This window comes from Oncorhynchus mykiss, chromosome 1 (genome assembly GCF_057628025.1).
Source record: "Oncorhynchus mykiss isolate SJ-2025 chromosome 1, ASM5762802v1, whole genome shotgun sequence".
In the NCBI taxonomy this organism is placed as follows: Eukaryota; Metazoa; Chordata; class Actinopteri; order Salmoniformes; family Salmonidae; genus Oncorhynchus; species Oncorhynchus mykiss.
The window spans coordinates 38,819,022-38,963,200 of record NC_143022.1 but is presented as its reverse complement, the minus strand read 5'-3'; the positions used below and the strand labels follow the sequence as shown (position 1 = coordinate 38,963,200).

The window sequence follows — 144,179 nt, the reverse complement described above, 5'->3', positions numbered from 1 at the left end:
CGGAGCGATTTGTCCTAAACAAATAATCTTTCAGGAAAAACTGAACATTTGCTATCTGAGAGTCTCCTCATTGAAAACATCTGAAGTTCTTCAAAGGTAAATGATTTTATTTGAATGCTTTTCTGTTTTTTTGTGTAAATGTTGCCAGCTGAATGCTAATGCTAAATGCTACGTTAGCCATCAATACTGTTACACAAATGCTTGTTTTGCAATGGTTGAGAAGCATATTTTGAAAATCTGAGATGACAGTGTTGTTAACAAAAGGCTAAGCTTGAGAGCTAGCATATTTATTTCATTTCATTTGCGATTTTCATGAATAGTTAACGTTGCGTTATGGTAATGAGCTTGAGTCTGTATTCACGATCCCGGATCCGGGATGGGGAGATCAGAAAGGTTAATGTATGTTTTAATTTAACTTTTTCCAGGTGGCTCGGGCTGGCTGAAATTTGATGTAGAGGATGTCATAATAAAGACAATCAAAAGTTAAAACCTGTTAAGGATATGGCAGACATACGCCCCCTTTGGAGAGATTGGGTACCCCTAGTAAACTGGAAAAAAAATCTGTCAAAAATTGCTAATATATGCAAACAAAAATTATTATTGGATAGAAAACACTCTAAAGATTCTAAAACCGTTGGAATTATGTCTGTAAGTATAGCAGAACTCACAGGGCAGGCATTCTTCCAAACTAGTTTTTGTGGCCATGAAAGTTGGAGCAACTTTGACGTCATGGCCCCCACCCTTCCCAACCAGATATGATTCTGGGGACACTTTCTATCTCTTCCGCTAGATGTCCTCTTTCAGTAGAGCTTTGAATCGTTCAAATCCCGCGAGAATTGACCCTATGGGAGTGAAATTAGTGCGTGCCACGAGAGAATAGGCTGTGCGTATGGGCGCGAATTGGTCCCAGCCATTCCTTTGTTCCAGCACTCAAGAGAAGGGCAGACGATGGCCGATTGAATTGAAGTTTGTTTTGCGTGTCTAAAACATCATAAAGCGAAGACCATCGAAGGTATGGGAATATTTATGCTTAAATCTGTGTTTCTGTTGACTCCAACATTACGTAGAAATGTAGCTTGGAACTGAGCGCTGTCTCAGCATATGGAATAGTGTGCGATTTCTGTAACGTTAAAAATAAATATAACACAGCGGTTGCATAAAGAAGCAGTGTATCTTTCTAACTATATGTAGAACATGTATATTTAGTCAAAGTTTATGATGTCTATTTACGTTATCTTGCCGCGCTACATAGATTTCCTGCGGGCATTTTTGAGTCATTTCTGAACGTGAACTCACTGTAAATGGACATTTATGGATATAAATGGCATATTATTGAAAAAAAAAAATATGTACTGTGTAACATGTCATATTACTGTCATCTGATGAAGATTTTCAAAAGGTTAGTGAGCGATTTATTTTTTAATCCTGCGTTTGTTGATTGCATGTTTTGGCTATTCAAATGAGCTGTGTCTGGTGGTGGTTTTACATATATATGTGCTATGTTTTCGCCGTAAAACATTTTAGAAATCTGACTTGCTGGCTAGATGAACAAGGTGTTTATCTTTCATTTGAGCTATTGGACTTGTTAATGTGTGGAGGTTAAATATTTTTAAGAATATTTTTGCGTTCCATGCGCCACCGTTTCAGCTGAACGTGGGAGGGTTGATTCCCAATTGGGAACCAGTATCGTAGACAGGTTAAGTCATTTTGTACTATATTTGAAAGAGTTATTAATTTGTTAGGCTATTGGTTAAAGTTGCAAAACTATATTGATTATTTAATTATCATTGATCTAGTTCAGTATTATCAATCACTTAAACATATTTAAAAATTATCGCTTTTTGTTGTTCTAAGTAGAGACTGTTAGAAGGGCCATGGGTCATTAGATTGCGAAGAAATGCAGGAAATTAGCATTAGATACACCAAAAAATTTGAGGATCCCAGACCCCCCGCCAACTTATGTCCCCCCCACTTCTTAAACTAAACTTACGCCACTGCTTCTCATTACTGCAATGCACCTGCAACAAAGTAAGCAGTACAAGGCCATTGTTCTCTCTCGTTTTCTGGGAGGGAGAACACGTAAAATTACAATTTAGCCAGATAAATCGTCATTTATAGCTCTAATTGACGCTAATAAAATGATTTGTCTTGTTACCCCGTGGATCATATGCTAATCAAAATGTGAAATATTACAGATGACACCAACAGGGGTGATAAGCAGCAAATGAACAGGGTAGGGCAGAGGAGGAGAGGAGGATGGGGGGATTTGACGACTGTAATAGGCGTACGCCATTTAATGTGTTCTGTGCTCATTAGAGCATTGCAGAGCGGCGGCAGCTCCTGTACCTACTCCTGCACTCCTGTCTCGCCTAGCCAGAATGACAGCTATCTTGTCCCCTGTCAAAGTGATGGCCATAACTGCTGACTGGAATGAGTTATTAGGGGCTTCAGAGAGGGCCCTTAGAGTGAATTATTGTCCCCTTAGGCCTGATATATATGATTCAATACTGTAGAAATGTAGCACTCTAAACTTTCATTTGGATTTTTTGTATCTATTTAAAAATCTGAAAGAATTAAGTGAAAGAAGTATAATGTACAGTAGAATGTACAGTGAAAAAAGTAGAATGTACTCCACTGTTCACTGCTTTTGTAGGCCAACTCACACAGCCAGCATAGAGTTGATATAAAATAGTTTGATCTCACCTTCTCTGTCTCTCGTCTCTCTCCCTTTCCCCCCAATGGACCTCTGTATCATCCACAGTCACCCATCCACCTGGAAAAGGCAGAACAAAGATGCATGAAATGAGTTGCCAAATACTCGACTCTCCTAACGACTTGGCAAAAAATGGTGACAGCGACATGAGAGCAAGGGGAAAAAAGGGAAAAGTTGAGTGTGAGAGAGGGGAAAGCAGGCCAAGCCATCGGCTGTAATGAATTGCATGCGACTCCAGTTCCCCACTGATGTGCGTATTAATCTGGTCAGGCATATACAGTGGGACGTCACCAAGTGCGATTTAGGTCCCAAATTACACCCTGGAGGGACTTTACCCTTTACAAGGAGTATGAAAAACTGCTCCAAAACAGCAGGCAAATAGCAACTGTCTTACAAATAGGCAGCAGAGGGGATGTGGGAGAGGCTGGGGGCTAGTCGGGGAGTCATGCAGGTATTAGGAAGATAGGGATTTGGGCTAGGGATCAGGAGTGGTGGGTTTTACGAAGCAGGCTGAGTAGCTTGGGGAGACAGGGACGGGGATGGGGACAGGAACAGGTGGTTCTCAGAGACCATTATGGTAATGCTGGGTTTCCTCATTCATTACCTCTGAGGCAGCAGTGCCGTGGGAACTGGTCCCAGTCAAATGTAGTAGGCAACTGCAAAGAGTTACTAGGCCAGCAGAGAGCAGCAATCCACTCAGCACCACCCAGGACTAAGGACTCATGTTCAGCCGGTAGGGATCACAGGTAGTCTGTCCACGTGGGCAATACAGAAAACATACAGTTCTGCCCCTTCCTTACCATAAGGAAATAGTTGTGTTGGAGAATGATAGCTATGTTTAGGTAAACATGTGAATCATGCATGACTTGGATAGACTTTGTTGGAATATACTTGACGTATACTTGCCTCTCTGACTTCTCTTTGCTTGAGCCCATTAGACAGTTCCAACATTTCTCATTCTTCAATCAACATCATGAAGCTGTTAGTGCTCCAATCTGTGCTCTGCTGAATGCCAGAGAGAGTTCTGTGTTTGTGTTATGGGCTATACTTAGAACTTAGATCAGTGGCAACGTTACATTTGTCAAAACCCTAATTGGCGGCAAGCAGAAATAGACTATTTGTACTTCTTCTGATCATTGTCAAAAGATGACTACTAAAAGTAAAAAGGTTGACACGCTTAAAGGTCTGCATGTGACATATCCAATTCTCTTTACACACTTTTCTGATTGTATTTACTGCTGGTTCTTCAAACTATGTTTGCAGAGATCAAAGTAAAATATGTAAAATATTAATTGAATGTTCTGTTGGATCATTAGGTTGCCAATAGAGTTTGGTGGATTTGAATAGAGGATGACAGTATCTCTGAATAACACAGTAATACAGACTATCCATTCCATCAGCTACTGATGTTTCCATGGATAAGACAAAGAGAAACAAACGGTAGGAGCAGCAGTAGAAGCTCTCCACATGCCACACATCAGCTCTAACAAAGGCAACCAGCCAGCATCAGATGATATTGAACTCTCATCTCACTATGCTCATGTGTCACTCAGCTGGTGTCTGTGTGTCAGACAGAAGAGGCAACTATGTTGAAGTGTAAACAAATAGGCAGAGGCTCTGAGCACAGCAATGCGTCACCTTCAAGGGGCTGGTTCTGGCAGGATAACAGAGTATCCACAACACTGAACAGCACATACCTTGACTGGTCAACGCATCTTCCATACCTCTCCATCCAGAGTGCTCTCCCGCTAAGATGAGACATGGTTAGCATCCTAAACACACAGATGGGTGTTTGCCCTTTTTGCTTTCTTCATCAGAGGGAACATTACTGTAACAAAGGCTATGCTTACACTGATTCAGTGCCATCATGTTGAAGTATTCATATGGAAACACGATTCTCTAGATGACAATTAGTAGAATGAAAGAGTTATGGGTAAGGACAATAAAAAAAACATCTATAATACAAAAGGAACATGTTGGCCATTGTTCTTGCAGTTAGCTTCGAAAGGTTACAGTTAGATATATTTTGCCAAAGGTTCTGACAGTAGAAAAATCATCAGCGTTGAGTCATTGTGAACTTCATACCACCTGGAGACATTCTGGGGCCATACTTGCACCCATATACCTTATACAGGTTCTCATGCAATCGTATGCATATCAGTCAATGAAAATAGTTGATTTACTTGCATTTGACCAAACAATAAATTGTCGCTGATCCCATCAGATAACATAGAACAAGTTAGCCCTATGCTAAATTGAATTTTTTAATCTACATACTCAAGGTTTACTTGTTCAGTTGGTCTGTAACACAATGTTGTTTTACAATATTGCATTGATGCATCCTTGACTAGGCTACAACCTATTAACGTTAGACAACATATTCAAGTTTTTGCATATGGCAAAATCTTTTTATTTTAGTTTTTTAATCTGTTTCAAACACATCAATGAGTTTCTATGGGAAAAAAGATAAATGAGGTCCTTACAAGAACGTTTATCACACATTGTAAAAAAAAAACGTAGACAATTATGGATTTGTCAAATAGCAGTCATGTAGGCTCTAACAATCCTCATCCCCTCTGGGTGCCACACACTGTTAAAGCGGTTGCATTGTAATTGATACTGCTTTTTAACCATGGATACGAGCCCATCAAGCTTTTTTGTTGAGGAAAAAACTGTTGAAAAAATTGATTCTCGATTCAAAACGCATGTGACAAAGTGGTTTATTATAATATTGCATAAACTATAAAACATTGTAAGTGTAACCTACATAAGAATATATTAATGACAGCCAAGTGTCTTCCAAAATTGACTGTCGATTCAAGCTGCAATACTGCCATCTGTAGGATGATAACGAGAGTGCAGACAATTTCTTCTGCACACCTCCAGTGAAATAACACATTTGAGACAAAGCAGATGATTGTAAAAATGCATATAAAATATTTTGTTGGACATGTCCATGTAACATAGCCTATGCAATATCATTATTAGGCAATAGCAGTGTGTTTGTGTGCAAGGCTGAAATGTAAGTCCATTTTCATTGTTAAGTTGTTGGCTGTAGGCTACATCCCTATTCAACACACTAACCTAATAGGATACATGTAAATTTAAATGTCAATAGGGGGGGGGGGGGGGGACTCATGTGAGATTCGAACCCTTGCCATAATCTGTGACAATTACATGAACTAGGCACTTTACACAGAGAGCAATTTGACCAGTGTTGGAACATGTCCAACTACATCTACGATTTTAACTGGCTGCAGAAGTTGTGCCAGGATGTAATCACTGCCACCTGGTGAGGTTAGAAAAGGGCTAACGTGTGCCATGTTATCTGACAGGACCAGCTACAATTTAGCTTTCTGTAACATGCAAGTAAATCGACAACTTTAATTGACTGTTTAACTCTAAATGTTTAACTTTAAATGCTTGGAAGTGTGTGTGTGTGTGTGTGTGTGTGTGTGTGTGTGTGTGTGTGTGTGTGTGTGTGTGTGTGTGTGTGTGTGTGTGTGTGTGCGTGTGTGCGCGCGTGTGTGTGTGTGTGTGTGTGTGTGAACCACACTTTGACCAACTGGGGACATTTTGTTAGTCCCCATTGTTAAGATCATGTTTTCAATATCCCTATATTTCTGTTATTACAGTGCTATCACTCTGTTATTAGTACGCCTGCGTGGTAATTTCACTGTTGATGGACCTGACCTGAGTGCAATGGCAACCATGAACTGTGGAAATACGGTCTAGTAAATGTTGACTGACCTAGTTGTTGTGTAATTTTAAGTGAGCACCCACAAGGTCAAATGTTATTTCTAGGGGGTCTAGGGTTAAGGCTAGAATTAGTGTTATGGTTAGAATTAGGTTTCAGAGCTAGGGTTAGGTTTAGGGTTAGGTTTTGGGGTTTAGGTTATGGTTATATTTTTTTTATTTTGAATGGAACTGAATTGTGTGTCCCCACAAGGTTAGTTTTACAAGTGTGTGTGTGTGTGTGTGTGTGTGTGTGTGTGTGTGTGTGTGTGTGTGTGTGTGTGTGTGTGTGTGTGTGTGTGTGTGTGTGTGTGTGTGTGTGTGAGTGAGTGAGTGAGTGAGTGAGTGAGTGAGTGAGTGAGTGAGTGAGTGAGTGAGTGAGTGAGTGAGTGAGTGAGTGAGTGAGTGAGTGAGTGAGTGTGTGTGTGTGTGTGTGTGTGTGTGAGTGAGTGAACAGAGTGAAAGTAAAAGCTATGACAGGTATGTGCTGTTATTCACTCCGTCACCCAAATCCAAATTACTAACTTGCATGAACTTACCCTCGTAGCCAATTGGAGAGAGATAAGGATAGGACAAGGAAGCTGACAGCATAAAATACCCACTGCTGGAGCGGCACCTTGGTGTGTGTGGGCAAGCACTTTTTTTTGTTTGTTTTTGGAGTTGGAAAGGCACAACTGCTAGCACTGACAACAACACTTCACCCACCTGTGTACAGAAGCACAGCTACTGTAGCTACCCACCTAAAGTCATCTGAGAGAAGAACGAGCGAGAGAGAGAGACAACACACCCATTGAACACAGGCCTGGTCGGACTCCATTCCACAGCTCTGGTAGGAAAACATGCTAAGCATTTTTAGGCAACCAGATTTGCTCCTGTTGTTAGTTGCTGTTATAATGACTGAATGGAGTGAAATCAATCTAATGTCAAATGGCTGGGCATAGGAATGAATGGGTGTTTTCATTAATCAGACAGTAGGTATTTTAACTGTAACAAAGCAATGTAGGCATTACTTTAATTGTCTTTTCAAACTAGATTGTGCTTGTTTGGATTCATGTGTCTAACTGTGTCAAGCTTTGATTGCCAGCAATGCTTCTTCAACTTTTTCAAGCATGACATAAAACTTTTAAAGAGCTGTTCATACGGTGTTAAAGAAGATGGCTGATTTGAAATAATTGTGCGGCTTGCTTTTGAATTCCTGAAGAGAAAGGCATATGCGTTGGTTTACAAGGTAAACGTGGTCATGGGCAAATCAACAGTGCCAGTCAAAAGTTTGGACAGACCTACTCATTTACTTCATTTGGACTATTTTCTACATTGCAGATTAATAGTAAATAACACACATGGGATCATGTAGTAACCAAAAATCAAATAAAAATATATTTTATATTGAAGATTCTTCAATTCATCTCAAATTTGGACTCATCAGACCAAAGGACAGATTTCTACCTGACTAATGACCATTGCTTGAGTTTCTTGGCTCAAGCAAGTCTCTTCTTACTTTTGGTGTAGTAGTGTTTTTTTTGCAGCAATTTGACCTTGAAGAAACTTTCAAAGTTCTTGAAATTTTCAGAATTGACTGACGTTCATGTCTTAAAATTAAAAGAGTTATGATGGACTGTCCTTTCTCTTTGCTTTTTTGAGCTGTTCTTGCCACAACATGGACTTGGTCTTTTACCAGATAGGTCTATCTTCTGTATACCACCCCTACCTTGTCACAACACAACTGATGAGCTCAAATGCATTAAGAAGGAAAGAAATTCCACAAATTAAGTTAACAATGCCCATATGTTAATTGAAACGCATTCAAGATGACTACCTCATGAAGCTGGTTGAGAGAATAACAACAGCGTGCAAAGTTGTCATCAAGGCAAAGGGTGGGTACTTTGAAGACTCAAATTTAAAAAATATTTTGATTTGTTTTTTACCCTTTTTTGGTTGCTAATTTGATTCCAAATGTGTTATTTCATAGTTTTGATGTCTTCACTATTATTCTACAACGTAAGGGCTCTGTTTTGCTTTGAGAAACAAACTGCCCCTTTGAAAGAGACGTACAACAAAATGCTGGTCAGCTCTTTTTATACCACATAAATATGCAAAAACAACCTTCTAAAATGAGCAACATATATTATTAATGTTTTCAAATGATTATCCATAACGTTCTATTGGTTCTATTCCAGCATGCTCTTGGAAAATGTTATGAAGCAATACTGTTTGAATCTGTTTCAGCACTGTCTGTAGGTCTCAATGTCATGTTTGATATTGGCCGTTACTTATTCAGTGGGGAGAACAAGTATTTGATACATTGCCGATTTTGCAGGTTTTCCTACTTACAAAGCATGTAGAGGTCAGTAATTTTTATCATAGGTACACTTCAACTGTGAGAGACGGAATCTAAAACAAAATCCAGAAAATCACATTGTATGATTTTTAAGTAATTAATTTGCATTTTATTGCATGACATAAGTATTTGATACATCAGAAAAGCAGAACTTAATATTTGGTACAGAAACCTTTGTTTGCAATTACAGAGATCATACGTTTTCTATAGTTCTTGACCAGGTTTGCACACACTGCAGCAGGGATTTTGGCCCACTCCTCCATACAGACCTTCTCCAGATCCTTCAGGTTTCAGGGCTGTCGCTTGGCAATACGGACTTTCAGCTCCCTCCAAAGATGTTCTATTGGGTTCAGGTCTGGAGACTGGCTAGGCCACTCCAGGACCTTGAGATGCTTCTTACGGAGCCACTCCTTAGTTGCCCTGGCTGTGTGTTTTGGGTCTTTGTCATGCTGGAAGACCTAGCCACGACCCATCTTCAATGCTCTTACTGAGGGAAGGAGGTTGTTGGCCAAGATCTCGCGAAACATGGCCCCATCCATCCTCCCCTGAATATGGTGCAGTCGTCCTGTCCCCTTTGCAGAAAAGCATCCCCAAAGAATGAGGTTTCCACCTCCATGCTTCACGGTTGGGATGGTGTTCTTGGGGTTGTACTCATCCATCTTCTTCCTCCAAACACGGCGAGTGGAGTTTAGACCAAAAAGCTATATTTTTGTCTCATCAGACCACGACCTTCTCCCATTCCTCCTCTGGATCATCCAGATGGTCATTGGCAAACCTCAGACGGGCCTGGACATGCGCTCGCTTGAGAAGGGGGACCTTGTGTGCGCTGCAGGATTTTAATCCATGACGGCGTAGTGTGTTACTAATGGTTTTCTTTGAGACTGTGGTCCCAGCTCTCTTCAGGTCATTGACCAGGTCCTGCCGTGTAGTTCTGGGCTGATCCCTCACCTTCCTCGTGATCATTGATGCCCCATGGGGTGAGATCTTGCATGTAGCCCCAGACCAAGGGTGATTGACTGTCATCTTGAACTTCTTCCATTTTCTTATAATTGCGCCAAGAGTTGTTGCCTTCTCACCAAGCTGCTTGCCTATTGTCTTGTAGCCCATCCCAGCCTTGTGTAGGTCTACAATTTTAACCCCGACGTCCTTACACAGCTCACTGGTCTTGGCCATTGTGGAGAGGTTGGAGTCTGTTTGATTGAGAATATGGACAGGTGTCTTTTATACAGGTAACGAGTTGAGAACAGGAGGGCTTCTTAAAGAAAAACTAACAGGTCTGTGAGAGCTGGAATTCCTACTGGTTGGTAGGTGATCAAATACTTATGTCATGCAATAAAATGCAAATGAATTACTTAAAAATCATACAATGTGATTTTCTGGGTTTTTGTTTTAGATTTCGTCTCGCACAGTTGAAGTGTACCTATGATAAAAATTACAGACCTCTACATGCTTTGTAAGTAGGAACACCTGCAAAATCGGCAGTGTTTCAAATACTTGTTCTCCCCACTGTACATGAGCTCATAGGGATGCAAACCTCCTCTCCAGATGAGCACTGATCTGTGACTGATTACATGCATGAAAGTCAAACTACTGTTTTGCAGTGGTGTAAAGTACTTAAGTAGTACTTTAAAGTATTTTTAATTGAGTCGTTTTTTTGGGGTATCTGTACCCTACTATTTATATATTTTTTTCACAACATTTACTTCAATACATTCCTAAAGAAAATTATTTACTTTTTACTACGTACATTTTCCCTGTACACCAAAAGGTACTCATTCGATTTTGAAAGGTTGGCAGGACAGGAAAATGTTCCAAATCACAAACGTATCAAGAGAAGATCAATGGTCATCTCTACTGTCTCTGATCTTGTGGACTCACTAAAAACAAATGATACGTTTGTAAAATATGTCTGAGTGTTGGAGTGTGCCCCTGGCTATCCGTAAAAAAAGTATTTGAAAAACACATGCCGTCTGGTTTACTTAACATAAGGAATTATTTTTACTTTTACTTTTGATACTTAAGTATTTTTTGCAATTACTATGTACTTTAAAACTAAAGTATATTTAAAACAAAATAATTGTAGACTTTTAATCAAGTAGTTTTTAACTAGGTAACTTTCACTTTTACACTTTTACATTTTCTATTAAGGTATCTTTTCTTTCACTCAAGTGTGACAGTTGGGTACTTTCAATCACTGCTGTTTTGTTTTAGGTTGAATGACTGTACCTGATTATAACCTACTCTACAGTAATCACCTAGCATTGGTTGTAACTTGCATCAGTTGATATAAAACTCCACAGTGTATCTGTCCTCAGACACTTCAGAGCCAGGAAAGAGTGACCTGCCTGCACTTGCTTGTTGCTTACCTGAAGTGACATTGATCAGTGATCGTACTATTGTCTGTTCACTTCCTTCATCTTTAAGTCTTTCCTCATGGTTTTACATAATTATGTTATGAAACTTTGTTTATTTGGTGATATGCACAGTCAGTGAATATTGATCAGAGGTGAGTTTCCAAAGCGCTTTGTCTAGCTAACATGGAACTTTATGACTCATCCCTGAATAGTACACACCATGTATCGTTAACAAGTTAACCTTCAACCGTCCAGGAGACTATAGAAACTAGACCTGATGATAGCATGTCCCTAACTAAACATTCAGGAATACAATGCCAGCAGTCTACTCACATGTACAGTCTTTAGGCTGCTTAGACTAGACAGCAGGCAAACAGACAGTAGACTGCACTGATGGTAACCTAAAGCGTACATTTGGCAAGGCTTGGCAAGATGTCAATAGGATCTAGATCTGAACCCAACACTTGGCCTGAACTGTCAAAGGCCATATACCTCTAGTGAAAATCATACTCAGGGATCTTGACTCAAGTTCTTGGGAAACTGGTTTTGGATTGAGGAAGACAGTATAATTTATTATTAATACATGTTTTGCTTATTCTTTGGTTATTGTATGTTTTTTTCACTGTTCAAACTTTATGGTGGGTTGCGACTCAAAAGAAACCTCAATTGCTTGGTCACGAAACAGAAAAGTTTGGAAACACCTGGACTCAACAAACACTAAAATATGTGACAAAGTCATTGCAAGTACTGTGGTGCAGCCACTCCGCCTTCCTCTTATATACTCGTCACAGGCCTCAGTGCCGACCTCCAACTTTAATAATGTATACTGAACAAAACAATGAATGCAACATGCAACAATTTCAAAGATTTTATTGAGCTACAGTTCATATAAGGAAATAGATTCATTTGGCCCTAATCTATGGATTTCACATGACTGGACAGGTGCGCAATGGGGAGCCAGGCCCAGCCAATCAGAATGACTTTTTCCCCAAAAAAGGGCTTTATTACAGACATAAATACACCTCAGCACATAGTATATATTTACATATTGAATGCAAATATGGTTGTGGTGAACGGTTTTCTCAACAACAGTTCAATGAACGTAACCATGTTGTTGACCCACTATGGCCAACACTTCACAGGCAGTCAAGGGAGTGATATGGAGAAGAGTATACCATGGTTCACATACAGTACTGTAGCACTACTGTCTTTCTATAAATATTCACTGATGTTATTTGTGTTGCATTTACTTTTACAATGGAACTTCAATTCTTTGGACCTTCATTAACTTGTTTGTCAACTTTAAATGTGTCATTAAAGTCAAAATGGGGCCAACCAACTTGCTGGTGGAGAATGCAGTGATTAGTACTAAATTTGTCGCCCGTAATAAAGTGCAGTGCGTTATGATAAACTGCATCTAATGGCTTTAAAGAAGTGGCAGCTGTGTCCATATAGATGATGTCGCCATAGTGTAGGACTGATAGGAACATCGACTGAGTAATCTGCTTTATACTATTTAGCCAGAGGCAAGACCTATTTCTATAGAAGAAGCCCATTTTAATTCTCAACTTCTTAACTCATCAATATGCTTTTTAAAAGACAGCTTTTCATCAATCCAGATGCCCAGATATTTGTAAGCACGGACACGATCAATAGACACCATCCAAAGTGCATATGCATAAATCATCAGACTTAACTGTATGCGCTCTAGAGAACAAAATATATTTAGTTTGACCTTTAGTCAGTACTCATTTCTGGTCAATAAAGTTTTTGTATAATACAATGAAGGAAGACTGTAGTATAGATAGAGCCTTTTCAACCGTGGGGGCAATAGCATACACAACAGTATCATCGGCATACAAGTTTAGGTCACATTTTTTTAACGATGGTCGATAGTTAATGTTAACAGTAAAAAGCACAGGACCCAGAATCGACTGCTGCGGGACTCCTTCTGTAAGGGAACCTGATTTAACACCATCAGTAGATATACATCGAGTTCTATCTGTCAAGCAATTTTTAAGCCAATTGAGGAAAGCCTCTGAATTAGCAATGAGTGATCAACAGTTTCAAAAGCCTTTGACAGGTCAATGAAGAGGGCAGAATAATGTTATTTTATACCTAGGGATGAAGCAGAGATGGTGCTATGACCTGATCAAAAACCTGAATAATGAACACTATATTGTGTATAAAAAAAATTGTGGACACCCCTTCAAATTAGTGGATTGGACTATTTCAGACACACCGTTGCTGACAGGTGTATAAAAAAAGCCATGCAATCTCCATGCTCAAACATTTGCAGTAAAATTGCCTTTCTAAAGAGCAACACAGAATGGGATCACCGAGTGCTGAAGCACGTAGTGCTGTCCTCAGTTCCAACACTCACTAGTGAGTTCCAAACTGCCTCTGGAAACAACGTCAGCACAAGAACTGTTCATCGGGAGTTTCATGAAATGGGTTTTCAAGGGCGAGCAGCTGTACACAAGCCTACGATCACCATGCGCAATGCCAAGAGTTGGCTGAAGTTGTGTAAAGCTCGTCGCCATTGGAATCTGGAGCAGTGGAAACGTGTTCTCTGGAGTGATGAATCACGCTTCACCGTCTGGAAGTCCGAAGGATGAATCTGGGTTTGGCGGAAGCCAGGGGAACGTTACCTACCCCAACGCACAGTGCCAACTGTAAAGCTTGGTGGAGGACAAATAACGGTCTGGAGCTATTTTTCATGGTTTCAACTAGGCCCCTTAGTTCAAGTGATGGGAAATCTTAATGCTACATCATACAATGACATTCTACACAAATCTGTGCTTCCAACTTTGTGGCAACAGTTTAAGGAAGGCCCTTTCCTGTTTCAGCATGACAATGCCCCATGCACAAAGCGAGGTCCATACAGAAATGGTTTGTCGAGATCGGTGTGGAAGAACTTGATTGCCTACACAGAGCCCTGACCTCAACCTCATCGGACACCTTTGGGATGAATCAGAATGCTGACTGCTTGCCAAACCTAATCGCCCAACATCATTGCCAGACCTTGCTAATGCTCTTGTGTCTGAATGGAAGCAGGTCCTAGCAACAATGTTCCAAATTCTAGTGGAAAGCATTCCCAGAAGAGTGGAGTCTGTTATAGCAGTAAATTGAGCACCAACTCATAATTAATGCAAATGGTCTTGGAATGAGATGTTCGACGAGCAGGTGTCCACATACTTTTCGTCATGTAGTGTGCATTTAGAATACATTTCAAAGATAAGAAAGATCTTAGCTGAGAATGAATCAAGGATTCTAATATTTTAGCTTGGCAAGAAAGATTAGAAATAGGCCGCAACCTTTGTGAAGGGAAAGTACATGGGCCGCCTTCCAAACACCGGGAGTATCACATCATTGAATGCAACTAACCCCACTCATTCTACCATCAGAAAAACAAATAGGCATACAGTGCAATCAGAAAGTATTCAGACCCCTTGACTTTTCCCCATTTTGTCACGTTACACCCTTATTCTAAAATTGAATTTTTTTAAATCCCTCATTAATCTGCACACAATACCCATAATGATGAAGCAAAAAAAACGATTTTTTTTTACAAATGTATTCAAATAAATAAAAAACAAACACCTTAGTTACATAAGCATTCAGACCCTTTGAGACTCAAAATTAAGCTCAGGTTTGTCCTGTTTCAATTTATAATCTTTGAGATGTTTCTACAACTTGGAGTTAACTTGTGATAAATTCAATTAATTGGACATAATTTGGAAAGGCACATACCTGTCTATATAAGGTCCCACAGTTGACAGTGCATGTCAGAGCAAAAACCAAGCCATGAGGTTGAAGGAATTGTCCGTGGAGCTCAGAGACAGAATTTGGTCGAGGCACAGATCTGGGGAAGGGTACCAAACATTGTCTGTAGCATTGAAGGTCTCCAAGAACACAGTGGCCTATATTATTCTTAAATGGAAGAAGTTTGGAACCAACAAGAATCTTCCTAACTGAGCAATCAAGGGAGAAGTGCCTTCGTCAGGGAGGTGACCAAGAACCCAATGGTCATTCTGACAGAGCTTCAGAGTTCATCTGGAGAGATGGGAAACGTTCCAGAAGGACAACTATCACTGCAGCACTCCACCAATCAGGCCTTTATGGTAGAGTGGCCAGACGGAAGCCACTCCTCAATAAAAGGCACATGACAGCATGCTTAGAGTTTGCCAAAAGGCACCTAAAGACTATCAGACCATGAGAAACAAGATTCTCTGGTCTGATGAAACCAAGATTGAACTCTTTGGCCTGAATGCCAAGCATCATGTCTGGAGGAAACCTGGCACCATCCCTACGGTGAAGCGTGGTTGTAGTAGCAACATGCTGTGGGGATGTTTTTCAACAGCAGGGACTGGACTAGTCAAGATCGAGGGAAAGATGAACGGAGCAAAGTACAGAGAGATCCTTAAGTGGCCCAGCCAGAGCCCGGACTTGAATACGATTGAACATCTCTGGAGAGACCTGAAAATAGATGTGCTGCAACGCTCCCCATCCAACATGACAGAGCTTGAGAGGATCTGCAGAGAAGAATGGGAGAAACTCCCCAAATATCAAATCAAATCAAATGTATTTCTATAGCCCTTCGTACATCAGCTGATATCTCAAAGTGCTGTACAGAAACCCAGCCTAAAACCCCAAACAGCAAGCAATGCAGGTGTAGAAGCACGGTGGCTAGGAAAAACTCCCTAGAAAGGCCAAAACCTAGGAAGAAACCTAGAGAGGAACCAGGCTATGTGGGGTGGCCAGTCCTCTCCTGGATGTGCCGGGTGGAGATTATAACAGAACATGGCCAAGATGTTCAAATGTTCATGAGTGACCAGCATGGTCCAATAATAATAAGGCAGAACAGTTGAAACTGGAGCAGCAGCACGGCCAGGTGGACTGGGGACAGCAAGGAGTCATCATGTCAGGTAGTCCTGAGGCATGGTCCTAGAGCTCAGGTCCGAGAGAGAGAAAGAAAGAGAGAAAGAGAGAATTAGAGAGACCACACTTAAATTCACACAGGACACCGAATAGGACAGGAGAAGTACTCCAGATATAACAAACTGACTCTATACCCCCGAAACATAAACTACTGCAGCATAAATACTGGAGGCTGAGACAGGAGGGGTCAGGAGACACTGTGGCCCCATCCGGGGACACCCCCGGACAGGGCCAAACAGGAAGGATATAACTTTGTTATTATAGGGTATTGTGTGTAGATTGATGAGGGGAAAAAAACAATTTAATCAATTTTATAATAAGGCTGTAGCATAACAAATAGTTGAATTCAAGGGGTCTGAATACTTTCCGAATGCACTGTGTATGTATGCAAAACAGACACCCACACTCTCCCTATACTAACTCCTGCACTTTCACAACTGTCAATGTTGTAATTTAGAAATATCTCATTTGCAAACGTCTCAACTCACTATGGGGAATAACACTGTCTATGTGCACTGTGTGTGATTACATGGCAGCCTACCAATCGCCTTGTTTGGGGTTTTACTCCCTACTGACTGTACGTGTCTTTCTCCCCCAGCTCTGGACCATGGTCCGTCATACCACCTGTATCATGAGCATCCCTTCCACTGCCAGCATTGAGAGCCAGCTGCCCACAACATGGAGCTCCTACCCCTGCCCAGACAGTGAGGACTTGTTTGGTTACTCAATGGCTCTTTCAGTAAATTGCTCTGCTGGTTTAATTATTTACAAGTACCTGGGTTAGCCAGAGTTAATATTTTTTCACAAAACCCCCAGCACACTCGAAGATTAAATATTTGATATGCTACTCACAGCTATTACAAAACGCACCTAATCTCTATCTTCAACCCTATCCCCAGTTTCCACAGTGATGCCCGGTTACACCAGTCGACTGTGGTCCCAGGACTACAAGCCTCAGTATTGGTCAAAGTACCTGGTGTGGCAGTGGCTGCAGCAGATGGTGGACATGCACCAGATTGACGCTGCCAGCATCCACTTCCAGAACTTTGACGTGGACGGCCATCAACTGTGCAGCATGACCTACCAGGACTTCACACGGGCCGCGGGCACCGTGGGGCCTATCCTCTACCAAAGCCTCAACGAGCTCAAATGGAGGGGTAGGTTCACACATTGGACAAAGCTGTAACGTCCTCTGTTATTGTTAGTGTCTTATATTAATCAGAATGGAGGCCAGGTCTGGCCATGTATTGTAAAAACATACTGTTAGTGATACATTTGGTCTTCAGATTTTTGAATGTATTATTTATTTTCAACATTATTTGAATTGGTTAGAAAACCACAAACAAACAAGAACAGACAGTTGACCCAGTGTATGGTGGAAGGATCAAGGATTTAAGCATCAAGTTTGATTACATACAACACAAAATAAAGAAGGTTGTTGTTACTGTCAGTGAAATAACAATGACCTCTTGTTTCTCCCTGTCATCCCTACACAGGACAGTATCCTGGAATGGAGTTTAACCCACTGGACATTATCAAATCAGAGCCAGATGGTAAGAGCTGTCAAAAGCATACAAACCCAGAGAGGATGTAGTACATTGTTTTCACGTCCTTTATTCAAAATGCACTGTTGTATGCTTATAAAATTGTAATATATAAAGTTATAGAATGTATACAATGCTTCAGACCCTCTTAGAGAACGGGGAGTATATAGAGAATCTAGATCAGGGTTCCCAAACTGGCGGGCCTTGTGCTGGATTTGGCCTGGGGGTAGTTTTATTTGGCCCCAAGCAACAACAACAAAAAAATAATCATGTTTTGTTGAATTTACATTGTTGGAATTAAGACTAAAAACAACAAAAAAGCAGTTCCAAGTGATTTTAATTTGGAAATATTTTCCCAAGCATTCACACGCATAATAGAGAGACATATGTGATCGTATACAAATAATAATAATGAATACTGAGGTACTCAAAGCGCTTTGCATACAGTAGTAGGGGGAAACTCAACTCACCTCATCCTCCATCAATGTGTAGCACCCACTTCAGTTATGCACGGCGACCATTTTGTACTAGAACTCTCACCACACATCAGTTATCATGTGGAGAGGTGAGGAGTGATATATGCCAATTAAGAATGAGGAGGATGATTAGGTGGCCATGATGGAATGTGGCCAGGTTGGGAATTTAGCCATAACACCGGGGTGAACACCTCTACTTTTACAATAACCGCCATGGGAATTTAAATGACTACAGAGTGTCAGCACAAGCGTTTTAACATCCTGTCCAAAAGACAGCACCATAAGCAGGACAATATTCCCAAATGTAATCAAGGTTTGAAATTATGTCCGTACGGGAGTTGCAACGATGGGACAAGTCTAACTACCAACTGGTTATCATGACAATTGGGAATAAAGGGGTGTAAAAAGTTTTTTTTTAATGAAATCATTTGTTTGAAATCATTATGTTTTAGACAAATATATCTGTTTAGGCTTCTGCGATCAATTTGCTGTCTAAGAATATACAGTACTATTCAAAAGTTTGGACACACCTACTCATTCAAGGGTTTTTCTTTATATATTCTACATTTTAGTGAAGACATCAAAACTATGAAATAACACTTATGGAATCATATGGTAACTAAAAAGTATATAATATATTTTAGATTATTCAAGGTAGACATGATTTGCCTTGATAACAGCTTGCACAATCTTGGCATTCACTCAATCAGCTTCACCTGGAATGCTTTCCCAACCATCTTCAAGGAGTTCCCACATATGCTGAGCACTTGTTGGCTGCTCTTCCTTCACTCCTTCACTGCGGTCCAACTCATCCCAAGCAATTCATTTGGGTTGAGTCCGGGTTATTGTGGAAGCCAGGTCATCTGATGCAGCACTCTATTACTCTCCTTCTTGGTCAAATAGCCCTTACACAGCCTGGAGGTGTGTTTTAGGCCATTTTCCTGTTGAAAAACAAATGATAGTCCCACTAAGCGCGAATTAGATAAGATGGTGTATTGCTGCAGAATTCTGTGGTAGTCATGCTGGTTAAGTGTGCCTTGAATTGTAAATAAATCACTGACAGTGTCACCAGAAAAGCACCCCCACACTATCACATCTCCTCCTCATCCATGCATCATGGTGGGAACTACACACGCAGAGATCATCCGTTCACCTACTCTGTGTCTTCCAAAAATCTCAAATTTGGACTCATCAGACCTAAGGACAGATTTCCACCGGTTTAATGTCCATTGCTCATGTTTCTTGGCCCAAGCAAGTCTCTTATTACTGGTGTACTTTAGTAGTGATTTCTTTGCTTCTTCTGATTCACACAGTCGATGTTGAGATACGTCTGTTACTTGAACTCTGTGAAGCATTTATTTGGGATGCAATTTCTGAGGTTGGTAACTAACTTATCCTCTGCAACAGAGGTAACTCTGGGTCTTCCTTTCCTGTGGCGGTCCTCATGAGAGCCAGTTTCATCATAGCTCTCGATGGTTTTTGCAACAAACTTTCAAAGTTCTTGAAATTTTCCACATTGACTGACCTTCATGCCTTAAAGTACTAATGGACTGTCATTTTATTCTTATTTCAGCTGTTCTTGCCATAATATTTACTTGGTCTTTTACCAAATCTTCTGTATACCACCCCTACCTTGTCACAACACAACTGATTGGCTCAAACGCAGGAAAGAATTAAAGAAATTCCACAAAATAACTATTAACAAGGCACACCAGTTAACTAAAATGCATTCCAGGTGACTACCTCATGAAGCTGGTTAAATAATGCCAAGAGTATGCAAAGCTGTCAAAGCATAGCGTGGCTACTTTGAAGAATCTGAAATAGAAAATATATTTTGATTACTTTTTTGGTTACTACATGATTCCGTATGTGTTATTTCATAGTTCTGATGTCTTCACTACTATTCTACAATGTTGAAAATAGTAAAAAGAAAATAAAAAACGTGGAATCAGTAGGTGTCCACACTTTTGACTGGTACTGTAAATTTATAAAAAATCTAGTCTGTGATTTCAATAAACTCTTGAGATGTTACTTTATGCCTTTTTTTAAGTAAATGTAAGCTTTATGTGCTCTCCTCTCCTCATATTTCCCTTGTCCATTCCCAGAACCTAGCATATATCCTGCAGGTAGGTACCACATTGAAATGGATAGGAGAGACTTAAAAATGGAACATTTTAACTAACTTACGGACAGCATCATTTTTTATATGTTGACATGTCTTTACTTTTTAGACATTTTTGATCCCTCATGTCGATGTCTCGCACCTGTGGCATCACCCACTACCTCAAGTCCAGGTAAAGGATGAGGACTGAAAACCTATAAACATTATATAAACAAAGACATTGGAACAACACCCAAGCCTTAAGAAGACTTACATCTAGATCTCCAGTAGCCTAGTCCCCAAATAAATTATTGCTGCACCAATACGAATTTGAAACATAAGACATCATTGAGCAAAGTGGCAATTCAAGGCTATTGAAGTCCATGAACGTTCAGTAAGTGACAGTTTTGGGAATGGGCCAGCTGAGTTTACTCCTTCACTAAACAATGTGACTGAGCAAACAATGTATGACGATACAACTGAACAAACTCATCCTGTAAATGTTTCCCACACCCATGTAATTGTACAGTATTGGGTTCCATAGAATTCATATGGAATGCGTAAGACAGCGGTACAAGTGTTAAACACGTATGGGTTAAAGCTCTGTTTGATTAGTTGGTTGGACTACTATGATGCTAGACCCACTAGTGAGTTTGATTGTCACATGTACCAAATATATTGAATGTCTTCATTTTAACTTGCTGTGAGCATCTGCTTAATGACCATGTGTCTATTAATTTACTTTCAGACAGTCGCCCTCATCAGATCAAAAAACACAGTGAGTAGTATTTATCATCTTCAATACTATCGTTCATTATCTTTTAATGTAAATGCTCAATCAGATGATGGCTACATTCTGAATGTTTTGCCTATGCTATAACTGATATGCAGTAGATTGTTCTAATGCCACCACTCATGTGTTTCTCCTCAGACCCCCGGGGGACCCACCTGTGGGAGTTCATTAGGGACATTCTTCTGAACCCAGAGCGGAACTCAGGGCTGCTCAAGTGGGAGGACCGGACAGATGGCGTGTTCCGTTTCCTCAATTCAGAGGCTGTTGCTCAGCTGTGGGGCAAGAAGAAGAACAACAGCAGCATGACCTACGAGAAGCTCAGCCGAGCTATGAGGTAAAGACTGAAGGAATTTGGGTGTTGTGATGTACAGTGGGGCAAAAAAGTATTTAGTCAGCCACCAATTGTGCAAGTTCTCCCACTTAAAAAGATGAGAGAGGCCTGTAATTTTCATCATAGGTACACTTCAACTATGACAGACAAAATGAGAAAAAAATCCAGAAAATCACATTGTAGGATTTTTTATGAATTTATTTGCTAATTATGGTGGAAAATATGTATTTGGTCACCTAAAAACAAGCAAGATTTCTGGCTCTCACAGATCTGTAACTTCTTCTTTAAGAGGCTCCTCTGTCCTCCACTCGTTACCTGTATTGATGGCATCTGTTTGAACTTGTTATCAGTATAAAAGACACCTGTCCACAACCTTAAACAGTCACACTCCAAACTCCACTATGGCCAAGACCAAAGAGCTGTCAAAGGACACCAGAAACAACATTGTAGACCTGCACCAGGTTTGAAGAAATCAACTGTGGGAGCAATTATTAGGAAACGGAAGACATACAAGACCACTGATAATCTCCCTCGATCTGGGGCTCCACGCAAGATCTCACCCCGTGGGGTCAAAATGATCACAAGAACGGTGAGCAAAAATCCCAAAACCACACGGGGGGACCTAGTGACTGACCTGCAGAGAGCTGGGACCAAAGTAAAAAGCCTACCATCAGCAACACACTACGCCGCCAGGGACTCAAATCCTGCAGTGCCAGACGTGTCCCCCTGCTTAAGCCAGTACATGTCCAGGCCCGTCTGAAGTTTGCTAGAGAGCATTTGGATGATCCAGAAGAAGATTGGGAGAATGTCATATGGTCAGATGAAACCAAAATATAACTTTTTGGTAAAAACTCAACTCGTCGTGTTTGAAGGACAAAGAATGCTGAGTTGCATCCAAAGAACACCATACCTACTGTGAAGCATAGGGGTGGAAACATCATGCTTTGGGGCTGTTTTTCTGCAAAGGGACCAGGACGACTGATCCGTGTAAAGGAAAGAATGAATGGGGCCATGTATCGTGAGATTTTGAGTGAAAACCTGCTTCCATCAGCAAGGGCATTGAAGATGAAACGGGGCTGGATCTTTCAGCATGACAATGATCCCAAACACACCGCCCGGGCAACGAAGGAGTGGCTTCGTAAGAAGCATTTCAAGGTCCTGGAGTGGCCTAACCAGTCTCCAGATCTCAACCACATAGAAAATCTTTGGAGTGAGTTGAAGTCCGTGTTGCCCAGCAACAGCCCCAAAACATCACTGCTCTAGAGGAGATCTGCATGGAGGAATGGGCCAAAATACCAGAAACAGTGTGTGATAACCTTGTGAAGACTTACAGAAAACGTTTGACCTCTGTCATTGCCAACAAAGGGTATATAACAAAGTATTGAGATAAATTTTTATTATTGACCAAATACTTATTTTCCACCATAATTTGCAAATAAATTCATAAAAAATCCTACACAGTGATTCTCTGGATTTTTTTTCTCATTTTGTCTGTCATAGTTGAAGTGTACCTATGATGAAAATTACAGGCCTCTCTCACCTTTTTAAGTGGGAGAACTTGCACAATTGGTGGCTGACTAAAATACTTTTTTGCCCCATTGTATATTTCCTGGTTCGCATCTTAAGAAGGCAGTCATTTTGGCTGTTCCATTAACCTCCCTGTCCATACCTTTCCAGATATTACTACAAACGGGAAATCCTGGAACACGTGGATGGCCGAAGGCTGGTCTACAAGTTTGGGAAAAATGCAAAAGGATGGAGGGAGTCAGAAAAGTAAAAGAGTCTGGAGCACACCTCTCCACTATTTTGTGCCTTTTTTTTGCCTGTCTATTTATGTTTGTTTTTTATTTTAATGTGTCACTGTGATGTTTTACTATGTTGTTGTTTTACAAAGAGGAGCAGAATGCCTTGTTGCAACTCTTGACATTTGTGGGAGTTTTTGTATGATATGTTTACATTTGGTTAAGCAAGACTACATTTTACATTTAATTGCTTACCCAGCTAGCACATAAATGTTCTGAGAACCAAATGTTTCTTAGAGCTTGGTGACAGCGGGGTTGTCATATGGTTATTTTGTATACAACCTTCCTACAACTTTCTGGGAATGGTGCAGGATAGTTGCTTGACTGTGGAACATTCTCGGCACATTTAAGGAACTTGATTTTTTTTTTTATAATCTTGGTATTTCATTACTTTAACTGAATGTTTCCTAAAAGTTCAAACATGGTTGGATTTAATGTCAATTTTGGTAATGTTCTAGGAATGTTCTCCAACTACTTTGACATTGGGAATGTTCTCAAATAGTTCAGAGAATGTTAAGAAACAACAGTCTTCTGTGGGATTTTCAGTACTTCAGCATAATGTTTTCTGCAGGTTTCATCATGGTTATTTTTAAAGTCATGTTCTCAGAACGTTAAGAAAATGTTCCATAAAAACCACAAGAACATTAGTAACATTCAAATAACTTTCTAAGAATGTTATTTAAAAACATTTAATTCTTAGCATCAACAAAACTCTTTATCCTCAATCTTGTTAAGTGTGTTCAGGTGTGTTGGCCTCGCCCACTTTTTGGTCACACCTGATCTTTATTAATGCCTGTTTCCTTTCAAATGGGGTCTGTTTGAATGGACTAAAATGAACATAGCATGCTAGCTCCATTCTGGTTGCACAGTGGAGTAATTCCATGGATAGAGAACCGAAGACTATAGGTACTGAATTTCACTGACGTTGTGCCACAACAGAAAATACATGTGTTTGCAAATTAAGGGTATTGAGGGTATTGAGGGTATTTTACTGGAAACTTTCAATTATGTAATCTACCACAAGATAATGTATCTACTGGTCTTTTGGGGGTATTTCATAATATCACCGGTGTCTGTAATTCTCTCTGTCCTGTTTTCTGGCCTTTATCACATGGAAAATATATGAAATAATTAAATACAATTATTTAAAAATAAAATGAATGAGAAAGCTGTAAAATATCATCCTAAATATAAACCATCCAACTTAGTGAATACCATTGGTGCCTTTTTATTTATTTTACTACGTCAACATGTATTTTTTTGTGAATGTTTTTGCCTCAAACTGGTGAAAGTTGTGATTAAATGTTGATTAGATGCTTTTCTAGGCTATTTTGTCTTCACCCATATGGTCTATCTATTAGAAACGTATGGACAATATGGACACAGATATATAAATGAACACTATATATGAACATATCTTTTTTAAGATATTCAAGTATAAAATACCAAAGTTACAATAGATTGCAATAGATTTTCGGTTAATCACCAAAATTAATGAAGATTTCTGTAACTTTGGTACCGATAGGACTAGGTTTGCAAAGCATTCTGTGCTTGGAGTTCAAAACAGTTAACCCAAACTGTTATTAAAATTCTTATTGAGTGAACGTTTTAAGAAAGTAACCTTTACATTTTGTTCAAAACATTCAAAACATTAAGAGAATGTTCTCAGAACTTTATTTAATTACCTTCAAATAACCAACCATTTCCGTTCTCAGAACATAAAAACGTTATTTAAGTGTTAGCCATTGATGCCATTAATGCATTAATTTTGAAAGGCACATACCTGTCTATTGTATATAAGGTCCCACAGTTGACCGTGCTTGTCAGAGGAAAAACAGAGCCATGAGTTCAAAGGAATTGTCCGTAGCGCTCCGAGACAGGATTGTGTCGAGGCAAAGATCTATGGAAGAATACCAAAAGGTTTCTGCAGCATTGAAGGTCCCCAAGAGCACAGTGGCCTTCATTATTCATAAAGGAAGTTTGGCAGCAGCAATAATCTTCCTAACTGAGCAATCGGGGGCGAAGGGCCAATATCAGGGAGGTAATCAAGAACCCAATGGTCACTCTGACAGAGCTCCAGAGTTCCTCTGTGGAGACGGTAGAACCTTCCAGAAGGACAACCATCTCTGCAGCACTCCACCAATCAGGCCTTTATGGTAGATTGGCCAGGCGGAAGCCACTCCTCAGTAAAAGGCACATTACAGCCGCTTGGAGTTTGCCAAAAGGCCCCTAATGGACTCTCAGACCATGAGAAACAAGATTCTCTGGCCTGCTGAAACCATGATTGAACTCTTTGGCCTAAAAGCCAAGCGTCCCATCTGGAGGAAACCTGACACCATCCCTAAAGTGAAGCACGGTGGTGGCAGAATCATGCTATTGGTTTGTTTTTCAGTGGCAGGGACGGAGCAAAGTACAGAGAGATCCTTGATGAAAACCTGCTCCAGAGCGCTCAGGACCTCAGACTGGAACAACGGTTCACCTTTTAACAGGACAACAACCCTCTCTGAATGTCCTTGAGTGGCCCAGCCAGAGCCCGGACTTGAAGCCGATCAAGCATCTCTGGAGAGACCTGAAAATAGCTGTGTAGCAACAATCCACATCCAACCTGACAGCGCTTGAGAGGATATGCAGAGAAGAGTGAGAGAAACTCCCAAATACAGGTGTGCCAAGCTGTAGCGTCATACCCCAAAAGACTTGAGGCTGTAATTGCTGCCAAACGTGCTTCAACAAAGTACTGAGTAAAGGGACAGAATACGTAAATACATTTGTAAAATTTGTCAAAAAGTTTTTGCTCTTTTCATTATGGGGTATGGCGTGTAGATTGATGAGGGGGAAAAAACAATTTAATAAATAAAGGGGTGTGAATACTTTCCAAATGTGCTGTACAAGGCATATCCTTCAGTACTGTTAATATGAAACTATTATAGGTCTTGCTGTCTTCTTTGCATTCATCCTCATCAGATGTATTTTAGTTTTGTATAGGTAACCGATTGGGCAAGTGTAGTTGCTAAAACTAAAGTGTTAGTAAAGCAGCTAAAATCATGCAGTACGGTATACATCAAGCAGTTTATTAGTTACGCTGGCTGGCCCCGTGGCAATAAATAAATTAAACCAAAAGCTTACCTTGACTTGGAAGAGTTCCAGTGTTGGATAGCCATAGCCAGCTAGCATCCCTCTCTGCTTGAACCGGTTGTTTGAATAGGGTAAACTAGCTAGCTGCATTCGCTAACTAAGTAAGTGAAAGTAATATATATATATATATATATATATATATATATATATATATATAAATTCATACACTACAGTTCATAAGTTTGTGGTCACTTAGAAATATCCTTGTTATTGAAAGAAATGCACAAAAAAATTGTTCATTCAAATTACATAAAATTGATCAGAAATACAGTGTAGACATTGTTAATGTTGTAAATGACTATTGTAGCTGGAAACGGCAGATTTTTCATATAATATCTAAACACGCGTAGAAAGACCCATTATCAGCAAACATCACTCCTGTGTTCCAATGGCACATTGTGTTAGCTAATCCAAGATAATCATTTAAAAGGCTAATTGATCATTAGAAAACCCTTTTGCAATTATGTTAGCACAGCTGAAAACTGTGTCCTGATTAAAGAAGCAATAAAACTGTCCTTATCTAGACTAGTTGAGTATCTGGAGCATAAACATTTGTGGGTTCGATTACAGGCTCAAAATGGCCAGAAACAAAGACCTTTCTTCTGAAACTCGTCAGTTTTTACTTGTTCTGAGAGATGAAGGCTATTCAATGCGAGAAATTGTCAAGAAACTGAAGATCACGTACAACGCTGTATACTACTTCCTTCACAGAACAGCGAAAACCGGCTCTAACCAGAATTCAAAGAGGAGTGGGAGGCCCCAGTGCACACCTGAGCAAGAGGACAAGTACATTAGTGTCTAGTTTGAGACAGACAAGTCTTCAACTGGCAGCTTCATTAAATAGTACCCGCAAAACACCAGTCTCAAACTTCAACAGTGAAGAGGCGACTCTGGGATGCTGGCCTTCTAGGCAGAGTTCCTCTGTTCAGTGTGTGTTCATTTGCCCATCTTAATCTTTTCTTTTTATTGGCCAGTCTGAGATATGGCTTTTTCTTTGCAACTCTGCTTAGAAGGCCAGCATCCCGGAGTCTCTTCTTCACTGTTGACGGTGAGACTGGTGTTTTGAGGGTACTATTTAATGAAGCTGTCAGTTAAGGACTTGTGAGGCGTCTGTTTCTCAAAGAATTACAATAAAGGAGATCTGGGATTTCTTTATTTTAGACAGTGTCGATTCCACATAATGAAACACTGTATTAGGGCTCCTGAGTGGCTTAGCAGTCTGAAGCACTGCATCTCAGCACAGGAGGCATCACTGTAATCCCTGGTTCGAATCCAAGCTGTATCACGTCTGGCCATGATTGAGAGTCCCATGGGGTTGGCAGGTAGCCCACAGTGGTCTAGTAATGATACCAGGAAAATTTTACATGGTTATGGAAAATAGAGACCAGTCATATAATACGATATGTCAGTGAATTCTTTCTAAGGGTATGCTAAATTAAGCGCACATAAACGTTGGGGTAGATTAAAACAAACGATTAATGATTTGAGGGAGTACAATGGACTTATCAAGACTTATCAAGATCATGTTTTGTTTGTAGTTAAAACGTTTGGGTTGCTGATTATGATATTAGTATATTGAATGCTAAATAAATTGACATTTCTCTTCCAGGAGAATGGGGGTAGTAATTTTCTCTCTTTGGAATGTTTCCTCAGGCTATGGTCTTGGAAGAGGGGTTAGTGAAATTTGGCAGTTTTATAGGCATAAAGGTGTCCGGATTCAGTCGTTAAGAGGAGTTACCAGGTTACATAAGGCCTGGCTATTTTTGTTTGTGTTTGACCTATGGTTTAACACACACACACAACTTATTGGGTATGAATACGGGTTAATGCCTAGGTATCTTAAAGGGGCACACACACATATGGAATTTTCAAAAGTGTTTATTTTCTGAGTTTTAATTGAACACATTAATTATTTTGATTTAAAAAATGTACTGAAGAAACTTACTGTAAACCTAGGAGACAAAATGTATGACCTGTTTGACTGTTTTTTAGATAATTGGTCTGATAGAGAAAGTAACAGAGTTTGAATGACCTCTGACCTCTGTCCTGACTTTCTAGTGTGGTTTGATCGCCCTCACTGGAATGCCGAGAGACATTGGACGATGATTTAAAGGTCATATTTAATACTGATTTAAAAGTAATTTGTAATACTGATAATTACGGAGAAGTTTAATAACTAATAGGACCACAAGAAGGTTAGACCTGTCTCTAGTCTATTTTTACTATGAGGATATGGGTAAAAAAAAAATGTTGTTGGAGTTAGGGTAGTATTTGATTTGTAGCGTTGTTGTTTTTACACATTAGTCACTATGGTGAGTTATGCGTCAAGATGGGGGAATTACCTTCTTTTCTTTTTTTTGGGAGTTTGAAGTTCACACCTTGAGTGATATGTAGGGATGTATTGAGTGATGTATGAAGGATTGTATTGTTGCGGTGTACAGCATACAGTTGAAGTTATCAAATGTTTTTCACTCAGGAGTGCAACAGAAGTCCACGTGGAGTGAACATGGAGAGAGATCTGTTCCAAAACTTCTCATATTGCTGGTTGGCAAATGGACAAGACTTAATGAGTTGTGGTGGGGTTCAGGTAAGACGTTGAAATTGGGACATTATCATGGGCCATCCACCTTGAACTGTGAAGCAAGCTGAAGAAGAAAATTAAGAAAAATCCCAGAAGATTAAGTGCTGGAGAAGGGAGGGGGTTGGTCAACTTTACCCGTAATTATTTTAGACTTGGAGGTCTACACTGCTAAATGTATTGTGATTTAGGCTAAGATTGCATTGAGATACTGATCTGTAATTATAACCCTGATTAGGAACTTAATACTAGAATTATGAGATTAATATATTGTAGGGTAATATAAATGTACATTCTGCCAGTGTTAAATTGAGTGTTTTTGATTTTGAATGATACAACCAATGTGAATCACCGAGCAATGTCATTCTAAATTTGTTGGATAATTAATTGGGTTTTAATTAGGATTTGGAAACTGAATGATTTCCCTGACCTATTCCCTATTCCTGACTACATCTCTGATGAGGACCCCAATCCGGAGCATAAGGACCCAGATGTGGAGCCCACACTGAATGTACAAGGTGCCCAGAGAGTGGTGTCTGTCACGCTGACCCCTGTCTTTGTGCAAAGTGCCAGTGTGATGACTGTCCTATTTCCTGTAATGAATCATGTGTGATTACATTTTTTATGTTTCATTTTCTATTCCAGATTGACTGTGTTTAGTTAAGATATGTCTAAAACTCAGCAACCAAAAGAAAGGTTGTTTACTATGGATGAAATATCAGGCACTAGAAATATGTACTTTGTTTGTTTGAATTTACGTTTAACAATAATCATGTAATGCTTGTATACTTACATTTTTTGTGGAAGAAGCTTAGCTTTGAGAGGGGAATGTCAGGGAAAAATGACATACTTACTTGATTTGTTTGATATTAATAGTAATTTATATTTAACTAAGAGTGAGACTGGCCTGCTAATGCTGAGTTTTCATGGTGTCCACTCTAGCACCCTGTAGCTAGTCTGGGTGTCAGCTTGAAGCTGACGATTGATATCTCTGTGATAAAAAAAAACAGCCACATTCCAGTCTATCATTAGTGGTGTATGTGAGACATATGTCTCTGGTCTAACTGGGCCTGCATGCTATAGATGAGATTGAGGCTCTCTCTATGGTTCTTAGACATCCTGGCATCTGGGAGACAGCACCAGAGGCAGATGACCATAGGATGAACCCAAAGTGGCTTATCGTGTGCCCCAATCTATATGGGATGGGTGGAACCAAGCATTCTGGGTATAAGCTTTATGAACTGTGCATTGTCTGTATGATTCAGACTCTCAGCCCAACAGTCAGTCAAGACTGTTGGGTTGACGTCTCATTATTGCAATAATGAATAGATATTAAATAAAGATGATTGTTTGAAGAAATGACTAAGTCTCTCTCAGTACTGCATTTCCACAATGTGTGGTGCATATATTTAGTATAGTTTTATCTAAAAAAGATTTTAAAAAGTTGTTTCACTATTTCCATTTTTCTGAAATCCACCGAGGAGGATGATCCTTCCCTTCCTCCTCTGAGGAGCCTCCACTGACTGGCACTGTCACCATGTCTGGCATGCACAATGCATGCTAGTAAGTTGTACTGCAAGCAGTGACATTGTAGCAGTGGTGGAAAAAGTACTCTATTGTCAAAGATAGCTTTTAAGAAAATGACTTAATAAAAATATATTGGCACCCAGTAAAATACTACTTGAGGAAAAGCCTAAAAGTATCTTGGTTTTAAATGTACTTAAGTACAAGTCACATTGTATAATGATTGGAGACAGGCGCAGGAATACGTAATAGGGGGTTTTATTGTCTCCACCCAAAGAAAAGAGGGAGGTTTAAACCTCTAAATAATACATGGAACGAGACCTGTAAAACAAGTGCACAATAACACGTAGCATGGAAGCCGATACAATACCAGTGTCGTGACGTTGCTCATCGAATGATTAAAAGTTTCTAATTGCGTGATTAACTTAATCAAGCAATCATTAACTCATTAACCTGGGGCACCATGGGAAAATAAGTTTTTATTGAGTTTTATTTCCCGAATTAACTCAAAGAATATCAGAATATAGATTTTCCAACAGACACTAATTAACCAGTTACCTCCACAATCTTGTTCTGAATGTCGCATAATCCGGGAATTTGCACGGACCCGGGTCTCAGCAATGAGTTCGTACCACGCCAATCTTAGTTGGGTATTTATTTACTAGAAAGCTAAAATGATAAAATATACACATACACATTCTAGGCTATTGATTAGAACTTAGTATAACGGGCCAACACACTATGGTGCGTGTTACCCAAAATGGGGATTTAAAAAGGAGAAAAAGAGAAAGTACACGAGAGAAATGTTTATTTGGGTGAATTTGTCAGCTATGCTTATTCTAACCCTAGCCTTGCCCCAAACTGCCGCTCTTATGGGTCAGAATATAATGATGTAATTACGTGAGGAAGGTCTCTGTTGATTCTCCTCGTGTACCGTTCAGGCAGCTCAATCACGCACTTCTCCGGCGCACCTCTCTGGTCGTACTCACGATGTCCTTTTGGCTTAGGAGTCTGTTCCCTCGTCCTTGTTCTGGAAGGGCTCTTCTGAGGACAGACAGCTCTGTAGCTCAGAGCTCACAGCGTAGGAATGAAACAGTGTAGATACCACAATTCGATGGGAGGTGGAGGCTAGGTGGTTCGACTTGAATTCACCCGCTTAGACACAGCTACTCATCCGCAGCTTGGCTAGAAAAAGATTTCTTTGTCTTCAAACTTGTGTTGTGTTTTGGGTTTGTTGACTTTTTAGACCTCGGCTGCAGCTTGGGTCACTTAGTCTTATCTGTAAATTCTTTACTCACAGGTTTTATACCCTCGTGTCAGAAGTGGGCATAACCGCCTTTAGGGCAATTCCCTGGGTGAATCTAGTTAAGAGGCAAGGTCTAGATTTTACTCAAATTAAATTTTAGACAACTTTACATTTCATCTAACCAAAACATTCTCTTTGATTTGGACATTTTCCATACAACGTACAATGGATAAACATATACTAGGTAAACTGTTGACGTTACAATGTTTTTGTAATAACGTCATCTATTAACCTTTAATAACAAAACAAAAATGACATACATTTTCATATTCCATCTATCGTCATGACCACCATTATGGCTGATGGAAAACATTGTTCCAAAGTCCCTTTATTTCATGTTAATGTTCTGAGGCTGGTTCTCCATAGTAACAGGACAAAAGGAATGTGTCTGTGGCCTAAGATTTACCAGGGGAGTGAGGGGTCATAAAATCCCACATCTTCAGACCCCTAGATCTCTCCTCCTATGTTGGGGTTGAGAGATAATCTGTAGGGTTGTGGTCTCCTGTAACCTGACCTGATCAGGACAGTGATGACAACAGGTACTCACACGACCAACAGTCATGGTAACAATAACAGACAAGGGAGAACGGAGGGCACATACATACGCATACTAATCAGGGAGAATGGGAATCAGGTGTGCGTAATGAGACAAGACAGTCCAGGGTTGGTGGTAATGAATCCAGTTCAATGACACCTAAAAGGCCGGTGAAGTAGATCTCCGGAGCTGGTGAACAGAATGAGCAGCAGTACCGTCGGGATCTCCCCCCACCCGATGCGCTGAAGGTGGGATGACACCGGCCTTGGGGACGACTACAGGGATAAGGTGCGGGTCAGTCAGGGCATCGACAGTGATAATCCCTTTTCAGCGAAGCTTCCAGGTTCTCCACCGCAGGAACACAGCAACGCGGGCTCCTCAGTGTGCCGAAACCAATCATCCACACAGGGGCCTCAGTCTGGCTCAGATGCCAAGGTCAGCTGATATCCCAACACTCACTGGAAAGGAGTGAGGTTAGTGGAGGAGTGAATTCTGCGCGTACTCAGCCCAAGGTATAAAATCCACCCACTCCCTCAGCCAGTCCTGACAGTAACACCTCAGGAACCTGCCCACTTCCTGATGGACCCTCTCCACCTGCCTATTAGCTGGAGGGTGGTACTCCGGGGTCAAATCAAATCAAATTTATAAAGCCCTTCTTACAGGAACCAGGCTCCCATAGTGCCGTGATACCGTAGTGCCGGAAAACGTGTGTAAAAAGAGCCTCCGCGATTTGCATGGCCAATGGGAGCCCTGGCAGAGGAAGGAGGCGACAAGCTTTGAAAACCGGTCCACAACGACAAGAACAGTGGTGTTCCCATGGGGGGGGGGGGGGGGGCGGTCAGTGACAAAGTCCACCGAGAGGTTAGACCAGGGTTGTTGTAGAACCGGCAGGGGAAGGAGGTTTCCATAAGGGAGGTGTCTGGGTGTCTTAGACTGGACACAGATGGAGCAGGAAGAGACATAAACCCAGACGTCCTCGCCAAGGTGGGCCACCAGTACATCTCAGTCAGGCAGGCGATGGTACGGCCTATCCCAGGATGACCCAACACAGGTGCCGCCCAGGTAAGGAGGCAGTCCCACACACCTGTAGGCACGGTTCTCCGGGCAATGTGCAGGTGTGGGTTCCGTACGCAGGGCCTGCCGTATGTCGGTGTCCACTTCCCACACCACTGGTGCGATGATACGGGATGGAGAGAAGGGGGTCTCCTCTCCCTCCCTCTCCTCTGCGTCATAGAAGCGAGACAGGGTGTCTGGCTTCACATTCTTCGAGTCTGGCCTATAAGAAAGCGCGAATTGGATCCTGGAGAAGAATAGAGCCCACCTGGCCTGTCTCAGGTTAAGCCTCTTCACTGCCCTGATGTACTCCAGGAAAGGGTGTTTGGACCCCTCCAGCCAGTGCCTCCTTGCCTCCCTCTTGACCGCCAAGAGTTCCCGGTGCCCTACGTCGTAGTTCCTCTCAGCGGGGCTCAGCTGCTTGGCATAAAAGGCGCAGTGCCGCAGCTTTGGAGGGGTTCCGATGCGCTGGGACAGCACTGCACTGACTCCTTCAGAGGCATCCACTTCGACGTTGAAGGGAAATGAGGGGTCGGGATGTGCCAGCACAAGAGAAGTGGTGAAGCGTGCCTTAAGTGTCTCGAACGACGACCCCCCTCTCCACCTCCGCAGTCCAACGAAGTCGCTGGGGACCTCCTCTCAGCAGGGAGGTAAGAGGCGCGACCACCATGCTGAAGCCCTGGATTAACCGCCGGCAAAAATTGGCGAATCCCAGGAATCACTGGACTGCTTTCACGGAGTTGGGGATGGACCATGACCTGACTGCTCTGACGCGTTGCTCCTCCATCTCCGCTCCCTCCGAGGATATGAGGTAGCCCAAAAGGACACAGACTGCTAGAAAAACAAACACTTATCTTGTTTGACGTATAGATCACGCTCCAACAGTCTTCCCAGCACAGACCTGACTAACGAGACGTGCTAGGCGCGGTCAGCAGAATAGACCAAAATGTCATCTATATTAAACCACTACGCCCCATCCCAACATGTCCCGAAACACTTTGTTAATAAAAGCCTGGAAGACTGAAGGAGCATTAGATATACTCGTAATGGCCCGTGGTCGTGGAAAAGGCCATAATGAGCCCCACCCATCTCTTTTGATTTGAATTGATTTAAATCTGAATGTATTAACAACAGCAGTCAAGCACCCAAGCTAACTTGCTAGCTACTTCCAGACATCTAAGTGATAGATAGAGAACAGCTCACTGAACATTAGCAGAGCTGGCTAGGTTGTTACGTTATCCAGAGCATTGGTGACTGCAACTGTGCTGTCAGATTGTCAGTTTGTATATTCAGAGTGTTTGAGTTCTGTCACGACTCCGACCGAAGGTGGCTCCCCTTCCCGTTCGGGTGGCGCTCGGCGGTCGTCGTCGCCGGCCTACTAGCTGCCACTGATTATTTCCTCCCCCTCCTTATGTGTTCATTGAGTGCACCTGTTTTGAATTATGTATAATTAGTGAGGCTTTATTTAGTCAGCCGGCCCGCCTGGTTCCTTGTGCGGGATTAATTATTGTGACCTTCTGTGTTGTGTAAACTTGTGTGCACGTCTGTGAGTTACGTGCTTTCCCATTTCGTGGGTCTTTTCTGGACAGTTTAAGTCCCCCTGTTTGGGGCGTTTGTTTTGTATTACGCCCTGTGTTTTCGTGGGGTTGGCTTATGTTCGCCGTTGTGGTGCATTAAAATAGCACTCCCCTGAACTCTCTGCTTCCTGCGCCTGACTTCTCACCCACTACACTCAGAACGTTACAAGTTCAGAGCACACACCGGACGCTCTAGCCAATGAGTAGGGTTGATCTAAATGTTCTGACCTCACAGCGGCAGTCAAGCACCTAACCTAACTGGCTAACATTAGCTAGCTTGCTAGCTACTTCCAGACAAATAATGAGCAGAGCTGGTTAGGCTGTTTTCATGTAATCCATAGCGTTGGTGACTGCAACTGTGCTGCTAGTAGCAATTTAATTAAGCTTTTTTGCCGATGTTTACTGACACCGGCCATATTCAAAGGGTGTTGAGCGTTCGTAAATTCAGTTATTCTGCGCTCTCTGGCACACTTGGATGAGAGTGCTCTGAAATATGAATAGATGGCCAGACTGAATTTAGCAATGCACCCGAAATGGTTACTTATAGCGGAGTCTTTTGTTAAGACATGAAGCTAGCTAGTTATGTAAACAATGAACCATAATCCCAACTCATGACGTTACTATCATGCATGAATCTGCAGGTAGCTATCCAACCAGGTCAATGTTAGCTAGCTAACATTACGCTATAGCCAGCAAAGCAAATTGCTCTGAGATACGAATAATAAGTCATACACGTAATGTTAGCTAGTGAGCTAACGTTAGCTAGCTAGCTAGGTAAACAATGGATCATAATCACAAATCTTGACGTTACTACCCTGCATGCATCTGCAGGTACCTAACCAACCAGGTTCAATGTTAGCTAGCTAACATTAGCCTATAGCTAGCCAAGCAAATGGCTCTTTCTGTCAAAATGTGAGACGTGTAAAATCTGAAAATGTAGCTAACTAGACTATCTTACCCGTATGTATACATCATTCATGGTTAGACACATCTCCTGTCGGATGCCATGGTTGCCCTTAGTTTGAAGATGTAATCCAGAGACAGGCGTTTTCTCCATCTCCTTAGCTACCAGACTCGAATTCCAAACTCAGTCCTCCAGAAAGTGGAGAGCAACACAGTTTTAATACACAATACATAAAAAAAACTGCGTTCGACAGGATTACCTAGACATACTGACCAGCACAAATAAACAGAAGCATGCTTTGTGGCGGACCAATCCAAACTCATCTCTTGGCATGTCCAGTACACTAATTATCTCAGCCAATCGTGGTTGCTGTCTTTGGCTAAACTAAATTTTCTCTATTTCTGCTTTTTGTGACTCCTCTCTTTGGCTGGAAAAATGGCTGGGTTTTTCTGTGACTAGGTGCAGACCTAACATAATCGTTTGTTGTGCTTTCGTCGTAAAGCCTTTTTGAAATCGGACACAGTGGTGGGATTAACAACAAGTTTATCTTTAAAATGGTGGAAAATACTTGTATGTTTGAGTCACTTTAATTATGAGATTTGTTGTTTTGAATTTGGCGCCCTGCACTTTCACTGGATTTTGTCATATCGATCCTGTTAGCGCGATCTAAGCCATAAGAAGTTTAACAATTTTGTTTGTATTTACAGATTTTTACAAGTTATTCTTATTTCCGTATTTACAAGTTTGTTACTCACACTTACTTCCGGTATAGGTACCAACAACAGGAGACAGCCTACAGGGAGGTGAGGGCACTCGGAGTGGGGTGTCAAGAAAAAAAACTCACTCAACGTCAACAAAACTAGGAAGATGATCGTAGACTTCAGGAAACAGCAGAGAGAGCACCCTCTCATCCACATTGAAGGGACAGCAGTGGAGAAGGTGGAAAGTTTTAAATTCCTCGGCATAGACATCACAGACAAACTGAAATGGTCCACCCACACAGACAGTGTGGTGAAGAAGGCGCAACAGCGCAACGCATCACCGGGGGCAAACTACCTGCCCTCCACAACACCTACAGCACCCGATGTCACAGGAAGGCCAAAAAGATCATCAAGGACATCAACCACCCAAGCCATTGCCTATTCACACCGCTACCGTCCAGAAGGCGAGGTCAGTACAGGTGCATCAAAGCTGGAACCGAGAGACTATCTGAAGGCTTTCAGACTGCTAAACAGCAATCACTAACTCAGAGAGGCTGCTGCCTATATTGAGACACAATCACTGGCCACTTTAATAAATGGATCACTAGTCATTTAAACAATGCGTTAAATAATACCACTTTAATAATGTTTACATATCTTACATTACTCATGTCACATGTATATACTGTATTTTATATCATCTATTGCACCTTGCCTATGCCACTCGGCCATCACTCGTCCATATACTGTACTTACATGTACATATTCTCATTTACCCCTTTCGATGTGTATTAGGTAGTTGTTGGGGAATTGTTAGATATTACTGCACTGTCGGAACTAGAAGCACAAGCATTTCGCTACTCTCGCATTAACATCTGCTAATCATGTGTATGTGACAATTAACATTTGACTTGATTAGGAGTTTTTGGTTATATGGGCTGGGCGGCTGCTGCACCAGCATCCTCCTCCTGAATCCTCCTCACGATGGCTGCAGAGGCTGGGATCCTTGGGATATGTTGCCTCCTCTGTATTTGAGGTCTTACCAATGCCTTGCCCAGCTCCTCATGAAAGAGCCTTCTCCTCTGGAGCTTCCCTCTGTTCCCATCTGGGTTCAATACCATCCAGATGACAAAAGTGTTGTACGCCGAGATGTCCAAGATGTTGAAGAATATCACAAGTGGCCAGCGAAGGCTTCTTCTTTTGCAGCTGTAGCCAGTCACCAGTTTGTCTGAATTGTCCACCCCTCCCATTTTGTTTCATTGTAATTCATTATGATTTCTGTTTTTTGATGTTCCTGGCCACAGATTCTCCCATCCCTATGCAGTGTAGCATATTTTTGCCTTTCTATGGCATGTAGGACACTTGGGATGTGTCGGCCGTGAACACAAACTTAGAAATAATAGGCCTGTTCCATGTATTCAACAGCTGAGGTGGGATCTCTGGCTTGTTTTTCCATACTGTTCCTACCATCGTCAACTTCCTCTTTAAGGAGCTCCTGTTCCAGCTTGTGTGACGTAAAAAAGTAATTGCTTGTGATGCTGTGGTCACAGTCCCTGTGTCATGTCCAGGACAAATCACATCCCTTGATTCTTCTCAGGGGCTCCTCCATCTGGCTTCCCCTTATACACTTATACACAAACAGCATCACAGGCAGCCCAGATCTTGATTCAACTTTTTGCGGGTATAGACGGTACGAACTGTCTGAAGTGGCAGCGGCCACTAAATGGCATAAGCTGCTAATCAACAGAAATCTTGGGCCCAGGGTTAGAAAACAGGGGGACGTGGTCCACCCACTTGTCCCACACTGATCTGATTGCAGCCAACTTGTCTCTCTGCCACCGAGCTGGTCTGGTGTCACGGTTAATGAAGGGGATAATCCTGGAAATAATGTGACAGTTGTCCAGAGACATTGTTACACAGAAAAGTTCTGACAGTTTCTGCATCCCACAGGGATGGACTGGATTCCCCATTTGATCTGAAAACACCAGCAAGGACAAGAACCCCAAAGTATACATGTAAATGAGTTTGGTCCATCTCCTTCCATCTCTCTACAAAAACATGCCTTCCCTCCTAATTAGTGCAGTCCACAATTATTTTCTGGATGTTGTCTGGGATGAACAGTTCAAAATAATACTTTGTGTCCTGCTTATGAGTAACCGCAATCCGCGTCGGCCCTGGTTGCATCCTTATCACATTGGCCGCCATGCTGGGTGGCTCATTCCTTGGGCAAGAAGACCATTCAATTTCATTATTTTTTTTACATTTCTTCCTGCAGGCTGCTGATGAGCTGGTTGCTGACGGGCTGGTCCTGGGGCTGGCTGCTGACGGGCTAGTCCTGGGGCTGGCTGAGGGTCAATCTCATTCTCTTCTTCCAACTCACTGTCAGACTCGAAATTGACAGAGGCATGATCCTCATATACGGAAAATTCTTAATCTTCCAAAGTGGAAGACGCTCCTTCCACACAAGCTTCTCTCTCTGCAAATATGATTTGAGCAGAGATTATTTTTGCCATACTGATTGATTTTGGTAAGGAGCCCCACATACAAAGCTATTTATTTGTTTTTTTCCTCCTCCAATTTGCACCTGGCTGGGGTAGAGTTGGGGAAAATACTGAATTTTTAGCAACGCATCAAAATAATTTATCGAAATAATGTATTTAAATAACATTGTGCAGGTTCCCGCAAGGCATTGTGTAGTTTCACACACTACAAAGGGTAAAGAGAGTACGAGAAAACCAGGACACAGGCAGACAGGCAGGGAGATAGACAGGTTCTTGGTGCTATGTTGAAAGAGCAGACCCAGGGAGGAGGAAGACAGAGTGAAGGCATTCTGCATACCTTTGTTAAATCTTTACTTGTTTTCACTTACACACACACTCTTCCACACTTGTATTACCCTCGGGTCCAGTCAACCCGAACACCACATATTTAATACAAATTATGTGTAGGGGGGTGCATAGTGTGCACTCAATGAAAATGTGTTATTTTACATGTTCCTCACAGAAAATGAGCCAAGGCCAATGAGTCTCAGGTTGAAAAAATAATTTATTATATAATTTTTATTTTAATAAACATTGAAAATGATCTGAACACCACTCCACCATACCAAGGGTTAAACTGCCAGGCCACACTACCTGGAAGGTAGCCTAGTGGTTAGAGTGTTGGACTAGTAACTGAAATGTTGCAAGATTGAATCCCCAAGCTGACAAGGTCAAAAGCTGTTGTTCTGCACCTGAACAAGGCAGTTAGCCCAATGTTTATAGGCTGTCATTGAAAATAAAAATATGTTTAACTGACTTGCCTAGTTAGATAAATAAAGGTAAAAAATTCCCCCCTTAATTTATGTTGCTGTAGGCAATCTGCTGCCGCGTGCACGTGTAGAGCGCAAAGGAACAATGCTTATTTGTGGAAAATGTGATATTTTTAACTAAAGCTTAACTATTCAAAAATTAGATATTTGGCAAAGGTGGGTGTTTTGGAAACCTCACCTCTTTCTGATACAATATAGTAATGTTACGGTGTCAACACAGCTTGGGGTTCGAACCCAGGCTGTGTCACAACCGGCCATGACCGGGGGGCCCATAGGGCGGTGCACAGCCGGCCCAGCGTCGTCCGGGTTAGGGGAGGGTTAGGCAGGGGGGGCTTTACTTGGCTCGCTGTGATCCAGCAACTCCTTGTGCCGGGCTGGGTGCCTGAAGGCTGACATCAGTCGTCAGTTGAATTGTGTTTCCTCCGACACATTTGTGCGGCTAGCTTCCGGGTTAAGTGAGTGGGTGTTAAGAAGCGTAGCTTGACGGGTCATGTTTCGTTTGATGCATGACTTGACCTTCGCCTCTCCAGAGCCCGTTGGGGAGTTGCAGCGGTGAGCCAAGATCGTATTTGGATATCAAGAAAAAGTGGGTAAAATATATTTTTTTAATTCTAAATGTCTTACCTGCATGTGACTGTAGGAGTACTTGAAAAAGTCACTTTTTGGCACTCCAGGGATTTGGTCCTCTTAAAACGGCTTTTAACACAAATTCTGTTTGTGACAATGAAATTCTAACATCGTGCGTGTGTCAAACTGACTTCCTCTGCACTTCTACCGTTAAGTAGTAATTCAAACCATTTTTAGTAAGACCCTTGTGTTATTCAGAAAGTGTCTGGTTTCTGCTAGTTTGTGATAATTCATGAATGGTATATTGAAACACCTTCTCATGTGATGGTGTTCAGGATCTGGAATTCAAACAAACACATTTGTATTGATTAAACTGTTACAGGGATACTTTGTTTTATTTCAATGTTGAATAGCATATCTGGTTAGATTGACTAGATGGATACCCTATCCACGTTATTTCATTGGAGGCCAGGAATCTCTGACAAAAGGGTACAGTATGCATAACCCATGCAATCACTTATCTGGCTCCTCGTATCCTTTGTCACATTGGAAAGATTAGATCCCAATTTGAATGAGCCGTGCTGAATAATTTTTTTTCAAAGCGAATACATTTATGCAATCAGATAGACTGCGGAGGAAGAATAAGGAGGTGATGACAGAACCACAGGCATAAAGACAAACCAGCAATCAGCAAACAGACACTTTTGTATAGTATATCCTTAGTGGATATATCATACTATCCCAAAAACGCACTGATAATAAGTAGCCTATGACTCCATCTGGAAAGGAGCAATGTGTGTTTGGAAACACTGTCTCCTCTACCGGAAGATACACTTTAACTTTTTGTTACCACAGAAACAAGTGAGAGGTTCCTTTGGATAGCCAGAGTGATAGAATACATAAGCAACTTTTAACATGTCTGACTATCTTCCTAACACACCATCCAGAGCAAGCTTGACAACTTCAGCCAGTTAGCTTAGGTGTTTGACTGCCAGTGAGCGATTTGATTAATACCCCGGGCGAATCAGGTTAGCGTTGATTGCATTCATTTTGGAACCAGGCCGTCTCCCAGGTTTGGGCCAGGTGTCCTGTTTTGGCCGATGGAGAAGTCGGCTCAAAACAGAAGTGACGTAGGTTAAGCACGTGGCGTAATGAGTAGGATTCTTTCACATGCAAAAGTAATTGCTTTAAAAAGTATATCTATAAAAGGCTTTATATGCCTTAAAATATATTGAAAAGAGATGTGTGTTTCCAAACGATGCATCTTGCTAGCTTGTGGACAACATGATCGAGCGGCACAGATTACTGTTTGATTTGAGAAAGGCTTCATCCTCATCGCTTTTGCCCATTCATGTTTCCCTGTTCAGCCCAGTACACTTAATCAAACTTTCTTATTGTGAGATCAGATAAGTTAGCTGGACAGCTGGTGTCCGCTCAGAGTGGTTTGAGAGATACTTTATAAGCTAACACCCCGTGTTAGTGGGCATTACTTGAAATCAAACCCCACCCAATCAAACCCCACCCAGCTAACAACAAACATTCTCACAACTTTAGAGAATATTCACTTAAGAGTCTCATTTGGTAATTTCCTAACATTTTCTTAGGAATGTTCCAGTGACATGCCAGGTCTGTTTCCAAGATACCATTCCCTTAATGTCAAACGGAACATAGAAGATTATTCCATCAACTTCCCACCAAACTTACACAGAACATGGTTGCCATGTTCTCAGAATATAAGATATTAATGTTCTAGACATATTTCATGGGAATGTTGCAAGAACATTCCTGTGTCCAGTTTTCTGAAGGTTAGGAGAATATTCCAGCCCACTGATCCCACTTACACAGAGCTACCTTACACCTTGACCTCTTTCTCCCCTCTCTGTTCAGATGAAATCCTGCGACTAGTGATGTCCAGCCGCCCAACAACCTGCCCACTTGAACCCATCCCCTCCTCCCTTATCTAGACCATCTCTGGAGACCTTCTCCCATTCCTCATCAACTCATCCCTGACCACTGGCTGACTTCAAGAGAACCCAAGCCTTTACTCCTATGATGTCAACTACAGACCGGTATCCTTTCTTTCTTTTCTTTTCAAAACACTTGAGCAGCTGTCTAACCAACTCTCTCAAAATGATCTTCTTGACCCTAACCAGTCAAGATTCAAGGCGGCTCACTCAACTGACATTGCGCTCCTCTGTCACAGAGGCTCTCCGCTCTGCTAAAGCAGACTCTCTCTCTCTCTCTTCTGTCCTCATCCTACTAGGTCTATCCACTGCCTTTAACAATGTGAACCATCAGATCCTCCTCTCCAACCTTTCAGGGTTGGGCATCTCAGGCTAAGCACACGTCTTGATTGCATCGAACCTAGCAGGTCGCTCCTGAATTGACTAATTGTAAGTTGCTTTGGATAAGAGTGTTTGTTAAATGACCAACATGTAAAAATATATACAGTGCCTTGCGAAAGTAATCGGCCACCTTGAACTTTGCGACCTTTTGCCACATTTCAGGCTTCAAACATAAAGATATAAAACTGTATTTTTTTGTGAAGAATCAACAACAAGTGGGACACAATCATGAAGTGGAACGACATTTATTGGATATTTCAAACTTTTTTAACAAATCCAAAACTGAAAAATTGGGCGTGCAAAATGATTCAGCCCCCTTAAGTTATTACTTTGTAGCGCCACCTTTTGCTGCGATTACAGCTGTAAGTCGCTTGGGGTATGTCTCTATCAGTTTTGCACATCGAGAGACTGAATTTTTTTTCCCATTCCTCCTTGCAAAACAGCTCGAGCTCAGTGAGGTTGGATGGAGAGCATTTGTGAACAGCAGTTTTCAGTTCTTTCCACAGATTCTCGATTGGATTCAGGTCTGGACTTTGACTTGGCCATTCTAACACCTGGATATGTTTATTTTTGAACCATTCCATTGTAGATTTTGCTTTATGTTTTGGATCATTGTCTTGTTGGAAGACAAATCTCCGTCCCAGTCTCGGGTCTTTTGCAGACTCCATCAGGTTTTCTTCCAGAATGGTCCTGTATTTGGCTCCATCCATCTTCCCATCAATTTTAACCATCTTCCCTGTCCCTGCTGAAGAAAAGCAGGCCCAAACCATGATGCTGCCACCACCATGTTTGACAGTGGGGATGGTGTGTTCAGGGTGATGAGCTGTGTTGCTTTTACGCCAAACATAACGTTTTGCATTGTTGCCAAAAAGTTCAATTTTGGTTTCATCTGACCAGAGCACCTTCTTCCACATGTTTGGTGTGTCTCCCAGGTGGCTTGTGGCAAACTTTAAACAACACTTTTTATGGATATCTTTAAGAAATGGCTTTCTTCTTGCCACTCTTCCATAAAGGCCAGATTTGTGCAATATACGACTGATTGTTGTCCTATGGACAGAGTCTCCCACCTCAGCTGTAGATCTCTGCAGTTCATCCAGAGTGATTATGGGCCTCTTGGCTGCATCTCTGATCAGCCTTCTCCTTGTATGAGCTGAAAGTTTAGAGGGACGGCCAGGTCTTGGTAGATTTGCAGTGGTCTGATACTCCTTCCATTTCAATATTAATCGCTTGCACAGTGCTCCTTGGGATGTTTAAAGCTTGGGAAATCTTTTTGTATCCAAATCCGGCTTTAAACTTCTTCACAACAGTATCTCGGACCTGCCTGGTGTGTTCCTTGTTCTTCATGATGCTCTCTGCGCTTTTAACGGACCTCTGAGACTATCACAGTGCAGGTGCATTTATACGGAGACTTGATTACACACAGGTGGATTGTATTTATCATCATTAGTCATTTAGGTCAACATTGGATCATTCAGAGATCCTCACTGAACTTCTGGAGAGAGTTTGCTGCACTGAAAGTAAAGGGGCTGAATAATTTTGCACGCCCAATTTTTCAGTTTTTGATTTGTTAAAAAAGTTTGAAATATCCAATAAATGTCGTTCCACTTCATGATTGTGTCCCACTTGTTGTTGATTCTTCACAAAAAGTACAGTTTTATATCTATATGTTTGAAGCCTGAAATGTGGCAAAAGGTCGCAAAGTTCAAGGGGGCCGAATACTTTCGCAAGGAACTGTATAAATACATACAAGTACAAAGTATTCAGACCCATTGAATTGTCCACATTTTCCACATCAGAGTCCTTTAGGTGCCGGCTGTCATGTGCCTCTTAATAGCTTCTGTCTGGCCAGTCTACCATAAAGGACTGATTGGTGGAGTGCTGCAGAGATGGTTGTCCTACTGAAAGGTTCTCCCATCTCAAAAGAGGAATTCTGGAGCTCTGTCAGAGTGACCATCGGGTTCTTGGGAACATCCCTGACCTAGGCCCTTCTCCACTGATTGCTCAGTGTGGCAGGGCGGCTAGCTGTAGGAAGAGTCTTCGTGGTTCAAAACCTCTTACATTTAAGAAAGATGGAGGCCACTGTGTTCTTGGTGACCTTCAGTGTTGCAGACATTTTTTGGCACCCTTCCCCAGATCTGTGTCTCGATACAATCCTGTCTCAGATCTCTACGGACAATTCCTTCGAACTCATTGCTTGGTTTTTGCTCTGACATGCACTGTCAACTGAGGGACCTTAAATAGACAGGCATGTGCCTGTCCAATCAATTGACTTTACCACAATCAAGTTGTAGAAACATCTCAAGGACGATCAATGGAAACAGGATGCACCTGAGCTCAATTTCGAGTCTCATAGCAAAAGTTCTGAATACTTACGTAAAATCTGTTTTTGATTGTTAATAAATTTGCAACAATTTGTAAAATCCTGTAATTATGGGGTATTGAGGGTGGTTTCATGAGGAAAATGATTCATTTCATCTATTTTAAAATAAGACTGTAACACAACAAAATGTGGAAAAAGTCAAAAGGTTTGAATACTTTCCGAATGCACTTCAACTACAGTTGAAGTCGGAAGTTTACATACACTTAGCTTGGAGTCATTAAAACTCATTTTTAAACCACTCCACAAATGTCTTGTTAACAAACTATACTTTTGGCAAGTCGGTTAGGACATCTACTTCGAGCATGACACAAGTACTTCCTCAAACAAGTGTTTACAGACAGATTATTTCAATTATAATTCACTGTGTCACAATTCCAGTGGATCAGAAGTTTACATACACAAAGTTAACTGTGCCTTTAAAAAGATTGGAAAATTCCAGAAAATTATGTCATGGCTTTAGAAGCTTCTGATAGGCTAATTGACATCACTTGAGTCAATTGGAGGTGTACCCGTGGATGTATTTCAAGGCCTACCTTCAAACTCAGTGCTTCTTTGCTTGACATCATGGGAATATCAAAAGAAATCAGCAAAGACCTCAGAAAAAAATGGGAGACCTCCACAAGTCTGGTTCATCCTTGGGAGCAATTTCCAAACGCCTGAAGGTACCACGTTCGTCTGTACAAACAATAGCACACAAGTGTAAACACCATGGGACCACGTAGCCGTCATACCGCTCAGGAAGGAGACGCATTCTGTCTCCTAGAGATGAACGTACTTTGGTGCAAATCAATCCCAGAATAACAACCTTGTGAAGATGCTGGAGTAAACAGGTACAAAAGTATCTATATCGACAGTAAAACGAGTCCTATATCGACATAACCTGAAAGGCCGCTCAGCAAGGAAGAAGCTGACGCTCCAAAACCGCCATAAGAATACAGACTACGGTTTGAAACTGCAAACTGGGACAAAGATCGTACTTTTTGGAGAAAGGTCCTCTGGTCTGATGAAACAAAAATAGAACTGTTTGGCCATAATGACCATCGTTATGTTTGGAGGAAAAAGGGGAGGCTTGCAAGACAAAGAACACCATCCCAACCGTAAAGCATGTGGGCTCGGTGCTTTGCTGCAGGAGGGACTGGTGCACTTTACAAAATAGATGGCATCATGGTGAGAGGAAAATTATGTGGATATATTGAAGCAACATCTAGACGTCAGGAAGTTAGAGTTTGGTCACAAATGGGTCTTCAAGATGGACAATGACCCCAAGCATACTTCCAAAATTGTGGCAAATGGCTTATTAAGGACAACAAAGTCAAGGTATTGGAGTGGCCATCACAAAGGCCTTACCTCAATCCAATAGAAAATGTGTTGGAAAAAGATGAAAAAGCGTGTGCGAGCAAGGAGGCCTGCACCATCTCTGTCAGAGGAATGGGCCAAAATTCATCTAACTTACTTTGGGAAGCTTGTGGAAGGCTACCTGAAACATTTGACCTATGTTAAACAATTTAAAGGCAATGCTACCAAATTCTAATTGAGTTTATGTAAACTTCTGACCCATTGGGAATGTGATGAAAGAAAGAAAAGCTGAAATAAACACTTCTCTACTATTATTCTGACATTTCACATTCGTAAAATAAAGTGGTGATCCTAACTGACCAAAGACATGGAATTTTTACTCTGATTAAATGTCAGGAATTGTGAAAAACTGAGTTTAAATGTATTTGGCTAAGGTTTATGTAAACTTCCGACTTCAACTGTATATACAAATTATATGACAAATCAAAAACAGGTTTAGAAATTTTTTGCAAATGTATAAAAAAATAAAATATAAAATTTACATAAGTTGTGACCCTTTCCTCAGTAATTTGTTGAAGCTCCTTTGGCTGCGATTACAGCCTCGAGAATTCTTGGGTATGACACTACAAGCTTGGCACACCTGTATTTGGGGAGTTTCTCCCATTCTTCTCTGCAGATTCTTCTCTGCAGATCCTGTCAAGGTTAGATGGGGAGCGTTGCTGCACAGCTATTTTCAGGTCTCTCGAGAGATGTTCGTTCGATCGGGTTCAAGTCCGGGCTCTGGCTTGGCCACTCAAGAACATTTAGAGACTTGTCCCGAAGCCACCACTGTGTTGTCTTGGCTGTGTGCTTAGGGTTGTTGTACTGTTGGAAGGTGAACCTTAGCCCCAGTTTGAGGTCATGATCTCTCTGGAGCAGATTTTCATCAAGGATCCCCCTGTACTTTGCTGCATCTTTTCCTTGATCTTGACTTGTCTCACAGTCCCTGCCACTGAAAAACATCCCGACAGCATGATGCTGCCACCTCCATGCTTCACCGTAGGGATGGTGTGACGACCCTCCCACTCTGTCTGCCGTATTTTGTCTTTGTTCTTGTTTCCTTCCTTATTAGGATGCCGGTGGGCGGAGTTGAGAGGGTCGTCAGCTACATGGGAAACACCTGGGCCCAGGTGTTTCCCAGGATAAATACACCCCTTCCCCATTCATGGAGGAGACTCTCTCTCCATGCAGACATTTGTAGATTGTGTTGTGGTTCTTGTTGACTTTTTGTTTGTTTGCTTTGGCACCTTTCAACACCCTGCATTATCATATTCATGCATGCAAAACACTCACTTACGCTACTGATTACTGATTACACACATCATTGTATATTTTCCTTAGTTGCTTTAGTTAATAAATATATTTTGTTACTCCTTATCTCCACGTTGTCTCCCTTTGTTACGGGCTTTGAGCCGGTTCGTGACAAGTGGGGGCTCATCCGGGATATTTGAACTGTTGGTTTGGGAGACCGTGGAAGTACGTGTTTGTTTGTATATTGTGTTTGAGTTTAATAGGCCCAGTATTGGTTGCCTTTGGTTGGGTTGTGTGCTGCGTTGGAGAGAGTATAATGGTTAGTTTCCAGGCCCTGCCTAGCCTGGAAACGTTTGTTCTACTTTCTTTTGGGACATCAGCCTGAGGTGAGTAATCGGCTGTGTACCTCAGTGGGAGATTTGGGTAGGGTAGTGGAACTTGCTACCTGGAGCTATAGCTTTTTTCCCCTGATAGGCTTAGCGACATGTTTCATTTTTGGAATATGTTGGGCATGGTTAATGTTTGTTATTTTTGTGTGGTGTCTGTGGACTGAGCAGTTGTCTCGGGGGCACATCCGTGGCTTGGTGGAATTTACCAGCATGCTGGGGAGTTTTTCCTTGCCAGCGGGCTACAGTGCGTAAATTCCCACTGCAAATCTGCACGAAGACTAGGGTTGAGTTATTGTAGGTTTTGGGGAAGCTCCGTATCTCATCTCTCTTCTGTGGTGCTCAGGGTGATTGTCAATTATCGGGTTATGGTCTGGTGTGCTCAGCAGAGGGGAAGAGCGAGATTTTTTTTTTTTTTTTTGTGTTTTGTTGTTGTAACTATGGCATCTTATATAGATGAATTCATTCGCTTTCCATCGGAGAAATTGTTAGATTTAGGTACTAAAGAACAGCTGTTGAAGGTCGCTGAACACTACAACGTTGAGATTAGTGATAAACGTCTAAAGAATTCTATTAGGTTGATATTGAAGGCCAATCTGATGGAGAGTGGTATTCTTGAAGTTACCACTGAGCCAGCCTCTGCTGAGAGTTTGTCGTCTCCCCATAACGTTACAATGGCCATTCCATCGGTTAGTCCAAGTAGTCTTCTTTTTGAACAGCAGAAAGAACTGCTTTTGTTACAGCTAGAGCATGATCGGCAAAGTAATCGTGAGAAGCTAGAGCATGATCGTGAGAAGCTAGAGCATGATCGTGTAAAGTATGAAAAGGAATTGGCATTTAAACAAGATATGGAGCGTGCTAAAATCAAGTTGCAACAAGAACGTATAGAGTTGGTTAGGGAAGGAAAGATCTCAGGGGAGAGTTTGTTTTGGGAAGGTGATCCAGATTTACCTAGGGGTAGTTCCTCTTTTGGTCATGCCCCAGAGACATTTGATATTGTTGGGAACTTACGGTTATTGCCTCAGTTTAATGAAAGGGATCCCGAGACATTCTTTTCGTTGTTTGAGCGTGTTGCTGACGCTAGGAGTTGGCCTGATTCTGACCACACTTTAATGTTGCAGTGTGTGCTGACTGGTAAAGCGCAGGAAGCGTATTCAGCTCTTAGTGTACACGACAGTGCCAATTATGATAAAGTTAAAACAGCTGTGTTACAGATTTATGAATTGGTCCCTGAGGCTTACCGCCAACGATTTAGAACATTAAAAAGGGATGATAAGCAATCTCATGTTGAATTTGCGCGACAATTATCTTTACAGTTTAATCGCTGGTGTTCCGCCTCTGCAGTTGTGACTTTCCAAGGGCTGTGTGATCTGATTATGTTAGAACAATTTAAGGACACAATTCCTGATCGTATTGCCACGTATATTAACGAACAGAAAGTAAAGAATGTCGCTGAAGCTGCGGTTTTGGCGGACGAGTATGTGTTGACTCACAAAAGTGTCTTTGCAGAGCCTCGTATTCGGAAAGAGTGGGGGCGTTCGGATAGATTTGGGCTTCGCTCACCGAGATACTTTGGTTCACGGGCAGAGTTCTATTCAACTAAGGTTGAGCCTGACTCCCATGGTAAAGCTGACTTTGGGCAGGAGTGTCACTACTGTCAAGGTTCAGGTCATTGGAAAAACGAATGTCCACTTCTCAGGTCAAAGGGTGCTTACGCTAAATCCAAGCCTACCGCGTTAGCTGCACCTTTTCCACATCAGTTCACTCATGACTCATTTCCTCAGGCCCAGGAGAATGTGAAAGTCCATATTGATCCAGACTATTTACCTTTTATTACGGAAGGTTTTGTGTCTATGTTAGGAAGTAAAGACCTAGTGCCAGTGAAGATCCTGAGAGACACAGGTGCCTCTGAATCATTTGTGTTGGAATCTGTGTTACCCTTTTCTGCTAAGACTGATTCGGGGAATAGTGTTCTAATTAGGGGAATAGGTTTGAACACTCTGTCAGTTCCATTGCATAAACTGATGCTGGATTGTGGACTGGTGAAAGGTGAAGTTGTTGTGGGAGTGCGGCCTTCGTTGCCTATTGAGGGTATCGACGTTATCCTTGGGAATAACTTGGCTGGTGAGCGTGTATGGCCTGCCGTGTTTCCATCTCTAGTGGTTTCCACTAAGCCTTCATTTGTTGGGATTCCTGATGAGAGTGTACAGAGTTTCCCAGAGGTGTTCTCTGCGTGTGCAGTGACACGTTCTCTGAGCCGTGGCGAATTGGTCACTGCGCCGACTAATGATAATAATACAAAGAAGTATGCCACTGTTTTCCCTGTTATTCCGTTATCTGTAACCCGCTCAGATTTAATTAATGCGCAACGGGATGACCCCACGTTAGAAGAGTTGCGTGACCAAATTGTGCCTGTAGAACAGTTGGGAGATGTCGCCCATGGCTATTTTCTCCAAGAGGATGTCCTGATGAGAAAGTGGGTGTCTCATGATAGTTGTTTTCTGGGGGAGGCAATTAGTCAGGTTGTTGTACCAGTTAAGCTTCGTGACTTGGTGTTGGAAACTTCCCACAGCGACGTTGCTGGACATATGGGGGTGAGGAAAACCTACAATCGCATTTTAAGACATTTCTTTTGGCCTAGATTAAAGAGGGATGTTTCTGATTTTATAAAAACTTGTCACACCTGTCAATTAACTGGTAAGCCTAATCAAGCTATTAAACCGGTACCATTGTTTCCTATTCCTGTACTCAGCCAACCTTTTGAGTATCTGATTATTGACTGTGTGGGTCCCCTGCCTCGTTCTAAAAAGGGTAGCAGTTACCTGTTCACTGTGATGTGTCAGACCACTAGGTTTCCTGCTGCCTATCCTCTCCGATCTATCACAACTAAATCTGTGTTAAAAGCTTTGACTCAGTTTCTCTCATTGTTTGGAATCCCTAAGGTCATTCAGAGTGATCAAGGATCGAATTTCACCTCTAATCTGTTTAGTCAGGTTCTTCAACAGCTCCATATTAAACACAATTTGTCTAGCGCCTATCACGCGCAAAGTCAAGGAGCACTGGAACGTTTCCATCAAACTCTAAAGTCTTTATTGAGAGCTTATTGTACTGAGATGGATAAGGATTGGGAGGAGGGGTTGCCTTGGTTACTGTTAGCCGCTAGGGAGGTATCACAGGAGAGCACGGGTTTCAGTCCAAATTACCTTGTGTTTGGACATAGGGTGCGTGGACTTTTATCTGTTCTCCAGGATGACTGGAAGTCTCCCGAGCCTCCTCAGTCCCTGTTATCGTATGTGTGTGATTTCCGGAGACGGCTGTATGCCGCTGGTGAAATGGCTAAAGAGAAGTTATCATCTTCACAGGAGAGGATGAAGGGCATATTTGATCGCCGAGCTGAGCCTCGTCAATTTAGTCCGGGTGACCAGGTTCTTGCTCTGTTACCAATTGTTGGTTCTCCTTTTCAAGCAAAGTTTCAAGGTCCATATACAGTGTTGCGCCAGTACACTGAGCAAAATTATCTAGTGGCCACTCCAGAACGAAGGAAAGCACACCAGCTGTGCCATGTAAATCTGTTAAAACCCTATTATGCACGTTCCTCTGAGACTGAACAGTGGGATTCTGCAGAGGACGCTAAACCTGTTCTTTTGGCTGATACCGTTGTTTCCTTGGGTTCTTGTCGTGCTAGATCTGTGCATGAGGAGGAAGATGTTCCTGGTCCTGACGATTGTATATTGCAGGGTAGATTGAAAAATTCAGAAACACTGGATATCTTAGACAGTCTTCTCACTCACCTACCTGTTGATGGGCGGAAAGAGATGGTTGGTCTGATTCAGAGATTTCCAGGTTTGTTTTCTGATACACCTACACGTACAAACTTAATGGAACATGATATTGACATTGGAGATGCTGACCCCATTCGTCAGCGGTTCTATAGAGTTTCTTCAGAGAAACTACGTTGTCTGGATGCTGAGGTCAAGTACATGCTGGAGAGTAACATAGCAGAGCCTTCTTTCTCCAGTTGGGCTTCTCCCTGTATCTTGGTCAGTAAACCGGATGGAACAAACCGATTTTGTACGGACTACCGTAAGGTAAACAGTGTCACAAAGCCAGATTCATTTCCTCTTCCTAGGATGGAGGACTGTGTTGATCAAGTCGGTGCAGCTAAGTTTGTGAGCAAATTTGACCTGTTAAAAGGCTATTGGCAGGTGCCACTGACGACTAGGGCACGTGAAATCTCTGCCTTTATTACACCCTTTGGTCTGTACTCATATTCGGTTATGAGTTTCGGTCTGCGTAATGCACCTGCGACTTTTCAGCGACTTATGAACAGGGTTGTCGCCGGTCTGACCGGGTGCGCTGTTTATTTGGACGATGTAGTGATATATGCAGATACTTGGGAAGAACATCTGTCCCGTATTCAAGCCTTGTTCGAGCGTCTGGCTGCGGCTCGCCTCACAATCAATCTGGCTAAATGTGAGTTTGCTCAGGCAACCGTTACATACCTTGGAAAAGTGGTTGGGCAGGGTGAAGTGCGTCCTGTTCGGGCTAAGGTGGTAGCTATTGATGCTTTTCCATCACCAACTACTAAAAAGGAACTGATGCGTTTCTTGGGCATGATTGGTTATTACCGTAGTTTTTGTAGTAACTTCTCTACTGTGGTCGCTCCCTTGACCGATATGCTGAAAGCTAAGGCTGTTTACGTTTGGTCTACTCGTTGTCAACACGCTTTTGAAGATGCAAAGAGGTTGCTTACCTCAACTCCGGTGCTGGCTGCTCCTCGCATGGATTTGTCATTTACCTTGCAGGTGGATGCTAGTCATGTGGGGGCAGGTGCAGTTTTGCTGCAAGCAGATGTGTCTGGGGTTGAGAGGCCTGTTAGTTTCTTTTCCAAAAAGTTTAACGATTATCAGTTGAACTATTCGGTTATTGAAAAGGAAGCACTAGCACTCATTTGGGCGCTACAACACTTCGAAGTGTATGTCGGGTCGGGGGTAGTACCTATTGTGGTCTACACCGACCATAACCCCCTCACTTTTTTGAGGTCCATGATGTGTCCAAACCAGAGGATAATGCGATGGTGTTTATTTTTACAATCATTCCATCTCGATGTGCGGCACATCAGGGGATCTGAAAACGTGATTGCTGATGCGCTCTCTCGTGCACCCTGCTCCTAAATGTTTACGGGACTGACCATTGCTTCCTATTGTCATGTTCTCTCTGTCCTGTCTGCTCCCTCCTGGTCTTGTTTTCTTCGTTCCTCTTAAATGTTGCTTCCTGGGCGAAGGTTGCTGAGGTTTGGGGAGGCGATTGGCTGGGGCAAATTGTAAGTGTGAACACATAACCCCTCACCAATTTGGGACTGCAGGGGCTGGTATGTTGTTCCGGGGTCCTTGTTGGTCCCCGGTTTTATGGGGGGGAATGTGACGACCCTCCCACTCTGTCTGCCGTATTTTGTCTTTGTTCTTGTTTCCTTCCTTATTAGGATGCCGGTGGGCGGAGTTGAGAGGGTCGTCAGCTACATGGGAAACACCTGGGCCCAGGTGTTTCCCAGGATAAATACACCCCTTCCCCATTCATGGAGGAGACTCTCTCTCCATGCAGACATTTGTAGATTGTGTTGTGGTTCTTGTTGACTTTTTGTTTGTTTGCTTTGGCACCTTTCAACACCCTGCATTATCACATTCATGCATGCAAAACACTCACTTACGCTACTGATTACTGATTACACACATCATTGTATATTTTCCTTAGTTGCTTTAGTTAATAAATATATTTTGTTACTCCTTATCTCCACGTTGTCTCCCTTTGTTACGGGCTTTGAGCCGGTTCGTGACAATGGTGCCAGGTTTCCTCCAGACGTGACGCTTAGCATTCAGGCCAAAGACTTCAATCTTGATTTCATCAGACCAGAGAAACTTATTTATCATGGTCTGAGAGTCTTTAGGTGTAAAAGGCTGTCATGTGCCTTTTACTGAGGAGTGGCTTCCATCTGGCCACTCTACCACGAAGGCCTAATTGGTGGGGTGCTGCAGAGATGTTTGTATGTCTGGAAGGATCTGACATCTCCGCACAGGAACTCTAGAACTCTGTCAGAGTGACCATCAGGTTCCTTCTTGGTCTCCTCCCTGACCAAGGCCCTTCTCCCCCGATTGTTCAGTTTGTTTGACTAGCTGTAGGAAGAGTATTGGTGGTTCAAAACTTCTTACATTTAAGAATGATGGAGGCCATTGTGTTGCAAAAATCTTTTGCTACCCTTCCCCAGATCTGTGCCTCGACACAATCCTGTCTCGGAGCTCCACAGAAAATTCCTTCGAACTCATGTCTTGGTTTTTGCTCTGACATGCACTATCTACAATGGGCCTTTCCAAATCATGTCCAATCAATTTAATTTACCACATATGGCCTCCAATCAAGTTGTAAACATTTCTCAAGCATTATCAATGGAAACAAGATGCATCAGAGCTCAGATCTGTCTCATACCAATGAGTCTGAATACTTGATATTAAAACATATATTTATATATTTTTTGTTTTAAATACATTTGTTAATTTAAAAAAAACTGTTTTCACTTCGTTATTATGGGATATTGTGTAGATTGATGTTTGTATTTAATCAATTTTAGAATAATGCTGTAATGTAACAAAATGTAGAAAAAATTCAAGTGGTCTGAATACTTTCCAAAGGCACTGTGTGTATATATACAGTACCAGTCAAAGTTTGGACAACACCTACTCATTCAAGGGTTTTTCATATTTTTACAATTTTCTACATTGTAATATGATAGCGAAGTCATCAAAACTATGAAATAACACATAATGAAAGATTAGTGGAATCTCTGTGGGTAGCTGGACAGGTAGGATGACTGACAGTGAAGGTGAACAGGTGTCAGGTGACTGTGGAATGGATGAGACTGAGGCAGGAATTCCTTTAACCAAAAAGGTAGTCTGTGCTGCATCACAAAGGAAACAAATAACATGTATCCGATCAAATTCGTCATCCCAAAGATCATATCACAACAATCATTCATGATTAACATAATTAGGGAAGTCAACAATCCAGTTCATTAAGAAGTCAATAGTAATCATCCGTGAGTCATTTAGGCTCGTAACTATTTATCATAAATCATGAAAGAATACAAACAGTGAATGGTTATTCAATCTATAATCCCCATTAGTTTGGTATCAAAGTCGATCAGTTAGCAAACTATGACGTTTCTCATTTCACCCTTTCAATTGTCTTCATATAATTAATTTCATTACATATTAACCACATCGATTGCATAATTGGCCTATGAGGATCCGTAGGGCCATGATCATTGACAATTCACATTACACAATATGTTTGAAGCGTGCGCTCCACCAAGCTGCGCTCCACCAAGCTGCGCTCTGCGGTAATAACGATAAGCAATAAATGATGGCCCACTCCCCCGATCGCCACAGATCGTTCAGATGAAAGGTAACAGAGTCGGTGGACGTGGATTCATGGACGCACAGAAGAGAAAGCAGCGAGATCAGGCGTTGGCAATTTCCTTATTTTATGGAGTTGAGATCTGTCGAACATTTCCACCTGACCTAATTAAAGCGCCCCTGGCCCAGCTGAGTAAGTGGCAATTATTCCATCAACTCCATGGCCTTTTCTACACATATGGAATCATGTATCAACCAAAAAAGTGTTAAACAAATCTAAATATATTTTATATTTGAGATTCTTCAAAGTAGCTACCTTTTGCCTTGATGACAGCTTTGCACACTCTTGGCATTCCTTCAACTAGCTTCATGAGATAGTCACCTGGAATGCATTTCAATAACAGGTGTGCCTTGTTAAAAGTTAATTTGTGGAATTTCTTTCCTTCTGAATGCGTTAATGCTACAAGGTGTGTTATACCCTATTAGGAAAAAGACCAAGTCCATATAATGGCAAGAATAGTTCAAATAAGCAAAGAGAAACGACAGTCCGTCATTACTTTAAGACTTGAAGGTCAGTCAATTCAGAAATGGTCAAGAACTTTGAAAGTTTTTTCATGTGCAGTCGCAACAACCATCAAGAGCTATGAAACTGGCTCTCATGAGGACCGCCACAGGAAAGAAAGACCCAGAGTTACCTCTGCTTTAAAGGATAAGTTCATTGGAGTTACCAGCCTCAGAAATTGCAGCCCAAATAAATAATACACAGAGTTCAAGTAACAGACACATCTCAACATCAACTGTTCAGAGGAGACTGCGTGAATCAGGACTTCATGGTCCAACTGCTGCAAAGAAACAACTACTAAAGGACACAAAGAAGAGAAGAAGAGACTTGCTTGGGACAAGAAACACAAGCAATGGACATTAGACCGGTGGAAATCTGTCCTTTGGTCTAATGAGTCCAAATTTGAGATTTTTGGTTCCAACCGCTGTGTCGTTGAGATGCAGAGAAGGTGAATGGAGGGTCTCTGCATGTGTGGTTCCCACCATGAAGCATGGAGGAGGAGGAGGTGTGATGGTGCTTTGCTGGTGACACTGTCAGTGATTTATTTAGAATTCAAGGCACACTTAAACAACATGACTACCACAGCATCCTGCAGCGATATGCCATCCCATCTGGTTTGCATTTAGTGGGACTATCATTTGTTTTTCAACAGGACAATGACCCAACACACCTCCAGGTGGGTAAGGGCTATTTGACCAAGAAGGACAGATGACCTGGCCTCCACAATCACCCATCACTCAACCCAATTGAGGTTTGGGATGAGTTGGACCACAGAGTGAAGGAAAAGCAGTCAACAAGTGCTCAGAATTTGTGGGAACTCCTTCATGACAGTTGGAAAAGCATTCCAGGTGAAGCTGGTTGAGTGAATGCCAAGCGTGTGCAAAGCTGACATCAAGGCAAAGGGTGGCGACTTTGAAGAATCTCAAATATAAGATATATATCTTGATTTATTTGGTTACTACATGATTCCATATGTTATTTCATAGTCTGTACAATTATTCTACAATGTAGAAAATAGTAAAAAAAAAAATATGAAAAACCCTTGAATGAGTAGCTGTGTCAACTTTTGACTGGTACTGTGTGTATATATTTCCAAAATGTGTGTGTGTATATATATATATATATATATTTCAAAAATGTGTATATATATGGCGGATTGGAAATGATGCAAAGAATTACATTGCAATATATTTGCAAAATTAAAGCTGATCTTTTTCAATCGAAGATGTGTTTTGTGCTGCATGAGGCAAATGGTTGTCACACCCCTACATTTTCTAGTATCCTGACCACCATATATGTGACAAACAGATACATATCTGTATTCCCAGTCATGTGAAATATGTAGATTAGGGTCAAATTATATTATTTAAAATGACAGATTTTCTTATATAAACTGTAACTCAGAAAAATCTTTGAAATTGTTGCATGTTGCATTTATATTTTTGTTCGGTATATAATACATCGTTAAATATAAAACAAGTTTAAAGAAAGAATATATATATTTCAATTGTGCTGTGCTAGCCCTTTAACTGTGAAAAAAATACTTGAATTGACATGTTCATCAGGTTGCAGCTGAACTACAAGTTCATGACAGAGGAAGACTACAAAGAAGGACCTCAAAGATCCAAGAAGGACGTCTTTGGCATTTAGTTTTATAGGAGAGTTGCAGTCAAATAGTAATCTTGATGAATGTATATCTGTCTAGTCACATGGCTCATTTTACATCGTATATAAACTATTCCACGTAATGGCTTTGTGTTGTACCACTTTACGGTTTATTTTCTTTACTCTTATCACCTGTCAGGCATAAACTTGGGCAGCTCTTACCGACTGAGGACGAAAACATGGCGGCCTCCTTGCGTTTGGGTCGTCAAGGAATTCTATTTGGCCTGAGATTTGCAAAGCTTAAAAAAAAATCCTGGACTTCATATTCGTTTCAGGACAATGTCAGGCAGTTCTTTCAATCGCCATATTTCTTTGGTAAGCGTTGACACTTCATTTATTGTACTAACATTCGTTGCGGATGACGGCCGCTAGCAAACTTGCTAGCTAACCTCTTATTTATTTTTTACATCACCCACTTCTAAAAAAAAATACGTTTCAGCCGAATGTCACTGCATCTATGGGTTTTATTGAAGTAATATGGGTTTTAGGTTTTCTTGGCTTTGCTGAACATTATCAGACGCTCGCTATCCGTTAGCTCTTCTCGTAGATGTTACAGCCGAGCTGTCAAGGTTGCGCAGATTAGGTAGCTAGCCAGTTAGCTAACGCTAGTCATAACAAGTCTTGGTTTTTATTTTTCTAGCTAGCCAGTTGGGCCATTCCTACGATTTGCCATAGTTTTGGACCTCAAACATTTATAAATGTTTTTATTATATATTGTTTTGTATTTTATCAGAAAAGGACGTTTGACTTTCAGGAAAACATTTGTTAACCTCAAGCACTTTCATTTTTTTTCCTTCAACCTGTTAGTTGCAGGTTGGAAATGTGGAGCCTAAATTAGTCATAGCTCTGTGAGTGAGCAAAATTGTGCTAGCATAATGGTGAAGACTTGAACAGGATTAGATATTTTCTATTAAACATATTTGACATTTATAAATGTGCTTAATTTTCTCTAGAATTAACCTAATAGGGTGGACATTTATGGGTGGGACATAGACTAACAAGGTAAAATAGATTCAACTGAGTGTTTGTTTATTTATTTAGCTTTGTTTCTCACCGAAGACATTACACTTCCTGAATTAGTTATTTTCTGAAATTGATAATTACAACAAACTAACAGGGTGGGTGGAATGTGATTTAATAAAATAGTCATTAAAAATACATTATTGATGAGAGGTTTTAACTAGGACCTGATTTGACCAACCTGAAAATCGTGTTGGTTTTTCTGTATGCTGCTCAGTGTCTCTCTACATAGCTTACTCTGTCTTCCTGCTAAAGCTGACAAAACATAGTAGCTATGTTGTAACTAAGTCAGTGATACACTGATGTAAGGTTGATCACGGTTACTCTATTTTAACCAATTCACTCATTCTACCTGGACCTTGTGCTAGGTCAGTTGAGTCATGGACATGGGGCCAGCTTTTACAAATGTGGTGTAATTAGATTTAAAATAATTTGTGTTCAATTCTGCTCCCCACTTCAGATTGTGGCCCTCCTTGCTTTTTTTGTGAAACTTTTTTTTTAAACAAAATATCTAGGCCTATGATATTGATATCAAATTATATTCTGCATTTAAAACATGTTAATAAGATAACATGTTATTTGTCACATACACATGTTTAGTAGATGTTATTACGGCTGTAGCGAAATGATAGTACTGCACTGTTGGTGCTAGAAGCACAATCTAACAATTCACAACAATATACACATACCCTAAAAGTAAAAGAATGGAATTAACAAATATAAATATTAGGATGAGCAATGTCAGAGTGACACAGACTAAAAAACAGTAGAAAATAAAATATAGTAGAATTGAATACAGTATATACATATGAAATGAGTAAAGCAAAAATATGTAAACATTATTAGTGACTAGTGTTCCATTATTAAAATGGCCAGTGATTTCAAGTCTATGGGGCAGCAGGGTTACGTAACCAGTCTGATGGCCTTGAGATAAAATGTGTTTTTCAGTCTCTGTCCCATGACAATTGAGGGAAATAGGCATACTGCTTTTCAGTTTACTTAAAGTGCACAGAAAACATGATCTATTGGTGGGCAGTATTCTAAGATTACACTTAAGATTCAATTTCTGAAAACTGGCCCCTGGTGATGCTGTCTTTTGCTGGATCATTGCCATCGCTTCTCATAAAAATGCCCCCTGGCCCAACGATTTGGCAATTCACAAAGATTTCCAGCAGAGGGCAGCATTGTACCATTTGTGTGTGTGTGTGTGTGTGTACACACAGCCTCAGTGGCCTCCATCATTCTTAAATGTAAGAAGTTTGGAACCACCAAGATTCTTCCTAGATCTGGTCAAACTGCGCCATCGGGGGAGAAGGGCCTTGGTCAGGGATGGGACCAAGAACCCAATGAGCTCTGTAAGAGTGACCCAGAGTTCCTCTGTAGAGATTGGGTAACATTCCAGAAGGACAACCATCTCATAAAAGGCACATGACATTGCGCTTGGAGTTTGCATTAAAGGTACATAAAGGACTCTGACTGTGAGAGACAAGATTCTCTGGTCTGATGAAACCAAAATGGAGCTCTTTGGCTTGAATGCTAAGTGTCATGTCTGGAGGAAACCTGGCACCATCCCTATGGTGAAGCATGGTTGTGGCAGCATCATGCTGTGGGGATTTTTCAGCGGCAGGGGCTGGGAGACTAGTCAGGATCGAGGGGAAAAATGAACTGAGCAATTGTACAGAGATCCTTGATGAAAACCTGCTCCAGAGCTATCATGACCTCAGACTGTGGCAAAGGTTCACCTACCAACAGGACAATGACCCTAAGCACAGCCAAGACAATGCAGGTGTGGCTTCGGGACAAGTCTGAATGTCCGTGAGTGGCCCAGCCAAAGCCCTGGAGAGACCTGAAAATAGTTGTGCAGCGATACTCCCCATCCAACCTGACCGAGTTTGAGAGGATCTGCAGAGAAGAATGGGAGAAACTCCCAAAATAACAGGTTTGCCAAGCTTGAAGCATCATTCTCAAGAAGACTCGAGGCTGTAATCGCTGCCAAAGGTTCTTCAACAAAGTACTGAGTAAAGTGTCTGAATACTTATGTAAATGTAGTATTTCATTTTTTTTTATATACATTTGCTAAAATGTACAAATCTGTTTTTGCTTTGTCATTTTGTGGCATTGTGTATTGATTGAGGGGGAAAAACTATACATTTTAGAATAAGGCTGTAACTACAAAATGTAGAAAAATTCAAGTGGTCTGAATACTTTCTGAATGCACTTAGGTATGTATATACTGTATGAGGAAATCAAGTCACTGTCAAGTTTTTTTTCATTTACTCAATCTTATCTCTACCTCCTTTACAAAGCACATTGGATGAGAAGATCCATGTGATTCAATGCGTTTTGAGAAAGTGAGGAATAGAATGAAAAGAGCCATTGTTCCTGCCTTCCTGGGTGATTTGACCTGCTAAGATTGAATCAGTGTAGACCTATTTGCAGATCTTAATTGGAACTGCCTAATCAGCTGGTTTGTTTCCATGGTCAATTTGAAGTCACAGATACCATCATCTTTGCTCTCAGCTAATGAGTAGTTCAGTGATGTATTTCTATGTTGGGGCCTATTTCATCTGATTTTTTTTTATGAAAATGAGACTTACATAGCCTACACCTAGCCCACTGAATGGGAAACATGGAGGCCTACTGGCTGCTAGGCTCTGCATGCCTCAGTTTTCTCAATGAATTAAGAGCGCAGACTGTTAGCAGTCCTCAGGTCAGTGGTCAGTCAGATGCATGACCCAAAGCATTCTGTAATGGTGAGCATGATGGGGCCTTGGGCTTCAGTCGTGCATGCTGCCCTGAAAATGCTTGACGTAAGAAAGTATTGCATGTAGTTCATTACCTCTCCTCCTCAGGTCTTTGACAGTTTAAATCGGGGTCAGAATACAGAGAGGATGACCAAAAAGGGTCTCGAGAAAGATGCCCTGGAAATGAGGATGATGTGACCTGTGTGTCTTGATGGGCCCTTCTGGACATGCGTCCTCTGTCACCTCTGATCCAATACCCCCGCTAACATTACCCCGTCAAAGAAGAAAATCCCCCCCAAATAAGAAACAAACAGCCTATGCCAGGGGACTCCATCCCTGTTCTTTGAGTGCTTACCCTCCTGTAGGTTTTCGCTCCAACCCAAGTTGTTCTTCTATGATAAAATGGAGCTCTGCAAACAAATTAAAGGTGGATGCCGCCACCTACTGTGCTGGAGTCTGGTCAATCGCGGTTTACAACGTTAGCTCCACATTTCTAAATCCTCCTACCTAATTCAGTAATTCTGAGAAGAAAAATAACCCTTCTAACTTCTAATATACCCTCCCCATCCCTCAAGTTCCTTCCCAACCCCCGTCTAACCTCAACGACTCTACACTGCAATATTTCCCTCTCTTCAACATGCTTACAACAATATAACACATTCTCCACCAGTTCATCCACCATACCCTCCAGACACAAACAATTCACATGCTTACCAACCAGATGTAGTGACAAGTAGCGCAATTGAGCAAACACCACTCTTCCTTCCTAATCTGATCTTTGAATCTTGGTCCACTGACCTTTTCTTTGGAGGGCATATAAATGTAATCGCTGCCAAAGGGCTCAGTCCCATCTCCTCTGCCACACATCTATCAAAATGGCTCTTCTCTTACATTTGGCCCCACCTGTACCCAGTGCAACAATAATATTTAAGTATATCTGGTTTTAAAGCTCTTTTGGCTCTGGTCTACAATTTCATTCCCTTCCACACCTCAATAGGCTGGGGTTATCTCACTACTATTCAGTCTCTCAATTCTCCATAGGAACATTTATGCCACCCATAGTAGGTCACTCCCATTTAGATTTGCCAAATGGCAAACTATTCAATACAGACAGGGAATCTGAGTGTACTATAGTTCTGACAGGTTGAACAACCCCAGTTGTAATTTTTTTTATTTTATAAATTGAACCTTTATTTATCTAGGCAAGTCCGTTTTTAAGAACAAATTCTTATTTACAATAACGGCCAAACACGTATGACGCTTGGCCAATTGTGCGCTGCCCTATGGGACTCCCAATCAAGGCCGGATGTGATACAGCCTGGAACGAACATGGTTCAGCTTATCAACCAGCTAATTATTAGAGTCAGGTGTGCTAGATAAGTGTTGGAGTGAACCTACAGGACGGTACAGGAACAAGGTTGGAGAGCCCTGGCCTAAGCCTAGCCAAAATGAAAAAAGAAGCCAGACATATTGGCTTATAATTAAGGTTAATTTGAACTAGTGATCTTTCTGCTGTGGATCTGATTATGATAAGTTTTTTGTAAGGCTGGGATAAAAATCGAGCCTGTGATGAAAAATTATTTCAGGTGACGACGACAGGCGTGGCAGAGCAATGTTTTACAGACAGGAATTGGTCTGCAAGCTCTTGTCATGGCGGTCACGGCCCTTACATTCTCTATCTCTCTGCCTCTCTCTTTCTCTATCTGTGTGTCTCAACAAACGCACACACTCAATTACACATTGGCTTCCCCTGCCTGTTCGGATTAAGAGAGTGAGGGTTATGAATGGGAGGTTTCAGCGGGTGTGCTTTCAGGGCATTGTTGTGCAGATATGTGCTCATCCAGGCCTGAGTTCTTCACACATGACATGCAGAGCAGAAGGAGACCTTCGTACATGAACGGCAAAAACAACACATGAACAACAACACGAGCACCAGAACATGAGGTTCCCTCTGTTCACACACAGCCATGGCTCATCACCATGTATCATTCGGGCCTTGCAAGCCATTTTTAATCCGCTAGTTCTATCTAAAGGTCTGTATTCTAGCATTTGTCATTCTAAGGCAGCAAAACATTGTAATACTCAGTATTACAAGGAGGTGACTTAGTTGGGCATTAGCATGGCCAGCCCAATGCCTACATGACCCTGAGCCAGCTGAACTGTTGTCTTCTGAGTGGCTCTAGCTGCTGTGGATGGCTAGGTCCCAGGCTGTGGTGGCCCAGTGGGTGACAGGGCTACCAGCCCGAGGCAAGTATGTCAGCCGCCATCGCAGCCTACTGTTGATCTGCCTGCACTGCTCTCTCTTCTGTCGCCAGTGTGCTGTCCACTTCCTGTGGCCTGGTGGCTTTCATATCTCCCTGTCAGTGGATGAGTGCTGAGGCACGAGCCCCACAGCTCTCACCCCCTCTCCTATTGCCTCTTACTGTACCACTTCTTTCTTCTTCGTAAGCGCCTATGCATTTTTAGGCTCCTAACTTTCTGCTCCTCTTTCCATCTCAAAATACTGACAATATAGCCTAGCTTGCCTTTTTAATGGACTTATTTGATGTCACACAGACCCAATCAGAATAGGATATACACTACGTGACCAACAGTATGTGGACACCTGCTCTTAGAACACCCCACCCCCCCACCCTCCCTTTTGCTGTTACAACAGCCTCCACTCCTTTCCACTAGATGTTGGAACATTGCTGCAGGGACTTGCTTCCATTCAGCTACGAGCAATAGTGAGGTTGGGCACTGATGTTAGGCGAATAGGCCTGGCTCACAGTCAGCATTCCAATTAATCTCATGGGGTTGAGGTCAGGGCTCCATGCAGACCAGTCAAGTTCTTCCACTCCGATCTTGACAAACAATCTCCGCATGGACCTTGCTTTGTGCACAGGGTATTGTCATGCTGAAACTCATTGTATGCTGTAGCGTTAAAATTTCCGTTCACTGGAACTAAGGGCCCTAGCCCGAACCATGAAAAACAGCCCCAGACCATTATTCCTCCTCCACCAAACTTTACAGTTGACACTATGCATTGGGCCAGGTAGTGTTCTCCTGGCATCCGGCAAATCCAGATTTGTCTGTCGAACTGCCAGATCATGTAGCGTGATTCTTCACTCCAGAGAACGTGTTTCCAGTGCTCCAGAGTTCAATGGCGGCGAGCTTTACACCACTCCAACCGAGGCTTGGCATTGCGCATGGTGAGATTAGGCTTGTGTGTGGCTGCTCGGCCATGGAAACCCATTTCATGAAGCTCACGACGAACAGTTATTGTGCTGATGTTTCCAGAGGCAGTTTGGAACTCTGTATTGTGTGTGTTGCGACCGAGGACAGACGATTTTATTACTCGGGGGTCCCGTTCTGTGAGCTTGTGTGGCCCTGCCACTTCGCAGCTGAGCCGTTGTTGCTCCTAGACGTTTCCACTTCACAATAACAGCACTTACAGTTGACAGGGGAAGCTCTAGCAGGTCCGAAATTTGACGTACTGACTTGTTGGGAAGGTGGCATCCCATGACGGTGCCTCGTTGAAAGCCACTAAGCTCTTCAGTAAGGCCATTCTACTGCAAATGTTTGTCTTTGGAGATTGCATGGCTGTTTGCTTGATTTTTTTTTTTATATATCTGTCAGCAACGGGTTTGGCTGAAATAGCCAAATCCACTCATTTGAAAGGGTGTCCACGTACTTTTGTGTGTATATATGGTGTTGCATAGGCCTATTAATGCATTTATGTTCAATAGACTTCCAGTTATCTAGTCTAGGGTGAAAATGTCCCTCCTGTTTATAGATGAGCATGTATTGCTACTTGTGATCTGACTGGTGTTGATGTGTTCTCTCTTTCCTCTAGGTGCTGCACCAGTCAAAGTGGAGATGCCTGCTCTCTCTCCCACCATGGAGGAGGGAAACATTGTCAAATGGTTGAAGAAAGAAGGTAAGTGAGCCGTGCCTCCATTTGCCAATGTTCACAACATACTCAGCTTTTCTGTTGCATGCAGACTACAATGCTACATAATAATATAATATAATCTGTTGTGGAAATTTCCTCTATTTACCAAATCATGAAAGCAAACCACACACACGTCAGAGTTAGTTATCACAAAGTCAATTTTTAATTATATGAGCTCTATCACAACCCTGTGACTCTCAGATCAATTCAGTGTCTATCAATGAATTCTCTGAGAGCCCCTTACACATTGCAGCTGAGATCCTTTAATAGCAAAAAAACACAGTCATACAGCATAGACATAATAAATCGTTCAGCTTTGTCTCCTAAACTATGTTATTTTCTCAAACTCAGAACCATAAACCAATCCTCCATATCAACAGGCATATATCAAATCCATCCTATCTTTACAAGATCACAGAGACACACTGACTGGCACACAGACATTGTGGAGCCAAGAGATACACGCTTGACCTCTCTCCGGCCCAAGCAACTTAGTCTTGACATAGAACAGATACTGCAACCCCGCCACAGTATTATACAAAAATAACATTCTGATGAGAAGTAACTTACAAACATATGATGAATATAAAACATCTTACCTATGTTACCAACCAATTCTGATTATTCCCCAACAAATCGAGCCTACGAAACAAATCCAATATGGTTGATTTTAATTTTACATCTCCATCCATATACCTTCATAAAGACACACATCACCCTACACACATTCTACATTTTGAGATGTTAATAATGACTGGATATTCCATGGTGCAGTTTAGTGTTTGTCAGATTAGCCAGCTCTCCTAATTTATTAAGGAGGAGAAAAGCAGTGCCCTGTTTCTCCCTTTCTCCACCCCGGAGTGATAGGGGTCCATTGTTAATGTTTAACCATGTGACATCACATCCTTCTACACAGCAGTCAGAGCCCAGCCATGCTGAGAAAGTAAGGCACCTGAGGACTGCTGCCAGTTAATTGGCCCAGAGAAAGTTGGTGCTGTCTATGTCACCGGGTTGCAACGCTGTTCCCCCCCCGCCGCCATAGCCACATAGCCTTGGGTCTTTGGCCTGGTTTGCTATCTAACTTTCTGAGTGCAGTGTATAAAGCAACTGCCTGTCACCACAGGCCATTCCGATTAATCAGTCGACCTCTACCGTGAACCTTACATGGTACAGACAACATCTTGGTGTCATTATACTACATTATGTTCTAAAATATGGAGTACCTCTATATCGGTATCGGCGTTGAAAAATCATAATCGGTCGACCTCTAGTTCACGGATCAAAGGGTCTTACAGGAATAATGTCTAGGTCTAAAAAAGGGCGTAAAAGGGCCACTTTCCTCATGATTTTCCCAAACAAATGTGTCATACAAATGTAAAAAAGCATGTTAAACGTCCTTCCTCGCAATAAATTTGTGAGTTGCAGAACAATATGTGATACCAAAAGTTTTGGGAATCGCCCACTTGGCTTTGTCAATGGATATCCAGCTTTTCCTCTGACCCTATCCCATCCCATCCCCAGTGGTGTAGTGCTATATTTTTTTTAGTTGAGGGAGCACCATTTTTATTTTTTTTGTGACGTCATATATTCTTAAAGTTTGTACAGAGTACCGACAGATGTAGCCTATTGAATATCATTGTAGGATAGGTCTATGCAAAAACTACATCCTTCAATTGCCACATCTGCCTATGTCCACCCATATTGTTTTAAGGCATACCTAATTTCAAAATAGGCCATAATCGCTGTCAATCGTGAATGATCATTTTTTACATGTTACGGGTGAATGTCCAAACTGCATGCAAATCATTTTCACTTGCAAATCAGTTTCATGGGAATATGCATTAAGATCTTGAATTAGTGCTTTGTGAGTGAATTAAAGCAGATGGTGTTAACAAACTGGCCTTTCTTGTCGACCTATTTTGTTTTAATCAAAGCATACAGTGTGTTCCTTGATTTTTTTTTTCTCCACATTTTGTTACGTTACAGCTTTATTCTAAAATTGATTAAATAAATAAAAATCCTTACAATCTACATGCAATACCCCATAATGACAAAGCAGAACGTTAAAAAAAAATCTTTAGCAAATTTATACAAATAGTAAATTGAACTATTACATTTACATAAGTATTCAGACCCTTTACTCAGTACTTTGTTGAAGCACCTTTTGGCAATTACAGCCTCGTCGTCTTGGGTATGACGCTACAACCTTGGCACACCTGTATTTGGAGTTTCTAACATTTTTCTCTGCAGATCCTCAAGTGTCAAAGCCCCTCCTGCTTTGTCTTTTGCTGTGTGCTATGGTCGTTGTCTTGTTGAAAGGTGAACCTTTGCCCCAGTCTGAGGTCCTTAAGGATTGCTCTGTACATTGCGCCGTTCATCTTTCCCTCGATCCTGACTAGTCTCCCAGTCCCTGCTGCTGAAAAACATTCCCACAGCATGATGCTGCCACCATGGTTTACCTTCGGGATGGTGCCAGGTTTCCTCCAAACGTGATGCTTGCATTCAGGCCAAAGAGTTCAATCTTGGTTTCATCAGGCCAGAGAATATTTTTTCTCATGGTCTGAGTCCTTTAGGGGCCTTTTGGCAAACACCAAGCGGCTATAATGTGCCTTTTACAGAGGAGTGGCTTCCGCCTGGCCACTCTACCATAAAGGCCTGATTGGTGGAGTGCTGCAGAGATGGTTGTCCTTCTGTTAGGTTCTCCCGTCTCCACAGAGGAACTCTGGAGCTCTGACAGAGTGACCATCGGTTTCTTGGTCACCTACCTTACCATGGCCCTTCCCCGATTGCTCAGTTTGGCCAGCTCTTGGAAGAGTCTTGGTGGTTCCAAAATTCTTCCATTTGACAATGATTCTTCTTTTTTCGGCACCCTTCCCCAGATCTGTGCCTCAATGCAATCCTGTCTCTGAGCTCTACGGACAATTCCTTACACCTCATGGCTTGATTTTTGCTCTGACATGCACTGTCAACTGTGGGACCTTTTTATATAGACAGGTGTGTGCCTTTCCAAATCATGTCCAATCAATTTAATTTACCACAGGTGGACTCCAAGTTGTAGAAATATCTCAAGGATGACCAATGGAAGCAGGATGCATCTCAGCTCAATTTCAAGTCTCATAGCAAAAGGTCTGAATGCTTATGTAAATATAAGGTATTTGTTTTTTATTTGTAATAAATTAGCAAAAATAATAACCTGTTTTTTGCTTTCTCATTATGGGGTGTTGTGTGTAGATTTGAGGATTTTATTTTATCCATTGTGGAATAAGGCTGTAAAGTAACAAAATTTGGAAAATGTCATGGGGTCTGAATACTTTCCGAAGGCACTATTTTCCTATTCAGCTTCGAATATTAAATGACTAAGTTGTTTTTGTTGTGACATATTATAGGCCTACTATGCTATAGGATATGCTATTCAATTCCAATCAGTGTTTAAGTGATCTTGCGAGACATTGATTAAGCTTTGATCTAACTTCACTAAATGAGATCCATGGTGAGAAGTGATTATCTTCTATTTGTAATAAGTACTGATTAGGCAACAGATCTTGATGAGGGTTATTTTAAGCGATTTGAAGGCCCTTCGAATCGTTTTTCTGAAAGGACAGCACTATAAACGTAAGTGGCCACACATCGTTCTGTGTTCCACTGCGCAAGAGCGGGTCCAAGGCAGACGTGGTGAATTTGGATCCTAGATCTCATCGGTGTGATAAGGTTCGTGTGGTGGATCAGTTTGTCTGCATACGCAATCGAGGTAGTACGTTTCTGTAAGCTAAGCACTCGGACAGTAGGTCGAGTTCAGGTGCGTCGTACATGAGCCCTTAGTCCATAACAAACTGGAGGACAGCCGTTTTAGCAACCCCTGGTAAAGTTTTATGTCTGTTACTGTTCACGTCAGATTTGGCCCGCTCGAAGTGGTCAGGCCTCCGGCCGACGGGCCTCTGCACACACGCCAACAGTTACTAATTATTCGCACGACTGCCAGAAAGAGAGAAGACGGGGAAGAAACCATAATTTAACTTACCTACCTATAAGCTTTAGCCTACATATTTGTTTAGTTTTTCGTTCTAACGTTTTCATGGAATGTTAGTGGTCATTTAAATCAAATTTATTTAGAACAACTTTTCCAGAAATATTTTTGCCAGCTCTGTGTATTCTCAAATTGAAAAAAGTAAGGGAGCCTGCTCACCTGCGGAACAGCAGCACTACATCCCTGCCCATCCCCTTGTATTGTACGTTTGTGTCACCGTGTAGCTTAATCCTATTGCCATTCCAGTGGAGAAGAGTTGAAAGGGGCAGGTGGTTGACTGTTTTACTTTTAATATCGCTCATCACTGGCTAACCCCTTGGGTCATCTGGTGTTAAAACCACACACACACACATCCAATCTAGTCCTCCCTTCTCCCGGCTCTCTGGAGCTTCTGAGGTCAATACTCACTCCCACCCCTGCCCACTTCTTCCCTCACATCCTCTATGATCCTCCCACTACCTTCTCTCCCACAATTCTCCCTTTCGCTCATCCTAAAAGTTGAGGTGATCTTTTACTAGGCAGGATATTGGAGCTGAGGATGGTGTTTTCCTGTATGGATGTGTACCTTCTCTCTCCCTGTGTTATTGTGCTGACCTGAAGTGACCTTCCCGCCCTAGGATCACCTGTTGAAAATAAAGACTGACTCAATGTGACCCCTGCCCAATAGGCCCCAGCATCCATCTTCCTCTTCTGCCTTGTCTTCACTCAATTACAAATGGCCTCTTTTTAATAAAACATCTTGAATCACCCCTCCCCTCTCCTGTTTTAGACTTGCTTCCCTAGCCCCATAGGGAAATGTAGATGCATGAGAAATATTATGAAGAACATATAAATCCACCAGAACCCCTTCCTTTACACCCAGTACTGCTACTGTTTGAATTGAAGGGCAGTCCATAAGCGCAGATGAAGGATATCAAGGATATGGAAAGATTCTGTATGGAGGAATGATCTTCTCCAATCTCATAAAACATTTGAGAAAAAGCCTGTGTCGTTATCCTTGCAAGGGCAGGGTGCTGGAGAACTGAAAACGGGTGCCAATAATTTTGACCCATATCTTTTTGAGATTTTGTTTTTATTACTTTTTAAACTAAATATATTTTCTCTGAGCAATTGTATTACTATATACTGTATAATAATAATAAATTGTCCCACTTTTTTTCTCATACAGTATACAGTAGCTCAGTTGTATTATTGTACACTATTTTTTTGCTCATCTTTATCAAGGGTGACTTTATGTACCCCACTGTATAGCCTAATGATCAGAGTGTTACCACCATAGCAGTTCTATATCTATGGTTTCATCATCCCTTAGAAATGGACTTTCTACACTCTCGCCAATTTTTTTTCATGTAACTTTTTCCTTTTCCCAATTATTGGTCTTTGACATTCTAAGCGGTCTGACTGTTGCTGGTGTCCTGCAGGTGATGCGGTAGCGGCTGGCGATGCGCTCTGTGAGATCGAGACGGACAAGGCCGTGGTTACCCTGGAGTCCAGTGATGACGGCGTCCTGGCCAAGATACTGGTGAGTGAACTGTGTTGTGTGTGTCAGTTCTTAGGGCTTCCCTCTTCTCCTTAATTGGCGGAACATCAGTGATGAGGTGTGCTTCGTGACCTCTGTGTGTTGTGTGAATATTAATGACTCTGCCAAAGACAGACCGATCACTTGTCTTTCATCAACACTGCACCACATGTTTGTACCTCAGAACAGAGGGATGAAAGCAGTTTATCCTCCGCTGTCAGATCGATCTGGCAATGGGAGAAAGCCTCCAATTACGTCCTAACGAGAGAGAGTGAGAGGATATTGATGGAAACTCTGTGGTACAGCTTTGCCTGTAAACCATCCTTTCCTCCGTCCTCTTAATTATAAATGATCCAGCAGTCATAATGACATACTTTTGTGTATGTGGACACACCTTCAAATTAGTGGATTCGGCTATTTCAGCCACACCCGTTGCTGGCAGGTGTATAAAATTGAGCACAGAGCCATGCAATCTCCATAGGATAACATTGACAATAGAATGGCCTTACTGAAGAGCTCAGTGACTTTTAATGTGGCACTGTCATAGTCAGTTCATAAAGTTTTTGCCCTGCTAGAGCTTCCTCGGTCAACTGTAAGTGCTGTTTTTGTGAGGTGGAAACGTCTAGGAGCAACAACTGCTCAGCTGTGAGGTAGTAGCCTAGGCCACACAAGCTCACAGAACGGGACCACTGAAGCGCGTAGCGTGTAAAAATATTCTGTCCTCAGTTGCAATACTCACTACCGAGTTCAAAACTGCCTCTGGAAACAACGTCAGCACAATAACTGTTCGTTGGGAGCTTCATGAAATGTATTTCCATGGCCGAGCGGCCACACACAAGCCTAAGATCACCATGCGCATTGCCAACCGTCGGCTGGAGTGGTGTAAAGCTCGCCGCCATTGAACTCTGGAAACACGTTCTCTGGAGTGATGAATCACGCTTCACCATCTGGCAGTCTGACAGACGAATCTGGTTTTGGCGGATGCCAGGAGAACACTACCTGCCCGACTGCGTAGTGCCAACTGTGAATTTTGGTGGAGGAGGAATAATGGTCTGGGGCTGTTTTTTTTTCATGGTTCGGGCTTGGCCCCTTAGTTCCAGTGAAGGGAAATCTTAACGCTACAGCATACAATGACATTATAGACGATTCTGTGCTTCCAACTTTGTGGCAACAGTTTGGGGAAAACCCTTTTCCTGTTTCAGCATGACATGACAGCACAAAGTGAGGTCCATACAGAAATGGTTTGTCGAAATTGGTGTGGAAGAACTTAACTGGCCTGCTCCGAGCCCTGAGCTCAACCCCATTGAACATCTTTGGGATGAATTGAAAGTGCCCGACCTCGCTAATGTTCTTGTGGCTGAATGGAAGCAAGTCCCCGCAGCAATGGTACAACATCGAGTGAAAAGTCTTCCCAGAAGAGTAGAGGCTGTTATAGCAGCAAAGGTGGGACCAACTCTATATTAATGCCCATGATTCCGGATCCACATACTTTCGGTCATGAAATGTGTTTTTCGTATTTATTTTCAACCCAACATTCATTAACTAGCTAAGTGACACACACACACACACACACACACACACACACACAGACCCTTGCCTGTCCCACAGCTGATGCCATGGTTCCCTCCAGTCAGTCATCCGATCAGTGAGTGTCACATCGTTCAGAACAGTGTCCTAGTGGCAATTAGCCGTGTAAACCAGGCCACATAGCATAGTTCAGCGAAGCATACCCATGTTATTCTAGTGCTGTGGTTCAGGTGGTGTCTGAGTGTACCCTGAATAAAGAGCTGATATGGAGTAATTACTTAGACAGATAGCAACACGTGTGCATAAACAAGTGTTGTTCTGGAAATATAACATTTCTATGAGATCACTATCAGCAGGCGAAGTGTCTCTCTCATTGTTATGTGTTTTCAATTATTATAATTTCTCCCTTTTTTAGCCCTTGCTCTATTCTTTCTCTTCTTCATGTTTTCTTTCTCTTCCTCTTTCTCTTCCCTCTCCCTCCTTCCAATCCATGTCTTGGCTGCCATGGGGATAAGGTAGTTTCCATGGCAACGGCCCAGGAGTTGGAGGAAGGGGCTTAGGAAGGCTTGGAGCTGGCAGAAAGAGGGAGAGCGATAATCCCCCCAGGTTCAGCTAGCATCCAGACCAACACCCCCACCCCTGAATACCCCAGACCCAGTCTCTACTGGGGGTATTAGAGAGGAAGCGTGCCAGTCTCTGTGTGGATGTGTGTCTGCCTCCTGGTGTGTATTGTGTGTGGTGTTACTAGTATGAGCGACGTTTTTCCTGGCTGTGTGTGGAAGGGGCTTGATGGCCTCTGCTCTCTGTAGATCACAGCACAGATTAGCCCACAGTGGTGTAGTAGTGGTGCTGTCTAAGCATGTACCCACTAGGATTCTAGTTTAGCAGCCAGTGTTACATCCGTGAACACACAAAAGGCTGAAATGGCACATGTAGAGATCCCCCACACATTGATGGATCGGTGGTTGTGCAGGGATTTTCGAGATGGATTGATACGGTGGACAGAATGTATGTCAACATTTAACGGTCGAGATAACTAGTGGCAAGATGGATGGATGTTTAGATGGATGGAAGAAGGAAAGGCTAGATGAAGATGGTCTGACATGGTCCACAGTGCTAACCTGACAGCATTTATCATGTCATTTATCACTCTGCTTCCCTCCCTCCATTCCTACATACTTTCTCATCAGGATGCTGTCATTTTAGGATAGATTAATCTTCCAAGGGGGAGTTTGTTGGCTGTGTCTCTGCTCAACTGACATCTTCCCTGCACTACAACTAGCCAAACCATGACTGTAAAAATAATGGACAAAGCCATCCATCACGTGACCTCATTCATTTCTATGTGAAGCCTCAATAGATCATTGAAGTCAAATGAAGTGAGTTAAGATGGCGTCTCATGGAGGCATAACGTGTAGTTAGAGCTACTCGAGGAAGTGACGTTACAGGCTAGCTCGGTGCTGCCCCCTCAAATTCAGTAATGCTGCGTTTACCTGGTACGAGGTAGACGTCAATCCGGATGTCCGGAGCTCAACGGTAAATGCTGTTGTAGCTGGCAGTGAATGCCGTCAGCCACCATGGCAGATGGGACTTGCCGCCAGAGTTCAAATATTTCAACTTTTGCTGTCTGCCGTAGCATTGTTTTCTACCGGATGTTGATTTGCTCTGAAATCACCATAGCAACGCATCCCGTCATGCTGGCTTGCTTTTGCCATCAGTCTTTCTTGCTTTCTTTCCCGCAATGTCGACTGGTATGCCGGTTTTTGCATCCCTTGTCTAAACGCAGCATAACTCAAGTTGGTGGCCGGCCGGAATACTGCATGCTGCCATTAGCAACTCAATTAGCAACTCAACTTCTCTGTACGATTTTAAAATGATTGGTTCAAGGACATACATCTGGTGTATCAGAAGCAATTATTGGTACCATGATTGTCTTCGAAAGTGTTTATTTACATGAAGATTGCCCATGAAGATTGCCATTTCCCCATTCACTATAATGGAGGATCATGCTTTCTGCCAATTATACTTGCTGGAGCGGTGGGCCTTCTGTGGCATTAATGAGAAGGGCCAGTCGTTCTCCCCTGGGCCGAAAGTCTTATGAAGAGAAGAACAGAAAGGCCCGCATGTTGAATATGCTCCCAAATTACCACCTTTTATAGGCAACGTTTCAATCCAACACAGATCTTTGTCTGGTCTTTGAAATTATACAAAATGCATAGGATAACCTCATAAATGGTGTTTTGTTATATAATTTATGAACTAGTTGAAATATTCAGGATAGACCCCGTAGGAACACTATACTCACTGATCTCCCTCGTGTGCTTTAATTTATCAGATTGAGAATGCAGACGAATCAAAAGCCCTGGGAGAGAGAGGGCTGCTGGGGAAAAGCCCTCCTCTGGACTCTAATTAGACTAGTCTGCCCAGTAACAAGTTGCAGGATATAGGATTCAATCATATCGCCTCAAATCCCTCTTTCTGTCTCTCTCCTGGCAGATCAATACACTCACACGGAGGCACATACACACACACACACACACACACCAAATCAATACAGGATATTTTTATTCCAAGAGTCTCCAAATAAGCCACCCTCTTCCCCACCTCTTCCTTTCTCTTTGATCTGGAGGCGAGGGACTAATTGTGTACTGTTTACAAGTCACAGGTGTCAAGCCTATCCTTGTTGAGGGTGCAAGTCTGGGTGTGTGAGTCTTGAATTGTGTCAGAGATCACAAGAGTAAGAGTAATTTTCTGAAATCCATGCATAGCCTGCTAAAAATGGTGTCCTCCTCATCCACCTCTTGACTTATTGTTCTTTACTGAAACCAGCCAGGTCTTCTAATGTATGTCAGTCAGGTTGAACCTGTGCCATTTCAGGTATTTGGCTAAGTGCCTGTGTTTGCTATGATGTGGCGGAATGGTTCAGGACCGGCACTGTCCTTTTGCAACCAGATGGCAGTGTTGAGCCCCACACTAGCAGTGTGTTACACTCTTCTCCCTTTTCTCTCTCTGTGTGCCTATGTGCTCTTGCGTCTTTGATGGAGACATCCACATAAGACGGCACCCCATCTGTGAATAAGTGGAAAGAAAGGGACGATGATGATGTGTGCGTGTGTAAAGGCTGTGAATGACACAGCCCCCAGCTGCAGCTTCTTCGAGAGCTGTGTTAAACGTCTATAAATACCTGCTTGTCTAACTGGTGTTTATAGAGCCTAATGGTAGGGAAAGAGCATCGCTGGTCTCTCACTCACTCACTCACTCTCAAACACACCAGTTACATGCATTGTGTGGCACAGTATTGTGCAAGACTGTGGTTGTATGTTTTCTTGTTCATTGCTCAGTATGTGTTCTTGTATTTGCAGCCCCACAGTCACATTGGAATTTAATGATTTTGTTTTGTAGCACAATAGAGTTGTGTGCCTATTGGGATGGTGGTTGTCAGAGGCAGTTTGAAATACTGCAGTGTTGCACTGATCCAATCAAAGGAAGATATGTGGATTATGATGGGGATATACTAATCTGTCATGCCCTTCAGACAGCTGTATGACCCGGCTAGGGTCAGGGGTCACAGCCAGGGCTGAAGTTCAGTGTCATGTCACATCCAACTGTTCTGGTAATCCTGTCATTTCTCATTGTGGTGAATGTAACCAACATAGCCACATAGTCCTACTGTATGTGGAAATGGCATTTCTAAAGCTATGAGGCCCTGCCATTTATTGATCACCTCACACTGGGCCAGAGGTGCCATGGAGACGCACACACACACACACACACACACTACCTGTAGCACCTAGCATATGGACAGGAAGCCATATATATATATATATATATATATATATATATATATATATATATATATATACATACATACATACAGTGCCTTGCGAAAGTATTCGGCCCCCTTGAACTTTGCGAACTTTTGCCACATTTCAGGCTTCAAACATAAAGATATTAAACTGTATTTTTTTGTGAAGAATCAACAAGTGGGACACAATCATGAAGTGGAACGACATTTATTGGATATTTCAAACTTTTTTAACAAATCAAAAACTGAAAAATTGGGCGTGCAAAATGATTCAGCCCCCTTAAGTTAATACTTTGTAGCGCCACCTTTTGCTGCGATTACAGCTGTAAGTCGCTTGGGGTATGTCTCTATCAGTTTTGCACATCGAGAGACTGACATTTTTTCCCATTCCTCCTTGCAAAACAGCTCGAGCTCAGTGAGGTTGGATGGAGAGCATTTGTGAACAGCAGTTTTCAGTTCTTTCCACAGATTCTCGATTGGATTCAGGTCTGGACTTTGACTTGGCCATTCTAACACCTGGATATGTTTATTTTTGAACCATTCCATTGTAGATTTTGCTTTATGTTTTGGATCATTGTCTTGTTGGAAGACAAATCTCCGTCCCAGTCTCAGGTCTTTTGCAGACTCCATCAGGTTTTCTTCCAGAATGGTCCTGTATTTGGCTCCATCCATCTTCCCATCAATTTTAACCATCTTCCCTGTCCCTGCTGAAGAAAAGCAGGCCCAAAACATGATGCTGCCACCACCATGTTTGACAGTGGGGATGGTGTGTTCAGCTGTGTTGCTTTTACGCCAAACATAACGTTTTGCATTGTTGCCAAAAAGTTCAATTTTGGTTTCATCTGACCAGAGCACCTTCTTCCACATGTTTGGTGTGTCTCCCAGGTGGCTTGTGGCAAACTTTAAACAACACTTTTTATGGATATCTTTAAGAAATGGCTTTCTTCTTGCCACTCTTCCATAAAGGCCAGATTTGTGCAATATACGACTGATTGTTGTCCTATGGACAGAGTCTCCCACCTCAGCTGTAGATCTCTGCAGTTCATCCAGAGTGATCATGGGCCTCTTGGCTGCATCTCTGATCAGTCTTCTCCTTGTATGAGCTGAAAGTTTAGAGGGACGGCCAGGTCTTGGTAGATTTGCAGTGGTCTGATACTCCTGCCATTTCAATATTATCGCTTGCACAGTGCTCCTTGGGATGTTTAAAGCTTGGGAAATCTTTGTGTATCCAAATCCGGCTTTAAACTTCTTCACAACAGTATCTCGGACCTGCCTGGTGTGTTCCTTGTTCTTCATGATGCTCTCTGCGCTTTTAACGGACCTCTGAGACTATCACAGTGCAGGTGCATTTATACGGAGACTTGATTACACACAGGTGGATTGTATTTATCATCATTAGTCATTTAGGTCAACATTGGATCATTCAGAGATCCTCACTGAACTTCTGGAGAGAGTTTGCTGCACTGAAAGTAAAGGGGCTGAATAATTTTGCACGCCCAATTTTTCAGTTTTTGATTTGTTAAAAAAGTTTAAAATATCCAATAAATGTCGTTCCACTTCATGATTGTGTCCCACTTGTTGTTGATTCTTCACAAAAAAATACAGTTTTATATCTTTATGTTTGAAGCCTGAAATGTGGCAAAAGGTCGCAATGTTCAAGGGGGCCGAATACTTTCGCAAGGCACTGTATATATGTATGTATGTATGTCCCACAACAAACAGACCGGGTAGTCTTGGTAGTTTAATGCGTCAGGGATGTTGTGCAGCTATTTTGTAGTAAACAAAACCTTTTTTTTTCCTTCTTCTCACTGCCAAAGCAGTCTTCCCTAGCTACCTACTATCCAATGGACAATAGAAATTAGCCTACCTTTTTGCTTTTAGGAATCCCTTGCCTTTACTCAGTGAGACATGGTAGTAAAGTGTTTTTGACTGTTGTACTGAGGGGAATATCCTGGGTGAAACTGGAGGTGTGCCTGGCCTGCTTGCTGGCCTGGGAGCGCAGGTGGTCTTATCCTGCTGTTGTTTCTGGTTAGGTGGAGTCCGTGGTCTTATTGTTGCACATCTATTGTTTAGATGCCACTGGGGAGAAGGTGACTGGGTGAACTCCTTGATTCAAAGCTATCTGACATTCAGCCAGTTACAAGGGCTTGTGTTCTGATCTAATGCAGAAACCAATTGCCTGATCAATTTCATTGTCGCCATGATTGAATGGGACTGCTTTCCCTGTCGGCAACAGCGGTTGTTATTTGTGTTGTTTTTCTCTTCTTTCCTGCGAGCGGAGCTACGCCCTTTAGCAGGAATGACAGCTCCGTAAGTGGATACCATTTGGAAATAGATGGAGTGTTACAGCCCTGCCTCATCCATTGTGCCTGGCCTTTCATTTAGAACTAATCAATATTGACCGGGGAAAAACACCTTGCTGACTATGAGGGGGTGGAGACATCCACGCTGTGCCTTAATGACGCTGTTAGAGACCGAGATGAAGAGAAAGATGGATATTGAGAGCGAATCGATGTGCGACCGGGGGGGGGGGGGAGGGTGAAGGAACAGTAAGCATTCATTCCCGCCTCCATTAGAGTCCTTGGCCTTGTGTGTTTTGTCAGAACAGAGGTGAGGGGAAATGAAGTGAATTGAGTAGGCAGTGTGGACAGACACACAGTGGATGGAAAGGTCTGCCTATGGTCCCTCTGGTAGCAGTAACATATTATGTCAAGAGGTAATGATCTTTTGAACATCCTCCTCCTGGTGGTTCTTTCCATTCCTATCATTTGTTCTCTCCCTCTCTAGTTCCTCTCTTCTTCTCCCTTCCTTCTTCCCCCAAATGCTCTTTCTTTCTCGTTCTTATGTGCTTTCTTCCCCTCTCTATTTCTCCACCTCTCCTCAGTCTTCTTGCGCATTCTGAGTCAAATTCAAATGCAGCTTGATAGTGATTATTATTATAAAAGTGTCTCTGCGTGTCCTCAGATGGAGGAGGGCAGTCGTGCCGTGCGTCTGGGGACTCTCATTGCCCTCATGGTGGAGGAAGGGGAGGACTGGAAGACAGTGGAGATCCCGCCACCTGTGGCAGCCACCCAAGCAACTCCCGCTCCGGCAGCCCCCACTGCACCCCCACCACATCCCCCCAGAGCAGCCTCCACAGGACCGTGAGTCTCACCTCTCTCCTCTTCTTCCTCTCTCCCACTATTACATCACTCTACTGTCATGCTCTACTCTGCCATTCTAATCAACTAATCATTAAATTAATCAGTAAATCAATTGGTATTTGTGTAGTGCTTTTCACAAATACACAAACATTTGTCAAAAGTGCTTGATAACAACCTTGGCATGACCCTGTAAAGAGCAAATAGATGCTTCAGTGGTAAGAAAGAAACTCCCAAGGAAGGAAGAAACTAGACTACAGCTGAAGCCCATCCTCTTTTGCCTGGTCAGATAAACGTTCAGAGTACATACAACTCCTTTTCCCATTCTTAGGGTCTCCACCATCACACAACGTGCTAAGTAAGACAACTGTCCCTTTCCACACCCATGTTAAAACGCAAGAGATACTCTCCTGCCTTATTGACAAACATAGGACAGGAACTGGAACTAAACATCAAATCAGGGCCTATTCAGAAAAATGTGTTTCCACTGTCCACTTGTATTCCCATTTTCCCCCAAAGCTTGTTCAAATGAAGCAGGGTTAAAGGTTATTTGCATTTGGGAAAGAACAGGCGTCTTGTTTAATTGGTGTTAGTTCGGAATGAGACAGGACAAATGGACTAGAGGTCGACCGATTAATCGGAATTGCCGATTTAATTAGGGCCTATTTCAAGTTTTCACAACAATCGGAAATCGGTATTTATTTTTTTTTGTAATTTTTTAAAAAGCTTTATTTAACTTGGCAAGTCAGTTAAGAACACATTCTTATTTTCAATGACGGCCTAGGAATGGTGGGTTAACTTCCTCGTTCAGGGGCAGAACGACAGATTTTCACCTTGTCAGCTCGGGTTATTTTATCTTGCAACCTTACAGTTAACTAGTCCAACACAATAACGACCTGCCTCTCTCTCGTTGCACTCCACAAGGAGTCTGTTACGCGAATGCAGTAAGCCAAGGTAAGTTGCTAGCTAGCATTAAACTCATCTTATAAAAAACAATCAATCATAATCGCTAGTTAACTACACATGGTTGATGATATTACTAGATATTATCTAGCGTGTCCTGCGTTGCATATAATCTGCATACAAGTATCTAAGTATCTGACTGATCGGTGGTAGGCAGAAGCAGGCGCATAAACATTCATTCAAACAGCACTTTCGTGCATTTTGCCAGCAGCTCTTCGTTGTGCGTCAAGCATTGCACTGTTTATGACTTCAAGCCTATCAACTCCCGAGATGAGGCTGGTATAACCGAAGTGAAATGGCTAGCTAGTTAGCGCGCTAATAGCGTTTCAAACGTCACTCGCTCTGAGCCTTCTAGTAGTTGTTCCCCTTGCTCTGCATGGGTAACGCTACTTTGATGGTGGCTGTTGTCATTGTGTTGCTGGTTCGAGCCCAGGGAGGAGCGAGGAGAGGGACGGAAGCCTTACTGTTACACTGGCAATACTAAAGTGCCTATAAGAACATCCAATAATCAAAGGTTAATGAAAAACAAATGGTATAGAGGGAAATAATCCTATAATTCCCATAATAACTACAACCTAGAACTTCGTACCTGGGAATATTGAAGACTCATGTTAAAAGGAACCACCAGCTTTCATATGTTCTCATGTTCTGAGCAAGGAACTGAAACGTTAGCTTTCTGACATAGCACATATTGCACTTTTACTTTCTTCTCCAACACTTTGTTTTTGCATTATTTAAACCAAAATGAACATGTTTCATTATTTACTTGAGGCTAAATTGATTTTATTGATGTATTATATTAAGTTACAACAATACTGAATGAACACTTATTTTAATTGTCATTATTACAAATACATTTGTTTTTTTTAAATCAGCCGATTAATCGGTATCGGCTTTTTTGGTCCTCCAATAATCGGTATCGGCGTTGAAAAATCATAATCGGTCGACCTCTAAAATGGACTCTGAAAGTCACTTGACTTCAATAAGTGTTTGCTAATTTGAGCAGTACCACTGTCATTATCCTCTGTCTAAATTGAGAAAGCGTGAGAGCAGTGTCATGTCAATGTTTTTAGGATTGAAGTGGGTGTTAAGGCCCAACGGCAGAGACATTAAATCGGTCCTTTAGAACAGTTTAATTGCTCCTCTATTAAAATGTCACAGGGCGAAGCATTTACGCTCATAGCTGCTTTTTTGTTTGTCTTTTTAGGTGAAAGTGAATCTAATCAAATAAAATTGTATTTGTCACATACTTCGTAAAACAACTAGTGTAAACTAACAGTGAAATGCTTACTTACGGTAGTGAATGGTAATGCAGGTGCATGTTCTGAACTGTCTAGAATGTACACAAGCTGAGTGCATTGACAGCTTAATGGGCTGAAGCCTATATGGTCTACATAAGCTGAAAAATAACACATTCTGAAAAAATATTTGTTTACATTTAATGTTGAATATTCATGTTCTCTGACCAATCAGGACATGCTTATGGTCAGGTTAATTTTGTGTCTATGTGTCTCTCTGTCCCTATCTCTGTGTGTCTTGTCCTTTCCTCTCCCCCCAGGTTGCGGTTGAGCCCGGCAGCCAGACACATCCTGGACACACACGGTCTGGACCCCCAGCTGGCCACCCCCACCGGACACAGGGGCATCATCACCAAGGAGTGAGTTCACGTACGAGATGTGTTCAGCATGGTGAAGTGCAATGAATAGGGCGGACATGATTCCCCTCTTCTAATCTAGCTATAGACTGTCAAGTGTTTTGTGACTTTAGACTCAGAGTGTGGGTACTGGGTGGTTTATGTGTGTTATACACTACTGAGCAAGTTAAAATAGTGCAAATCTCTCTGAGGAAGAAATTACAATCTAACTGACAAAAACAAGTGCGAGAGATGTTGTGAATGAAAGGGGAGAGAGGAGAGTACGATGTAAAGTGACAACTTTTGCACTCAGTGAATTTCTATCAAGTTGCCAGGTGCTCTAACCCTGGTATGCGGGTGTGCTCACACCAGAGGAAGCTGTGAAACTGTGAGCGCAAACAACACACACACACACACAACTTTAATGGCCACCTGCTGTCACGCAGGGTTTGATGGAACGTTCTAGTTACCCAACTCGCACCCTGCTGGGGAATCTCATTAAGACACAGCTGTCTCCATGGCAACCCAGTCTCCAGGGCCGACTGGTGGCCATAGAAACACAGGCCGTATGTTTTAGGAGACGTATCTGTCTATGTTCCCGTGTGTCTCTTTGTTATTCACACAAGTTTGTGCACGTGTATGTCTGTTAAAGAGCGAGTGTAAGGGGACGTAAGGAACCACACTCGACACAGGAAGATCACCTAAAGGCCTTGGATTCAGTCTTTTGCGATTATTATATGTCACATTGTGTGATGTTACCAAATTAAAATCTTAATATCAACATGGCCAGATTGTATGATTTGCTTCAGTTCTGTCGTCACATTCTGCAATTGTCTTGTGAGGCTACGTCAGCCGATGTAAGGTATGTCAACGGCAGCGGTGTATTTGGTCTGTGCATGTTCCAGCAGCGCAAGCCTTCCTCTATGCTTATGCGCGAGTAAAGGGAGTTTGGAAGAACTGAAAGTATGCATCTTAGAAATAGTTTTCACATGCTTTTAGTCATGTTGCGTACAAAGTTATATGTGGACACCTGCTCATCGAAAATCATGGGCATTAATATGGAGTTTGACCCCCCCATTGCTGCTATCACAGCCTTTCCTCTCCTGGGAAGGCTTTCCACTTGATGTTGGAGCATTGCTGAGGGGACTTCCATTCAGCCACGAGCATTCGTGAGGTTGGGCGATTTAGACCTTGATCGTAGTCGGTGTTCCAATTCATCCCAAAGGTGTTAGATGGAATTGAGGTCAGGGCTCTGTGCAGGCCAGGTAAATTCTTCCATACTGAACTTGACAAACCATTTCTGTATGGACCTTGCTTTTTGCACGGGGGCATTGTCATTCTGAAACAGGAAAGGGCCTTCCCCAAACTGTTGCCACAGTTGGAAGCACAGAATCGTCTAGAATGTTGTAGTTCCAGTGAATGGAAATCTTACTGCTAAGGGGCCTGAACCATGAAAAACAGCTCCAGACCATTATTCCTCCTCCACCAAACTCTACAGTTGGCACTATGCTTTGGGGCAGGTATCATTCTCCTGGCATCCGCCAAACCCAGATTTGTCTGTCGGACTGTCACATGTGGAAGCGTGATTCATCACAGAGGCAGGTTGGAACGTGGTCGTTGTGGTAAAACAATGCACAGAAAGTGGTAGGCAATTTTAAGCATTTTTCAAAATCCCATCAGGTAGCCTGATTTCAGATGTCATGTAAACACGAATATTAGGGAAGTCGTTCTTCTTCCAAAGCATGAAACATGTTTAAATTGAACTATTATATTAATCTGACTATTCACAGTAATAATTTGACCCTATTGTGTGCATGCTCAGTTCCGGCCGTGTTCCTGTTAGTCATCGGGATCTGCTCGTAACACCAGCCACACTACACAATAAAGGCTCCAGATTTTTGACACTGACAGAACTTTGTTGGAGACTACGATCGCACGAAGTGGTACTTAATCGGCAGACTTAGACCTGAATGAGGCAAGGCGTCCGGCAATTGTTTACTACCTGAAGATTTGCCCATGGCCATGAGGTGTACATTTTGTCTGGGATGACAAAGTTGTGGCATCAGAAGGCTAAAATTGTACAGTCTGTGCGGATCTTACTGTAGACATTGCAGAAAAGTATGTACACTTCTTTGGTGAGGGTAGATTGCCAGCAATGTTTCCCCTATATGCATTTTACTGCAGCGCACTCAGATAGCATAAGCTACGTAAACGGGCTTAAGCTACGTAAACATGTGTAGAATTTTCTCTCTGCCCTGGCGCAAAATTTGTAGAATTGCAGAAAATGTGCTTTAAAACAGCAACATTTTGTCTCTTCCGGCCAAGAGGAGTGGCCTCTTGTGTGGGTCCACTATAGAACAACAACACAGAACAAAACATATAGCCCATTGATGAGATCATAGTGGTAACGCAAATCCACAGGAAGGGTTCATTTAGGAGTGGAAGGGGATGAGGATGTTGGGTTTTTGTATCACTGGTTATTCAGTGCTTGATTTATCATACCAATAGCCCTCATACACAATGGCGCATGGAAGTAGAAAAAAAAATGAGGCCACTCCCACTTTAGTGTAGCCAACTGCTCATCTATTTTCTGGTGCATCAGTGAGTTTCCTAACTAATGTAAGTAAACACATGTTACGTGGTACGTTGATATGACAGCTCTGACACCAAAACAAACTAACTCCACTGTCTCTCAAATCATTAGTCTTTATCTCTCTCTCTCTTCCTCTATTCATTGTCTGTTGATGTTGAAAAGGAGGCCCTGTGTTTCTGGAGAACATTGTGTACTGTTAACTCCACAGAGGAGAGAATTGGGGGATATGGGGGATTCAACACATTGTCAAATAACAATGGCAGGCATGTGGCTGTCCTCTTTCCTTCTCTGTCTCTAAGGCCTACAGCTACAGCATGTACAGAGAACACACATGACTGGCTAGCTACAGATAGATAAAGCACCACTACCTATCTCTACCATGCTTCACTTCACCTCAATGGCTTAGAAAACACTTTCTCATTTGCTGGATGTGTTCCAACAAAATATATGGTTAATATAATTGATTTATACAATTATCATGCATGCCTTGTAAGGATCTGACGGCGAGTGGGTAATCTGTCTCTACCATCAGTCAACCTATAATCATTGGATAACAAAATAGACGAGCTACGATCACGAATATCCTACCAACCTGACATTAAAAAACTGTAATATTTTATGTTTCACCAAGTCGTGGCTAAACGACGACACAGATAACATACAGCTGGCGGGGTTCACGCTGCATCGGCAAGATCGAACAGCTGCCTCCGGTAAGACAAGGGCTGGTGGTCTGTGTATGTTTGTAAACAATAGCTGGTGCACGAAATCTAATATTAAGGAAGTCTCAAGGTTTTGCTCGCCTGAGGTAGAGTACACTATTTACCAAGAGTTTATATTTTTCGTAGCAGTCTATTTACCAAGACCGCACTCAATGAGCTGTAAGCCATAAGCAAACAGGAAAACGCTCATCCAGAGGCAGCGCTCCTAGTGGCCGGGGACTTTAATGGGTAGGTAACAACACATCTGGCACGCTGATCCTCAACACGGCGGCCCTTCAGGGGTGCGTGCTCAGTCCCCTCCTGTACTCCCTGTTCACCCATGATTGCATGGCCAGGCACGATTCCAACACCATCATTAAGTTTACAAAGAAACACAGACAGGAGGAAGGGGAATGAAAAAAGATGGCTAATTAAAATCATACTTTATTTTTATAATATCTGTAGTAATGCGTATTTCCCAAAGTCTGTGAATTAGATAATTGGGCATTTACCCTCTATGTCAGGGCATGTCTTGTATAAGCTTCCAGTAATTGAACAAAGTTACAGGAATCTTCAGTAATTTTGGTAATGAACTTAATCAATGGCAATCTATCGTAGCTCTGGTAATTTATACTTAAATAACTTTTAATACATTAAGACTATATATTCATATATTTTATCTGTGTCCATGAGTTTCTAGTAGAGGGAAAAGGGATACCTACAATTGAATGCAATCAACCAACATGTGTCTTCCGCAATTAACCCAAACCCTCTGAATCAGTGCAGGGCTGCCTTAATCAACATCGCCTGGGGAGCAGTTGTTGTTTGGAGATAACTGCCTCGCTCAGACCATATGGTTCAAGAGGAAAATGGTATAATTCATGAAAAAAAGCATCTAATCAACAATGGCATTATTTTCAATTTAACTCTGCAACTCTTCCAACTATTTACTTTTTTCACAACTGCCACCAGTTTGGCGACAAAACATTTTCAACAAATGCATATTGACATAGCAAAATAAATATGTTTGTAAAAAATTTAGATTTTTAATGCTGAAACCCTCATATTAAACACCAATGGTATGTATTCACTAAGTTGGTTTATATTTAGGATGTTTTACAGCTTTGTCATTCAATGTATTTTAAAATGATCGTATACAATTCTTTCATGTGTTGTACATGTGATAAGGCCACGCAGAGGGCCAGAGATTATTAGTCTCCTGTGATAATCTGAAGTACCCAAAAGGGCCACTAGAAGTCTGGTGATAAATGTCATAATTCTTAAGTTTCCAGTGATAAACCCTCCTTTGGCAACCCTAATAAGCATGAAGTGGGCTTTGGCTTAAAATAAACTAACATTTACATTAAGTCTGCCTCAGAGAGACGTGTGTCTAAGCCAGCCATATTGTCTCCATACGAAGGGCTATTATCGTCAAGTACATCCCCTGTTGTTAACATCAATACCATTTTAAAGGCACTTACACCATTTCAGTGTGCTGCATGTTTGTCTGCCGGAGGAGAGAGGAATGGAGTAGAGTTTTTTTTTTTTGTACTTCGGGCTGATTGTGTTTTTATGGGAAGGGTTGTTTCAGAAATGTAACATTTGTCCAAGGAAGTCTGTGGTCGTGACTTATTTCAAGGTACACTGTAGGTTTATTTTTGGTGGATGTTAGGGTTATGCAAAACCTGTCCGCAGCATTACTTTTCTAGATTTCTTATCGCCCTCTGACAAGCGATCTGAAAAGCCTGCCTCAGTTTGACCCAGTGACTTTAGATATTATCCTTATCATCATTACTGATAATAGTATAATTACAGTATCATTATATCGTATCATTACTTTATACGGCAGTGGTTCCCAACCCTTATTGGTTTCTGTACCACCAAGTATATTTTTCTCTTCCCAGATTATCATTGGAAGTAACCCATCTGCATTTTACCAGTAGGCCTATGGGCTCATGAGTTTTCTCAAGTACCCCGTGTGGATAGGCCATGTACCTCCAGGGCTCCTACTACCTCTGGTTGGGTAACACTGGTTTACGGTATACCTTCACAGTATTCTTTAATAGCTAGAATCTGCAAGAGATCAGGCCAAAAATCAAACCCAGCTGCACCAGGTTTCTGGACTATGGTAGATATTGTATTTTATGTTGAGAGACTCAGATCTTTCCCACTGTGGCAATATAAGGCTTCTCCACTGGAGTGAAGGGGTTTTCATGACCATCATTCCCTCTGTCGTGTCCCAGATGGCAGTGTAGAGTCTGGGTTTCACTCAGACAGTCAGGGGGAGGTGTGTGTGTGTCTGTTTTATCTGTGGTGTTTGTGTGTGTGTGTGTGTGTGTGTCTGTGGTGTGTATGCATCTTTAATATTCCAGTCACCTCTTCACAGGCTTTGAGGCTCTTTGGCCTTGTCTGTCAGTGGGTGTAAATGGCCTGTGTGAAAAGCAGATGTCTTGTGTGAGGAAGGATCAGCCAGCCAGGCAGCCAGTGAGCCAGCTAGCTGCACACGCAGTAGCCTATTAGTGAATGATGTCATCGCCACACACTGGGGGCTCTGGGCTGACGATGTATGAGCTAAATTGATGTGCTCTTCATCGTATAGAAAGGACACTCTTCATGTTGCATTGGGATTCATGGATAATGTGTAACACACTCCATACAAAGAAATAGGATGAATGTTGTACATGGTACATATATTGTGGTGTTATTTTTCAAGTTGTAATGTGAAGCTCTACATGCAGCCCCCCCATCCCTTTTGAAAGAAACTGACAGGGAGGTAATGACATCGTCAATGTTTAATCTAAATCTCACATCCTCCTCTTGTTCACTGGTTGGGCTCTCTTTGTTCTCTGAGCAGGAGTAGGAGCAGTCATGCAAATTCAGATGCATATGTACAGTTGAAGTCGGATGTTTACATACACCTTAGCCAAATACATTTAAACTCAGTTTTTCACAATTCCTGACATTTAATCCAAGTAAAAATTCCCTGTTTTAGGTCAGTAAGGATCACCACTTTATTTTAAGAATGTGAAATGTCAGAATAATAGTGTAGAAAGTGATTTATTTCAGCTTTTATTTCTTTCATCACATTCTCTGGGTTAGAAATGTACATACACTCAATTAGTATTTGGTAACTTTGCTTTTATGTTTAACTTGGGTCAAAAGTTTCAGTTAGCCTTCCACAAGCTTCCCACAATAAGTTGGATGAATTTTGGCCCATTCCTCCTGAGAGAGCTGGTGAAACTGAGTCAGGTTTGCGCACAAATTTTCTATTTGATAGAGGTCAGGGCTTTGTGATGGCCACTCCAATACCTTGACTTTGTTGTCCTTAAGCCATTTTGCCACAACTTTGGAAGTATGCTTGGGATCATTGTCCATTTGGAGGACCCATTTGCAAACAAGCTTTAACTTCCTGACTGATGTCTTAAGATCTTGCTTCAATATTTCCAGATAATTTTCCTTTCCTCATGATGTACGATATTTGTCCCCATGTGCAGTTGCAAACCGTAGTCTGACTTTTTTATGGTGGTTTTGGAGCGTCGGCTTCTTCCTTTCTGAGCGGCCTTTCAGGTTGTCGACATAGGACTCGCTTTACTGTGGATATAGATACTTTTGTGCATGTTTCCTCCAGCATCTTCACAAGGTCCATTGCTTTTGTTCTGGGATTGATTTGAACTTTTCGTACCAAAGTAAGTTCATCTCTAGGAGACAGAACGCGTCTCTTTCTTGAGCGGTATGACAGCTGCGTGGTCCCATGGTATTTTATACTTGCGTACTATTGTTTGTACAGATGAACGTGGTACCTTCAGGCATTTGGAAATTGCTCCCAAGGATGAACCAGACTTGTTGAGGTCTTTGCTGATTTTATTTAGATTTTCCCATGATGTCGAGCAAAGAGGCACTGAGTTTGAAGGTAGGACTTGAAATACAGAAGCTTCTAAAGCCATCACATCATTTTCTGGAATTGTACATGCTCTTTAAAGGCACATTGAACTTCTGACCCCCTGGAATTGTGATACAATGAATTAAAATCTGTAAACGATTGTTGGAAAAATGACTTGTGTCATGCACTAAGTAGATGTCCTAACCGACTTGCCAAAACTATAGTTTGTTAACAAGACATTTGTGGAGTGGTTGAAAAATGAGTTTTAATGACTCCAACCTGTGTATGTAAACTTCAGACTTCAACTGTATCAGCAGAACGGGTAGGAAGAGTGGAGTAGTGATTGGGCCACCCATGCAAAGGGGCTCAGGTCTTTCAGAGGGCATGTAGTCACTAACCTAACCTGGAGGAACCAGCCTCTTCTGCCTGTATGCTTGCCTACCTACACTGCTCTTCAATTATATATATGTGTGTGTGTGTGTGTGTGTGTGTGTGTGCCTGCAAATTGGTTTGTGTGTCTTTAAGTGTGGGTGGGGGAATTCCAACATGCCAAGGACCCCAAAAACAACAACCAAGAACAATGAGAGGAAGGAAGTGAGGGATTGCGAGAGAGACTGCATGGAAATGGAGAGTCAGGGACCCAGTCTTGTCCCTGCTTTATGGACAAGGGCAGCAGGAGTAGCTGGTTCAGACAAAGATGTGGGGTAGGAAGGCCTCAGTGCACTGTTGTGGAACCAGGGTGCTGGAGCAGATACCCAAAAAGGTAATACCAGTCGCCTTAAATTATTTTAACTCAATGTACTAACACTTACTGTAGATTGCAGCTGCCAATAATGTAAGCCGTGGGAAAAGTATCTTCAGTGTGAAGCGGAAGCAACGTACAACAATGTGTCATGACTAACGACAAAGCCATGCAGGTGTTAATATTTATACCAAAATAACTTTTCTGATCCTTATTTGCCTGTGCTCTGGGCTGGAGGAAGGTCGAGGCTGTAACCTGAAAGCACTTTACTGCTCTGTTCTGTTTGATGAGCAGAGAATTCAGCCCACATCAAAGATGGCTGCCACCTTTGAACTGCTGATCCAGGTGCCTGCCTGACAAACCACATTAATTACGCTTCAGGGACACTTGATGAAACAGTCAGGTTTTGTTTTTTTGTTTTCCTAGGCGGTTATCATATAGATAATGATATGTAGAGCGATGTTTTGTTGATGTGATTTATTGCTCATAGTAGTTTTGTTGGCCTTTTAGTTCCCTGCATCTCCTGACTTGTTCAGCCTGCCCAGTGTGCCCATGCGATATGCATGCTCCGTTTGTCCGATGAGAGAGTGAATGCATCTGACACCTGATCCTGGCTTCCATTGTGGCGAGGTATTTGTTTGTGAATGGTGAGCGCTTCTCTTCTCACATCACCGTCCCTGTGCTAGCCCTGGAAGGATTTAATAAGAGTTAGCTCTGTCTCTCTCTCTCTTGCTCTCTCGCTCTCTTGATCACTCGCTTGATCACTGTCTTTCTCCCCTTTCCCTCTTTCTCCTCCTCCTCTTTCTATACCTGGCCCTCCACTTTTTGTTCTCTCACACTCTCTGTCTCTCTGCCTGTGACATTACACACGAAATGAGCAATGGGGTCACTTTCAGTCAGTCTCCTCCAGCCTTGGGTCACACAGTGGAAAGGGTGGTGGCAGTCGTAGTGCTTGACCTGACTACACCAAGCCCTCTCCTGGTTGGGGCAAACTTCTCCAGCTAGATAGACATTCTATTCCTGTCTGCCTGCCTGGGAATTTCCATTGAAAAGCTTTCAGCTAAACAAACGCTCTCCTCTGAAGATGGTGAGAGGATTAGTTAGCTTGCATAAATGTTTATGCGAGTAGTGAGTACTAGGCCAGCCTCTACCTAACCTGGGTTTTGAAAGCATGTTGCTTATCCCTGGGAAATATTTACAGTGCCTTGCGAAAGTATTCGGCCCCCTTGAACTTTGCGACCTTTTGCCACATTTCAGGCTTCAAACATAAAGATATAAAACTGTATTTTTTTGTGAAGAATCAACAACAAGTGGGACACAATCATGAAGTGGAACGACCTTTATTGGATATTTCAAACTTTTTTAACAAATCAAAAACTGAAAAATTGGGCGTGCAAAATTATTCAGCCCCTTTACTTTCAGTGCAGCAAACTCTCTCCAGAAGTTCAGTGAGGATCTCTCACCTAAATGACTAATGATGATAAATACAATCCACCTGTGTGTAATCAAGTCTCCGTATAAATGCACCTGCACTGTGATAGTCTCAGAGGTCCGTTAAAAGCGCAGAGAGCATCATGAAGAACAAGGAACACACCAGGCAGGTCCGAGATACTGTTGTGAAGAAGTTTAAAGCCTGATTTGGATACAAAAAGATTTCCCAAGCTTTAAACATCCCAAGGAGCACTGTGCAAGCGATAATATTGAAATGGCAGGAGTATCAGACCACTGCAAATCTACCAAGACCTGGCCGTCCCTCTAAACTTTCAGCTCATACAAGGAGAAGACTGATCAGAGATGCAGCCAAGAGGCCCATGATCACTCTGGATGAACTGCAGAGATCTACAGCTGAGGTGGGAGACTCTGTCCATAGGAAAACAATCAGTCGCATATTGCACAAATCTTGCCTTTATGGAAGAGTGGCAAGAAGAAAGCAATTTCTTAAAGATATCCATAAAAAGTGTTGTTTTAAAGTTTGCCACAAGACACCTGGGAGACACACCAAACGTGGAAGAAGGTGCTCTGGTCAGATGAAACCAAAATTGAACTTTTTGGCAACAATGCAAAACGTTATGTTTGGCGTAAAAGCAACACAGCTGAACACACCATCCCCACTGTCAAACATGGTGGTGGCAGCATCATGGTTTGGGCCTGCTTTTCTTCAGCAGGGACAGGGAAGATGGTTAAAATTGATGGGAAGATGGATGGAGCCAAATACAGGACCATTCTGGAAGAAAATCTGATGGAGTCTGCAAAAGACCTGAGACTGGGACGGAGATTTGTCTTCCAACAAGACAATGATCCAAAACATAAAGCAAAATCTACAATGGAATGGTTCAAAAATAAACATATCCAGGTGTTAGAATGGCCAAGTCAAGGTCCAGACCTGAATCCAATCGAGAATCTGTGGAAAGAACTGAAAACTGCTGTTCACAAATGCTCTCCATCCAACCTCACTGAGCTCGAGCTGTTTTGCAAGGAGGAATGGGAAAAAATGTCAGTCTCTCGATGTGCAAAACTGATAGAGACATACCCCAAGCGACTTACAGCTGTAATCGCAGCAAAAGGTGGCACTACAAAGTATTAACTTAAGGGGGCTGAATAATTTTGCACGCCCAATTTTTCAGTTTATGATTTGTTAAAAAAGTTTGAAATATCCAATAAATGTCGTTCCACTTCATGATTGTGTCCCACTTGTTGTTGATTCTTCACAAAAAAATACAGTTTTATATCTTTATGTTTGAAGCATGAAATGTGGCAAAAGGTCGCAAAGTTCAAGGGGGCCGAATACTTTCGCAAGGCACTGTACATTCCCCAGGTGTTGGGGACATTTTTTCTCAAATGTTTATTTTTGATCATATTGGGCAACGTTGGAGTAGGGGATTTGTCGACTCTGGTTGAGATGAGTGTTTTTCCTCTCCGAACCAAGCAGGGTCAATATCAATAGGCCTGTTCACTGACAGAAGGCCAGAAATTGGATGTTTGCGCTTGGATCGAAAGTACATCATGTATGCTTTCCTCAGGCTTTCAATAACATGACACCGATAAATGGCTTCCTAGTGCCTAGCTACCTACCTACACACTGGTGTTCCCGTATCTGCTGCAATACTCCGTACAGGTGTGTGTGAAAGCAGTTTTTATTTGCATTATTAGTTTGCCCATATTCATGTTGGGACGGTCAGGGTGTCAGAGGAGTGGCCCAGTGTTAAGTATTTTCATACGGTTTCAAAGCCCTGGTCTCAGATCCACCCTCCCTGAGTCGTACTGTAGGCATAGTGTACATTTGCTTGGTCTTGTTGAAATGGTAGGCTACTTGTTTGTATTGATCTGTGTAATAGTGGTGGGGATTGTCCTTTTTACCTCCTGCTTTTTGCTTAATCTATTCTCAACCACCTTGTGCCATTATTTTCCTCTACAGAGATGCCCTTAATCTCCTGAAAAAGTTCCCTGATTCCAAGACAACTCCAGTTACAGCAGCCCCAGTGGCAGCAGCCCCCAGTCCTGTCGCCACCCCAGCAGCTGCCCCACTTCCCCCAGGCAGCAGGCCCATGTACCCCCCTCAATCCATACCTGGCAAGCCTGGAGCTCCGGTGAGTACACACACACACACACACACACACACTCTATCAGTAAACACATTAAAATGTCAAAATTGGGATCAACACCAAGTGCTCAAGGGGCTTGAAGCATTTTCAGAAAGTGTATGGCTTAATGACTCATGCACCTCAACACAGTGGATTATATCATAAGGAAAGCAAGTCGTGGTTAGGGAAGTATAGATTTAACTCTTAGCTCACTGGTGTGTGAAGAGATGGAGGGAGGCAGGGACCACCTCGACGTTGGTATGAGTCACTATGGCTGCCACCTACCCTCCCCCACTTTCTATACAGACTCACACTCTCTCTCTCGCTCTCTCTCTACCTCACCTTCTCTCAGTGCTGCTATTCACTAAAGGTGATGGGCACAACACACAATTTATCAAGATCTATAAATAGTGGAGTTGAGGGCACGTTTTCACGGATTTAATTTTCTCATGACTTCACATTAATAATTTACCTGTAAGTGTTGGAGCCTCGTTCTAGCCTTATGTAACATCTTATAACATTATAAAGGGGAGGAACAGCATTTTTCAGTAGGTAATTCCCTCATTCAGAAAGCCAAGTTTATGCTAATATATACTACTACTATCGGTAGTTGAATGGTGTGACTTTCATGTTCTTCATTTCCTCCTGTTTGTTCCTGTTGTGCAAGTCTGTGAGATCGGTGATTGGACACAGTTAGCTTGATTTCTAAGAACTTCTGAGAAAGTATTGAAACAACACTCTGCTCCAAAGCGTATGAAAAGCTTCTAAGCAGACATTAGCAGTATCTTAATAGTCTCTGGAGGCCCCCATGCTATGGAACAGATCCCGATCGTTGTTTGCACACAGCCCCTATGCTCCCATGCAAAATGAGCATGACGACATATCGTCTTACTCCCTCTCCCGCACAGATTGATCCATCAAACAGACAGAGGCCTGGGGTTGTGCAGGGGGTAACCAGACTTTATCATCTGGTCAGTGGAAACCCTGTAGAGAGCTGAGGACATGGGTCTTGACTTTGACAGTTAATGCAGTTTTAGTATTATGATCATGGAATTCCGAGCACATCATGTGTGTACACATACATTTCAATGTGTCCAGATTCCCTTTGTCTGCGCTATATTCAAATGCCTGTATGCATTCTATAAACGGTAAAATAGACAAAATGTGATAGCCACTACCACCAAGTTGTTGTTGTGTTATCTTCTGTAGCTAACTAGCAAGCAAAGCTAAAGTGATTGCAAATGAGCTACCATAACTAAATATTAGCTAGCTGGCTAGCATTTATAAGGCCAGCAAGCATTTCCTCACATGCTAGGAATGTATTTCCTCCAAAGTTATAATGAAAAGTTGCCTCTCGCTCCCAAAACACATGTTTTTTGGAGACTTGTGGGTGGAGTGCTGATGACTTTGCCCACTGTATTTACTTTTGGTAGCCTGATTGTCCAGACGGAGGAGAAATTAGCACACAGTGCATCGCTGACCACCTCCTGATGTGGTCAGCCAGATCTGAACACAATGTGACTTTTGTCTTTTCAATGTGATCTTCGTATTCTCACAGCAAAGTTGCACGTAAGTGTAGACACAGCCACTTTCTCTCTCTGAAAACACCCCTGCTGATCAGTGACTACTGGGACTCCAAATGAGACATCAGTATCACCTCTGTTTCCCCTGACAGACGACTGGTGGGGAGGCAGGAAGGCTCCTGGGTCTCTTGAGGAGTCACGGTAATTGTGTCAGGGTGCCGAGCATCGCTCAGCGGAACAAAAGGCCACCTCCAGTGACAACACTTTATCCTATTTCTTAGTAGTGAGGTGATGACGTAATTTGTTTGCTGTATTCTGATATGAGGGAATAGCATTCTGTGGTATGATGACACACACACTGGCTTTTCGGTCTGTAACGACCAAAAAAACAGCACCTTGACTTTCTCTTACGTTTTATATGATCACAGTCATTGCTGTTTGATGTATTTTGTACTTTTTATTTGATAGCTTTTTTCATTTTTTTTAGCTTGACTTGATGCCCTTGTAAAGAGTATTGTGTTTATTGGTCAACTCTATACTGTGGGTTGAATAGACGGCTCCTCCTGTCCTGAGATAGAGCCCAGACCCTGGTCAAGCTTTAGAGCCAAGCCTGTCCAAACACTCCAAACAGCAGCCTCGTAAAGACGACCCAGACTGGTTGGGGTAGTCTGCTTTCCATCCCTGCCTCTTTTTCACTGTAATGGGGATTTAAAGAGAACCTGTTGAGTTTTGACTGTTGAATACTAATTGTAGCATTACTGCAGAAGTGTTTACAGCAATTAAGATCTACACAAGAGGTTACTATTCTTATATATATATATGTGTGTGTGTGTGTGTGTTTAGGCATGGTGGATTTAGTTGTAATGGCAAACATTTCCTCATCTTGTTTGCCTTATTGGGTTTGAACTACCTAGTATAGTGTCTAGCATGTCAATAACTTAAGTGCTAATTGTATTTTCAAGACGATTACGTCGCCTGGTCACAATAAATGACCCAATATACCACCTTAGAGTTGGTCCTATTTTTAGTTGAACAAAATCGATCCCAATCAATCTTTTGTAACGAGCTTGTCAACAGCATTGCCATGGGTTCTGTAGCCTCATCAAAGCCTCTAACTTTAGGTGAAAGTGAATACGTCTGCAATGGCGTTATTGATGGGAGCAGAGTCATAAAGTCGTCCAGAAATATAAATCTGCACAGTGACTGACTGACCGTTCTCTGTTCTGTCCTCTCTTTCCTCCTCTCCTGTCTCAGGGCACCTTCACAGAGGTCCCGGCCTCTAATGTGCGGCGTGTCATCGCCCAGAGGCTGACGCAGTCCAAGACCACCATCCCTCACGCCTACGCCACCATCGACTGTGACCTGGGCGCTGTCATGCAGCTCCGCAAGGAGATGGCCAAAGGTGAGGCCACAGCACATCAGAACATAACAGGGCACAACGCATCACATCAGAACATAACATAACAGGGCACAACACATCACATCAGAACTAGAGGTCGACTGATTATGATTTTAACGCCAATACCGATTTATTGGAGGACAAAAAAGCCGATACCGATTAATCGGCAGATTTTTTAAATTGTATTTATTTGTAATAATGACAATTACAACAATACTGAATGAACACTTATTTTAACTTAATATAATACATCAATAAAAATCGATTTAGCCTCAAATAAATAATGAAATGTTCAATTTGGTTTAAATAATGCAAAAACAAAGTGTTGGAGAAGAAAGTTAAAGTGCAATATGTGCCATGTAAAAAAGTTAAAGTTTAAGTTCCTTGCTCAGAACATGAGAACATATGAAAGCTGGTGGTTCCTTTTAATGAGACTTCAGTATTCCATGGCAAGAGGTTTTAGGTTGTAGTTAATATAGTATTTATCGGACTATTTCTCTCTATACCATTTGTATTCTATATACCTTTGACTATTGGATGTTCTTATAGGAGCTTTAGTATTGCCAGTGTAACAGTATAGCTTCCGTCTCTCTCCTCGCTCCTACCTGGGCTCGAACCAGGAACACATCGACAACAGCCACCCTCGAAGCAGCATTACCTATGCAGAGCAAGAGCAACTGCTCCGAGTGAGTGACGTTTGAAATGCTTTGAGCGCTCACCTCGCTAACTAGCTAGCCATTTCACATCGGTTACACCAGCCTAATCTCGGGAGTTGATAGGCTTGAAGTCATAAACAGCGCAATGCTTGAAGCACAACGAAGAGCTGCTGGCAAAACGCACGAAAGTGCTGTTTGAATGAATGCTTATGAGTCTGCTGCTGCCTACCATCACTCAGTCAGACTGCTCTATAAAATATCAAATCATAGACTTAATTTTAACATAATAACACACAGAAATACGAGCCTTTGATCATTAATATGGTCGTATCCGGAAACTATAATTTAGAAAACAAAACATTTATTATTATCGCGTATACCCTGACTCTGCGTGCAATGAACGCAAGAGAAGTGACACAATTTCACCTGGTTAATATTGCCTGCTATCCTGGATTTCTTTTAGCCAAATATGCAGGTTTAAAAATATATACTTCTGTGTATTGATTTTAAGAAAGGCATTGATGTTAATGGTTAGGTACACGTTGGAGCAACGACAGTCCTTTTTCCGCGAATGCGCACTGTATCGCTTGTATGCAACGCAGGATACGCTAGATAAACTAGTAATATCATCAACCATGTGTAGTTAACTAGTGATTATGATTTATTGATTGTTTTTTATAAGATAAGTTTAATGCTAGCTAGCAACTTACCTTGGCTTCTTACTGCATTCGTGTAACAGGTAGGCTCCTCGTGGAGTGCAATGAGAGGTAGGTGTTTAGAGCGTTGGACTAGTTAACTGTAAGGTTGCAAGATTGAATCACTGAGCTGACAAGATAAAAATCTGTCGTTCTGCCCCTGAACAAGGCAGTTAACCCACCGTTCCTAGGCCGTCATTGAAAATAAGAATGTGTTCTTAACCGACTTGCCAAGTTAAATAAAGATGTAAACAAATATATATATATATATTATTTTTTTTTTACCGATTTCAAATTGTTATGAAAACTTGAAATCGGCCCTAATTAATCATCCATTCCGCTTTAATCGGTCGACCTCTAATCAGAACACAACATAACAGGGCACAACACATCAGAACACAACATAACATGCACAGCACAACACAAAGCTGGTCAAAGATGAAGGCTGTTTGTGTTCAAGTAAACAGTAGCGCGACATCACACAACCCAGCTGAACACTGAGGGATATAGGTAGCCTAGCCTCCTTATCGCTAAACATTGCATCATTATTGCTAAGCAGGGAGCTGAGTGACATGAGCCTTCAACGGTTTCTCCCCTTATCAGTACTGCCACATGTGATCGTGTTCCCTGCACTCAGCCCCTCCAAAGCTTCATTATGGCACCCCTCATGTCTCTTGTAACTGTTCCTATACTTCTGAGTATAACAATGTTCAAAGTTTCACCCAGAATTCAACACCTCCATATGTATTTGGACAGTGAAGCTGCATTTATTTTATTTGTCTCTATACTCCAGCATTTTAGATTTGAGATATGTTTCATATTAGACGACAGTACAGAATGCCAGCTTTTATTTGAGGGTGTTTTCATACCTATCTGTTATACCATTTAGAAAGAAACGTGTGTTGAATTATGATGAGTGAGAAGGTAAGAGGCACAGATACCATAAACCCTCCCCCCCCAAAAAAGTTAACCTCCCGTTATGGTATTAATGAGTGGTAAGCATGTTTTTTGTAGGCATCTCAATCATCATTATTCACGATTCATTCATGATTTTTCTTATTATTGGCATTATTATCAGGATTAATTTAGAAGTGCTCAGAAACATCTTATCTACTCACTTAGAAAGAAAATGACTCCAGTCATCATTCACCATTCAGTTACTATTGTGCAAAACATAACCCAAAACAAACAGCAAATGCATCCGAGTTTGTAGTCACAAGCTTGATGTAGTCTTTGCGTGCAAGGAATATGGGACCAAATACTACACTTTTGACTTCTTTAAAACCCCCCAATGTCCACTCCCCTGTGGAAATGTAATTAGCATAATAAAGAAATCTGCTTAAAAAAAAAATAATAATAATTGGATGCCGCCGATGTCGCGCTTCCGCATCTGCGGTGAAAGGTGACAGCTAGAACGGTGTTTGTCAGACCATGAGACAAATGCCTAAAAACCTTTGTCATTATGCTTTGTCATTATGGGGTGTTGTGTGTAGATTGATTAGGAAAAAACTATTTCATCCATTTTAGAATATGGCTGTAATGTAACAAAATGTGAATGGGTCTAAATACTTCCCGAATGCACTGTATGTACTGTGTACCCTGCATGGCATTGTCATGTCATTTACGCAAAGTCCCATGGGGGGGCTATTCGGTGGCCATTTCCTTTTTAAATTAGGGTAAGATACATATATTGTTGGGTGTCTTCATTTGAAGTGTTCCACTGGCAAAGGAGAGACTTTTATTTGCAGGACACTCCAAACTCAAACGTCTCCAGTCAGCCAGGATAATCATGTATTCCGGGTTCAAAACATGTCACATTGATGTGCCCTGTGATTATATCATCGCAGCAGGGAAAAGGTGTCTGCTAAACGCCTAAGAAAGGGAGTGATGGGGGAGAGATGGAGAGAAGAAGAAGGTGGAGGGTGAAGGAAAGGGGGAGGGAGAGCGAGAGAAACTGAAGGGATATGGAGAGAGAGGAGGGCTGGTGTTTCTTTAGTGATATGACATGAAGTGATTAGGCAGGGCTGGCAGTGCCTAACCCATTCAGTCCTGCAGGGGATTTCTTGCATGTTCTCCTTTCACTCCCTCACCTCTTCTCTCATCCCATTTCTCTCCACCAATCAAATTAGCAAAGGCATTGTGCACAACATATGTTCCATGTTTCTTCTGCTTAATGGCTTCTCAGTGAAGGGAGGTACAGGTAGACTACTCTACAAGAAGAGAGAGAAAGATAAAGAACATTGTTTACACGTGTCATAACTACCACCCGATGGTGTTTTTTTATTTTAATACTTGGACCCGAGCCAGTCCAGAAACTCCATGGTGTTTTGGTGGGGTGGCACCAGGGCCCAGAGTTGTTCCTTCTCATTTTACATGGTCAGGAAAAACTCCTGGTCCAGCTCATTATTCCTTTTAAGAGATTAATGCAATGCAACGCGGCCTTATTAAATCTAAACCTGATAGTTAAACCCAACTTTATTTATATGCTCTTCAAGATGACTGTGACAATACATGTAATACATTTCCATTTCCAAGGAATGAAATAATGATTCCTATAATTTTATAAACGCGGAGTGAGTGGCCATTCCAGGCTTATTAGCTTCAGTGTTGTGTGTGTGTTGAGGTATTCTCTATCCTCTGTCCGTCCGGTTGTTTTCCCTTGTTCTCTTTGTTCAGGAGCACAGCGAATTTCACAGTTAGCTCATTAGTGATACTGCTAACAGCATTCATAACCGTCTGCCGCTAATGGGCACTCTTAAACAGCCCAGCACTAACGCCAGGCCCTGCCCTATCCACCCCGGGTACTGTATTGAGGACAGGAGAGACAGTGAGGTATATAGGCGAGAAAGAAAGTGAGACAGAGGGAACCTGGAGGACAGAGAATGAGACAGATGGTAGAGGCAGGACAGAAGGTCAGGGATGTATAAAACATGTGCATGTTGTTGCTAGAACGTTCCCAGAACACCTTTTAAAGGTTCCCAGAATGTTTAAATAAGTTGTGGGAACAGTCTAGTGCAAACATTGTGTGGACATCACAATAGATATGTTCGCAAAACACAAGCTGTCCAGTTGTGCGGATTATTATACGTTTATTTTAGGGTGCAAAATGAATTCATCTGATGTTACAAGAACGTTCCCAGAACACGTTTTTTATGTTCTTTATGTTCTTTAAAAGTTCCTAACATGTTTTCTTTTTTCAATTAAAAAAATAAATAAAATTCTCCCCAATTTTATTAGTCTCTCATCGCTGTAACTCCCGTACAGACTCGGGCAAGGTCGAGAGCCGTGCGTCCCCCCCAATCACAACCAAACCAATCCGCACTGCTTCTTGAGACAATGCCAGAAGCCAGCCGCACCAATGTGTCGGAGGAAACACCGCACACCTGGTGACCGTCTCAGCGTGCACTGCGGGTAGCCCGCCACAGGAGTCGCTAGTGCGCGATAGGACAAGGACATCCCTGCCGGCCAAACCCTCCTCTAACCCGGACGACGCTGGGCCAATTGTGCACCGCCCCATGGGTCTCCCGGTCGTGGCCGGCTGCGACAGAGCCTGGACTCAAACCCAGAATATCTTGTGGCATAGCTAGCGCTGTGATGCAGTGCCTTAGACCACTGCGCCACTCAGGAGGTCCCCCAAACACATTTCTTTAGGTTGTGGTAACATTGTGGGGATATGATGAGAGAGGTTTCCAAAACACTAAAGCTGTCAAGTTGTGCTGACATTCAGATAATGTATGTATTAGGGTGCACAAAACATTCCTTTGACGTTGCAAGAATTTTGACATAACAGCCTTTGAGTTTTGTAAAGGTTCCCAGAACATTTAATGCGTTTATGGGAACAGTGTGGATACATTACAAGAGAGGTTCCCAGAACACACAATATACTCAATTGTGATAACATTTATGCAATGTTTAAGTTAGGTAGCACAGGACATCCCTTTAATGTTGCAAGAATGTTGACAGAGCACTTTGTCTAAGTTCTTTATTAAAGGTTCCCAGAACATTGAATTAAGTTATAGGAGTTGTCTGGGATGTTGCAAGAATATTCTTGTGATATTCACATAGGTTACACAGAACATTCCCACAACGTTCCATTATTTACCAAAAACTGTGTTTTTATGACGTTCATAGCATATTTGTTTTAGGTTTAACATATTTCATTCTGGGAACCTTTTAAAGAACAGACAATGTGTTCTAGGAATGTTCTTGTTCCATCAGGGAATGTCTTTTCACCCTAAAATAAACATTGTAGAATCAATTGCCCATCTGAACAGTTTTTGTTTTTTGGGAACATATATTTTGGGACGTCCCCACAATGTTCTCACCAGACTGTTCCCACAACGTAATCATACATTCTTGGAACCTTTTTAAAGAGTGGTTTAATGTTGTTCTAGGAACATTCAACATCTGGAAAATGTTTTATAATGTACGAACACTCTATAATCATCATCACGACCGGACATTTTGTGTCATGAGAACATTTGCCGCGACCTGACGAATGTTCTGGTAATTTTAGCTGAACCAATTTTGGTTTGCTGGGAGGCCTCTATTTGTCCTAAACACACATGATTAGTAAGTCCGATTCTTCACATCATCCTATAGCTTGCATACCAGATGTCACCTGCCATGGTCTTTAGAGCAGTTGGTATTTGGATAATTAACTTACCTGACTAGCAGCTCTTGAATTATAGATCTGGAGTGTTTGACAACTGTTGTCTTTTTTCTTTTTTTCCCAGCGGAAATCAAAGTGTCCGTCAATGATTTTATCATCAAGGCCGCTGCTGCTACGCTTAGAGTAAGTACCATGCCTGTTTCAGTCATTCTGTCAATGTTCATTTCCATATGAATGATTTTGATATATCAACAGTGCCCATAGAAAGTACACAGCCCTTTGCAAAATGTGTGTTGCTTCACAGCCTGGAATTTATTCGGTTTTAGTTTCCTGAGCAACAAAGCCACGTCACCTTCACCATTGCAGATCCCCTGAAGCCATTCCTCCCCATCTGTCCCTAGTTCAAACAACCCCATTTATATTTATCGACTGACTGGTGGTAGGCTAAGGCAGGCACAGAGCTTACTATTGTCTGGCTGATGGGCAGACTTATAAATAGACACCAATTCCCAGTTAATTCTAGCACATGTTTCGGCCAGTTGATGGGGATTCTGAGAGGTGAATACTCCTTTCTGGAAAGTTTTTCTAAATTAATTTAGTACATTTTTCATGGCAAGGAAAGCGAGAGAAGGAAAACATTTCTGTAGTAGGGAAAATGTCTAGATTTTCAATTTCCTGCGCTCTGTCTGAAGACAACAAAATCTGTAGGATTTAGCTAGTACAATTTGGGGAGAGAATAAGCTTTGATTTTCATAATGTGCATTTTGAATATGAATATAGCTCCTTTGTGTGACTGACTGTATCCATGGAGACCGGGACAGAGGTGAATAAAAGATGAGAACGTGGCTCACCACTTTGTTATGACCTGCGGCCGTGCCTTTTGTCAGAGCAGTGAATCTACTATCACACTGGCCCATTCACCTTTCACCCTGGCCCATCCTTTCTTCTATGGAAGCATCTTATCTTAATATGTTACTGTATCTTATCAATCGTGGTGATAGGACAGGGTATAGTTTCAAGTTTTATTTTCACATGCAAAGGATATGGCAGGTGTAGAACAGTACAGTGAAATGCTTAACCTATCATTTATCTGCATGTCCAGCCCTTATACGCAGAGTGTACAAAACATTAAGAAAACGTTCCACACTCAATTTGTTGGGGCATGGGCTCTACAAGGTGTTGAAAGCGCTCAACAGGGATGCTGGCCCATGTTGACTTCAATGCTTCCCACAGTTGTGTCAAATTGTCTGAATGTCCTTTGGGTGGTGGACCATTCTTGATACACAGAGTAAACTGTTGAGCATAGAAAACCCAGCAGCGTTGCAGTTCTTGACACAAACCGGTGCGCCTGGCAGCTACTACCATACCCTGTTCAAAGTCATTTAAATATTTTGTCTTTCCCATTCACCCTCTGAATGGCACACATACACAATCCATGTCTCAATTGTCTTAAAGCTTAAACATCCTTCTTTAAACTGTCTCCTCCCCTTCATCTACACTGATTTTGAAGTGGATTTAACTATCTGTGCTCACTAAAGATCCCATGGTATTTATTGTAAGAGTAGAGTTCTTAAACCTGGTGTCCTGTCTACATTTCCAATCTGGCCCTTATACCATCATGGCCACCTAATCACCCCCAACTTCCAATTGACTCATTCACCCCCCCCCCTCCTTCTCCCATGTAACTATTCGCCAGGTCATTGCTGTAAATAAGAATACCGTCTCACTTAAATTACTTGGTAAAATAAGGGTTAAAAATAAATAAATACAAATAAAAATGTCGTGCCAAGAGCTGTTAATGTTTCAGTGTATTTTGCCACACAATTGAGTGTGTTCAAATATTCCTATTCATGACAACGAGACAAAATTAACAGTTGCATTCATGAGTTTTATTGACAAATGTCAATAAAAAAACCTGATGCAAACGAATTTATGTGAGTGCTGTAAGTACAGAAATTGTTAGCTCAGTGGGAAATGAATATCCAACTAGTCAGTGACAACTGTTTTGGAGTTTGTGAAAGCAGCAATGCAAGCTTATTACGGTATTATAGACACTATGTCCTTTCTATTCCTATGATCTTCTATGTAGAAAAACCCCCTTACCTTCTAACGACTCTTGTGTAGCTTGTTAGTCTCAGCTTTTTATATATTGCATTTAATAGTTTGCAGTTCAAACCATTCCGACTCCACAGACATTTCGGGTAGCCTTCCACAAGCTTCCCACAATAAGTTGGGTGAATTTTGGCCCATTCCTCCTGACAGAGCTGGTGTAACTGAGTCATGTTTGTAGGCCTCCTTGCTCACACATGCTTTTTCAGTTCTGCCCACACATTTTCTATAGGATTGAGGTCAGGGCTTTGTGATGGCCACTCCAATACCTTAACTGTGTTGTCCTTAAGCCACAACTTTGGAAGTATGCTTGGGGTCATTGTCCATTTGGAAGACCCATTTGCGACCAAGCTTTAACTTCCTGACTGATGTCTTGAGATGTTGCTTCAATACATCCACATAATTTTCCTGCCTCATGATGCCATCTATTTTGTGAAGTGCACCAGTCCCTCCTGCAGCAAAGCACCCTCACAACATGATGCTGCCACCCACCCCCGTGCTTCACAGTTGGGGTGGTGTTTCTCCAAAAAATTAGATATTTTTCCCCATCTGCAGTTGCAAACCGGAGTCTAGCTTTTGTATGGTGGTTTTGGAGCAGTGGCTTCTTCCTTGCTGACCAGCCTTTCAGGTTATGTTGATACAGGACTTGTTTTTACCTTGGATATAGATAGTTTTGTTCCTGTTTTCTCCAGCATCTTCACAAGGTCCTTTGCTGTTGTTCTGGGATTGATTTGCACCAAAGTACGTTCATCTCTTTCCTGAGCGGTATGACGGTCCCATGGCGTTTATGCTGGCCTACTATTGTTTGTACAGATGAACGTGGTACCTTCAGGCGTTTGGAAATTGCTCCCAAGGATGAACCAGACTTGTGGAGTTCTACACATTTTTTTTCTGAGGTCTTGACAGATTTATTTAGATTTTCCCTTTATGTCAAGCGAGTTTGAAGGTAGGCCTTGAAATACATCCACAGGTATACCTCCAATTGACTCAAATGATGTCAATTAGCTTATCAGAAGCTTCTAAAGCCATGACATCATTTTCTGGAATTTTCCAAGCTTTTTAAAGGCACCGTCAAGTTAGTGTATGTGAACTTCTGACCCCCTGGAGTTGTGGTATAGTGAATTATAAGTGAAATAATCTGTCTGTAAACAATTGTTGGAAAAATGACTTGTGTCATGCACAAAGTAGATGTCCTAACTGACTTGCCAAAACTAGTTTGTTAACAAGAAATTTGTGGAGTGGTTGAAAAACTAGTTTTAATGACTCCAACGTCCGAATTCAACTGTTATGTAAGTAAAGTATTTCATTTTTTTCCCGCTTTGTCATTATGGGGTAATGTGTGTAGATTGAGGATTTTTGTATATATATATATATATATATATATATATATATATATATATATATATATATATATTGCCTTGCGAAAGTATTTGGCCCCCTTGAACTTTGCGACCTTTTGCCACATTTCAGGCTTCAAACATAAAGATATAAAACTGTATTTTTTTGTGAAGAATCAACAACAAGTGGGACACAATCATGAAGTGGAACGACATTTATTGGATATTTCAAACTTTTTTAACAAATCAAAAACTGAAAAATTGGGCGTGCAAAATTATTCAGCCCCCTTAAGTTAATACTTTGTAGCGCCACCTTTTGCTGCGATTACAGCTGTAAGTCGCTTGGGGTATGTCTCTATCAGTTTTGCACATCGAGAGACTGAAATGTTTTCCCATTCCTCCTTGCAAAACAGCTCGAGCTCAGTGAGGTTGGATGGAGAGCATTTGTGAACAGCAGTTTTCAGTTCTTTCCACAGATTCTCGATTGGATTCAGGTCTGGACTTTGACTTGGCCATTCTAACACCTGGATATGTTTATTTTTGAACCATTCCATTGTAGATTTTGCTTTATGTTTTGGATCATTGTCTTGTTGGAAGACAAATCTCCATCCCAGTCTCAGGTCTTTTGCAGACTCCATCAGGTTTTCTTCCAGAATGGTCCTGTATTTGGCTCCATCCATCTTCCCATCAATTTTAACCATCTTCCCTGTCCCTGCTGAAGAAAAGCAGGCCCAAACCATGATGCTGCCACCACCATGTTTGACAGTGGGGATGGTGTGTTCAGCTGTGTTGCTTTTACGCCAAACATAACGTTTTGCATTGTTGCCAAAAAGTTCAATTTTGGTTTCATCTGACCAGAGCACCTTCTTCCACATGTTTGGTGTGTCTCCCAGGTGGCTTGTGGCAAACTTTAAACAACACTTTTTATGGATATCTTTAAGAAATGGCTTTCTTCTTGCCACTCTTCCATAAAGGCCAGATTTGTGCAATATACGACTGATTGTTGTCCTATGGACAGAGTCTCCCACCTCAGCTGTAGATCTCTGCAGTTCATCCAGAGTGATCATGGGCCTCTTGGCTGCATCTCTGATCAGTCTTCTCCTTGTATGAGCTGAAAGTTTAGAGGGACGGCCAGGTCTTGGTAGATTTGCAGTGGTCTGATACTCCTTCTATTTCAATATTATCGCTTGCACAGTGCTCCTTGGGATGTTTAAAGCTTGGGAAATCTTTTTGTATCCAAATCCGGCTTTAAACTTCTTCACAACAGTATCTCGGACCTGCCTGGTGTGTTCCTTGTTCTTTATGATGCTCTCTGCGCTTTTAACGGACCTCTGAGACTATCACAGTGCAGGTGCATTTATACGGAGACTTGATTACACACAGGTGGATTGTATTTATCATCATTAGTCATTTAGGTCAACATTGGATCATTCAGAGATCCTCACTGAACTTCTGGAGAGAGTTTGCTGCACTGAAAGTAAAGGGGCTGAATAATTTTGCACGCCCAATTTTTCAGTTTTTGATTTGTTAAAAAAGTTTGAAATATCCAATAAATGTCGTTCCACTTCATGATTGTGTCCCACTTGTTGTTGATTCTTCACAAAAAAAATACAGTTTTATATCTTTATGTTTGAAGCCTGAAATGTGGCAAAAGGTCGCAAAGTTCAAGGGGGCCAAATACTTTCGCAAGGCACTGTGTGTGTGTGTATATATATATATATATATATATATATATAATCCATTTTAGAATAAAGTTGTAACGTATCAAAATGTGGATAAGTCAAGGGGTCTGAATACTTTCCCGAATGCAGTGGGAAACCCTTTGGGTAAGGGGGAAATATCCTCATTGGCAACCTGGCTGTTATCAAATGTTGAAATCAGATGTCAATTATGTATATGGAGGCTTTTACATTTACATTTTAGTCATTTAGAAGATGATCTTATTTATTTTCTTCAGCAAAGTTAGTGGTAGCAGAAAAAAGTCAAGTGTACGAGTTATTTCACTGTGCAGTTGTGATTTCACCTCCAGAAAAGGGCCTTCAGAGCTCTGGGAATAGTACATATATTCATCTTCTGAGGAAGTTTGTAAAGATAGTCAGAAATATTAGATCAATATGTCTATAGACTGCAAAAGCATGAACATCATGAGCACGCACACACACTCACATAGGATAAGGTATCTGGGGTGAGATTTCTTAAGCCTGTCTTTGCTTTGTCATTATGGGGTTGTGTGTGTGTGTGTGTGTATCTGCTTATATTGATATATCCCACTGTAAATTGTACAGGTAACAGCCCAAATAATGGAAACATTTGAGAAAATGAGCACTACAATGTACTCTATATGGAAAATAGGTGCTTCCAAAAAGGTGTGGTTCTTGTGTTAATTAAGCAATTAACATTCCGTCGTGCTTAGGGTCATGTCTAAAAATGCTGGGAAGGCCATCATTTTGGCTACCATGGGATGACAATGCCCACATCCACAGGGCACAAGTGGTCACTGAATGGGTTGATGAGCATGAAAAAGATGTAAACCATATGCCATGGCTGTCTCGGTCACCAAATCGCAACACAAATAAACACTTATGGGAGACCACCATCAACAAAGCACCAATTTATGGAATTTCTTGTGGAAGAATGGTACCTCTAATAGAGTACCAGACACTTGTAGGGTCTATGCCAAGGTGCATTGAAGCTGTGGCCCTATTGTTGGCGTTTCCTTTATTTTGTCAGGTACCTGTATTTTCCCACTGTGCTCAGCCTATACTCCAGAGTTTTATGTTTACTGTTCTGTTATTGTATATTCTGTATGATGTCTATGTGGACTGTGCATTTTGTTTGTATATTGTCCATTGCTGGCAGCACCGTCTCACTAAGGCAAGTTCTGGATATGTGTAAATGTAGGCGATTCTGAGAGTCATTGAGTCGGTCTTCCTTTATCCCCTTCCACTCTCTCTCACCCTCAGTCATCTTCTCGTCCTCAGTGTCTAATCTCCTCTGACAAAATCTGACCTGACCTTTGCCTTCAGGAGCTGCCGGAGGTCAACGTGACCTGGTCGGGGGAGGGACCTCAGGCGCTGGACTCCATTAGCATCTCCATCGCTGTGGCGACCCCAAAGGGCCTCATCACCCCCATCATCACGAACGCTGCTGACAAGGGGGTGCAGGAGATCTCAGCTAATGCCAAGGTAGGGTTGAACACCGCTCTACCGATACCCGGGCACTGTTGAGCTCACAGTTCAGAATGGTGGCCTTATGTACTGTTGGAGAAATTCATGCCAGTGAGCTGCTAACTATCCTGGCCGGAGGGGATTACAATCATTAAATGTTACAGTATCTGAAATGGAATTAGCTGTCTCCATTATTTAATAGTAGTTACAAAACACTCAAATTAAAGTTCCACTAAAATGAGTGTAGGACTGTACTATCACCAGCAGCCCTTTGCTCTGAAACTGACTGAGACTGCATTCCTCAGGAGCTTTCTTTAGAAAGGTCAGGCTGGGTAATGACTTGTAGTGTGGAGGCTCATTCTGAATCACTCTCTAGGTAAACACATTAGCAGGGTTCGTGGCATTTACCTTCTTGGACCAGGGAGTATATGCAGATCTGGGTTCAAATACATGTGTATTTGTTATTTAAATACAAGTAATTATTTTCTGTGTATTTCAGTATTTAAGTAATGTGGCCCGAATCAACTGCTTCTATTGGAAGTATTTGAAAGTATTTTCAAATAAGGTCCTATAAATAGCCTACGATTTGAAAATATTTTTAAATCCCTGGGTTAAATGCATTGGAGTGTATTTGAGTCTGTGTGTTGGACTATTTTCATGCACCTGCTGTTATTGACAAATAGATACAGACCGCCACCCTTTGTCTTACCGGAGGCAGCTGGTTTATCTTGTCGATGCAGCATAAACCCCGCCAGCTGTATGTTATCCATGTTGTCGTTCAGCCACGACTTGGTGATATTACAGTTTTGAATGTCCTGTTGATAGGATAGTCTTGATTGGGGCTCATCCAGTTTTTATTATCCTATGATTGCACGTTGACTAATAGGACGGATGGTAGAGGCAGGTTACCCACTCGCTGTCGGATTCTTATAATGCACCCTCAACCTACGGCCCTATATCACCCTCTCTTCTTCATGTGAATTACAGTGATTGGGGCCTAGTCTGAAGTAAAACCTTTGCGTCCGATTCATCAAAGAAAAAATATTTGTGCAAGATTTAAGAACTGCAAAGAATAATGCAGATAATGCTGTGGTAGAGGCCTGAAGTACAACCCTCCAGACCTGGGTTCACCTGTTTTTTATTTTTTACTTCAGTTTATTTTAGTAAATACTTCCTTAACACTTATTTTTCTTCACTGCATTGTTGGTAAGACTTTCACTGTAAGGTCTACCTACACCTGTTGTATTTGGCGCATGTGACAAATAAAATGTGATTTTTGATTTGTCTGAGTTATTGGACATTTTAAGACTCAAGTTCCCTCCATCTCCATTTCAGCATCCAGCTATCAACTGAACGTGCCATAATTATACATGAATATACATACAGATATGATGAGAAAAGATCACCATACTAGATCAGTAGAAGGTATATAAAGAGGTTTATAGTGGGGGTAGGTTTACATAGGCCTCAGCTGCCATAGGCCACTAATGGAGTCTACAGAACCAAGAGTCAGTCCTTACCCTCAGGTGACTGCCTGCAGCTGGGGAGAGCGGGAGGGAGGGAGAGCTCAAACACACTTGTACATGCACATTCATTCTTGCTCGCTCTCACACACACAACACACCGGTGTGCCAGCTTAAGAAATAGACTTCTGTCTCAAGAGGCTAGTGATTAGGCTGTGTCACCAGCAGTGACAATGTAAATCCCCTCAAATGATGCGGTGGACATGTGCTCCCGATTTTGTGGCCCGCCACAACTCATTACTGTTCTCTAATATTGACTCTCCCCAGAGTGCACACAATCGCTAACAAGACACACACACAACCATGTCTATATACACTCAGACTGTTCTCTTTCTCATGCACATTTACTACACATTAAATGTGAGTCAGAAGCCTGGTTTGAGTTAGGGCAGAATGTAAACCCCTTATCAGCAGCTAATTGAATACAACATGTGGTCTGGAAAATACACAGAGCGCTCACTGGCTACCATGCCTGAATCCACTGAAAACATGATTGCTTCTCCTTTCAGTGCTTTTATCGCAAATGGATCCCCATGTGTTCTATTGCGCCTCTGGGTCTTTTGACATAGTGTTTTAGCTAAAAGCAGCTTCACTGCAATATCTATAAAGCATATTTCCATTTGAATGAGCATGAGAGCTGTATGTAGGATTATGATACGTTATATAGATTTTTTTTGACTTTTGATTGAAGAAGGGAATGTGTGTTTTCATGTTATTGTTTGTAAAGCACCATTACATTCTGTCTTCTCTGCTCACTGAGTCATGTCAACTCCCTTTCTCAGTCTAGTCGATTCAGGTCAATAGGGAGGATGACACACTTAATACATTTGGTGAAGCAGCAACTTGGGCTCTCACTCCACTGTAGCCAATAAAGGGAAAATGTATAGTATACAAAAGTACTACTGTGTTTGAAGTTTACCCAGGACTTGTAATCAACAATGGTGTCAACTGGGGTTAAACATAGATGATAGACTACAGGACATGCATTCAGAGCTGTAAATCAAGATGAGTCGATTGTTTACACACAACGTTCATTTCCCAATGTTAATTTAGCAGAATATTGTTGTCATTAGTCTAGTGCTGTCACATTTCACCCCAGATGGCCTGCTTAGGCTCCTTCTAAAGACTAATAGCTGATTTATGCTCGATCCTGCAATGCTGTCCCGAGGCTCCGTATGGGAGGGTGTGACGCAATTGCGGCGCCTGCGGAGGCCAAATCAAGCTCCATATGGCGTTGCCATGTACCTCCAAATTTTTTTAACAATGCAGAGTTACGCAAAGCATAAGTAGTATGAATGACTTCTACAGAGGCGGTATCGCAGTAAATGCTGTATGGCCACTGCAAATGACAGATTGACCTTGCAGAGCCTTTAACTCTAAATTAGTGGAATTTTTCATTAAAAGCAATAGCCTGCAGTCTTTCCTCCCGCTCAGCCAATTTAGCTCTCATTGTGCTAATGAAAAAGCAATGTGTTGACTTCGATGGGGTTCAACAGAGTAGTATTGAACAGCACTCTGCTCTAGCTCTGTGTGTGTTGATGCCTAGGTTTATTTAAGTGATGCTAACAGAAGCTCTGGTGTGAAGCCCTTTTAGTAAAGCAGTTGGGGTGTTGACAGTATGAACTCTTGAGTGAGGATTGCCTTTAGAATGTTAACCATGTCGTGTTGGAGGGAGGTTGTCAGCATTTCAACATTACAGTATGGTCTTCATGGTTCAACGATATCACTGGAACTGCTAGAAACCTGATTTGATAGATATGATTGAACCAGCATCACCTCTAGACAGTAGATCATTGATTTGAGTTAGGGCAGAATGTAAACCAGTTTATCCCTGACAATCTCATTTTAGAGTAAGTCCAGAGGATCATCTGACTACATTAGATGACTGACTAAATGCTGATCTCTTCTCTCCAGGCACTGGCCCAGAAGGCTCGAAATGGGAAGCTGCTTCCTCATGAGTACCAGGGAGGCTCCTTCAGGTAAACACAACACGCCCTTGCTATTAGGGCTAGGAATTGCCAGGGGCATCACGGTACGATGATATCGTGATATTTAGGTGGCGATACGAAATGTATTGCGATTCTCACGATTCTATATGTATTGCGATGGGATACTGTGATTTTTATAGTGACTTGACATTCCAAACATATTGCTCACAATACATTGCCTTCATAAAGTATTCATACCCCTTGCTTAGTCCACATTTTGTTGTTGCAGCCTTAATTCAAAATGGAGTAAGTAATTTTTTTTCTTCAACCATTTACACACAATGCCCCATAATGAAAACATGTTTTTAGACATGTTTGCAAATATATTGAAAGTGAAATACAGATATCTAATTTACCACCAAGACTCTTTCTAGAGCTGGCCGGGGGAGAAGGGCCTTCGTCAGGGAGATGACCAAGAACCCAATGGTCACTCTGACAGAGCTCCAGAGTTCCTCTGTGGAGATGGTTGTCCTTCTGGAAGGTTCTCCCATCTCTGCAGCACTCCACCAATCAGGCCTTTATGGTAGAGGGGCCAGACCGAAGCCACTCTTCAGTAAAAGGCACATGACAGCCCGCTTATAGTTGCCAAAAGTCAACTAAAGGACTCTGACCACGAGAAACAAATTTCTCTGGCCTGATAAACCACAATTGAACTCTTTGGCCTGAATGCCTTGCATCATGTTAGGAGGAAACCTGGCACCATCCTTTCGGTGAAGCATGTTGGTGGCATCATCATGCTGTGGGGATGTTATCCAGCGGCAGGGACTGGGAGAGGCCTCAGCTGCTATAGGCCACTAATACAACCCTACAGACCTGGGTTCACATGTTTTATTTATTTTTTACTTCAGTTTATTTTAGTAAATACTTTCTTAGCACACTAGTCAGGATATAGGGAAAGATGAGCGGAGCAAAGTACAGAGAGATACTTGATGGAAACCTGCTCCAGAGCGCTCAGGACCTCAGACTGGGGCGAAGCTTCACCTTCCAACAGGACAACTCTAAGCAAACAGCCAAGGCAATGCAGGAGTGGCTTCGGGACAGGTCTCTGAATGTCCTTGAGTGGCCCAGCTAGAGCCCGGACTTGAACCCGATTGAACATCTATGGAGTTACCTGAAAGTAGCTGCACAGCGACGCTCCATCCAACCTGACAGAGCTTGAGAGGATCTGCAGAGAAGAATGGGCGAAACTCCCCAAATACAGGTGTGCCAAGCTTGTAGCGTCATACCCAAGAAGATTCGAGACTGTAATCGCTGCCAAAGGTGCTTCAACAAAGTACTGAGTAAAGGGTCTGAATACTTATGTAAATGTGATACTTTAGGGTGTTCTTCTCACTATGTCATTATGGGGTGTAGATTGATTAAAATATATGTGTGTGTGTGTGTGTGTGTATTTCATCCATTTTAGAATAAGGCTTTAACAAAATGTAGAACAAGTCAAGGGGTCTGAACTCTTTCCGAATGCACTTTATAAGCACTTTATTTCTCTCCTGAACTTATTTACACTTGCCATAACAAAGGGGTTGAATATTTATTGACTGAAGACATCTTTTCGTATTTTGTTAATTTTAAAAACATAATTCCACTTTGACATTATAGGGTATAATGTCTAGGCCAGTGACGCATCTGAATTTAACACATTTTTAAGTCAGGCGGTTACATAACAAAATGTGGAAAAAGTCAGGGGGTGTGAATTCTTTCTGAAGGCACTACGTCTGCTGCAGAGGAACAAGAGAGAGCCATGACAAAAAAAAGTTCTGAGCAGTCATGTAAATATAAGTGTTGGCTCCATATTTCAAAAGATGGAGAACAAGCTATGAAGAAAGTTTCGGTGCAGGTACAGCCAACAAGCACAAATATAATATTGCGATGCAGTGCCCTAGACCACTGCGCCACCCGGGAGGCCCCCGAGGTGTAAAGTTTTAACTTGTTTGTATAGCGATTTAAATTAACAAATATGGATTGTCAATCAAAATTGGCAAATGCAAAAAATCTCTCCTCACATCAACCCTCAACACTTTGACGCACAGTCTGGGTATTTATATGCTGACCTCGAGCATCTTGTTATTGGTCAATACTCCTGTCCACCGTTGATTGGCAGATGTGTGAAGTAAATGTGCGTGCCCACGGAACAGTTTTTCGAGATGGAGGGAGAGACATCCGCACGAGCTCAGTCATCCACATAAAGGGATGCACGTGCAATTATTGAACTGGGAACATTTTCACGCAGGGAGACATTTTACAGCATGATGTCACAATTAGAACGATTGGGAACTATTTCACGGGGGAAGATTTGTACAAGGCATGAGGTAATAATTCCTGTATAGTTCAGTGGTCTGCTGATAGGGAAGTAGTCCTAAATGTCCTGCTATTAGTTATAACCCAGACCCATAAAATAGCTAGTCCATATATTATGCATATTCTACATTATCACATGCAGGCATGAAGAGAATATGTGGCCAGACGACGAGCCATCAATTACATGGCCATCCATTCCAGTGGAGGGAGGGCGGGCTGTTTTAATGCATTCAAATTAATGGGGTCTTTTAGACATAAATGGGTTTTTTGTCTCGGAGAGGAGGATAATTAATTCCTATAGAGGATGTGAGCTCTTTCTATCTCTCCTTGAAGATATACTCAGCAAATAAAGAAACGTCCCTTTTTCAGGACCCTGTCTTTCAAAGATAATTCGTAAAAATCCAATTAACTTCACATTAACCAGCACCTGTGGAACTGTCGTTAAGACACCAACTTTATCCATTCGTCCATCCATCCCCAATGCCTGTATGTCATTAAGCCACACAGCAAATTGCCTATGGATGTTATTGCTCACCAGACACAGAGCTAGGATGGTCTCTCTCTGTGTTCACCTCTGTTGTTACAAGTGGCACATTGTCTTTGTCTGTTGAGGAAATGTTCCCTCTGGTGTCCTCTTGTATTCAGTTTTAATTCACCTATATTCCACTGCTCTTGTATTCAGTTTTAATTCACCTCTCACCCTTCTTTACGATGTGAGTGTATGCTGTATTGAATTTATTAGTAACAGGACATCTGTAGTAAAAAGGCCCCGTTATCTCTGACTGTAATCTCCCCTTGGTTAATTGTCTGCATGTTTTCCCTGGCTGAGCCATATTCATAATGGGATATCCATTGTCTCCTATCTCTCTCATTTCTCTCCCTTCTCTCACCACCCTTCTTTCTTTCTCGCACTCCTTCATACCTCCCCCTCATTCTCCTATCTCTCCTTCCCCTATTTATTCCTCCCGATTCCTCACAAATCAAATGAGCTTTATTGGCATGAAAGATTAAATCTCTCTCTCGCTCTCTCTGACAGTATTTCTAACCTGGGAATGTTTGGCATCAGTGAGTTCAGTGCGGTGATCAACCCTCCCCAGGCGTGTATCCTGGCTGTGGGAACATCAAGGGCTGTGCTGCATCTGACCGAGGAGACCGGTGCCCTGAGCACCCAGCAGCTGATGACCGTCACCCTGTCCAGCGATGGGCGCCTTGTGGACGACGAGCTGGCATCACGCTTCCTGGACAAGTTCCGTGCCAACCTGGAGCGGCCACAGCGCATGACACTGAACTGAGAGGGGGATGAAGAGGAAGTGAAGGAGAGCAAGGGAAACACTTCCATCATGAAGCCTATTTCATGCTTGTAAGAGAAGCGGTCAGACAGTTAATTTAAGTTAATTTTAACTAAATGACCATTGTCAATGCACATTTCAATATTAGGTGTGCTATTGGCCTGTACATAGTATATAGTCGTTTTGACTGTTTATGACCTATGCTATGTCCGGATCATCACTCCTAAGGCTTTGGGATGGAGGTGTGTAAGTGTACTATTGCTGCAGAGGTCTATGTTCTGTAGTGGAGCCCCAGACAAATGTTACCATAACAGGGTACGTCTCAGTTAACCTGAGGGAGGTTGGAGCTGCATGGGAGCTATTCTAACACACCATGTTGGTATCTAAAGTGGCTATTCCAGTCCCATATATCAAGTCCCAATGCAACGACCCATGTCACAATTAGTTCTCATTCTTTCACCTGGATAATTCTAACATGTTTTTGTACATTTATTTTGTGTTTATTATGGGCCATCAAAGCACTGCATTTCTTCTGTGCAACTCATTCTACCCCTGACAGAGTGAGTGGCACTTTGAAATTCCTCTGAACATTCTGACTGTTGTGATTTTTGGGTCTCCTGATAGGTTGAGGAAAGCCAACAAGTCCACTGATATCTCTCACGATTGTGCGTATGAAAGGTTTTAACTTATTTAAATACAAATGTAGTCTATCATAACCATCCCCAAAACAGATATATATAGACAAAGCAAACCAATAAATTGCATTCAACTCACAAAAGGCCTACTGTTCTGTGTTTTATTTACCAATTTCTCCTCCATCCTGTCTTATATAATCCTCTCCAGTGTAAATACAGATGTGTCTGGGTCTGTGTGTGCTTAATTGGAATCTGAAGCCAGAGATTTGCATCATGGCTATTGCATAGAAACCAATTAGAATAATTTGCTGGCTAGAGAGGGGTGTTAAGCCTCCGGCGGCAGATGGATTTGCGCTCTAAGTATGTTTAGAACAGCTGTTTACATGTGTGTGTCAGCACTGGTGGGGCACTGTATCCTCCATAAACACACAGACACTGTATAACATTTCCAGTGTGTTCAATGACATCAGTATCCCACTCCCTTTACCCCAACAGAGCTCATCTTTGTTAAATCAGAGGTGCTCAATATAAGTTTGACTTGGAGGTCTGAGGCGTTCCCCGATTCATCTTATCCCCCCTTGTGAGAGATCACATGGCCTGGAGGATGACCCTGGGACCTGCTCCGTTGACACACAATGTGAGAAGCGCTTTTAAACAGGTCGTACATACGTGCACTTGTCCAATGAGAATCAAATCAAATTTATTTATATAGCCCTTCGAACATCAACTGATATCTCAAAGTGCTGTACAGAAACCCAGCCTAAAACCCCAAACAGCAAGCAATGCAGGTGTAGAAGCACGGTGGCTAGGAAAAACTCCCTAGAAAGGCCAAAACCTAGGAAGAAACCAGGCTATGTGGGGTGGCCAGTCCTCTTCTGGCTGTGCCGGGTGGAGATTGTAACAGAACATGGCCAAGATGTTCAAATGTTCATAAATGACCAGCATGGTCAAATAGTCACAGGCAGAACAGTTGATACTGGAGCAGCAGCACGGCCAGGTGGACTGGGGACAGCAAGGAGTCATCATGTCAGGTAGTCCTGAGGCATGGTTCTTAGAGAGAAAGAAAGAGAGAATTAGAGAGTATACTTAAATTCACAAAGGACACCGGATAGGACAGGAGAAGTACTCCAGATATAACAAACTGACCCTAGCCTCCCGACACAAACTACTGCAGCATAAATACTGGAGGCTGAGACAGGAGACACTGTGGCTCCATCCAAGGACACCCCCGGACAGGGCCAAACAGAAAGGATATAACCCCACCCACTTTGCCAAAGCACAGCCCCCACACCACTAGAGGCATATCTTCAACCACCAACTTACCATCCTGAGACAAGGCCGAGTATAGCCCACAAAGTTCTCCGACACGGCACAACCCAAGGGGGGGGCGCCAACCCACTTTTATTATTATTATTATTATTATTATTATTATTTATTATATACTTTTCATTACAGCACCCATACTCTCAAACATTCCTTTACACGCTATCTATCCCTAAACACGCTACCTATCAATCAAATTGATTTATAAAGGCCTTTTTACATCAGCATATGTAATGTACATTATATTTTGCCGTCTGAACAGCCTCAATGCATTGGGGAATGGACTCTACAAGGTGTCGGAAGCGGTTCACAGGGATGCTGGCTCGTGTTGACTCCAATGCTTCCCACAGTTGTCAAGTTGGCTGGATGTCCTTTGGGTGGTGGACCATTCTTGATACACACGGGAAACTGTTGAGCGTGACAAATGCACTCAAATCGTGTGCCTGGCACATACTACCATAACCTGTTCAAAGGCACTTAAATATTTTGTTTTGCCCAGTAACCCTCTCTCTGAATGGCACACTTACACATTTCTCATGGCTTAAAAATCATTTAACTTGTCTCCTCCCCTTCATCTTCACTGATTTGATGTGGATTTAACAAGTGACATCAGTAAGGGATCATAGTTTTCACCTGGATTCACCTATGTCATGGAAAGAGCAGGTTCGTAATGCTTTGTGTACTCAGTGTATATGTCATTATCTTTCAGGAAATTGCTGATTCTATCTACTGTAGGCACAGGAAATTCAGACACTTGCTATATTCAGAAAGGCTATGGTATTCCATGTGTTTCAAAGGAGAAATGAACACACCAATGAAACATGAAATCCACTAAAATTATACTGGTTACAATTACCAGGACCCAATTAAGAGTCCCCTCCTAAAAGGCAACACCAATGCATAACCCAGGGTCCTTCCCACTATTTCACCGGTGACAGTGCTGTTTCCATCGCTCACACTGCATACAACCACACTACAATGACCGTGGTGAGAGAACATTTTGTTCTTCCTTTGAGGTTGGCTGGAGCCGTTGCTTTGGAGGCAGGGAAAGATGTGTGCATTCTGTGTTGAGGGGAGGGGGAGTGGGGGAGATAGACAAGCGGGGGTTCAGGGGGCACACAGGCAATTGGCACCACACAGCTGCTTTCTACAGTGTGCCCAGTGTTCTTCCACCCATTTCCACACACACCCAGCCACTGTCTCCTAGTTACCACGGTGATGGAAGGTGCGCTAAAGAAAGAGAAAAGAACAAACACCTCTGAACATTTCAGCTGGAGTTATAACAACCTCGCTACAATATAGGGAAAATACTCCTGTTACAGAATGACAGCTATGTTCCCACTGTCCCTATCTCACACACAACCTTGAAAGGCCAGCTTAATATTTTGTGGTGTTCAGCTATTGTTTTTGACAGTGCCGTACCATATGATATTTTATGTATACAGAATATGTGCAAGACGTTCTATGTGGTATAGCTTTGCTTTTTACACAGGATGAAATATGCTATTACCCTAAATCCCCCAATAGCCGCACCAGCCAAGATAATCTCCTTCCTCATCTCTGCCAATTGAAAATTGAATCCATGAATTCCATAGTAATGGTCTCATATCCCCTCCATTGTGCAGGCTGCTGCATAGTATATATGGATGCAGGGGAGGCAGCAGCTGTTGCATGCATGTACAGTAGGTGTGAGTCCACCTATGACAACCATGGGCCCATAGATTAGATTTGGCCAAAGGTCTGATTCGACAACCAGGGGAGCGGCTGTGGAGGGGGTCCATCAAAGACTCTGTGTCATACCAGGGAGATTCACAGGATGGAGAGGGGTGGTCATTGCTCCTAAATTATGAGTTTATACATCCTTTCACAACCATTGTTTGGATGCCATATGAGGAAGGCACCTCCCACAGAACCTTGGCACTAGACAGGTGGAAGTGTTGGTAACGTGGATACATTCACATTGCCATTAGGAACTAATATAGCAACAGTATACTAATCACAACCTTGATGGGTCTATTGACAAACAGCGGGGATGTCTTTTATTGGGAAGTCAAGAAGTGTTCCGGAATGGTGTTGGACATTTCATCCACAGGCACAAAGTCTATATCATAAAAATTCATGAAAACAAAAACGTGCTCTTTGGTCTTAATTGTAGGTTAGGGTTAGGCATCATGTTAGCAGTGTGGGTAAGATTAGGGTTAGGTTTAAAATCTAATTTTAAGAAGATAAATGGTAGAAATAGGCAAGGTTTATGACTTTGTGACTGTGGTAACTACCCAGCTAGCACATTTAGTTCATTGGAAGTTGTGGGAACGTACATTTTTGGTTTCCCATTGGTTCTGGGTTTGAACCCATCAGTTTCCAAAACGGTAAAATGGAAAGTTTTAAACATTCTCAGAACGGATGGGAAAATGTCACTTGTTCTGGGAACATTTTTAGGTTGCAGGAGGTTTCTGAGAACGTTTTAAGGTTATTTTGAGTTATATCCTTAAATCTTTCAATAAGATTTCCAGCTTATTTTGGGTTAACTGTTTTGAACACCAAGCACAGATAGGACAGACACATGGAAGTTCATTTGCTTAGGCATTAATTACATTTTACATTTCACTCATTTATCAGACACTCTTGTCCAGAGTGGCTTACTGTAGTGATTGCATACATTTTCATACTTTTTTTTACTGTACTCGTCCCCCATGGAAATTGAACCCACAACCCTGGCGTTGAAAGCACCACGCTCTACCAACTGAGCCACACAGGACTATTAATCATGCTAACACATACATTTTTATTTTGGCACAACGTCAGTGAGATTCAACCCTGTCATCTTCTGTTCTCTAGCCATGGAATTAGTCCAGTACGCCACCAAGATAAAGCAAGCATGCTATGTATTTTATTTTATTTTATTCCTCGTACAAGCTGTTCATTTTAGGCTATTCAAACAGACCCCGTTTCAAAGGAATCAAACCTTCATCAAGATCAGGTGTGGCCAATTATTGAGCGCAGCCAACACACTTTAACATCATAGGGCAGTGGTTCTCAATACTGTTTCCTTTTTTCCCTTGCCCTAGCACTACACACCTGTATATATACTCTTTTTTGTTCTACTGTGTTATTGACTTGTTAATTGTTTACTCCATGTGTAACTCTGTGTTGTCTGTTCACACTGCTATGCTTTATCTTGGCCAGGTCGCAGTTGCAAATGAGAAGTCTGATGGTGAGTTGATGATTTGGATCAGGTGTGTAGTGCTAGGGCAAAAACAAAAATGAGATAGAGGAACTAGAGATTTTTGTTGTTGACAACGGATGTATATGTTTTAAATAACATTCTTAGAACATTCTTTGAATGTTACTAATGTTGTCTTGTGGTTTATGTGCTGAAGTACTGAAATTCCCACTAGAAATTATGTTTCTGAACGTTCTGAGAACATGCCTTTAAATAGAAGCATGAAGAAACCTGTAGAAAAAAACCTGTAGAAAATGCTGAAGTACTGAAATTCCCACAGAGGAACATCATAACATTCCCAATACCAAATCAGTTGGAGAATTTTGGAGAATTTTCCTAGAACATTACCAAAATTGAAATTAAATGTAACCACGTTTGAACTTGTAGGAAACATTCTGTTAAAGTAACCTAGAAAACAATGCTTTTTTTGTGAAGTTGCTTAAATGTGCTGAGAATGATCCAAAGCCAAGTAAACATCCTTCCCCAGAAAGTAGTGGGAAGGTTGGATGCAAAATAACCATAAGACAACCATGCTATAAGAAACATATGGCTCTTAGAACATTATGTGCTAGCTGGGTAGTTATGACCAAAGGATTTTGACATTTTGCCAGCCTCCTGCCACAGTGACATTTCCTTCCCTGAGCAGAGGCTGCCTGTCTCTGTCATTACATTGTTGTAGATGCTCTTATCCAGAGCAACTTACAGTAGTGAGTGCTTACATTTTCATACTGGCACCCCCATGGGAATCAAACCCACAACCCTGGCATTGCAAGCACAATGCTCTACCAACTGAGCTACATGGAGCATACAGTCCAATACCCAGAACATCTAGAGTCAGGCACCGCTCGCTGTAGAGGAACACGTCTGATTGGCTGTTTTAGAAGATACATGGTTTTGATGAAATGAGGGCTGAGTCTTAAGGAAGGAGAGCATGGTGTAGTGTCTGGGGTGTAGGGCTGGAGGTCAGACTTACAAACACATAGCATGGCGAGTCACATGACATCAGTAATACCACGGACAGTTGCCATGGAGACAGAAGAGGGCCAATACTGTCATGAAGAGGGCCAATACTGTCATGGTGTGATGGTTTGGCTATTATACTAGTGTCCAGATGTCCTTCAGATCCAACTTATGATGGGTGTGTGCACATATGTACGTGCGTACATGTGACCATGAGAGTTTTGGAGCTTTGGTTAAAGGGATCTGACATAATGGAGATGTTTGATTACAGACCCAATGGGGAACATGCAGGCCAGGCAGACAGCCTGCTGCTCATTGTGATGTGGGGGAAAAATAAACTTCCTTCGTTAGTGGAAGTTGGGGGGGGGCTTCATTCAACATTGGGAGAGAGAGACGGAGACAGACAGAGGGATGTACTCCACCACTCTACACCACCCCACGCCCCTCTCTCTCCCTCGGCTCTACCACTCCAACCCTCTCTCTCTCTCCCTCCACCTTACCCCTGTTCCCCCACCCACTGAGCTTCATCAAAGCAGTGAACCATACATTCATGTCTTAACAGGTCCAGGCATTTATTTTTCATATTTGCCCATAAGCAAACAAAAAATTCTCATCCAGTGGTGACGCTGCTAGTGGCTGGTGATTTTAATGCAGGAAAACTGAAACCCATCTTGCCTAATTTCTACCAGCATATCACGTGTGGAACTAAGTGGTTGAGCTAGTAATAGGTATTGGGGAAGCTTTTTCTCTTTTGTGGTTGACACTGTGCTTCTGGTTTGATGTACTCAATTGGGGCGAGAGCAGGTTGTTATTTGTCCATAATTGGTTGACTTTGACTATGGCTAACATTGAGGAATTCTTCCAAGTCCCGAGGGAGGAGTTTCTGGATTGCTATATTAAAGACCAATTGTTACGAATTGCGTAACATTGAGATTGATGATGAACGTCTGACTAGACGGTTAAGTCCATACTAACGGCCAACTTGATCGAATCCAGCATTCTAATGGAGTAATTTCGTTCTGGTTTTGCTACATTTCGGTCCACAGCAAATGCCCCTAATCCTGTTTTATCTTTTGAACAGCAAAAGGAAATATTGCTACAACTAGAGCATGATAGGCTGAAACAGCAACACACCTTGGAGGATGAAAGGCTTAAACAAGAAACGGAGTGTGTCAAACTGACGCTGCAACAAGTGTGTTTTAGATTTGGTCAGAGATGGTAAGCTCTCTGACATCTCTTAATGACAGTTATGATGATTTCTCCAGAGGTCGTGCTCAGCTTTCCTTCGACGTAGCTGGAAACTTGAGGATCCTGCCGAAATTCAGTGGAAAGCAACCTGAGATTTCTTTTACTGTTTGAAAGGGTACCTGTTTCCAGGAATTGGCCTGATACCGACCGTACATTGATGTTGCAATGTGTGCTAAATGGGAAAGCACAAGAGGCCTGTTGGCTCTTAACGTTGCTGACAGCCAGAACTATGGAAGAGTTGAAGCTGCTGTGTTGCACACCTATGAGTTAGTTCCTGAAGCGTATCACCAGCGGTTTAGAACCTGGATAAAAGCTGACAGACTTATGTTGAGTTCACACGGGATTTGCACACCCAGTTTAACCGATGGTTCATTTCGTTGGATGGTACAACCTACGAGCAGTTGTGCAGCTTAGTTGTGCTGGAGCAGTTCTGTCTCTGACCGCCTTGCCACATACATAAATGAGCATAGTGAACAGACCACCTCTGAGGCTGCCGTGTTGTGCTGAAGCATGTGCTGACACATAAAGATTACTTTAGGGAACCATGTCTTCGCAATTATGGTCGCAGGGAGAGTTTTGTGACAAAAATGATTTCCTACTGGGCCTGATCTTGTCTCAAGGAGTTGACTGTGGTTCCGATGTGAAATCAGATCATGGCAAAATCTGTAATTACTACCATGGTAAAGGTCATTGGAAAAATGAATGCCCTGTCCTTAAGAGTTAAAGCTAGGCCTTCTGGGGTTAATGCGCCCGTAAAGCCTACGGCATTAGCAGCACTTGCTTTTAAGGTAAGGGATTCAATTGTTCCACCTCAGGACCAGTTAAAAGAACCATTGGGTATGGTTGACAGTGCACCCATCTATTCACCATTCGTTAGAGGGTTACGTATCGCTGATAGGTAACCAAGAGTGGGTCCCAGTTAAAGTCCTGCGAGACACTGGTGCTTCAGTCTTTCATTCTGTAGTCAGTGCTCCATTTTTATCCAGAGACGGACACAGGACACCGTGTCTTGCTCCGAAGGATAGGTTTGTATATTTCGTCTGTCCCTTTACACAAACTTGTGCACTCGACAGAACTGGTACAAGGTGAGGTCATCATAGGAGTGCGTCCCTCATAGTCTGTCGAAGGAGTGGTGGTGATTCTAGGAAATTACCTTGCCAGTGTGTGGGTCTGGCAAGGTGGATTATCACCCCCCATAGCCTTCGGCCCATCTCAGAGGTGCCAGATGAAAGTGCCTGACCTTCCTTCCTTTGTCTGCTCCCCCAAAATGTATACAGCCATATACAGTGGTACATCAGGTTTCGGAGTTGAACTATGTGGTTGCAAATCCACAAAGGAAAAAGGCTACACAGCTCTGTCATGTGAATTTGTTGAAGCCTTGCTATGCAGTGTCCGAAACAGAGGTTGATGCGGTGTTGTCTGTACCTTCAAGCTTTTCCACTTGAGATTCGTCATTAAGGGGGAGGACAATGTTTTCGGTGGATGCTTTGTCCCGTCTACCCTCTCCTTAGCCGTCCTGTTTAATAATGAATGTTCTATGACAATTTGGTCTCCTCTCTCTTGGTCTCTCTCTTCCTCTCCTTTTCTTAATTTGTATCCAGCTGGAGGTGTGGGTTGAGTTAAGTGGTGGACCAGGGTGGTTGGATGTTCAGGGAGTGTGCAAGTATATTTGTATTGTCTATTGCTTGTACATACACGTGATTTTAAAAGGTTTGTATATTTTGGTTTGGCCCATCGCGGGTTATCTGTATTTCCATACACCCTTATTGTTCTATTTTACCTTACCTTCGGCTTGCAAGGTATGTTCTTGTCACGACATCCGTCGAAGTCGACTCCTCCCCTTGTTTGGGTGGCGGTCGATGTCACCGGTCTTCTAGCCATCGCCGCTCCACTTTTCATTGTTCCCTGGTTAGCTCGTCATGACCACACTATTTCATGGCAACAGGGGGCTCTCACGGGGTGGTCGCAAGAGTGCTCGGGGAGGTGTGTAGGGGTTTCCATTGGTGCTACCACGGTGGAAAATCCAGACCAGGTCACCACCATGTGCCACCCCCCCTGAATATGCCGATTTGGCTCTCGCCTTCTCCAAAAAGAAGGCGACTCATTACCACCCCATCGACAGGGGGATTGTGCGATAAATCTCCTGGTAGACGCCGCACTTCCGAGGAGTCATGTGTATCCCCCAAAACTTTCTAAGTCTCCTTTGCTATTTGGATGATCTGATGGTTTTTGCTAAGACGGAGGAAGAGAGTCTGCAGAGACTTGAGATGGTTTTTCAGCGGTTGCAGGAGCACAATTTTAAACAGTCTCCGTCTAAGTGCAAGTTTTTGAGGTCTGTTAAGTTTTTGGGCCACATCATTTCTCAGGAGGGTGTAGCCACCGACCCTGCTAAGGTTCAAACCAATTTAAATGTGACTGAGAGTGGGATGATGGAAGCTGATGGTGTCACTCCGTCTCCTAGCAATATCCGTTCTTTCCTTGGTATGGTAGTATACTATCAACACTAAATTGAGAATTGTTCCATGGTTGCTAGGCCATTGTTTCAGCTGACCACAGGTCAGAAAGGCCTAGGAGAGGCAAGGGCAGAAAGAGGCCTGGTCCCTCTCACAGGCTCACTGCTGCAGACTGGACTGCCGAATGTCAACTCGCTTTTGAAGCTTTGAAAGCAGCACTAGTTGACCAGGCACTGCTGGCTCATCCAGATTTTTCTCAGCCATTTTTACTTTCTGTTGATGCATCTACTAGTGGTTTGGGAGCTGTACTATCCCAAGTGCAAGATGGGAAGGCCATAGCCAGGCCAATAGCTTTTGTTTGTAAATCTCTTAATCATGCACAATCCAAGTATCCTTCTCACTGGCTGGAATTTCTAGCCATGAAATGGGCCATTCATGATAAATTCAGCCATTGGCTGCGAGGGCATAAGTTTACTGTGTGGACCGACAACAATCCACTCAAATATATTCTTACAAAGCCGAGACTTGATGCATGCGAGCAGAGATGGGTTGCAAAGCTGGCATCCTTTGATTTTGATATCCAGTACATACCAGGGCCCAAGAATGTCGTTGCTGATGCTTTGAGCAGAGAGCTATTTGTCCTCTCAAGTTCTGCACCGACTGACAAGAATTCCATATGATGTCCTGCTGGAGGAAGCCAGAGGTCTTTGAGTGGATGATGTACAAGACATGTTCCGCCTTCCCTGTGAGCAGCCCGAGGCTGGCTGTAGAACGTCTATGGCTCCTGGGAGTAGGTTGAGTAGAGCTGGAGACGATGTCAGTGGGTTGGTTTCCTGTGAAGAGGTGTCTGCTGTCCTCCATGCTCACCCCTGATGGGATGATGGTGCCACAGTGAGGGCAGTTTCACATGTGCAGCACCTTGAGAAGTTGATGTCCATGCGTCAGAGCCCATTACCTGTCCTTACACACAAGGAGCTGTATAATAACCAGTCACTGGATCCTATCATCAGCAGAGTCATGTTCTTTGTAGATAGAGGCAAGCCCATCTAGGAGAGAGCGAGTCCTTGAAGCTAAATAAACAGTTCAAAGTCTAAGACAGTGGGGAAAACTCACCACGCGGTTAGGGATTCTGTATCGTGTCTCAAAACACCCAGTGAGTAAGAAGAAAATATTCCAGTATGTCGTACCTGTGTCTTTAAGAGGCCTTGTGTTGAAGGGAGTTCATGATGATGCTGGTCATCAGGGTCAGCAGTGAACATTGTGGCTCACGAGACAATGGTTTTACTGGGAATCTGTGGAAGGATGTCAAGGAATACGTGGTCCACTGTAAGAGATGTGTGTTGAGTAAAGCACCTGAGCCTGAAGCAAGAGCTCCACTTGTCTCCATTGTGACAACGGTACCTTTAGAACTCGTGTGTATTGATTTCTGTACTGCAGAAGATTCGAACAATAAGTCTATTGATGTGTTAGTAGTGACAGATCACTTTACTAAGCTGGCCTGTGCGTATCCATGTCCAAACCAGTCTACTAAGACTGTTGCTCGTGTTCTCTGGAATAATTTCTTCTGCATTTATGGGTTCGCAGATTGTATCCATTCTGACAGGGGTGCTAACTTTGAGAGTTCACTTATTGAGGAATTACTTCAGTTATCTGGTGTTGAAAAGTCCCACACCACACCTTACCATTCCATGGGTAACGGTCAAGCAGAATGTCTGAATCGCACACTGGGTGGGATGATTAGAGCTCTGCCAGCTAGGTCCAAGGCTAAATGGCCTCAGGTGTTGAACACACTGACATTCTCCTATAACTGCACTGTTGGATGCACCGCTAGGTTGCCGGTAGATGTTATGTTTGAAAGTGTGCTGTTGAATGGGGACACAGTAGACGTGGATAAGTATGTCCAGTCTCTGAGTGAGGATCTGAGAGAGGCCATGACATTGGCCCAGCAGCATGCCAGTAAGCAACAAAAGAGACAAGCCGAGGTCTACAACAGACGGTCTAAGGGTCACTCGGTGCAGAAGAGAGACAGAGTTCTACTTGCTAACAAGGGGGAGAGGGGCAAGAAAACACTGGCTGATCGCTGGGAGAGTGTGGTGTTGCTCACTGAACACATGTCGTATCCAAATCCATACCATTGGACGCATCAAAACTGTTCATAGGAACCTGATTATGCCAGTCAACTTTCTGCCTTTGCCTTTGTGGGAGGAACCTGAGGGTCACGGATCTCTATCGAGTGGTGACGTGATCTCTGAGATGTCTGTAGGGTCCAGCCAAATGGATGGGAGTGACGCCAGGACTGTCCACTGGGTAGCAGGCCTTCCTAAGTCTTCTGGGAGGATACTCCAAGACGATGGTGAAGTGTCAGCTGATGGAAGTGAAGTGGAACAACCGTATGAAATCCCCTTAAGTGAGGTGTGGACCAGAGAGATACGGAAACTCCATTCCGTGTGGATGATGCTGTGACAGATGATGTTACCTTGGTTGAAGATGCTTTGTCAGTGTGGTCTGAGACAATCTACCAGGATTCTGATCAGTCGTCTGACACTACTAGCATTGAGTCTGTAACTGAAAGTGTGCTGGCTCCGGATATGCCGATCTGTATTACTCCCCATCCTGAGGTTAGACCTCTGAGCACGGTTAGTGCTGTCCGTGACAATCCTGCTAGGTTTTTGGGTGAGGGTGTTATGACTAGACTAGGTAGACGTATTAAGCCAGTGGATAGGCTAGTCCAAACTATGTCTACACAGGAAATAAAACAGTTCTTGGTTTCTCAGTGACGGTAGGATATTGCCTACCTTTTCTTTTTTTATATATGTAGTAATCTAAGCGTGTATTAGAATGATTTGTGGGTTTGTCTAATATATTTGACAATTCATGTAAGTTTGTTTGTAGTATATGGCATTGGAATAAGTGATTAGCTACCCCTTACTTTTCTTATTCCTTCGCAGGATAGTTTTTCAGCTGATCGACCATTTGTGGGTCTAGAATTAAGGGACTACACTGGGTTACTCTGTCTCCCTGGGGGGGTGACATTTTTTTTTTCTTTCTTTGCTTTGTTACCTTCTAGGTAATGTGTTTTGTGCCTATAATCTAGTGTAAAACAGTGGGGGTGAATGTAACAGTGTGATGTTGTTCCTCTAGATTATACACCAAGTTGCACACAAGGACCAATTCAAATAGGCCAGGTCAAGAGGGGATGTTAATAATTTGATAATAATAATAATTATTATTATTACAGTAATTACAGCTGCATAGCTAATGTTAGTTTTTGATGTACAAACACTTTTTCATATCTATGTTGTACATACACGTGATTGTAAAAGTTTTGTATATTTTTGGTTTGGCCCATCGCGGGTATTCTGTATTTCCATACCTGCTTATTGTTCTCTTTTGCCTGACCTTCGGCTAGCAAGGTGCCTGAAAGCTGTGACTGCGCCAAGGGCTAAAATATTGTGTGTTGTCTCTTCATGTGCAGGGCAAATAAAAACAATCCAACCAGCAGACCTCCTGTTGTGGCAGTGTCCTAATTATGAAATAGCACATATGGAATCATGTCTTTAGAACCTTTTTTGTTGCTTCTACTGTGAAGGAGGGGGGAATGGGAGCTGAATGAGTCAGAGGTCTGCCAGAGTAGCATGACCTGATCACGCGCGCTCACGTGAGAGTTAGCAGTGTTCCATTACATTTCTACAGACAAAGGAATTCTCCGGTTGAAACATTATTGAAGATTTATGATAAAAACATCCTATAGATTGATTCTATACTTCTTTTGACATGTTTCTACGAACTGTAATATGGATTTTCGTTTGAAATTTCGCTTGGACTCGCGTCGTGAGTTTGGATTGTGTACTAAACGCGTGAACAAAAAGGAGGTGTTTGGACATAAATTATGGACTTTATCAAACAAATCAAACATTTATTGTGGAACTGCAATTCATGTGAGTGCATTCCGATGAAAATCATCAAAGGTAAGTGAAGATTTATAATGCTATTTCTGACTACTGTTGACTCCACAACATGGCAGATATCTGTATGGCTTGTTTTGTTGTCTGAGAGCTTTACTCAGATGGTGTCCTTTTTCCGTAAAGATTTTTAAAAATCTGACAAAGCGGTTGCATTAAGGCATTAACCTCTCTGGGATATGTGGGACGGTAGCGTCCCACCTCGCCAACAGCCAGTGAAATTGCAGGGCGCCAAATTCAGAACAGAAATCCCATAATTAAAATTCCTCAAACATACAAGTATTTTACACCATTTTAAAGATAAACTTGTTATAAATCCAGCCACAGTGTCCGATTTCAAAAAGGCTTTACGACGAAAGCACATCAAACGATTATGTTAGGTCACTACCTAGTCACAGAAAAACACAGCCATTTTTCCAGCCAAAGAGAGGAGTCACAAAAAGCAGAAATAGAGATAAAATTAATCACTAACCTTCGATGATCTTCATCAGATGACACTCATAGGACTTCATGTCACACAATACATGTATGTTTTGTTCGATAAAGTTCATATTTATATCCAAACATCTCAGTTTACATTGGCGCGTTATGTTCAGTAGTGATTTTGCAGAGAGCCACATCAATTTCCAGAAATACTCATAATAAACATTGATAAATTATACAAGTGTTATGCATGGAATTTTAGATCTCTCTCATTTCTCCTTAAAAGTACACAACGCAGAACGAACCACACTACACATGCATACCTTTGTTTCATTGTGGCTTCGGCAGTTGACACCTAATTACTGACCTTCATGCCTCATCTGATTATTGTTGTGAGTGTTTACTTTATTTATGGAATAAATGAATTTCGTTATTCCTTTACTCAGTGTTTGGTTTCCCATTGTTTGTTACAATCTTGAGCCAGGTTTTACCAACGGATACCAGAAGCGTGGCGGTCCAGCAGGAAGTGATGACAATGCTAGAGATCAGATGAAGAGACACCGTGGCACACAGCGAAAAAGACAGAAAGAAAGGCACGGAACTGAATATGAGAAGGACCGAGCCAACCCTACATTATTTTGTTGTCTAGGAAAGTCATGTTTTCTGACTAAAACCTCCATGTCTCTGTGTTAATCTCTGCATGCTCTACCCAACACCCCACGGTTTACCACATGTTAGTCGCTATAGAATCCAAGATGGCGTAGCAGTAAGTCGTCCTGTCCTGTCGTGTCCCTTGTATATATCGTTTCTTTTTCGTTTTTTTACATATTTTTCTAAGCATATCTCTTTAAAAACATTTTGCTAAACCTAAGCTTCCAATACTCTCCTGCAACCCGCCTCACCCAACGTGGCTATTTTTCTTAAAGTATTCATATTTACTTCGGAACCGGAACCCCTCAACTGAAGCTAGCCAGCTAACCACCAGCTGTGCTAGCGGTCTTCAGCTAACCGGTCATCAGCTAACCTTTAGCTCGGAAAGCTCTCGCCAGTTCGAACAACGCGACTCTAACCAGAGCACAACGGACCTATTTATTTTTTTCATCCCCGGATTCATCCCCGGATTCCCACCGCAAACGGAACATTTCTCAGCTGGATCTTCACAACTAGCTATCTAGCTAAACCGCAACCCCGGATGATTGCTCCTGGCTAGCGTTTCCACCCACTTAGCTTGAAGCTAGCCCGACCAGCGCACCTGTGCTACCACCGTAGCATACTCCTGGGCTACAATACCCGGGCCCATGACCGGTCTATCGATGTCACCGCATGAAGAGGAATAAACAGACTCACCCCATCGCGAAGTCCCCCAAAGGCTAACTCTCTAGCCCTCGCTATCTCCCTGCTTGCTAATTAGGCCTGCTAACTGCTAGCTTGTCCAGCTCCGGTCCGCTAACTGCTACCTTGTTTACCCCGGGCCTACAAACTGTTAGCTTGTTAGCACAGGCCTGCTAACCGTCTGAATCGCCGCGTCCCAAACACTCACTGGATCCATATTTACTTTCTATCTCTTTTTGATTTTTAACTTGTTTATACCTTCCGGAAACCTGCCTCACCCAATGTGATACGGAATCGCTATCATTTTTAATTTTTAGTACACACTCAAGAACCCCCAGAAGCTAACCAGCTAACTAGCTACAAGCTATTTAGTCATTGTTAGTTTTTTTAACCTGGATAACACTCGCCAGTCCAGCTTCCCTGCCCCATCCACCGCTGCCCCCTGGACACTGATCTCTTGGCTACATAGCTGATGCACGCTGGACTGTCCATTAATCACGGTACTCCATTCTGCTTGTTTGTTTTATCTGTTGGCCCCGTTGCCTAGTCAACGCCATTTTACCTGCTGTTGTTGTGCTAGCTGATTAGCTGTTGTCTCACCTACTGTCTAGCTAGCTTTCCCAACTCAACACCTGTGATTACTGTATGCCTCGCTGTATGTCTCTCTCAAGTGTCAATATGCCTTGTATACTGTTGTTCAGGTTAGTTATCATTGTTTTAGTTCACAATGGAGCCCCTAGTTCCACTCTTCATACCCCTGATAACTCCTTTCTCCCACCTCCCACACATGCGGTGACCTCACCCATTACAACCAGCATGTCCAGAGATACAACCTCTCTCATCATCACCCAGTGCCTGGGCTTACCTCCGCTGTACCCGCACCCCACCATACCCCTGTCTGCGCATTATGCCCTGAATATATTCTACCATGCCCAGAAACCTGCTCCTCTTATTCTCTGTCCCCACCGCTCTAGGCGACCAGTTTTGATAGCCTTTAGCCGCACTCTCATACTACTCCTTCTCTGTTCCGCGGGTGATGTGGAGGTAAACCCAGGCCCTGCATGTCCCCAGGCACCCTCATTTGTTGACTTCTGTGATCGAAAAAGCCTTGGTTTCATGCATGTCAACATCAGAAGCCTCCTCCCTAAGTTTGTTTTACTCACTGCTCTAGCACACTCTGCTAACCCTGATGTCCTTGCTGTGTCTGAATCCTGGCTCAGGAAGGCCACCAAAAATTCAGAGATTTCCATACCCAACTATAACATCTTCCGTCAAGATAGAACTGCCAAAGGGGGAGGAGTTGCAGTCTACTGCAGAGATAGCCTGCAAAGTAATGTCATACTTTCCAGGTCCATACCCAAACAGTTCGAACTACTAATTTTGAAAATTACTCTCTCCAGAAATAAGTCTCTCACTGTTGCCGCCTGCTACCGACCTCCCTCAGCTCCCAGCTGTGCCCTGGACACCATTTGTGAATTGATCGCCCCCCATCTAGCTTCAGAGTTTGTTCTGTTAGGTGACCTAAACTGGGATATGCTTAACACCCCGGCAGTCCTACAATCTAAGCTAGATGCCCTCAATCTTACACAAATCATCAAGGAACCCACCAGGTACAACCCTAACTCTGTAAACAAGGGCACCCTCATAGACGTCATCCTGACCAACTGGCCCTCCAAATACACCTCCGCTGTCTTCAACCAGGATCTCAGCTATCACTGCCTCATTGCCTGTATCCGCTACGGAGCCGCAGTCAAACGACCACCCCTCATCACTGTCAAACGCTCCCTAAAACACTTCTGTGAGCAGGCCTTCCTAATCGACCTGGCCCGGGTATCCTGGAAGGACATTGACCTCATCCCGTCAGTTGAGGATGCCTGGTCATTCTTTAAAAGTAACTTCCTCACCATTTTAGATAAGCATGCTCCGTTCAAAAAATGCAGAACTAAGAACAGATACAGCCCTTGGTTCACCCCAGACCTGACTGCCCTCGACCAGCACAAAAACATCCTGTGGCGAACTGCAATAGCATCGAATAGTCCCCGTGATATGCAACTGTTCAGGGAAGTCCGGAACCAATACACGCAGTCAGTCAGGAAAGCTAAGGCCAGCTTCTTCAGGCAGAAGTTTGCATCCTGTAGCTCCAACTCCAAAAAGTTCTGGGACACTGTGAAGTCAATGGAGAACAAGAGCACCTCCTCCCAGCTGCCCACTGCACTGAGGCTAGGTAACACGGTCACCACCGATAAATCCATGATTATCGAAAACTTCAATGAGCATTTCTCAACGGCTGGCCATGCCTTCCGCCTGGCTACTTCAACCTCGGCCAACAGCCCCCCCCCCCCCCCCGCTGCTCCTCGCCCAAGCCTCTCCAGGTTCTCCTTTACCCAAATCCAGATAGCAGATGTTCTGAAAGAGCTGCAAAACCTGGACCCGTACAAATCAGCTGGGCTTGACAATCTGGACCCTCTATTTCTGAAACTATCCGCCACCATTGTCGCAACCCCTATTACCAGCCTGTTCAACCTCTCTTTCATATCGTCTGAGATCCCCAAGGATTGGAAAGCTGCCGCAGTTATCCCCCTCTTCAAAGGGGGAGACACCCTGGACCCAAACTGTTACAGACCTATATCCATCCTGCCCTGCCTATCTAAGGTCTTCGAAAGCCAAGTCAACAAACAGGTCACCGACCATCTCGAATCCCACTGTACCTTCTCCGCTGTGCAATCTGGTTTCCGAGCCGGTCAAGGGTGCACCTCAGCCACACTCAAGGTACTAAACGATATCATAACCGCCATTGATAAAAGACAGTACTGTGCAGCCGTCTTCATCGACCTTGCCAAGGCTTTCGACTCTGTCAATCACCATATTCTTATCGGCAGACTCAGTAGCCTCGGTTTTTCGGATGACTGCCTTGCCTGGTTCACCAATTACTTTGCAGACAGAGTTCAGTGTGTCAAATCGGAGGGCATGCTGTCCGGTCCTCTGGCAGTCTCTATGGGGGTGCCACAGGGTTCAATTCTCGGGCCGACTCTTTTCTCTGTATACATCAATGATGTTGCTCTTGCTGCGGGCGATTCCCTGATCCACCTCTACGCAGACGACACCATTCTATATACTTTCGGCCCGTCATTGGACACTGTGCTATCTAACCTCCAAACAAGCTTCAATGCCATACAACACTCCTTCCGTGGCCTCCGACTGCTCTTAAACGCTAGTAAAACCAAATGCATGCTTTTCAACCGATCGCTGCCTGCACCCGCATCCCCGCCTAGCATCACCACCCTGGATGGTTCCGACCTAGAATATGTGGACATCTATAAGTACCTAGGTGTCTGGCTAGACTGCAAACTCTCCTTCCAGACTCATATCAAACATCTCCAATCAAAAATCAAATCAAGAGTCGGCTTTCTATTCCGCAACAAAGCCTCCTTCACTCACGCCGCCAAGCTTACCCTAGTAAAACTGACTATCCTACCGATCCTCGACTTCGGCGATGTCATCTACAAAATGGCTTCCAACACTCTACTCAGCAAACTGGATGCAGTCTATCACAGTGCCATCCGTTTTGTCACTAAAGCACCTTATACCACCCACCACTGCGACTTGTATGCTCTAGTCGGCTGGCCCTCGCTACATATTCGTCGCCAGACCCACTGGCTCCAGGTCATCTACAAGTCCATGCTAGGTAAAGCCCCGCCTTATCTCAGCTCACTGGTCACGATGGCAACACCCATCCGTAGCACGCGCTCCAGCAGGTGTATCTCACTGATCATCCCTAAAGCCAACACCTCATTTGGCCGCCTTTCGTTCCAGTACTCTGCTGCCTGTGACTGGAACGAATTGCAAAAATCGCTGAAGTTGGAGACTTTTATCTCCCTCACCAACTTCAAACATCAGCTATCTGAGCAGCTAACCGATCGCTGCAGCTGTACATAGTCTATTGGTAAATAGCCCACCCATTTTCACCTACCTCATCCCCATACTGTTTTTATTTATTTATTTTTCTGCTCTTTTGCACACCAATATCTCTACCTGTACATGACCATCTGATCATTTATCACTCCAGTGTTAATCTGCAAAATTGTAATTATTCGCCTACCTCATGCCTTTTGCACACATTGTATATAGACTCCCCCCTTTGTTTTTCTACTGTGTTATTGACTTGTTAATTGTTTACTCCATGTGTAACTCTGTGTTGTCTGCTCATACTGCTATGCTTTATCTTGGCCAGGTCGCAGTTGCAAATGAGAACTTGTTCTCAACTAGCCTACCTGGTTAAATAAAGGTGAAATAAAAATTTTAAAAAGTCGGGTTTCAAGCAGGCGGACACTGGCCATTTGGCATTTCGGAAGTGCTGGTCCATTTTTAGCCCAGTGGGCCTTTCTAAATAAAATTATCTGGCTAATAATGGGGGTTTCAAGGTAAATATATCCTTATAATATCCTTTTTGAAATCATGCGAGAAATTGTTATTTGGAATGGTAAACCAGAAAGTTAAACGAGCATATTTATATAACGAAAATGAGTTTGGAGGGTTAAAATGATCAAGTATTAAGGCATTAATCTCTCTCTTAAAGCCTTCATTGTACCTAAATCCAAATATATTATTTAAGCTACTAAGAGAGGCCCATCCTTAGTTTGAGAGTAGGCTATTTGCTTGTTTGAGGATAAAACAGTACATTTTCTGTGGATTTACAATGGATTCCTTTTCAAATTAATTTATTTCATCCTCCAGAAAAGGACAAATCTAATATTCCACCAAATAATATGGGTAAACTCCAATATATTGATAAATACAAATTTGGGGGGATTTAAAAAAAATATTAATAAAGGACATTGTAAACAAGAACAGTAAAGTTGCCACACAAGCAACAGTGTATGCTCACTACAAAATTACAACCAACTCATTGTGGCTCTGCCACAAAATTGGAGGCAGTTAGACTAAAACTTTAATTTCTTTGTCTGCCACATGAAAAATCATGACTAAAAATGTTTAGTATAAATCAAAAAATGTATCAGTTTCACTTAAAGCAGCAATATGTAACTTTTTGGGTGACCTGACCAAATACACGTTATAGATCTGTCATTCTCATTGAAAGCAAGTCTAAGAAGCGGAAGATCTATTCTATGTTTGCCATTTCTATGCTTCCGTTGTTAAGTTTTGTTTTTGCATCTTTTACTTTAGACTTTGTACACCAGCTTCAAACAGCTGAACATATATTTTCCATTGGGTGTGACTAGGGTGGGCATTCTAGTTTCTTTATTTCTTTATTTATTTGTTTCCTGTTTCTATGTTTTGGCCGGGTATGGTTCTCAATCAGGGACAGCTGTCTATCATTGTCTCTGATTGGGAATCATACTTAGGCACCCTGTTTTTCCACCTTAGTTGTGGGTTGTTGTCTTTGTTATAGTGGCCTGTATAGCTGAAGTAAGCTTCATGGTCGTTTCCTCATTCTTTGTTTTGTTGGCGATATTTATGAATAAAGAGAAATGTACACTCACCACCCTGCACCTTGGTCCAGTCATTTCCACGACGACGGCGATTGTGACTGAACTATCCACCACAAACGGACCAAGCGGCGTGGCCGGGAGGAGCACCGTTTTCTGGAGGAATGGACATGGGAGGAGATCTTGGAAGGCAAGGGACCCTGGGCAAAGGCTGGAGAGTATCGGCGTCAAAGGGAGGAGACAGAAGCGGTGAAAGCAGAGTGGCGACAATACGAGGAGTTGGCACAGCGGAGCAGGCAAGAGAGGCAGCCCCAAAATGTTTTTTGGGGAAGGCACACGAGGAGATTGGCTGAGTCAGGTTGGAGACCTGAGCCAACTTCTCGTGCTTACCGTAGGAAGCGTGGTACTGGTCAGGTGCCGTGTTATGCGGTGGAGTGCACGGTGTCTCCACAGCGCGTTCACAGCCCGGTGCGCTACATTCCAGCTCCCCGCATTGGACGGGCTAAAGTAAGCATCCGGCCAGGACGGATGGTGCCGGCTCAGCGCACCTGGCCTCCAGTGCGTCTCTTCGGCCCAGGATATCCTGCGCCGGCTCTGCGCACTGTGTCTCCGGTGCATCTGCACAGCCCAGTGTGTCCTGTGCCAGCGCCCCGCATTTTCCGGGCGAAGGTAACCATCCAGCCAGGACAGGTTGTGCAGGCTCTATGCTCGAGACCTCCAGTGCGCCTTCACGGCCCAGTGTATCCGGTGCCTACTCCAAGAGCGAAGCCTCCAGTGATGATCCATGGCCCAAAGCCTCCAGTGATGATCCATGGCACGAAGCCTCCAGTGATGATCCATGGCCCGGAGCCTGCAGTGAGGATCCCATCAATTCCCATTATTAAAGTGGCTGGAGTTGAGTCAGTGTGTTGGCAGCAGCCACTCAATGTTAGTGGTGGCTGTTTAACAGTCTGATGGCCTTGAGATAAAAGCTGTTTTTCAGTCTCTCGGTCCCAGCTTTGATGCACCTGTACTGACCTCGCCTTCTGGATGATAGCGGGGTGAACAGGCAGTGGCTCGGGTGGTTGTTGTCCTTGATGATCTTTATGGCCTTCCTGTGACATCGGGTGGTGTAGGTGTCCTGGAGGGCAGGTAGTTTGCCCCCGGTGATGCGTTGTGCAGACCTCACTACCTTCTGGAGAGCCTTACGGTTGTGGGCGGAGCAGTTACCGTACCAGGCGGTGATACAGCCCGACAGGATGCTCTCGATTGTGCATCTGTAGAAGTTTGTGAGTGCTTTTGGTGACAAGCCGAATTTCTTCAGCCTCCTGAGGTTGAAGAGGCGCTGCTGCGCCTTCTTCACGATGCTGTCTGTGTTGGTGGACCAATTCAGTTTGTCTGTGATGTGTACGTCGAGGAACTTAAAACTTACTACCCTCTCCACTACTGTTCCATCAATGTGGATAGGGGGGTGTTCCCTCTGCTGTTTCCTGAAGTCCACAATCATCTCCTTAGTTTTGTTGACGTTGAGTGTGAGGTTATTTTCCTGACACCACACTCCGAGGGCCCTCACCTCCTCCCTGTAGGCCGTCTCGTCGTTGTTGGTAATCAAGCCTACCATTGTTGTGTCGTCCGCAAACTTGATGATTGAGTTGGAGACGTGCGTGGCCACGCAGTCGTGGGTGAACAGGGAGTACAGGAGAGGGCTCAGAACGCACCCTTGTGGGGCCCCAGTGTTGAGGATCAGCGGGGTGGAGATGTTGTTGCCTACCCTCACCACCTGGGGGCGGCCCGTCAGGAAGTCCAGTACCCAGTTGCACAGGGCGGGGTCGAGACCCAGGGTCTCGAGCTTGATGACGAGTTTGGAGGGTACTATGGTGTTAAATGCTGAGCTGTAGTCGATGAACAGCATTCTCACATAGGTATTCCTCTTGTCAAGATTGGTTAGGGCAGTGTGCAGTGTGGTTGTGATTGAGTCGTCTGTGGACCTATTTGGGCGGTAAACAAATTGGAGTGAGTCTAGGGTGTCAGGTAGGGTGGAGGTGATATGGTCCTTGACTAGTCTCTCAACGCACTTCATGATGACGGAAGTGAGGTAGTCGTTTAGCTCAGTTACCTTAGCTTTCTTGGGAACAGGAACAATGGTGGCCCTCTTGAAGCATGTGGGAACAACAGACTGGGATAGGGATTGATTGAATATGTCCGTAAACACACCAGCCAGCCGGTCTGCGCATGCTCTGAGGGCGCGGATGAGGATGCCGTCTGGGTCTGCAGCCTTGCGAGGGTTAACACGTTTAAATGTTTTCCTCACGTCGGCTGCAGTGAGAGTCCGCAGGTTTTGGTTGCAGGCCGTGTCAGTGGCACTGTATTGTCCTCAAAGCGGGCAAAAAAGTTATTTAGTCTGCCTGGGAGCAAGACATCCTGGTCCGTGACGGGGCTGGTTTTATTTTTGTTATCCGTGATTGAGTGTAGACCCTACCACATACCTCTTGTGTCTGAGCCGTTGAATTGAGATTCTAATTTGTCTCTATACTGACGCTGAGCTTGTTTGATTGCCTTGCGGAGGGAATAGCTACACTGTTTGTATTCGGTCATGTTTCTGGTCACCTTGCCCTGATTAAAAGCAGTGGTTCGGGCTTTCAGTTTCACGCGAATGCTGCCATCAATCCACGGCTTCTGGTTTGGAAATGTTTTAATCATTGCTATGGGAATGACATCTTCAACGCACGTTCTAATGAACTCGCTCACCGAATCAGCGTATTCGTCAATGTTGTTGTTTGATGCAATACGAAACATATCCCAGTCCACGTGATGGATGCAGTCTTGGAGTGTGGAATCAGATTGGTCGGACCAGCGTTGAACAGACCTCAGCGCGGGAGCTTCTTGTTTTAGTTTCTGTCTGTAGGCAGGGATCAACAAAATTGAGTCCTGGTCAGCTTTTCCGAATGGAGGGCGGGGCAGGGCCTTATATGCGTCGCTCTTGCATAAAGTATTTATTTATAGGGCAATATTAGTTGAAATGCTACAAACAGGGAGGGTAGGGTGACCAAATACTTATTTTCCACCATAATTTGCAAATAAATTCATAAAAAATCCTACAATGTGATTTTCTTTCTCATTTTGTCTGTCATAGTTGAAGTGTAAATTACAGGCCTCTTTCATCTTTTTAAGTGGGAGAACTTGCACAATTGGTGGCTGACTAAATACTTTTTTGCCCCACTGTATAAACATGTAATGTCATGAAATGTGAGATGCGTGTGTCTGCCGCCTCACCCCAACCCACATGAAATAGCCTATTTGAGGCTGAGGAGAGGGCGGGACCACATCAATGGCCAAAGTGGAATGGAGACAGTAGATACAGCTGGTCTGTTGTAATATAACAAAGACAGTAGATCTAGTTGGTCTGTCATAATATAATAGAGACAGTAGATCTAGCTGAAATGTCATAATATAAAAGAGACAGTAGATCTAGCAGGTAATAATAATTTAATAATATATTCAACCTAATATATTCAACCTTCAACCTTCAACTCTCTCTCTATATATATATCTGTTTATTATACCTGTTGATACAGGGCTCATATGTGAAACTATTCTAACTGAACATTTTCTTTCACAGTGACATTGACTCCGAACGGGAGTCTTATCCGATGTCCTGTGTGAATTTAAGTATGCTCTCTCTAATTCTCTCTTTCTCTCTGAGGAGGACCTGAGCCCTAGGACCATGCGTCAGGACTACCTGGCATGATGACTCCTTGCTGTCCCCAGTCCACCTGGCCTTGCCGCTGTTCCAGTTTCAACTGTTCTGCCTTCGGATATGGAACCGTAAACTGTTCATTTTTACTCTTAAGGTGCTGTCCTGTTGCACCCTCTACAACCACTGTGATCTCCACCCGGCACAGCCAGAAGAGGACTGGCCCACCCCTCATAGCCTGGTTCCTCTCTAGGTTCTTCCTAGGTTTTTGCCTTTCTAGGGAGTTTCTCCTAGCCACCGTGCTTCTACACCTGCATTGCTTGCTGTTTGGGGTTTTAGGCTGGGGCTATATAAATAGATTTGATTTGATAGAGGACTGAGGGTCTTCCAAATATTTGAAAGTGTGTAAATAATTACCCATGTTATTTTGTAAATGTATATATATATTTTTTTCATATATTTTTTTATCAATAATAATTATTTTTTTCCATTTTTTTTGTTCCATTTTTTTTTCTCAATTCAGTGTGTGTTAGAATACCATTTTGGCATTTTGTATATAGTTATTTGTTTCAAAATGTATACCTTCAACAATTTGGCCACTTGGGTACATTTGGACTACTTGTGTGGGACACCTGGGTGACTTCATGATAAATGTCATGTAGCACACTCATTTTGGAAGTTATCATTCTGAAAGTACTGTTGCCCTCTTATATGTTTCACTGAAATTGTCCCCATCATCCTATCTGAATGTTTGTTTTATCTTGTTCATTTTAAAGATGATGATACAAAAATAAAAATAAAAAACGAATGTTTTTTTTTCATTGTTTTATCTAAACCAGATCTATTGTGAGGGGGGCTATTGTGTGTTATTCTCCTACATTCAATTCACATTTACACAAACTTCAGAGTGTTTTCTTTCAAATGGTACCAATAATATGCATATCCTTGGTACTGTGCCTGAGCTACAGGCTGTTAGATTTGGGTATGTCTTCAGGTGGAAATTGCACAAAGTAGGGGGGAGCTGCAAGAGGTTTTTAATTAAAGAAGAAGTTACAGGTCTGTGAGAGCCAGAAATCTTGTTTGTTTGTAGGTGACCAAATACTTATTTTCCACCATAATTTACAAATAAATTCATAAAAAATCCTACAATGTGACTTTCTGGATTTTTTTTTCAGGCCTCTCATCTTTTTAAGTGGGAGAACTTGCACATTTGGTGGCTGACTAAATACTTTTTTGCCCCACTGTGTGTATATATATATATATATATATATATATATATATATATATATATAAATTTAAACGTTATTTAACTAGGCAAGTCAGTTAAGAACAAATTATTATTTTCAATGATGGACTAGGAACATATTTACCATATTCAAAGTGAATTTATAAATATTGAATATTGAATTACATTGAAATTAACATTAATTTTGTAACCACTCCCTCTTCCAATTAGGGCTAATTGGAAAAGCTGTTCAAAAGAGGACATTGTATTCCCTTTTCTTGTACTCCCTGACGAAGGCCATGTAGCCGAAACGCATTGGTTTTTAAAAAACTTTGTTTCTATTGAACATGCCATACTAATAAAGGCATTTTAATTAATTATATGAAGAGTGCCTTGGTCCTCCTTTCTTTTTCATTTCAATTTAGTTTCAAATCATTATATAAATGTTCAATTTATTAATTCAATGATTCAATTTGTGCATTAACCATTAAAAAATATTACATTTAATATCCTAATACATTTCAAAATTATAAAATTAAAATAAAGTTTTTGTTGGCACTGAAATCGCTCCATACACCAAGCGTGTGTAAAAACACACTGTGAATGGGGTGAAGTGAGTGTGCAAAGCTGTCATCAATGCAAAGGGTAGCTACTTTGAAGAATATCAAACATGAAATCTATTTTGATTTGTTTAAAAAAAAATTGGTAACTACATGATTCCATTAGTGTTATTGAATAGTTTGGATGTATTAATTATTATTATACAATGTAGAAAATTGCAAAAATAAAGGAAAACCCTTCAATGAGTAGGTGTGTCCTAACCTTTGACTGGTACTTTATATTTTGTAAATATTGTTTGCTTAGACATCTCATGGCCAGCTTGCTCTTTCACACACACACACACACACACACACACACAGTCTTGTACTAACCTTGTGGGTTCAGTCCCATTCAAAATCCTATTTTCGCTAAGACCTAACCCTAACTCTAGTTCATAATCCTAAAACTAAGCCTAGCCTTAACCATATACTCCCTAGAAATAGAATTTGACCTTGTGGGGATAAAAACACTTGCCCAGCTGGTCAAATTTTTGTTTGTTATAGTGAAACACGTCCACACACACACACACACACACACACACACACACACACACACACACACACACTTCTCTGGGTGAGCAGGCTTTGTGAATGATCACCAGACTTGGTAAAAGGCCCATTCCCATCCACAATGTCTCACGCTCAAGTTTATTTAACCATTGTCGACAGGATTTCCTCTGCCCTCCCCTCGTCCCCTTCATACTACGGAATCACTAATTCTAATGGGGATGTACTGAAACTGTACGCTGAAAAAAACATTACAACTCTTTCCCTTTACTTTCTTCTGATCTTTCTATATTTGTGTGTACCTTCTTTGTAATTTCTTTGAACAAGCATACAATTTCAATTTTTCATTGGTACTGGAAGAGAGGTTTCTGGCTTGGTGGCACCAGATGAAGAGTGGCATTTATGCGCTATATTACTGCACCTGTGTGCTTTCAGGTCATGACTTACTGTAAGGGAAACCCCATTTCAACTACAAAAATTCTGTGGAGATTCCACTTAACCCTAGTTGTGAGTATGACTGCATGTGACACTGACGAACGCACATTGTGCCCAAATATTGATCAGATTGGTTCACCTGCAGTACCAGTCAAAGTTTGGACACATACTCATTCAACAAGACAATGATCCAAAACACACCTCCAGGCTGTGGACGGGCAATTTGACCAAGAAGGAGCGTGATGGAGTGCTGCATCAGATGACCTGGCCTCCACAAACACCCGACCTCAACACAATTGAGATGGTTTGGGATGAGTTGAACCACAAAGTGAATGAAAAGCAGCCAACAAGTGCTCAAGACTGTTAGAAAAGCATTCCAGGTGACTACCTCATGAAGCTGGTTGAGAGAATGCCAAGAGTGTGCAAAGCTGTCATCAAGGCAAAGGGGGGCTACTTTGAAAAATATAAAATATATTTTTATTTGTTAACCACTTTTTTGGATACTACATGATTCCATGTGTTATTTCATAGTTTTGATGTCTTCACTATTATTCTACAATGTATAAAATAGTTTTAAAAAATAAAGAAAACCCTGGAATGAGTAGGTGTGTCCAAACATTTGACTTGTACTGTATATGCATCAAATAGGGGTGTAACAGAATGAGGTTCTCTTTGTTATCCTCTGACTAAATC

General features: G+C 42.4%; 2 protein-coding genes and 3 long non-coding RNA genes across 10 annotated transcripts in view; 4 read left to right on the top strand and 1 right to left on the bottom strand.

Annotated features, from left to right (window-relative positions):
• The window catches only part of LOC149985493 (uncharacterized), a 39,220-nt gene extending 462 nt beyond the window's left edge, over positions 1-38,758 (top strand). The window contains exons 2-3 of the long non-coding RNA XR_016494917.1: positions 35-96; positions 38,714-38,758. This is a non-coding gene — a long non-coding RNA (uncharacterized LOC149985493). The remainder of the gene's footprint in view (positions 1-34; positions 97-38,713) is intronic.
• On the top strand, positions 6,900-24,447 carry LOC110522348 (ETS homologous factor). 2 transcript variants are annotated; one of them, XM_021600689.3, is made up of 9 exons: positions 6,900-7,277; positions 16,680-16,785; positions 16,981-17,238; positions 17,578-17,634; positions 20,207-20,227; positions 20,333-20,395; positions 20,951-20,980; positions 21,134-21,329; positions 23,004-24,447. In XM_021600689.3, the coding sequence occupies exons 2-9, from the start codon at positions 16,689-16,691 to the stop codon at positions 23,101-23,103; spliced, it is 822 nt and encodes a 273-aa protein (XP_021456364.2). In that variant the 5' UTR covers positions 6,900-7,277; positions 16,680-16,688; the 3' UTR covers positions 23,104-24,447. The 2 variants fall into 2 exon arrangements, with proteins under 2 accessions (XP_021456364.2, XP_021456372.2); XM_021600697.3 differs by lacking the exon at positions 20,207-20,227.
• Positions 38,759-51,654: 12,896 nt separating the features above from the next.
• Positions 51,655-53,876, bottom strand: LOC149985492 (uncharacterized). The gene is made up of 2 exons (XR_016494906.1): positions 53,176-53,876; positions 51,655-52,314 (listed from the first exon to the last, which is right to left on the bottom strand). It is a non-coding gene; the product is annotated as an uncharacterized LOC149985492 (long non-coding RNA).
• Positions 53,877-57,550: 3,674 nt separating this feature from the next.
• On the top strand, positions 57,551-116,819 carry pdhx (pyruvate dehydrogenase complex component X). Of its 4 annotated transcripts, none has more exons than XM_021600666.3 (11): positions 57,551-57,960; positions 65,245-65,328; positions 70,789-70,889; positions 79,183-79,361; positions 81,880-81,978; positions 93,283-93,454; positions 96,226-96,373; positions 102,458-102,516; positions 108,806-108,964; positions 112,384-112,448; positions 115,789-116,819. In XM_021600666.3, exons 1-11 carry the CDS (start codon positions 57,825-57,827, stop codon positions 116,042-116,044), a joined length of 1,458 nt encoding a protein of 485 aa, XP_021456341.1. In that variant the 5' UTR covers positions 57,551-57,824; the 3' UTR covers positions 116,045-116,819. The 4 variants fall into 4 exon arrangements, with proteins under 4 accessions (XP_021456341.1, XP_021456351.1, XP_090086670.1 ...); XM_021600676.3 differs by having other exon boundaries at positions 57,552-57,960; positions 115,819-116,819; XM_090230544.1 differs by lacking the exons at positions 57,551-57,960; positions 65,245-65,328; positions 70,789-70,889; positions 79,183-79,361; positions 81,880-81,978 and adding an exon at positions 89,652-89,888 and having other exon boundaries at positions 115,819-116,819.
• Positions 116,820-129,298: 12,479 nt separating this feature from the next.
• LOC149985491 (uncharacterized) lies at positions 129,299-141,869 on the top strand. Of its 2 annotated transcripts, none has more exons than XR_016494895.1 (2): positions 129,299-129,851; positions 140,733-141,869. It is a non-coding gene; the product is annotated as an uncharacterized LOC149985491 (long non-coding RNA). The 2 variants fall into 2 exon arrangements; XR_016494896.1 differs by having other exon boundaries at positions 140,730-141,869.
• Positions 141,870-144,179: the final 2,310 nt, after the last annotated feature.

Excerpts from the sequence above, each read along its gene's own strand:
- LOC110522348 (XM_021600689.3), top strand. The coding sequence starts at position 16,689 with ATGGTCCGTCATACCACCTGTATCATGAGCATCCCTTCCACTGCCAGC. Across the intron at positions 16,786-16,980 it reads CTCCTACCCCTGCCCAGACA|TTTCCACAGTGATGCCCGGT; the intron begins GTGAGGACTTGT and ends CCCTATCCCCAG. Across the intron at positions 17,239-17,577 it reads CAACGAGCTCAAATGGAGGG|GACAGTATCCTGGAATGGAG; the intron begins GTAGGTTCACAC and ends ATCCCTACACAG.
- pdhx (XM_021600666.3), top strand. The coding sequence starts at position 57,825 with ATGGCGGCCTCCTTGCGTTTGGGTCGTCAAGGAATTCTATTTGGCCTG. Across the intron at positions 108,965-112,383 it reads AGATCTCAGCTAATGCCAAG|GCACTGGCCCAGAAGGCTCG; the intron begins GTAGGGTTGAAC and ends TCTTCTCTCCAG. Across the intron at positions 112,449-115,788 it reads TACCAGGGAGGCTCCTTCAG|TATTTCTAACCTGGGAATGT; the intron begins GTAAACACAACA and ends TCTCTCTGACAG.